We start from the raw sequence: 139,058 nt of genomic DNA on the forward strand, positions 1-139,058 counted from the left end.
AGCTGCAGAGTGATCTCCCCTGCCTGCTGATTTTCCTTAATATTCTAGGACTCTCAGGGAAACCCTGTGACTCTGTAGCCATAAGAATTCTATCTGCCAACAGATGCAGAACTGCCTGATACACAAGTATAGTTTTTTAAGTATAGTATTCACCCACGAAAGCTCATGCTCCCAAATGTCGGTTAGTCTATAAGGTGACACAAGACTCTTTGCTGCTTTTACAAGTATAGTTTTAAAATCTAAATAGCTGTAATGACTCTATGAGCCCAATTCAGCTCTAGTAAAAGCAAGTGTGGCTTCCATAGACTTCACTGGAAATTTCACCTGCTTATGACAGGGTTGAATATGATTTAATGTGTTATAGGCTTATTTGAAGATAGTGGGATATATTTAACCCTGACCTACAACATGTGCAACCCCACCGAAATTAAATGGGGTTCAGGGGATAGAATCTAGGATGATTTCCACCTATCTGGGCATTCTTCAACTTCCATTCATCAGGAAACTTTGCCTCTTCTTCCTGGAGGAGGACTTCACCACAGTGACCCAAAAATTCATCAGCTCCAGACTGAACTACCTTAACACTACGTTTAGAATCATAGAAATGTATGGCTGGAAGGGACCTTGAGAGGTCATCAAGTTCAGCCCCTTGTGCTGAGGCAGGACCAAGTAAACCTAGACCACCCCGACAGATGTTTGTCCAACCTGTTATTTAAAACCTCCAGTGATAGGCTTCCAAGGGAGGTTGTGGAATCCCCATGCCAGAGCTTAACTACCCTTATAGTTAATATTTAACATAAATCTCCCGTGTCACAGATTAAGCCCATTATTGCTTGTCCTACTTTTAGTGGACATGGCGAACAAGTGATCACCATCCTCTTTGAATAACAGCCCTTTACATATTTGAGGACTGTCATCAGGTCCCCCCTCAGTCTTCCATTCTCAAGAATAAATATGACCAGTTTTTTTAACCTTTCCTTACAGGTCAGGTTTTCTAAACCTTTATCATTGTCACTCTCCCCTGGACTCTAGGAAAGATGTGAATAAATGGGATAAAGTGTGATGCCCAGAACTGGACACAGTAGTCTAGCTGAAGCCTTACCAGTGCTGAATAGAGAAGGACAATTACCACCCATGTCTTACATATGACATTCCCGTTAAGGAATGATATTAGCCCTTTTTGCAACTGAATAATGTTTTTGAGACATTCAATTTGTTATCCACTGTAACCCCCAATACTTTCCAGCAGTGCTATCAGCTAGCCAGTTATTCCCAATTTTGTAGTTGTGCATTTGATTTTGCCTTAAGTGTAGTACTTTGCACTTGTCTTTTACCTTGTTGAGTTCAGACCAATTCCCAAGATCATTTTGAATTCTTATCCTGCCTTCTCTAAGCTTTGTGTCACCTGCAAATGTTATAAGCCTACCATTACCCAAGTCATTAATGAAAGTATTGAACACTACCAGACCCAAGACTGACTGCTGTGGGACCCAGAAAGATATGCCCTCCTAATTTCACAGGGAACCATTCATAACTACTTTTAGCACAGTGTTTCAACTTGTTGTGCACCCACCATTTAGTAACTTCATCTAGACCCCATTTTCCTAGTTCACTGATGAAATTGTTATGTGGGACTGTTTCAAAAGCCTTAATAAAAATCAAGATATAATCACATCTACTGCTTCATCCCATCTACTTAGCTAGTAACCTTGCCAAAGAAGGAAATTAGGTTGGTTTTGCATGATTTGTTCTTGATAAATACATGCTCACTATTCCTTATAACCCTATAATCCTCTAGGTATTTACAAATTAATTGTTGAATAATTTGTTCTAGTATCTTTCCAGGAATTGAAGCTAGTCTGACTGGTCTATAATTGCTCAAGTCCTTTTTGTTCCCCCCTTTTAAAGCTAGGTACTAAGTTTGCCCTTCTCCAGTCCTCTGGGACCTCACCCCTCCTATATGAGTTCTCAAAGATAATTGCTAATGGTCTTGAGTTTACTTCAGCTGATTCCTTAGGATGAATTTCATCAGGCTTTGATTACTTGAATACATCTAAGTTATTTAAACATAGTTTAACCTGTTCTTTCCCTATTTTGGCTTGTGTTGCTTCTCCCCTTGTTGTTAATGTTAATAGTGTTAAGTATCTGGTCACCATTAACCTTTTAGTGAAGACTGTGGCAAAATAGGCATTAAACACCTCATCCTTCTTGATATCATCAGTTATTAGCTTTACTTCCTCATTAAGTAGAGGACCTACTTTTTTTCCCTCTTTGTCTTTTTCCTAATGTATTTGAAGAACCTCTTCTTGTCTTTTTTTCCCCCTTGCTAGGTGTATTTTGTGCCTTAGTCTTTCTGACTTTGTCTCTACATGCGTGTGCTATTCTTTTGTACTCCTCCTTAGCAATCTGCCTATGTTTCCACTTTTTGTCATATTACTTTTGGATTTTCAGGTCATTAAGTTTACCTCTTTCTATTCTTTCTGTCTTTTCTTCACACTGGGATAGTTTGAAGTTTTGCCTTTAATATTGTCTCCTTGAGAAACTGCCAGCACTTCTAAACTCCTTTAATCCTTAGATTTTCTTCCCATAGGACATGACCCATCAGTTTTTTGAGTATGTTAAAGTCCACTTTTTTGAAGTCTAATGTCCTTATTCTGCTGCTCTCATTATTTTCTTTCTTTAGAATCATGAACATTTGAGAATGAATGTGAAAATAAGGTAGGGAGTCCTTGTATGGAATACATCTATTTGCCTCTCCATTTGTTGGTGAACAAGGAAGAACAACTGACCAAGTATGATGAGTGTTCTGAGCCTGATGAGTCATCCCTGAGCTTGAGCCCAATGACTCATCCTGAGTGTTCTAAATTTATTGAGTCATCTGAAGTAATTACCTGCAAGCCCTAAGGGTCCAGCCAATCCACAAGCAAGAGTCAAACCAGGTGATCCCAAGGCAGGTATATAGGCTTCTAATGAAAACAGCTTTTCTGGTCTGTTTAACATTGCTACTGAGAAGTGTTCTTAGTTATCTGGTAGTGCTGATTGCTGACACCTGCTCTGGCTTGTTACTTAGCTATCCTGACTCTAGATCTCATTTCCATTTATGTGACAGTTTGTAGTATTTTGGTTAAAACAGTTAAGTTTTGAGTTTGGGGGTAATAAAATGCTGCTATTCATGGAATGAAAGGATAAAAGAACTGCATGAGCTGTGCCTGATATGAGGCATTACTGTGAGTAAAGTTGCAGTCCGGCACATTTGGGTAAGGGAGTGTGGACAGGACTGAAGTGGGGGAGGGTGAGAATGTGGGGGGTGGAGGGAAGGGACGGGACACCTATGTGTAGCTGGGAGTGCCTCTTCAGTGGTAGGGCCTCTGTTAAGGATCCTATATGCTACTGATCTTTCTCTGAAGACTAGCCCAGAGGCTGCCTCAAGACAGCAGATGGCTTTGAGCTGGCAAGATGAGCTAGGTGGTAAGCTGAGTTGAGACAGTGGACAAAACTGAACTGAGGTGACAGATAGCATGAAGGCAGCACTTGGGAAGATGACAGTACTGAGGAAGCTTGAGCTGAAGCTGCAGAGAGCCATAACCAATTTGAGGCACTCTGATGTTGGCCTCCCTACCCAGCAAATAAAGCTGAAATTACTTCAGCAGGGTCAGGTGGTAAAGCCCCCAGAGCAACCCAGAGACGACTTCCCTTAGGGGCTGGAGGCTGACCTGCCAGAATTCTAGGACTCCTTCATCTCTGGACAACAGACTGTGAGTGGGGAAGCTGGAGAGTGGAGGGAAGTGGCTAGAATATATATTAGCCACTCACAGCTGCAAGAGGAGGATTGAGGCTGGGATTATTGCAAAAACACCCTGGAGAGTGGGGGTTGGGAGTGGTATCTCATAGTGTTAATGAATTTGTTGCTGGCTTTCTCTTTTTTTTTTCTTTTTTTTTTTCCTGTTACACACACACACAAGTGCATGCACACTCCCTTCCCCCCCCCCCCACCAATTCTTTGATTTAGAATCTCAGACTCAGTGCTTGAGCGTGATCCCTAATCCAGGGCTGCCCAGGGTAGTGTGTGTATATGGTTTCCCTGGTTTCTGGGTGGGGGGCTCAAGCCAACATTCATCCTGGCTTCAGAACTACCCACTAGAAAATTGACATATGCCATTTTGCTGCCAATACCTGACAGAAGTGTTGCAATATTATGAATTTATCTGCTTACTAATGTGTGATATTTCTAAGAATCTATATTTGTCTTTATTGTGACAAAATTATGCTTAATACATTCTGAAGTTCATTGGAGTTGCTTCAAAGGTAAACCATTGACTTGGGAAATCCTAGTTTTAACTCCCACTTGTTAAAATGTCATTCTTGCTCATCATCTCTCCAGCTCCATTCCTCTCTCTTCACTCTATGGCTATGCCTACACTGCACACCAATAGTGGGGGTATGTAGGGTACATGCAGCTACAAGTCACATTGAGAAGCAAGTTGCAACCCCACTCAGGTGTGTAGCTACATGTATCAGTGAAAGTCTCAGGCAGGGAGGAGGCAGTGAAAAGCTCCAGCAGAGGAGAGGCAACAGGACACTACACTGCTATTTTTAGCAATGTAGACAGGAAGGCACTTCTTGAATGAGTAAAGAATTGTATAGGGAACATAGCCAGGTACATATCCACAGGCTTCAGGCATGTCTTTACTTTACTCACCTAATCAATGCCACACTGCTATTTATACCCATGGAGTTTTTGTGGGGGAGTACCCATGTATGTCCTCTACACACACACACAAGGGTGCTGAAAATTTTTTATAGTGGTGGGGTGCTGGAAGTTATTGAACCAAACTGTAAACCCTGTGTATGATGGAAACCACTTCAAGCAGCATCCCTAGTTTCAGTCGCTAGGCTACACACTGCCAAAAAAAAGTGCAGTGTATACTTAACTTTGTTTTCAAGTGTCCTGCCTATCTGAGCCTTTTCTCAGTTACACAAGTAACAATCTCAAGTAATTGTAGTCTGTTCATCTGTGTAGCATGGTATACTAATCAAACTTTTTTTAAATCAGTCAGCATGGGGATCCCAATGATTATTTATATTTGCCCATATCTCTCTGACAATAGCAGAGAGAACAGATGAAACAATATCTTAAACCTCATCAGCGTGTATTATGCCAGTATCCTCCTCAGACTTCCATATCTTTGCTGCAATTTACAGGACTTGTTGATCTTCTGTTACTCACCCCTAGTTATTCCTTTCAAGAAACATGAAATCTCAGAATCTTGCTCCTGAATGGATTTGCGCAGGCATACAAGAGCAGCTTGCTGAAGCAACATTTCTCTTGCTGTTAGACAAAAATAAAGCACAAGCCTCATTAGTATGAGTAGAAGCTGTATTAGGAACTTGGAAGATATAGGGCCCATTCCTCAACTGATGTCCATTGGACTAAAATGGAGCAACACTAATCTGAAACAGACTTACTTTTCTTCAGTGTCTTAAGAAAATATTATATCAGTTGTTCAGCATTTAGGTTGCAGAATAAGGAAGAATCAATATTCTGTATATGGGGTTGTATATTTAAATACACAAATAGGCATTTCTCCATCTCTGTCAATAAAACAGAGGTTAATGGTCTGACAGACAAACTTTCTTAGTGTATATTTGTAATTATGTGGTTTCAGTGTCTTAGGGTTAGAATAAGATGAAGCATAAAAGTTCCACAGTGTGTGTACATTTCGAATTCATTTCTTTATTTCTAACTTTTGCGGTGCTGCTTCTGTCCTCACACCCTTAGGAACTCCCAGCTGGAAGAGGGGAGTTTCCAATTTTAAATAGTGGTGGCACAACAGATTCTACTTGAAGATCAAAGTTGCGGAGTATGCTATAGACCAAATCCTTTTTGATTTACTCATGCAAAACTTCCATTGCATTAGAGAGATGATCAGGCTTGGATTTAAGAATCTTGCAACACATTAGTTTGAGATACAACACAAGTGGAAGTGAGGTACCAGAAGGAAGCAGTGCACAGCTTTAAAAACAGTAGACGTGCTTCATTTGTGGTAAGAAAAAAAGTGACCAATAAAATTCTGTTCTCAGGTAACCACATGCCTCTATATTGTGCTCTTGTGATATGCCCAGAACTCCAGCAGATATGAATGAGAAAGGGAATAGAATACTGAAGTTGATATCTGAAATATAAATCCAGGAGCAATAAAATACATGCCTGAGATGGATAAAACTTATATGACCCCCATAACTGTAGTATCTGAGCACCTTAAATCTTTAATGTAATTATCCTCACAACACACCTGTGAGATAGGGCAGAGCTCTTATCCTTGTTCAACAGATGGAGATCTGAGGAACAGAGAGGCTAAGTGACATGCCCAATGTCACACAAGAACCCTGTGGTGGAACAGGGACTTCAATACATGTTCCATAAGTGCCTTAACCACTGGCTCATCCTTTTACTACTGATAGTTGAGTTTTGGCAAGGTGAAACAGTTCATTTTCAAATTAACTGGCTGTTAAACAATTTGAGACAGACTCTTTCCAGCTCCTGTACTTTCTTAACTGTAGGAGAGATAGGAGTGTCAGGGAGCAGGTTCCTGCTCCCTGATTCTTAGGGCCAGCCACAGATCTGACGCCACTTACCAGCTGACAGGCAGCTCTGAGATCCACTACTACCTAAAGGTGGTTCTTGAACCCTGCGCCATTGGAATTAGGTTAACTGGAGCTCTGTTGTACTTTCTTCCCTAAGCCAAAGGGGAATGCACAAAACCCAGAGCTGGCAAATTTATGCCAGTTGTGAATTTCCCTTATGCTGGGGCTTTGCATGGCCACTTTTGTTTCCCCTGTCCTTGCATTTCCTCAGTGGTATAAATAGGCCAGACCTAATTAGATAATTTGGTGCCACTCTTTAAAGGTGTAAAAGAAATGCCCAGAATAGGGCCAATGTGGTGAAATAATCAGCAGACATTTTTTGAAAGGGAAATAAAGGTCAGCACTCCCATCTAGGACACCTGCTATTAAAAATATTATTATTTTTAAAACTTAGGAGGAAAACACCTCTTTCAAAATATTAACTTTTTTGTATTGTGCCAAAGCCCATGAGAATTGCCATTTCTGTGAAAATGTACCCCGATTTCTCAAATTCTCAATTAGCACATGCTAAATTGAGACTCGCTTTGGTTTGGCAGCTAAATTCTCAGAAGAGTACATCTGCACTGAGCATGCTCCACTGCAGGGCTACAGAGGCTGTGCAAGACTTTCCCTGTGGTGCTAGACAGAGCATTTTGGAGAAGGGAGTCCCTGTCACCTGTGCTCAGTACTCCTTCTACTGGTGCCCAGGCTGCATGATGGAGAAAAATACAGACTGGAATGGATGGAGAGGGGTGGAAATGAGGGGGGAGGGTACACAAGGGTAGGCAGTTGCAGAAAGATGGAGAGGAACAGAGAGGAGGAAAACAGGAGCTAGGGGTGTGTGACATAATGCATATGCATAAAGGTGGCAAATTAGATCACACAGACAACCTTAATTCTGACACTTCCTAACTTTTGAGTCCTTGGCTTTGCAACCTTAATATTCTGTAACAAACTTTTTTTGGACGTAATGGTATATGACACTGAGAAATGGTAATCTTGACAAAACAATTTATGATGAATGGTGCAGAAAATCTTTAAAAACATGAAGGTGGATGAAATTGTGATATTGAATTTCCTCCTCTGAGCAACTAGTATGATTTTGCATGGCACAGGATAGACTTGAATAGGGTTGAAGCTCATGTGGACAGATTGGAGAAGGTGGTAAAAAAGCAATTGTAAAGCTTTATATATAAAACTATAAAACAATCCACAAAAGCTTTACAATTATATATATACGTTCAAACTGCTTGAGTGGGAGTGCCTAGTTCTTTGCTTTGTTTAATTCTCAAACAATAGGCAATTGTTGAAAGCCAAGTTAAAGTTAAGCAAGCACAGTCTAGCCTGGAAAAGAACTAGTACACCGTATCCATATCAACCTCTCTCACAGTTTGGCTCCAATTTCTTTTCTTTCGTTTTGCTACAATGCCTAATATCAGACCCTCACAAAACAACAATCCTACTTAGCACAGTCCTTATTCAGAGAAATTCAATCCCTGCTTTAGCTTTGGATGCTGTAATAGAAACATTCAGGATGAACTGTGGTCTTCTGTTCACCTTCTTTCAGTACCAAAGCATTTTAACCTTTCCTTTTCCAAAGCCTTTTTCTCAAAAGCATGGGATGATTAACGAGAGCAGCTTTCTCCTAGATTCAACAATCATGTGTTCTTCTTGCCCATCTGTCCTTGCATAATTACAGCAGCACTGCTCATGCCAATGTTTAAGGTTGTGTCAGCACTTCCATTATAAATCCCAATTTTCAGGAGTTTATAATAGGCTTGTGCATTTGTGCAGAATTGAAGAGAGCTGAAAATCACGCTAGTCAGGGTACTGAATCCGAAACATGAATAGTGATTTGTTTTGGGCTAGGTTCCATATTTGGCAAGAAAGAGTAGCCTGCAGCAAGCTCAAGTGAAGCAAGAGAGATTCAAGTGTCTGATAGTGCAGCTGAGCTTCACATAATGTTGGAGAGCAGTGCAAGAGCAGATCCAGCTAAGTCAGAAAGTCTTTCATAGGCCAGCCAAGTAATGTTCCACTCTTGGGAGTAGGCCAAGGCAGAGGAAGAGGAGAGATCCGAAGCAGGGCTGCGATTAAGCCTGTAGCGTGCACTTGTTCGCGCGCGCTCTCTCTGCGCCAGTAGTTCAATGGATGGCTTGCTTTTTCATGAGGAAAGCTCCAAAATATTGCAGCTAATAACCATGTACAGTCCTACAGATGTGGACTCATTTGTTGATTCTTTTAAAGAAGTTTTAAGTGATGATTCTGGGTGCCCAGGGCCAGTGCAACCATTTAGGCAAACTAGGCGGCCGCCTAGGGTGCCTAGTGGTTGGGGGGTGCCTAAAAGCCCACTCAGGTGAGGAGGTAGAGTGGAGGTGATCTGGGGCGGGGGCCCGAGGCGGGCCACCCTCAGTAATGGGGGGGGGGCGCACAGGGGAACCGCTCCCTGCCCCAGATCACCTCCACTCTGCCTCCTCCGCTGAGCACACAGCCCCCGCTCTAATTCTCCTCCAATCGGCGCAGCAAGCCTGGGAGGGGAGGAGAATTAGAGCAACACCAGAGTGCTCAGCGGAGGAGGCAGAGCAGAGGTGAGCTGGGGAGGGTTCCCCAGGTGGGGTTAGCTGCCGTGGAGGTGGGCTCAGATTCTGCGGGGGGGGGCTCTCCACGGGCAGGGTTAGCTGCCGGGGGGGTCTCCCCGGATGGAGTTAGCTGCAGAAGGAGGGTAGCTGCTGAGGGGGGTGGCGGGCTCCCCGGGTGGGGGGGCTGGATTAGCTGCCACGGGGAGGGGGCGCAAGGTGGAAGTTTCACCTAGGGTGCGAAACTTCCTTGCACCGGCCCTGTGGGTTCCTCCATTTTTGGGTGCCCACATGGATACTTAAAGGGGCCTGATTTCTTAGAGGATGGGTGCTCAGCACTTTCTGAAAACCAGGCCTTCTGAAAATGCTCAAGTTAGACACCTAAAAGTCGAAGCACCCAACTTCACTAATGATTTGAGCTTCAATTTTCAAAAATGACAATACATATAAAAATTATCCTTAATATTGTTTTGTGGCCTGATCCAATGGACTTTTCGCTGACTTTAATGGTCACTGGATTTGGGCCTATATTGAGCAATCAGTAATGTTCCACCTAGTGACAATTTTTGGTCGGGCCACTTGATCCTAACAAGGACTGACCAAGCCCATGCTATGTAGCTTGTGCAAAATGACAGCATAGCCTCAGTGGATTAATACTATGAATTGTTCAGTAGCATTAGTGTGGCTGATACTGCTGACTTATCTAGAATGCATTTTTGTATTTGAATAGATATGATTGTCCACACTGCTCAGTCTTTGGTAAAGTAAAATTACTAAAATAGTTTAAAATAGTCTTTCCTTGGTTTAATTTCAACAAAATAATTTATCTACAGTGGGCAGTAGTGCCCTTTTTATTGGTAATGCTTTCATCTGTGAGGCTTGATTGTGGTCTCACATTGACATTAGTGTAACTCCATACACATCAGTGGAATAATATCTGATTTACACTGTTGTACCAGAATCAGGTCCTGTATGGAGGCTGATGCATAGTGTTTTCTGAGTTTCACTTATATTCTAAATCTTCTGATTCTTTTTATTTTCTTCTGGGTGAGAAAGAAGGAAATCTTTACAAACTGCAGTAATTCGTGAAGTAAGTACCTGGTCACATTTGCTGTACTAATAGTAAGCACACAAACCCTTTCTACATAATGAAAAAGCTTGAAACAATGGCAAACAGATCTCCTCATTAAAAAAGTGAGATTATATGTATATTGAAAGCATAATATAATATTTGCAATTTATTGACCAAAAATAACTTGATTCTGCTGGGATTCAAAAAAGGACTGAAAACATTAAATTTTGTTTCAAAATGAGTTGAATTAGGTTTTTTTTATAGACTTGAGAAAATCAGAAGCAATATTTCATCTCTGCTTCTGACTGTTTATTTGGAATTCAATTAAACTATACAGAAAAAAAGATATTTGCAAAAATTGCAATGCTTTCTTGTAATGGCTTTCTTCAATATTTTTTCATACAGTATACCAGGTATTTACATATATTAATAATACTTACATGGATATATTCAGTAATCATTATCAGAGGATCATATGTTCCTTATTAAATAATTGCATTTCTTGTTTGAATATTAGTTTTGTAAAATATCATGAACATGCAAATACTTAAATAGGAATTATTTGAAGACCAGCTTAGTGAAAGGTTCAAAGGAAACATCTTTAAAGACCGTGAATATATCAGTGAAAAGTAAGCAACAGTAGATATCTTGCTAGAATTAGCCTAATTTATCAGCTGCTAGGACCAACTGTGTCTTCCAGATTTACAGAATTTCCTGATCTTTAGAGTTAAAATGCAAACCTTGTATTGCACCACCACTCAAGTGCATTGGAGAACAAGGAAGGAGAATATGGTCATGTCCTAAGTTCACAATACATTTCAGTCGATAGGAAAAGCAATTTATGGAAATAACTTAATCTGACCTCTAGTTATTATGCACATTACCTGTAATGTGCTATTTCAGCAGGTGAACACTGCAGGACAAATCCTCTTAGGAAACAGCTTTTTGTTTCTACTACTAGAACTGCACAAGTTTTATCCTGTCTAAGTAAGTTTCCATTATAACTGCTCCCTTAGGGCTTAGCACTCTGCACTGCATTAGCAGCACCCAGTTCCACTGCCTCAGGAGCAGTGCAGGGACTTAATTGTGATGTGAGTGTCACAGTTTGGCCCTGCTTCCCTGTTTCTCCATGGCAGAAGACAGCCACATTTGATGCACCTCACTTCCTCCTTCACAGCAGCTCAGCTGCACGGGCTGGTGTACTGAGGAACAGACTCAAGACTCTTTCCATGCCATACTCCTGCTCATCCACTTGCAGTAGAGGAGGATTAGCAGCTCCATGGTGGCTGACCTATTAAAAAAAATCCATTTTAAACCTTTATAGTTTGGCTCAATCTAAAGTGTTTCACCAAATCACTGAATGGCTCACATTCAATATAGAGAATTTGGCCCAGATCCTAGAAGGTGCTTATCTCTCTATCAGTACCAACTTGCTATCCCAAAGTAACTGATGAGCTACAACTATTTAAAAAGATTGACTGACTTTTTCCATTTCTTTGTGATATCCTCACTCACATGGAGTAGCACCTTACTCTAGAATAATCCCAATGACTTCAGTAGGACTACTCATGGAGTAAGACCCTTATCTACTGCTTATGGAAGTAAAAGGAAAGACTCCCACTGATTTCCATAAACACTGGATTAAGCCCTAAGGTATTACTAAGTGTAAGTAAAGGTATCAAAATCTGCCCTTTTGTACTCAAAGATCTGAACTGCTTTTAATGAAACTTTCCAAAAATATTCACCTTCAATTTTTTGGGGGGAGGGATAGCTCAGTGGTTTGAGCATTGGCCTGCTAAACCCAGGGTTATGAGTTCAATCCTGGAGGGGGCCATTTAGGGAACTGGAGTAAAAATCTGTCTGGGGATTAGTTCTGCTCTGAGCAGGGTGTTGGACTAGATGACCTCCTGAGGTCCCTTCCAACCCTGACATTCTATGAACCCAAAAGGTAAGATGAGAGAGTCATAAACAATTGAATACATTCCTTTAGAATCATGTTACAAAATATCTTTCAACAGCCTGAAGCTCATGCGCATTACCATTGCCTGTTAATTATTACTTAAAATTTATATAGTGCCATGAGTGTACACAATGCTTTCCAAACAAAAATAAGGCCTTTTCACAGTACATAAGATTATGTTCAACATGCTATTTAAAAAATTACACCAAATGCTTTTGAATAATAACACTTTATCTAGCTGAACTTTTGTTACAATAGCATGGAAAAAATTATCTAATATGGTAAATTAAAGGAACTGTAAAGCTGAGCTCCAGTCTTTGGGCTAAATCTCTAGGAATACCACGATAGTACTTGATGGATCTGGACAGATGACTTGCCCCCACTGTTCTACTCCGTTCTGAACTGTCCCCTAATCCAAGTTGAAATACCCTCCCAAAGAGCTGCACCATCAACCAGGATAACCAAAGTCTACTGTTCTCTGGGTCTGCTACTGGAATGCCTGTGGCAGTCCCCCTAGCATAGGAAAAATTACAGTTGACATAGGCCCACCCCGGAATGCTAGCCATGTGTCAGGGCTGGTGTTTTCATTTCCATTAGGGAAATCCTCAGGTGCTGCCTTCAGGCAGATTTAAATCCCCCTTGTGTGGCTCCAATAGTGCAAAGGGGACTTAGGAAAAGCTGGCTCATCTTCAGCTGATTGCGTAGTCTTCATTAATCTTTAAAAATTGTATCACTAACTAAGAAAAAAATTCTGCCAAAAATGAAACAATTTTCCAAATAAATATGGGTCCCACTTTCAAATAAATGGGGAATTCTTTTCCACTTTATACATTGAAAATCCTGCTTTCTTTCCTTCTAACCTTATGATTCTACAAGTTTCAGGGAAAGCCAGTGTGCATGTACACAACACAATCCATCACAGTGCACCAACTCCATGTCTGCTACTAACGCTGGAAGTTTCTTGTAAAGTGGGCTAGGCTTCCTGTGAATCGAATTAGTTTTTGTCCATTTGCTCCTGGGTTTTAGTGGTCAGCATTCTTGCGATATGGCTACAATAATACTCCAGAAGCCTCAGAACATGCCTTTCACAGCTGTTTAGAGCCAGGCTGAGGCTCTGGATTTCATCCCCAGCTGGGAAGAAGCATCAGTGGATTCAGGCATCAGAACACTTACTTGAGCATGGGTAGGGATTTTTGTAGGGAAACAGTGGTTCAAGGGAGAACACTGGATTTGTTTATGGGTAAACTGATGACTCAAGGGAGTTTACCAAAGTTGTTTTGTTCAGGCTAGACAATCGGAACTGATCATTCCTGGCTTTGGGTGGTCTTCCTTGGAATGAGCTCAAAATATAATATTTTGGATACCAATAAAGGATTTATTACTAGAATTGGTCTGATAACTACTGAGTTGGGTGTGTGCAGGTGTGGGATCTCTGGAGCAGAGATACTCTATCATGCATTAGAGGGGTAGTTGTGTTAGTCTGGATCTGTAAAAGCAACAAAGAGTCCTGTGGCACCTTATAGACTAACAGATGTATTGGAGCATGAGCTTTCGTGGGTGAATACCCACTTCATCGGATGCATCTATCATGCAGTGCTTCCTTGCTTTTCTGGTCCCAGAGTTCTGTGAGGTTCTTGCCTTGGAATCTCTGTTCTCCATTCTGTGTGCTAAAGGACATGCCTTCCTGTCCCATCTTTGATGCAAATGAGGCTAGGGGAGTTTTCCTTAATCTTGTCACCCTTGTCCCAGGGGTTTAGGTGTGTCTCCCACTGCCTTTTCATTGATTTTCATAAGTCTTTCTTCTGATAGGTTTTGGTTGAAGCAGAGGCTCGGAGGGGGATGGGGGATGTCTTTCGTGAGTCAGACAGACTGTGTACTGTGCCTTGGTTCCCCAAGAACACAGAGTTGATAGGTAACAAGTCCCCCCACATTGATGGGGTGCTTCTGCAGAGCAATTATCCCCATCACATCCTCACACCATGGTACCAGGTCTGATCTTCAACCCATTGCAGCTGCCGCATCAGTCACTGGATCCAGAAAACCTGTAGAACGAGACCAATTGCTAGTATAATTTAGAAAGAGAACCAGTAAAGTGCCACTGTGGCTAAACAACAAAGTAAAAGAAGCAGCGAGAGACAAAAAGGCATCCTTTTAAAAAGTAAAAGTTAAATCCTAGTGAGGAAAATAGAAAAGAGCATAAACTCTGGCAAGTGAAGTATAAAAATATAATAAGGAAGTCCAAAAAAGAATTTGAATAACTAGCCAAAGACTCAAATAATATTTTTTAAAGTACATCAGAAGCAGGAAGCCCGCTAAAAAAAAAATGGGGCCACCAGATGATCGAGATGCTAAAGGAGCACTCAAGGACGATAAGGCCGTTGCGGAGAAACTAAATTAATTATTTGCATCAGTCTTCATGGCTGAGGATGTGAGGGATATTCCCAAACCTGAGCCATTCTTTTTAGGTGATAAATCTGAGGAACTGTCCCAGATTGAGTTGTCATTAGCGGAGATTTTGGAACAAATTGATAAACTAAACAGTAATAAGTCACCAGGGCCAGATGGTATTCACCCAAGAGTTCTGAAGGAACTCAAATGTGAAATTGCAGAACTACTAACTGTAATTTGTAACCTGTCATTTAAATCAGCTTCTGTACCAAATGGCTTGAGGATAGCTAATGTGATGCCAATTTTTAAATAGGGCTCCAGAGGTGATCCCGGTAATTATAGGCTGGTAAGCCTGACTTCAGTAATGGGCAGACTGATTGAAACTATAGTAAAGAACAAAATTGTCAGACACATAGATGAACATAATTTGTTAGGGAAGAGTCAACATGTTTTTTGTAAAGGTAAATCATGCCTCACCAATCTACCAGAATTCTTTGAGGGGGGTCGACAAGCATGTGGACGAGGGGAATCCAGTGGATATAGTGTAGTTAGATTTTCAGAAAGCCTTTGACAAGGTCCATCACCAAAGGCTCTTAAGCAAAGTAAGCTGTCATGGGATAAGAGGGAAGGTCCTCTCATGGATTGGTAACTGGTTAAAAGATAGGAAACAAAGGGTAGGAATAAATGGTCAGTTTACAGAATGGGGAGAGGTAAATAGTGGTGTCACCCAGGGGTCTGCACTGGGACCAATCCTATTCAATGTATTCATAAATGATCTGGAAAAAAGGAGTAAACAGTGAGGTGGCAAAATTTGCAGATGATACTAAACTACTCAAGATGGTTAAGTCCCAGGCAGAATGTGAAGAGCTACAAAAGGATCTCTCAAAACTCGGTGGATGGGCAACAAAATAGCAGATGATATTCAATGTTGATAAATGCAAAGTAATGCACATTGGAAAACATAATCCCAACTATACATATAAAATGGGGTCTAAATTAGCTGTTACCACTCAAAGAAATCTTGGAATCATTGTGGATAGTTCTCTGAAAACATCCACTCAATGTGCAGTGTCAATCAAAAAAGTGAACAGAATGCTGGCAATCATTAAGAAAGGGATAGATAATAAGACAGAAAGTATCATATGGCCTCTATATAAATCCATGGTACACCCACATCTTGTGTGCAGATGTGGTTGCCCCATCTCAAGAAAAATATATTGAAATTGGAGAAGGTTCAGTGGAGGACAACAAAAATGATTAGGGGTATGGAACTGCTGCCATATGGGGAGAGATTAATAACACTGGGACTTTTCAGCTTGGAAAAGAGACGACTAAGGGAGGATATGATAAAGGTCTATAAAATCATGACTGGTGTGGAGAAAGTAAATAAGGAAATGTTATTTACTCCTTCTCAGAACACAAGAACTAGGGGGTCACCAAATGAAATGAATAGGCAGCAGGTTTAAAACAAACAAAAGGAAGTATTTCTTCACACAATGCTCAATCAATCTATGGAACTCTTTGTCAGAGAATGTTGTGAAGGCCAAGACTGTAACAGGGTTAAAAAAGAGCTAGATAAGTTCATGGAGGATAGGTCCATCAATGGCTATTAACCAGCATGGGCAGGGATGGTGTTTCTAGCCTCTGTTTGCCAGAAGCTGGGAATGGGTGACAGGGGATGGATCACTTGATGATTACGTATTCTATTCATTCCCTCTGAGGCACCTGGCATTGGCCACTATTGGAAGACGGGATACTGGGCTAGAGGGACCTTTGGTCTGACCCAATATGGCTGTTCTTGTATTGGTTCCATTAAAACTGTATTTTGGATTTCTTATATAATTTTCAAAAAAAAACTATTCAAAATTCATGCACTGAATCATCACTGCATTTAACACTCACAATTCCTATAATACAACTGAAACAACTCATAGGGTTTTACAAAGGTACATAGGCATCAGTCCAACTGCAGCACTTTTAAAGCTTCCTAATCACAATGACCCCATCGACAGGCTAACAGTTGGATGTACACCCATGCATTTTTTGGCACTAGGCGCAAAACAAGAATAGGCTTCCTGATGATACTGTTCTAGCTGTTTCTATTTTCAGTGGGATGCTTTGCTGGCTACTTAAACTGCTGAGCAAGTCTCTATACCTTGGCCTCCCACCCATCATTCAACCTTTCTTCCTTATTCTCACAAATATTGTGCAGAATACAACAGGCAGCTCTAAAGGTTTGAATGTTTCTTTGGCTGCTTCGACCCTATTCCACAAATAGTACCAGGTGATGGCCAAACACAAGCTTAATTACTACTCTTTGACTTTACTCAAGCAAGGAACATTTTGCCACCTGTGAATGGCTTTTTTAACAGGGTAAGCTGGGTCTCCCAGGATACCTCCCAACCTATGTGATATATTGTACACCTTTCACAGAATGATGTAGCAATGGAACATTGTATGCTGTAGATTCAGCTCAAATTACTTCTGTTTGAGAAAGCAATCTCCACACCGTTAATATCCCTGGCAATCGACAAACTGTCCTTTATCCATTAAGCTAAATAGACCTGAGGTCCAAATGAACTCCTCCAGGCCACTCCACAGTGTTTAAAAAGCCCATGCAGAACTATGGAGAACCCCTCTCTGTTTATAAATTCCATGCTGTGGTGTGCGTGGAGGGCAGAAAACAGTAGGCACATGGGTTCGATCAATTGCCCCAATTCAGTTTGGGAGCCTCTTGCCTGCAAAGCAATAAATAATTTCCTGAGCATTACCCAGCTGTAGAAGCCAGTGAGACAGTACCTTATTCATGGCATAACAGATCGGCAAGACTGTGGCCCCAATAATTTGATCTCTGCATGCTGAAGTTGTTGGCTGCAGACTGGTAGCATTTTGGGGTGGCAGCTTCCAGATCTCAATGGCAATCTGCTTCTCCAGAGGTATGGGGCACTGCATGTTCGTACTGTCGTTGCAACTCCAGGGTGAGTTCAGCATGTATCTCAAAAATGGTAGCCCTCCCTATCCTGAAATGCTCACCATGGCTGGTCACCCCAGTTCAAAGGAATATTCTCTCCCACCAATTCATGCGGACATCCTGAGCCCAGAAACACCGCTGCACAGTGTGAAGCTGCTCCAGGAACCAGTCCTCTAATACCAAGTGCTTGGTGTCCTCCATTTTCTCCTTCTCCTTCTCCTGCCACGGAGTATCCTGCCACTGATGCCGCAGAATGTTCTCCTGCTGCCCTGCCATCTGTTTGGGGCAATAGGCAAAGTTCAAGGTTGAATTTGTCCATGTAGTGAGGTGGAGTGGCCTCCCATTGACCTGGGGGGAGGGGCTACTCGCAGAGCCCTGGTGGGCGGAGCCAGGCTGTGCTCACCCCTCCCACCAGCAGTCAGTGGGTGGGAGGAGAAGTACAAAGGCGGGCTTCCAGACACCGCCAGCCTGCTCCAGAACTGGACCCCTGCGATGCTGAGGACTGGCCAGCTGCTGGAGCCTCACACTGACCAAGCCAAGGAGGCGTTGTCGGGACTGCCACTGGCCTTCTATCTGGACAATGCAGAGGACCCCTTACAGACTCAGGTACGCCCCGAGGGGAGATAGGAAGTAGCCCAGGGGAACTAGACAACAGTCTGGTGGAGAGCTGACCTGTGAACAGGTCCGCATGTTACAGGAGGATCTCCACTGATGGACCCCCTGCCACTGCTAGGGCCCTGGGCTGGGATGCGGTGGAGTTGGGCGGGGCCATGTCCCCCCTGCTACCCCACCCCCTCCTTTGTCCAGAGGGCCTGCATTCAGTTTGCCAAGTAAGGACACTAGGCTCTACCCCTGCCTGAGCCCTCCCCCTGCCTGTGTTTGGGGGCTCTACCCCTGCCTGAGCCCCCCCACCTGTGTTTGGGGGCTCTACCCCTGCCCGAGCCTGGAGGACTTGTTGCCCAGTCCTGACTAAGGGCCTGGGCTCTGAACTATTTGTTTGCTGCTTGCCCCTGACAGCAGGTACAAGCCACCGACACTAACTGCTTTTTGTTCTACTCAGACTGCTGTCAGTCCAGCTTTGAGTGTTGAAATATAGCCCAAGCCACCTCTGCATATAATCATGGTTGCCAGCATAGCAGAGCATAGTTGGGTCCATGTTGGGCAACAGCATTTCAAAAAAGGTTCTAGCCCTATTACAAATGAAGCATAGTATGGAGATAACAGAAAACATTGATTTCTTTTTAAAAGAAATCAAACTGACCTGGCTTCCCACAGTTCACAGCTAAAGGTATCCACAGATGCACGCTGCTCAGAAGCAAGGGTCAGTGGGATATCTTTCGAGAATGCCAGGCTCACAGGTCACATGACGCAAACTGAAAGGTGAAGCAGGCTAGTGGTGTGGCTTGAATAGTGCATGTTACCTGCATGCATCAAAAAGCTTCAGATTAAGCCTCCTGTGTAGACATGCCCTTAGAAGGCCTCAGCTTTGCTGCACTCTAAGAGGGCATCAGATACAGAGTCTCTTTGTAACGTACTCTCTCTATACATCAGTACAGCCTTCATCCCTGCCATCCCCATCTGGCCTGGGGAAACTCCAACCACTCATCCCAGTCCTGGAACATTTCCTTAGATAAGGAGAAAACTATGAATAAGAGAAAATACTGGAATGGAAACACCCAAGCAACCTAAGTGTCACAATAACTGCTACTTTGGGGCTCAAGGAAATAATCTATTGCTATTCTCAGTAACAACTATTCATTTTATAATACTTTTTTTGCCAATTGTGGTTCTGGACTGACTCAGACTTAATGGCAGAGTAGATGAAAACTTTTAACTCTCTGACCTCTTCACAAGAGAGTCTAGAGCTACGTCCTCATTGAGCACATCAGTGGGACTGGGTAAGTCTATTTCCCCCTCCCCCTTTAACTATCCATCAAACCTGTGTGGTTGGAAGGGAAGCTAGTTAAAGGGACTTTTAGCCCCTACTCTGGCAAATGCAACCCGATGTTCCATAGCTATTGAAGCTTAGTCAGCCAAAATGCCTCCAAGAACTGTGGCATCCCCAACCCCTGTGTGGGTTATGGCTTAATAGTAAGGCTCCAGCCATTTAAAAGGGAATGATTGCTATGAACCATTAGTGAAAGCAACGTGATTTAAAGTTACTGTTTGCCGTACATAGTTACTTTGACAACCCACTCTAGCAAACTATGAGGATACCTTCTGTGGACTATAATTCTGAAGGTCAATGGTTGCTTAATAAACTCCAAATAAAGCATATGTGAGACACTGTACATGTTTCACAGAGTGGTGTATTAATGCACCATTGCACTCTGTATATTCAGTCCAAATGACTTCTGTTTAAGAGACCGGAGGCTGTTTCACTTGCCATCACTTACATTCTTTTAAAATTTAAATATACTTTATTCAAATTGCAACTAACTAACATATAAGGTGAATGCTATATAAGATCCAATTTTCAGTGTCCTAAGATTAAAATGGAAGAAAGTAAACAATATTCTGCTTATACTGCACCATTGTATTTGAATATATTACCTGTCGCTACTACACTGAAATCTAGTGCCAGAATTGTCATTAATTGATGTTTGGAATGCTGAAACAGTGTTGTTCTTGGTTATAAGTTTTGATTACATTTGGCTCTGTTTTGTTTTGTGGCTATTTATTTGTTTGTGTCCTATAGAAAATCCTTGAAAATAAGATGTTACCACAAGTCTTAAAGGTGTAAAATATACAAACAGCCACTGAAGAAAACCAACACACTACAGAATTACCAAAGTTGATTAAGAAAGAAGACCTCTGACTTGCATGGGTGTGTAATATGGGCAGGGTGCAAAAGCCAACACAAGGACTGCTTTTAGGGGGTGGAAGCTGCTGTTTTTGATTGATGCTACTATAATCACTAGACACTGTCAAGAGGGTGAGGATGCAGGGTCATAATCCCACATCCTCTCCACACCAGCAGCTCTATTGGCTGATTTCAAAATGGAATGGTTCAGCAGCTGTGCTTCCCAGGAACTCCAGAAAGAGCATTATGAAGCTTTTACTGTGTATAACAACCGTTAAGGCTGGCCTGTACCTTTTTAAGGTACAACTGCTCCCTAAATTTGCACCCTGTAACCTAACACATATCCGTTTATCATCATTTTCATTTTGTGAAGATTTTTTTTTAAATATTTCAAAATGATCTATTATACACCACGTTGTAATGTGTCAAGGTAGAAAAATTGAACACCACTGATTCATTTTGATTTCACTGAGATTCAATGCATAAATCAAATCATGTATATGAAGTGGACGATTTTTTTTTTATTATTCTGGGGGATTTTTTTTAAGTAAAAATGCCCAAGTTCTGTGTGCATTATCCCATGTTACTAATCACTATGAATCACTTTCATATTATCGCTTCAGAAGAATCTAAAGGATTGAAGCAAAACCACATTGTTAAAAACAACCAGCAAACTTTAATTCAGCCAGAGCTCTCTGGCTGCAGTGCCTGACTCCATTAGAACTGGTGCCAGAAACCATACCGTGTCCCCCTTCAAAAGAACACTTTGTATCACAGTTCTATTCCCCCCTTCTATTTCTCTCAAAGGAAACCCAACTGCAGCCCAGCTAATGGGTGAAGAGAAGCCAATTATTACAACGTGATCACATTCCTTTAAAAAAAAACAACACCTTGCCTTTAAGTTGCTCGTTAAGGGTCTGATCTTGCTACAGAAGTCAATGTCAAAACTTCCATTGATTTCAGAAGGCTCAGGAGCAGATCTTGACAAGTGGTGCCTTTTGTGGATTTTTAGTACTGATCTTACTTTGTTCTACAGATATTGAGCCAGGCCCTTAGCGAATATAAATTGGGACATCTCCAGTGAAGTCACTGGAGCTACATCATTTTACACCAGCTGAGGATCAGGCCCACCATGTACACCCCAAAATATAAATCATGCTTTATCAAGACTGAAATTCAAAATACTAAATGTTAGTTGGAGGAATTTTATTTTTTTCCCTCATCGGTCTTAATTTTTTATTTATGTAATGTATGGATGTGTGATGGGCTGGATCATGAAGTCTTCACTCAGTTTTTACTTCAAGGGGAGTTTTCCCTGAGTAAGAAGTGAAGGAGAACTGGATCTATTTATAAAAGAGAAGAGTTGAGGTACTTTATGTCCAGTCTAAATGTTGTGATTTTTAGCTGTGCTCCTTTTTAAAACTTGTTATATAATAATATCAAACAAACCCATACATGAGATATCATTGTTAAAATATCCCTACTTGTGCAGAATTGCTGAAAATAATTCTTTACAGTATTAACTGCACACAATCATAGTGACCACTGAAAGAGAAAATACTTAGAAGCGGTGCTGGTCTCCTAGGTCTAAAACAAGTATCTAACAACTACATGTTTGAAAAAATAGACATGTGAAAGACAGCATCATTTTTATAGCTGCTTCAAAGATGAGTAGAGGTCTATTTTCCATCTCTTTCAAGAGACAGAAACAAAGTACATTTCTCAGAAGCCTGCAAAAAATGAACAAATTTAATTTTTCCATATGAAGTCTGAATTACTTACAGCTAACCCCAGAGTTCTTCAGAGTTGCACAATGGAGCATATACAGTAGATGCTCAATACTTATGTGGTGGTGCATGAAGAGAAGGCCTCTTCAGAATCTATTCACCTCTGCCTCTGTTGATATTTGCTGGCCTTGAAGTGTCTAGAGTCTATGTATATCTTTAGTTCTCTTTTTTTTCTTCCCTATGGATCATTGACTGTTTATTATAGAACTGATGCAGCCTGAAGAGATGCAGACCCCGAGATGTTTTATCTCTTGTCAGAGCTAGCTTCAATTAAATTAATGGATCCATTCAGCTCCCTCTTTCCCTTTTCAGCTGCTTCGCTGTCGAATACATTAAAAAGATCTTAAGTCTCAAGATGGTACATCATGGCATTAGCCAGGGCACTCATTTCCCTCTGTCTTCTTTTTTCTGTAAATCAAATAATTAATGAGATCTCCACCTCAATAGAGCATTTCATCAATATTTTGTAGCAACAGAAAAAAATCTGCTTTTTGCTCATGGAAGAGCTTTTATCTCCATCTGTGTAGGATTTGGTGGGCAAATGTAGTAATTCTAAAAGGACAAAATATTGACTATTTTTTGTAGTATGTTCTTAATTTCTGAGAAAAATCACTTAAAAGGCTTATGTGCTGACCAATGGATGAGCAAAGTGGCCTGCCTGCCACTGCTGTATAGATGGCACTGTTTGAAGTTTAAGCTTCAAATGACTTCAAGACTAAATCTAGTCTTGGTAAGTAATATCATGTAACATAAAGTGTTTCAGTGGATGATCTAACTGTGTATCATAATTCAGAGTACAATGTTTCACTTCACAAAAAGAATAAATAATAAAAATTAAGCATAATTTTTGTTTAAATCATTATGAAGGACTCTGGCTTTGCAATGATAATCACTTCATGCTACGATGAAGGAAATGTTACGTTGAAATGATGCTGATCATTTACTTGCAGAGACCTTTTGTCTTCTCCTGTAGGATGTAGCATGAACTGCCTGCCAAGATCATCTGGGTATATCTCATCTAATTAATTCCTCGACTTTATAGGGGCCTCAGGTATTGGTGATACCTCAATGTCTCTTCTTCTCTCTCTGGGGCACTTGCATTACTGGGCTCAATATAGGAATATCTGGGTGAAAATTAATGACCTGCTGACACACAGGGGGTCAGGGTAGATGATCCAATGCTCCCATCTGGCCTTAAATGCTATGAAACTAACAATAAAATTCCATGCCATTTACTGAGAAATCAGAGCCTGTGTTGTAACTGCTTTACTTCCTTTATATAGTAAAGAATATTATAATTTTAATCTTGATTATTTGGTTATAAACTGCATAAGGTCAAATATGCATCATTTGATCACAATGAGAAGGGACATTCAATTTCAGATTGAATGAGTTATTTAAACATAACAGAATTTTTATTGAAATGAAAATTGCATTGAATTAGAGTAATACCCTAGATCAGTGGTTCCCAAACTTGTTCTGCTGCTTGTGCAGGGAAAGCCCCTGGTGGGCCAAGCCGGTTTGTTTACCTGCCGCGTCCACAGGTTCGGTCGATCGCGGCTCCCAGTGGCCACGGTTCATTGCTCCAGGCCAATGGGAGCTGCAGGAAGGGTAGCCAGCACGTCCCTCGGCCCACACCACTTCCATCAGCTCTCATTGGCCTGGAGCAGTGAACCACGGCCACTGGGAGCCGCAATCGGCCGAACCTGCGGACGTGGCAGGTAAACAAACTGGCCCGGCCCACTAGGGGCTTTCCCTGCACAAGCAGCGGAACAAGTTTGGGAACCACTGCCCTAGATGAAAAATATTACCATGCATAAATGATACAGTTCTTAACATGATTTCCATTAAAGAATAGAGTTGCTCTGATAAAGACTGAAATCTCCAGAACTTTAGCTGTGCACACAAGACCTGTCATGTGTCTGATGAAGTGGGTATTCACCCACGAAAGCTTATGCTCCAATACATCTGTTAGTCTTTAAGGTGCCACAGGACTCTTTGTTGCTCTTTACACAAGACCTGAACACACAAGGAAGTTGGTATGGGTGCAGAGACCCACCCACATGCTCCTCCGTGAAGGATAGAGGTCAGATTGACCGTAATGAGTGAGAATTGAGACAATCCACCAAGAGTGTTATCTGGTGACATGGAGTCACCACTGCTCATGCTTTGATTATATGAGTAACTTTGTCTTAAAATCCATCTATTTTTAGCCATTCTAATATTAAAGTAAATTTGTTTTTCAAATATTTATATTACTTCCCTCTTGAATCCATGTGTCTTTTATTACATCATCAATTCCCCTGTCAATTCCCAGCATCTATCTTCAAAATGAAGCTGAATGCAGCATCTGTATTTTACTATGCTTTTATTTTGTTGTGGAATAGAAGTCGAAGCTTCTGTTTCCATCCAAAGATTATAAAAATATTGGAGTCCCTGGGTTTTACATCACATACATTACACAATAAACCTGGGGCAAGGAGGAGAGTATCATATGTAAAATTAATTGTTATATTCACATGAGAGCCAACTATTCATATTTTCTGTATGGTGCAGTATACAGTAGACAGGTATTATATTGTAATAGATTCTGAGCAATTAGGATCCAGAAATCATTTGACACAAAATCCTTTGAGGATATAAATTAGGGTGGTTGTGTTTTGGTTTGACAAAATCTAGATAATTGTGTTTTTGCCTTTTCAAGGACAAAACCTAAATCACCTATGGTTTTGGCTTTATGGCCTATGGAAACATTGATTCATGTAGTATCCAAGTTTTTCTTGCTCACTTGTGACATAATCCAGCTAAAATAATAATTTCCATTTCCTCTTTAAATAATTCTTACTCTGCCTTTAGGACTACCAGGGGAATAAACTGAAAACATACTCAGGCTATGTCTACGTTGCCCCACAGTTTGGACTATGGAGGTGTGAATAGCATTGCGCATCGAAGTGCTGCACTGTAACTCCCCCGTGTGGATGATTCAGGTGTGAACTAAAAGATTCCTAGTTTACACCAATGTAAACTTGTTTGAAGAGATTTACATTAATAAGAACTAGGAGCCCTTTAGTTTGTCCCACAGCATCCACACAACAGAGTTACACCACAGCACTTTGGTACAAACTGTGGGGTAGTGTAGACAAGCCCTAAATCTCACACATCTGCATACATGATAACAGCATGCTGCAAATCCCAGCCTACCCACCCCCCAATCACAGAAATAATCAGAGGAGCTTGCAGCTAAGAAGCAACCAGCTTATCCAAGAAACGGATACACAGAAGCATACAGTTAAAGAGCCCTCATTTATTTTTTATTATTTTTATATATATATATATATATATATAAAATCATACAGTTAAACCAGACTAGCATTATCTGTAGAGAACAAAGTAGGATCTGGCAGTGCCTGTTACTACCTCTAACAGATCTTTAAGAGATCCTATTGCAGCTTCAGCAAGAGGGCACCTTGCATAAGGACCTTGTACCTTAACACTTTGATATCTGCATTTTATCAACTCATTTTATTGTGAGTCTCACAGTATTTGGTGATTTTTTTCTTGAAGCACCTGCTCCAGGAATTATATAGTTACATTAGGGTTTCAGTTCCCATCTTTTAAAGAGAAGGCATCTAGCCATCATGGTTGTGGAGAAAAACTCAAACGTGACAAATGTGTTCCTAAAGATTAAAAAACCAGAAAACAAATAAACTGCATGCCAAATTTATTATTTTTTTTAAATATTTGTTTTTAAGCCAGTTTCATTATTTTGAGGACCTCATGATTTTTTGAGTGCTTAGGTAGGCAATGATGCTATTACTGAGCACCCTGTGTGCGATTCCCTCCCACCCCGTGGGAAAAAGATACCCAAGTGGGGAAAAGTATCTCAGAAATGGAGGAGGGACTTTTCTTCAAACTACCTTCCCTGCCCCTGCATTCAAGGAAACATGGAAAGATTTAGTCCAAGCCAATGATTTATAATTGAAGAAGTTGCAATCTTTCTTACATCTTTTGTGTACACTAGAATACAAATACAATTTGTATTTTCTCAGTAGGTCCCAGGTTCCAAAAAGGATTCTTAAACCCATCCCTATTGAGGATAACACTTAGTCACATGCTGTCATAGGTCTCACCCCCACTTGGAGCTGTTGGGTTCACAAGATGGGGACCTGCATGGATCCTTCTAAACTTAAATCCTAGTTTAGATCTGGTAAAAGCTGCCACCACCAAATAATGCACGTGTATTGGGACACAGTCCTTTCCCAAAATCCTTGGGGATCCCAAGAGCCCCAAATCCATGGAGTTCTTACACCTAGGAGAAATAAACCATTCCCCCCTTCTTCTCTCCCCCCTCCCTTTTCCTAGGAGAGATACCGGGATCCAACTACAGAGGGATGCCTCCCTCCTCCCCTTTCCCTGAGAATACCCAAGGAAAGATCAACCAAGTCCTTAATAGAAAAGATTTATTAAAGAATAAAAAGAAAGTAACTTGTCTCTGTAATACCAAGATGGAACAATACACAGGGTCTAAACTTATCAATCTCTGGAGAGAATCCCCCCTCCTTTCTTTCTCAGTAAAAGCAATAACAGTACAGAATTAAAGAAAATCTATAGCAAAACACAGAATTGCAAATACAGAAATAAAAGTATAAGAATACTAGTTCCTTGTTAATACTCACTAGCTTGAATAGAAGAATTTATTGCAGAAACCTGGGAGGACTTGATTAAGATGTCTGGACTCTCTTAACTCCCAAGAGAGACTCTCAAAAAAAAACAACAAAGAACAGAAAAAAAAACTTCCCTCCACAGGGATTTGAAAATATCTTGTCCCTGATTGGTCCTCTGGTCAGGTGTCCACAGGTACTGCTTGTTAACCCTTTACAAGTAGAAAAAAAACCTTAACCCTTAACTGTTTATGACACATGCGTAAATCCCACTACCTCACTGCCACATAAACACATGTTTCAAGGAAAATGTGTTTAAATGCTGTCCAGAATGGGGTTGTTTTCCCTGAATTAGGGCCTATGTGCTGATAGTTTGCAACTCCCAGTAACTGCAATGAGAATTATAGTAGTTCAGCATTTTTGAAAAGCTTCTGAAGTTGCAGCATCAGTGGTTACTGGGAGGTATGCTGCTATGCACACTATAACTTTGTTCTATGTTGTAAAGAGGCAAAGGGACAACCCAGCAGATATGGAGCACTTACACAATGGAGCTCTTAAATGATTAAGAAAAGAGCTTGGAAAAGAGAAGACTAAGGGGAGATATGATAGAGGTATATAAAATCATGAGTGATGTTGAGAAAGTGGATAAAGAAAAGTTATTTACTTATTCCCATAATACAAGAACTAGGGGTCACCAAATGAAATTAATAGGCAACAGGTTTAAAACAAATAAAAGGAAGTTCTTCTTCATGCAGCGCACAGTCAACTTGCGGAACTCCTTACCTGAGGAGGTTGTGAAGGCTAGGACTCTAACAATGTTTAAAAGGGGACTGGATAAATTCATGGTGGCTAAGTCCATAAATGGCTATTACCCAGGATGGGTAAGAATGGTGTCCCTAGCCTCTGTTCGTCAGAGGATGGAGATGGATGGCAGGAGAGAGATCACTTGATCATTGCCTGTTAGGTTCACTCCCTCTGGGGCACCTGGCATTGGCCACTGTCGGTAGACAGATACTGGGCTAGATGGACCTTTGGTCTGACCCAGTACAGCCGTTCTTATGTTCTTAAGAGCAATGAAGCCTACAGAGAGACACTGTGTGGTGCTGGTGGTGGTGGTGTTTTTCCCCCCTCTCTGCCAATGGAAAATATACTTTTTGCAGGAATAGCTTTTTGTTTTAGCTAAATGTTGTGAAATTAAAATAATGGACTTCATCACATTCTAAATGGAACATCATACAGGCAAACTGATCACAGCTGAACTCAATATATTAAAGGCATCTCTTTATAGGGGAAGCAATTATGCTCGTGAAGTGCTAATCTGTGGTATACTTCCCATCTGATAGTTTAGAATGCCAGAAATTTTCTGGCCTTTACAGAATTTAAAGATCTTACATTCCATCCATACCATGGTTATGAAGGTCAGTGACTTTAAATAGTGTAAGTGATATGGTCATTGTACACCCCCAACTGTATTGGTATCTTGAATTGGACAATAAATCCCAGGTTCGGAGACTTGGGGCTAAACCACACTTCAGATGCAATTTCTGAAACAGGTTGCAATGTGGTCTTTCTCAAAGTTTCTACTGCATAATGCTATATGTTTCCTGGTACTGTGTGGCTTGGAGAGGTGCATGACAGTGCTGGCAGCCTGGAACGATGCCCAGTGTTTTTATTCCTAGTCCGTGCAAATGGGTGATTCACTGTGTACTTGTTTTTCTTGGCAGCCATTTCAAGAAGTGTCACTTGTCTTCAGCCAAACACTTGCATGTGTGCTGCTGGTGACTTCTGTGTGGCTCTTGTACATTTCATAACTTTTTACTCTTGCTAAGTCTAATAAATAAAAATATAGAGGGGAAGATACTGAAATCATCATCTTGGACTCAGGAACAGCACTTGTTTTGTCTGCTCCTTTTAGCCAGTTGGCTATCCAGGCTATTAGTTTTCACATCACTACCCTTCCCCACCTATTTCCAGTGTAAGCAGCATTTCCTGCCCCCCCATCAGAAACATCTCCTTAATTCCTTTAATTAAAAGGTGTGGGGTGCACCATGGAACTAGTGCTATATTTTATAAAATTTAGTGCAAGTGTAAAGAAAGGAAAAATAGACTAATGTTGACTTCTTAATATTAAACCTCCTGCCATAATGGCTAATTTACTGGCTAAAATAGACTAAAAGTATATGCACCTGTTCCTGGTGGCTTAGAAGTATGGATTTGCACATGTGGTGTTCTTGGATGAATTCTGTCATCCTTGAACCCCTGATACAGATTCCCCAGCAGAGAGAGACCTTAAGAATTGATTGCTCCGTCAACTATCTTCTCTTTCTTCTCCCTTTCACTATTCCACTTTATTCCTCACAAAGAACTAATACTTAATTCTCCTTCTGAAATCGCTTGAGATATCTAAGTTGAGAGCAAGAAATTTACTAACCAACTAAAGATGTACTGTGTATTTAGTGTGATTTCAGGTCTGTCTTTCCTTTCTACCCATTCAGTAGTGCCTTAGAGTAAAAAAAAAAAAAAAAAAAAGGATAACAATCCAGGGAACGAGTTGAGTGAGAACGTTTGTCTGTTAGTTCATCTTTCTGGCTGTTATCTGATAGTTTGAGCTTTGGCAACTAAGGAAATGGCTGAAAGAAGTGTGAGCCTTTGTGTAAATAGGAAAGGGAAATATTAGTGGTAAAGCATAACCATTAAACCTTCAGTCCTGCAAGGTGCCAAGAACTCTCCACTCGTGCTGACTTCAGTGGGAGTCATCACCTTGTAGGACTGAGCCCCAAATTAGAAGGGAAACCCAAAGCAATTATTCTACAATGGATGAGCAACTGAACTGCAAATACCTTTCTGCCATTGCAGAATGAGATGTCGTACTGGAACTAAAGCAGGGGTAGGCAATCTATGGCACATGTGCCGAAGGCGGCACACAAGCTGATTTTCAGTGGCACTCACACTTCCCGGGTCCTGGCTACCGGTCCGGGGGGGGGGGGAGGACTCTGCATTTTAATTTAATTTTAGATGAAGCTTCTTAAACATTTTAAAAACCTTATTTACTTTACATACAACAATAGTTTAGTTATATGTTATAGACTTATAGAAAGAGACCTTCTAAAAACGTTAACATGTATTACTGGCACCTTAAATTAGAGTGAATAAATGAAGACTCGGCACACCACTTCTGAAAGGTTGCTGACTCCTGAGCTAAAGAGTTTCAAGTAACACATTTAATTTATTTTTAGAATTTTTTTCAGTATTTTTCAGAATTTTTTTTTGATGGCTTTCCTTTGGGTGCTCCTTTAAATCTATGGATATCTATTCCAACAGCCTGTGATTAGGTCCTCTAACCAGTTTCCAGTCTGAGGCAGAGTTCACATTCAAGTAGGAGTCCATAATGCTGTATATTGATCATTTTACTAAAGTGCATATATACATTACTTCTATTATTTTTCTTCAGTCTGAATGAGTAACGTGATAAAAATATCAATTGATTTTGTTTGGCATGGCTTATTGCTCGTATGATTGTTGTTTATTACCTACGGTTTTGTTATTTAGCTACTGAAAGATAGTGTGACAGTTACTCAGCAGTGTAAATGGGTGTCACTCCAAAGAAGTAAACAGAGTGATGCACATTTACACCAGTTCAGCATCTGGCCCAATTTCTCTAGAGAATGGCTTATACTTACTAGATAGTAATTGCCAGGATAATTGCTTTTGCTGCTTTGAAGACTGACACCTTATTTGCTTTTCTCCAGTTCTGCAGTTCTCCAGGTAACTATCAGCAATTAGAATATTAGCTAATTCCCTGGACCTATTGGTTTGTATATCTTTCCCCAAAAATTTTCTTATAGTTTATTTTAAAAGGCAGTTGTATTGACAGGATCTCAGTATCTCAGGTCTATACCCTTTTGTTCTTTGTTTTGCTTGTATTTCACATACAATAAAAGCATAAGCATTTTTGCATCATCCTTGATTTTTGTCTCCCTCCTCATTGACTAGGCCTCTTTCTCACTAGTGCAGAAGTTCTCAAACTGGGGGTTGGGACCCATCAGGGGGTCATGAGGTTACTACCTGGGGGGGTCATGAGCTGTCAGCCTGCACCCCAAGCCCCGCTTTGCCTCCAGCATTTATAATGGTGTTAAATATATTAAAAAAGTGTTTTTAATTTATTAGGGAGTCGCACTGAGAGGCTTGCTATATGAAAGGGGTCACCAGTACAAAAGTTTGAGAACCACTGTGCTAATAGTTCTTTTCCCAAGAAACTTTACTATGTATTGGTGATGATCTATTTGGAAGACTACTGACTTTTGTTCATGACTAAAAGACCCAGAAATTAAATATCTCTATCTGATGCAATCAACCTTTTATATCAATGAACAACTTTATCAAAAGACAAAATGAAGAGCTACAGCTAATACAACATTGTATAGCTAATACAACATTTAAAAAAAATAGCAGGTGGTACCACCTGTATCCATCTCATTCTAATTCAAACAGCCTGCCCCATAGTTGTTGGAAGGGTGGTTAACTTGATACTGGCTCATTCTGCAGGAAAGTGGAAGTAGTGGCTCTATCCCAAATGCTGAGTCTGAAATAGGATTATTATTAGTGCCAGAGGATAAGTTGTTTTCTGTGAAACAATTGTGTGAACCCCCTAATAAATCTGGCTCTGATATTGGCAAGCTATCAACTACAAGCATAAACATTAGCGTACCAGATATGTGCAGCTGCATATGTCTCACTCCAGATCCATGGCATTTTCCTTTCCTAACTCTATCTACAGTACATATACAGCCAGGTCTGGGGATCTGGTTACAACCCCATTGACCCCTTCATGGTTAAAGCACAGTTCAAGCTGCTTAATTTACTATTACTTGTATTGATGTAGCACATAGGCACCCCAGTCTGGAACCAGGACTCCATTGTGCCAACCACTATACAGACACAACAAAAAGATGATCCCTGCCCCAAAGAGCTTGTACATTTACGTCGATCCAACCACCACAGTGGCACTGAAGGCAGATCAGTTTGGAGAACACTGTGAATAATGCTCAAGCCTTTTGTGTCTCCAGTATCTCAACTCAGTTCACTTGTAACTGTCCAAGTCTTTTGCGCTGGATTGGAAAATAACAAAGGTCCTGTCTACACTGCAAGGTAGAACTGTGCTTTGACCATGTCAGGGGACAACTATATTGTAACTCTGACCCCAAAAGAGTTGAGTTTGTACTAACCAGGGATTCATAGTGTGCATTGAGAAGAGAAGCAGGAGAGAAAGATGTGTGGTGATTGTTGCAGTGGTTCGTGGTGATGACAAAAAGCATAAATGAAGCAAAATATTATTGGACCATGATGCCATTAAGTACAATTAATAAAGCATGATTGCAACATATACCACTGCTTGTACTTCCTGCATGCTAGCCTTTGCGCTATAAGCATATAAAGGAGGTATCATATGTCTTACTAATGCAAATATAGAGTGTGGTCCAACTATGAAACACAGTTCTTTGACCTCATTTTCATCCACACTCAACATAGCTACAAATCCAAGTCCTTTAAAGGAATAATGGTGGGGAATTAGGGTCATTCTTGTGAATAAGTATTTCAGGATCAAATCCCACATGGTTGTCATTACTATTCTATTTATGTGTTTTGCACTCTACAAGTCACACACATAGAGAGAATCCCTGCCCCAAAGAGTGCTCTGAAATAGTCCTATAACCAAATTAGTAGGATATTCCATAGCAAGATTCTGGTAGCATGATTGTGTGTGTGTGGGGGGTGGTGGTGTTAAGATCTCTCTCAACACTTGGATGCTGATACTGTGGAAAATAAACCATGCTGGCTACCTAAACATGCTATAGCAAACATGGTTCTATTCCCAGTATGGAATGGGCTCAGGGGCCCCAGTCTGAAAGCTTTATTCATGTTTAAGAGTACCTTATGTCATGAATAGTCCCACTGAAGTCAACGTACAATAAAAAGATACTTCTCAATGTAAGCAAGACTACCACAATCTATCCCTAAATAAATATAAGAGTAGCGAGCCTGCTTTAATTAAAATAAAATAAAATAAGACCAGATCTTTTTCCTTCTTTTTCCTCCCAGGACCAATTAATAAACATTTTTTTTAATCCAAGTGATCTTTTCTCTCCTACTCTTGATGTTATAATGGTGGTGCTGAAAGCTAATGAGAACGTTTTGCACAAGGCTATCATTTTGGAGGTAATTTCTTCAGGTACTCACTGAGCACTTGACCTACACTTTAACCTGCCAGGTTGTTTAACCTAATACCTACAGCTCTTTAAGTCACATTCATGATTATTCTGGGATGTGGGATATTACAGCTGTGGTACAACTGTAATTATGGAGTAATTATATATAATCTACAAAGAGCAGAGAGGGAGAAGACACAAGACTTGACTCTTCTACAGAAAGCACCCAGCATTATATGGAAATTATTGGGACCTAACACTACTTGCCTAGGTTTGAAATGGTTAAAATTGTCGTTCATAAAGTAATGTACTCTTCAGCTATTAAGAGTCATTTTGTTATTATATGTATTCCAGTCTCAGAGAAAGAAAAGGCTGATAGTCATGGTTGTGTGAGGCCTGCTATAAGATCCTGTTTCTAAATTCCTTTTAGAGGCCTAGAAAACCTTCAAGAAAATGAACAGTGTATTCTGCTGTATCTTAATGGATCAAAGGGGCATGCAATTTGTGTAAAACATCTATGTATGTGGCAAAGTACCAGTGAGTACCATGTAAAAATCCTTCTAATAGGGAAATGTGAGGGCCTAAATCCTATGGCAACTGACAGCAGAAACTTTATAGTCTGTTTCTAGAACATGTATTCAGATTGTCTAGTGTGAAACAGCATTCATCTCTGGCCTTGTTTCACATGCCAAGTAACTAATCTCAGTTCAGTGGTGACAGGTGTAAACCTTCTGGCTTCGCACTGCAAGTTCGTTATAAAATGGCACTACAGCCAAATTTGCACTGATGAGAGAATCTTTTTTGCATTTATCATTAAGCAATTGATATTGTAAATCTCAGCTGCATGAGAATTCCATATGGGTTATCACCTAACGTATTTATTGACTGAAGTTTTTCAAAACCAACATCCAGATACATTCAGTGTTTAATTGGTGCTTAGTGAGAAACTTTTATAAATATTTGTAAAGTTTGGTGTCCAGAATCTTGCAGGGAAAAACTCACTAAAGTTAGGGCTGAAAACAAGGAAGGAGTATTTTCCTTTTCACCTGCACTGCGTGTAAATCGTTTCCTATTGGCCTAATGTAGATAGGCAGGTTATGTTACATTTTCATTTCAATATGTTAGCCTTCTCTTGTGGCTAATAAGAGTCGCATAATTTAGTTGCAAAGCATTGCTCAGTAAATATATAACAACTCATGATGACAAATTAAAGACATATATATCTATAGGCATTATTTTGGGATTTTAGTTACTAGAAGTTGATTGATGGATATTAAACAACATCATAGCTGTAGGAAGAGGTAAGACCCAATTCTCATCACATAACAGTTAGTACTGATTTAGGCCCCAGGCTTGCTAACACTTACTCACATGCTTAACTTTACTCGTGTGAGTAGTCGTATGGGCTCAAATGAAATTATTCATGTGAATAAAGGTAAGGACACGTAAAAGTTTGCAGAATTGGAGCCTAACACTGGAGCAACTGAGAGCAAAATGAGACCCTTAGCACATATCCAGAAGACCTAGTTAAATGATCATAATAGGCCCAAATCTAGTCCAAACATAAAGCCCAAGTAACTGAAGTGTGTGTTGGGAATATCCTAGGGGGCTAAGGAAGTGCAAATTGCAGCTCCCTTGCTCTAGTTGAAGTGAATCCAGCCCGATTGCTTACAGTACTATTGTACATAATGGATCAGGAATTATATTGGAAATGAGGAAAACCCATAATCCACAGGAAAAATACAGTTTGCACATTTACAATTTAAGGCCATACATTATGATCCCAGAGGACCTTTAGATTAAGCTAGGAGGACATTATTATTAGAACTGGTCAAAATTATTTTGAAAAAACAAACAAAAACAAAACAGTACAATCAAGAAATGTTGTTTCAAAGAAAGCAAAGGTTTTCAAAAAAAGTTTTGATTTCTTTGAAATTCCCCATTTTTCAACAAAATTTCAGATGAAAAATTGGTATAATTTTTAAAAATCTTTTCCCCAACAATTTTGATTTTTAATTTTCCAAAAAATTCATTTTGCCATTCAAATTTGTGATTGTGACTGAGTTTTGCCATATTTTTGTGTAGAATTCTGATTGGATGAGCATATCTATAAACAAGGCGAAACCATGTGAGTGGCTTCATTGTCAGAGTTAACTACTGCTCTGTTTTGTTATGGGGTTTGGGGCTAGTCTGGGATAATTTATGTGAACGACCACCTGCTAATGAGGTTCTTTGTGGAGCTCCTGGGTGTTCCTCCCACATCCCAATCTTTGGGGAGAGAGAGCAGATTTTGAGCTGGCATTTATCTCACTGATCTTTGAAATTTGCAGCTTCTTGACCTTTCTTTTAGGGTTATGTCTTTCTGCCTGTGGCCTAGTGACAACGCATCCTTCCCTTCTCCTGCCCACTGAAACACTGAAAAATTAACTAAACTAACCCTAAACTTCTGCTTCTGGGTCAAAAATTGGAATAATTTCAAATAAAAATGTTGAGATTTTTTCACTTGGAATAGAAAGTATAGATTTTTGTTCCTTTTGACAGTTTTTGATTGAAAACTGACATGGTTTTTTGTGTTTGACAGGGCATTTCCAAATTTTGATATTTTGTTCTGTTTTGGACTGAAAGTGATTTAGGAAATTTCTCATGAAATTGATGATTTGGTTGTTTGAGCAGCTCTACTTTTTATATACAATTCCTTTTTTAAAAAAACAAAAACAAACTAAAAATGCTCCATTATATCTAAGGCACCTTTGGAAATTTGAAATCAATTTATTTTCTCCACCACTTTCATATTACACTGTGTCTATTTTTGTTCAGGGAGAGTGGCTATTGAGAATTCACCCCCTTTATGACCCAGCACATGAACCAGGTGGATAGCATGTGCATCCAGAATCCCAAAAGGAGTAAATGATGGGTAAGGGTGGACAGAATTCTTTCAAAGACTCTGCTGGCACCCCCCGGAAGAACTTCCATTTGGCTCAGCCTGAATTTCACTATATCCTGCACTATGCAGATGATGGTTTAAAAACCACAGTTTGTTCCTTTGTCTTTTTGTGTTTGGCAACAACTCCTTATTTCTTTATCATTTGGATTCAGTGTTCATCTAAGTAATAAGCTAATACTCCTGGCATGAGTCAAATGTAGTAGAAGCAGGATATATGCAAGCTTCCTAACACACCTCTGCAACACACAGCATCTCAGTCCCTTCTTCGGGTGTTTCTTGCTAGTCTAGTACAAAATAGCAGAGAGACTCATAAATCCGATCAGGGGTTCCTGAAGAGAGAATTCACTGCTCATCCCTTTGCTTACCTACCTAGGTACTTCTTTGACCCTCCTTTCCATTAGTATCTGAGCATGTGTGCCCTTGTTGCCAAGAAGGCTAATGGCATTTTGGGTTGTATAAGTAGGGGCATTTCCAGCAGATCGAGGGACGTGATCATTCCCCTCTACTCAGCACTGGTGAGGCTTCATTTGGAGTACTGTGTCCAGTTTTGGGCCCCACACTACAAGAAGGATGTGGATAAATTGGAGAGAGTCCAGCGGAGGGCAACAAAAAATGATTAGGGGGCTGGAGCACATGACTTATGAGGAGAGGCTGAGGGATCTGAGATTGTTTAGCCTGCAGAAGAGAAGAATGAGGGGGGATTTGATAGCTGCTTTCAACTACCTGAAAGGAGGTTCCAAAGAGGATGGATCTAGACTTTTCTCAGTGGTAGAAGATGACAGAACAAGGAGTAATGGTCTCAAGTTGCAGAGGGGGAGGTTTAGGTTGTACATTAGGAAAAACTTTTTCACTAGGAGGGTGGTGAAGAACTGGAATGGGTTACCTAGAGAGGTGGTGGAATCTCCTTCCTTAGAGGTTTTTAAGGTCAGGCTTGACAAAGCCCTGGCTGGGATGATTTAGTTGGGTTTGATCCTGCTTTGAGCAGGGGGTTGGACTAGATGACCTCCTGAGGTCCCTTCCAACCCTGAGATTCTATGTCACATACAATAACTTTGTCATCACAACGTGCTATGAAGTAGGGAAATACTATTCCCATATTGGAGATGAGGAATTGAGGGTCAGAGAGATTAAGTGACAAGGAGCCTGTCTCAAAACCAAGATCTGAATTAGAATATCTTGAGTCTGTGTTCTGTGCCTTGACAAAATCTCTTTGGGTCTCATGAAACTCTTCATAAATATTTAGTTTTATCATTATTTAACCTTTAGATTGTGGTAGGACCTAAAGGCTATGTCTAAGTTGAATCTCATTGTGCTAGGTTTTCTATGAGGCTAGAACATATAACAATGACAGTCTTTTATATTTCATTTGGGGCACAATCCAATACCCATTGAAGTCAATGGAAGCAAATGGAATGTCTCCCACTGACTTGAATAAACATTGGATAGTAAAGAGCTGAGCTGAAAGTATGTAAGTGGTGAAACGTGGGGCTTTTCAGTGAGTTTTTCATCCCCCTTCACTAAAACTAGCATATTAATACCAGGTAAATTGTTTCAAGGAAGCTAACTGTATTATATCACATGTGATACACAAGAGAATCTAGATAAAAAAAATCCCCTAGTCTTAGAAATAAAGTGATATTTTGTCATGAATGGAGAAGTTTCTATTCTCTTAAGTCTTGCAAACAAGTAAAGAATAAGTTGAAGATTATTCATTCTCTAATATGACTTTGTCCTTGATAAATACACTGATTGAACATTGTATTTATCATATTTCAAAGACAAGCCTGAAGCATTCATTTCTGCTGTCTTCTCAGCATAGAGGAAGAGCTGAAACTGCTAAAATGAGTGAGCTTGAAAACTTCATTTCCTATGGTGCCCTTTCTTAGATAAGATGCACTAAAAATGAAGGTGTCAATTTGACTAGGAGCTCAACCATGGTTTTGCCATGAGACTTCAGCAAGGGATAGTGTGTTACTGCACTGCCCCAGAACATACTGAAAGCAGACTGTGATTCTCCCAGGCACAATCTGTTTCCATCTGCCACGTGTTCTGAGGAGGAAGTATCCTGTGTCAGGTCTATACGTGATGCAGCATTATGTCACCCTGTGCACTGGTGCAGCTATACTAGCCAGCAAGTTGGGATGCTGGAGCCAAAGCTCTATACAGTGCCTGTATAACCCACACACCTTCCAGGTGTGGTGTTCTGTCCCATCTAGTGGCACTGAGTCCACTTAGAGAGACTTAAAATGAGTCTGTTCTACATCCTTACCTAAAAGCCAATTGGCTTTTAGCTCATGCTGTCGAGACTTATGCACTAAACTCCAGAGGTCCCAGGTTCGATCCTGTCTGCTGACAAGCAGGGTCTGTTGGTGTTACACCTTCCCCCTTGTGCCACAATTCAAGACAGGCCATTAGCTGAGTAATTGCTGGAAGCTGAGCAAGAGTGGATCTCAGACTCTCTTGTTGTGTATGTACATACTAGAGAAGAAATCCTCTCCCCAGAGTTCATCTTGAATAAATTTGCTGGGCAAAGCCATATTGCCTAATAGCTTTAAGTAGATCAGTGCTATGAGCAAAGGCATGTCTGCAGGAAATAGAGTGCCGGAAATGGGGGGAGGTTTAGGTTATGCATCTGCAGAAGCTGAAGGAAAGCACAGTACTTATTACAAAATGTCAATATTTTTACATTAATAGGAAGAAAGCTGAGTTAGACCAACAGTTTTGTAGTTCTTTTTTGGGGAGGCGGGTTGAAATGGAGATGAAGTGGTGTGTGAGTGAAAAGAAGCTGCACAGATAATTACAGTGACTCTTCCAGTGCCTGTGGCAGTGAAGAGCCATTGTAACGGTCACTTGACTGCCTTATATCTCGAGTTGGAGGTTGCTCTGATGTCAAATATCGGCCTCTACTGGGTGTAGACTCTAGAGCGAGAGAAAAACAGAACCACACAAAATTACTTTTTGACCATTTCGGAAAGTGCCCTTTAGACATCAGCAATTCTGCATTTTCTTTTTCTTCTGCTATTAACATCCACCTCCACCCACTGTGTATTGACTAGATCCACTATTGCAAAAGCAACCTTGACATATAAGCAGAATAAAACAAAGTAAAATTCTGTTTTCTGTTCCTTTTTGTGAAATTTTGACAAACCTGTTACATTTTGAAAAAACAGCAAAAATTAATCATTAGCCAATTTCATACGCACTACAAAATTTACTATAGAATAGCTGTAGCTTTAATATTTTGTATCCCAAAAACTGTAGCAAGTGCAACCTTAGATACCTTATTGTATCACTATTGATTATTATGATTGTGAGCATTCTTTCAAATGGACATGAAACTAAAAACGATCATTGCAGAGATCTACTCATTTCTATTTTCCAAGAAAAAAATGAAGCATTTTTACCATGAATTACCAGCTGAGCAGTGTTCTAATTGATCTAAAATGTTCTATTATTGCATTTTGTTAGCATAAGAAGTACTTTGACCTTAAAGGGCAAGGTGTTTCCATTTCATTCTCAATTAATTTAAAGCAGATTCCTGATTCTTAAACTGTTTTTGACCTAATAATTAGAACTGAGTGGGAATTAGAGCTGAGCAGGAAATGGTTTTCTTCTCATATAAGAATTTTTGAGATTTTTTTTTTTAAATCCCATCCCAAATAGGGAGGAAAAGTCAATCCCAAACTTTTTTGAACTAATAATCTGAACAAAAATTGGATGAGGCTAATAGAAACATTTCATTTTGGTTTGGGTTCTTAATATAAGTTAACTAAAATACAAAACTTTTTGTTTAGAAAAATGTCAAAATAGGCGCTGACAACTTCAATCCTGATTCCAAAAATTTTGGGGAAAAGCGATTAATTGAAACTGATCTTATCCCACAAATAGTTTTGGTTTCAACAAATTACTATTTTCCAATGAAATGAAAAACTGTTTTGTTCGAAAATTCCCGATGATATGATTGACACCTACTCTTGGTCAATGAAAGACATTCAGAAAACTCCTTTCTGAGTTGCAGCAGAGAACAAATAGTTTATAACAAACTCTAATGATTGATTCCAGTGGTTGAGTGTAAAAAGATTTTATATGCTAAGAATGTCAAACTATGTGATCTGAGAGTTCATTTTCCATTGGGAAGCTTAAAAGGCCTATGAAATATTTTGAGAACAGACTGAATTTCCTTTGAGAGTTTACATTAATAAGTGCCTTCAAATATGCATTACATTACAAGGACTTTTAAACCCCATGGTGAATTTAATAATAATAATGCAGAATTGGAGTAAAATGTGCAAAATCAGAACTAAAAAAAATTTAAAAAAATCAAATGTGGAATAGAAAGAAACAATAACAGAAGAAAATGGATGTAGATTACAACTATTTAATTCCAAAAGAAAGTCTGCCTTAAGAAGACTAATCTTCTTACATACATGTCTAAATAATTAAACAGAAGGTGCTTTCCAGGGCTTTAATGATGCATTTCACTTTTGTTCATAAGGCAATTGAAACTGCCATAGTGTACAATAGAAAAAGGAATTGTGATCCATAAAAAAAATCCTTGAAACACTGCTTCATGTTCATGTCATCAGTTAAATTAAATGTGACAGGATCAGTAAGTCTGGAGACTTTCAGGACTAGTGAGATTGCCTTGAAGTATTTTGTCTCCTAAGAATCTGTTTGGCTCCATTTTCCAAGGAAGGTGACTCCATGTTAATCCTGCTGGCTCTTTAACAACAAGTTCCAAACGAGGTATTGTCCAGCCCGGGAACGGAATGCTTCTCTTCAGGCTGCTGGCTTGCTTTGTCAAATGGTCTAATTACATTGAGGGGAGCACCACAATCTTGAAGAGGCAGGGAGAGTTGAAAGAGTAAATGACCTGTTTGAGGATCTTATGCAAGGTTAAAAAGTATGCCCTTTGAAAGTGCTTCAAGTTGAGAGTTGCCTTACACACACAGAGACAATTGTGGTGGAGGGGGAGAGAAGGGGAACATATTTTGGTCACAATGGAGATTTTCATTTGAGATAACAAATGGGTTCTCACTGGTTTGTTATATGACTTAGCATTAAAATTAGTTATTTGGTTTATAACACCAAATAGTAGTAGACACTTTTTTCTGTTTTGATTTATATAAACTATTATAAGTGCCTATCACAAGCTCAGGGCTCATTTACATTTATTATTATTATTTGAATGACAGCAGCGCCTATAGGGATCAACCGATATCATGGCCCAATTGTGGTAGGCATAGCACAAATGCACAGTAAGAGCTAGACTTGGCCTTTAAAACTTATAGTATGTCTAGGTCCCTGATTCCACAATTTACTGAGCATGAGCACATCACTATGCAAATGTGGAGCCCCACCACCTTCAACAGGGATCTACATGAGTGCAGGAAATTGCAAGATTGGGGCCTAAGTAGACAAGAGACATTCACTAACTACCCAAGCAGAAAATTACAAATTGAGGCACAGAGAAATTAAGTCACACAGGCTCTGTGGCAGAGCTGGGAACTAACCCTAGATCTCTGGAGCTGCAATCCAGTGCCTGGATCACAAGATCATCCTGCCTCCCCATAACTTAACTCACAACAGTACATATGATGTACATGGGCATCGTATAATAGTAATTTAATTAATAATTAATATAATATACTGTACATCCTCATTTTAAAATTAGAATTAATCACCCCCCTACCATCATAATAAAATCCATCCACGTGTCGACCTGTCCAGATGTCTGAGAAAAGTGAACGTTTGTCAGGTTCATCCCTACTGCAAATGCACTGAATCAATGGAATTACACAACTGATGAATTTACTCTACTGCATGATTTTCACATTACAGATAAAAAACAAAAATCAAATATCCACATAAAAAAGATTAAATTCCCCCTGCCATTCATTCTGTTCATCCTGTAAAATAAAAATATAAAAACTTTTGTTTCATGGATTTTTCCATTAAAGTCAAATGAATACTCCGTCTTTTGAATGGCACAGTATTAAAGATGATACTTCAGAGAAATGCCCTATGATTCTGCAATCATTTATTCATTTAACCATTTATTTTGTTTTGTTGAGGCTTACATTAAGAGTTGTTGAGTATTTACAATAAAACTTCAGTACTGAAGTCTCCTCTTAAATATGTACTAGCACTTAATTTTATATCTTGTAAAATTTCATAATTTGATTGCAACCAGTTTTGAAAGAGAGGATGCAATATATAGAAACATATCTCATGACAGGATTAAATAGAGTATGGAAGAACTTCTTTATGTAGTAGTTACACACTAACAGCTATGCATTAGCTACTACACATATAGAGCAACTTGGTTTCCTCAGTCATATTGTTTGGATATAGCCTTAGCTAGGGATCATGCCTTGCTATATATGTTCCCAGCCAGGCATTTGACTGGTTCAACGGAGAGCTGCTCAGGGTTAAGAGTTTGAGTTGGTAAACTTGGGTGACTGGACTGCCCTTCTCCTGGTGCTGATATTGGCTGGGTGTCAGCTTGGAACAGACACATTACTACTCTCAGTTTCATTAAGAACTGCTACCCTTGCTACCTATAGAGGTTGCATTGGATCACCTGGATTCTGGGGTGCCAATCTTGTTTTTGGCTTGTTGGTTGTTGGTATTTGTGCTCTGGTTCCAGCTGAGGCCTCCTGGAATGCTTTGGGCTAAAGATGATCATCATATTTGGGGCCAGTGGAGCTGCGCTGATTTATACTAGCTGAGGATCTGCCCCAGTGTATCTGAAAGGAATTTTTCCCTGACTGCAAATTGGCAGAGCCACATGGGGATGTTTCACCTTTGCCTGGAGCATCCTTTAGGCTCTGCTTCTTTTTAGTTCATGCTGTGTTAATAGACAAACAGTATTATCCCAGGAGATGTGGCTGATTTGTCTTGATACTCAGTAGGGCTCGGGAATGTTAACTGTTTCCTAATAACTTAAGAGTAGTAGGAGGCTTTTGAAGTTGTGGTATATTTTGACCTTCATACGACCTGATTTTTCAGAGGTGATAAAAGGCATATCCCAAACCAGAGCAATAGGTCAGAAGTTTGGATGGGGGCTTGAAATGGGGAAGAGGTATAGAAGGTCTTATTAGATCAATAAGCATAGAATGGGTGCCCCACAATGTCTTAGGAAGAAAGAGCTTGTTGTGGGATTTCAGGTTCATTGAAACCTGTTTGCTTTGGGACTCATAGTAATCTTGACCATATGAGACCCAAAGAGACAATAAGTAGTTAAAAAGAGGGGGCCAGATTCAAAAAGATACATAGGGACCTAAAACTCCAGGGTTTGGTACCTAAGTCCGGGTTTAGGTGTATATGTCCCAGTTTTAGGTTCCATTGAGATCCACAAAACTGATGAACATTGTAGGTGCCTAAACTCATTTGGCTCCTAAGTTTTCAGGCTAAAATTTCCCTAGGTGCCTGTGTTTCTGCTTCTGGGCAGGTGCACTTCCACCTCATTCTTAGGTGTCCAAGTGCCTATCTCCTGCTTCAGCCTTAGACTTATTCACAAACTGGGTGAAGATCAGTGTTCTGCCTAACTCATGTGCAGGGCCTGATCCAGTTAGTGTGTTCAGAGGTCACCTGGTGGATCGGGTCCCATTCAAAATCTGTCCAGAGAAGGATGTGCTGCTGCCCATCTTAACTTTTAGCCTGTTGGTAAGAGCACTCATCTGGGATGTGGGAGGCCCAGGTTCAATTCCTACCTCTGCTCAGTCAGGGAGCAGGCTTCGACCACCAATCTCCCACTTCTCAGGAGAGTGCTCTAACCACTGAGCTATGGGATATTCTGATGTGGGGCTCACTCGGTCTCTCTTGTTGAAGCTCTTCTCCTGTGGAGAAATACCTAAGCTACATCTACAGTTGGAGCTTGGGGTGTGAGTCCCAGCTTGCACAAGTGTACCCATGCTAGATCTGTTTGAGCTAGCATGCTAAAAATAGTAGTGTATGTGTGGTAGCATGGGCAGCAGTAAGTGGCACCACAGGCTCCCCATCCAGAGTACAAATCTCAGTCATTTTGCCGGAATGAGAGAGAGTAACTCTGTACCCTGGTGATTAGAGCATCTGCCTGGGAGGTGGGAGACCCCAGAGTCCAGTCCTCCTGCTCTAGTCAAACTGGAATGGCTTCAACAGGAGAAACTGAGGGAGCCTCAGGCAAGAATATCACAAAGGTCAGTGGTTAGAGCACTTTCCTGAGAGGTAAGATTTGAACAGGGGTCTCCATCCTTCCCATGAAGCAGAGAGCAGCATTCAGCCCACGTGTTCCATATCCCAAGTGAATACCCAGCCAGGGGCAAAAAGTTATAACGTGGGTATCACTTTGTGAATTGTAGTGTGTTCCTTTGATTTTCTAGGCATCTAAAACTTAGGTGTTGCAACACTCAACATCACAACACCTAACTTGTGAATCCAGGCCGAGGTGACCTCAATGGACTGTTTTTCTGCCATGTAACAAGAGGAAGGAACTTTCTCCTTAGTCCAGTTACTTGTTGACTAAAGTTGCAGTCATTATTTAAATTAGGTAGAAAAGTGGTGGTGATGGGGTTCCTTGGTCAAGATGTTTTAATCTTTCATACGAAACTAGTCCCATCTCATCAGTTATGTGTTCCCTCTGCTAAGAAGCACTCGTAGAAGATATCAATATAAGCATTTCTTGACAATGTGTTAAAAAGAAGATGTTTGCAAGTTAGACTAAACTGTTTGTGGAATAAGGTATAAGCTTATATCACCGACACCTAAACAAGAGAGCAATATGAGACACCTTTGGTGAATTCCAGAACTCCCATTGGTGTTAATTAGAACAACTGAAAGAAACTGTTAATTTCAATCTGCTGGTGAAAAGAACTGCTGTTGCAGTCAGTCATGATGCCCTTGGAGTTCAGCTTTCAAGTTTATAAGCAATAGATTATTTTACATGGAAGTATCTTTTTTCTCTAAATTATTAGTATTAACATAGTATTTATCAATTATCTATTATTTAGGGTATCTAGAGTTTCTCCTCAAATCACATTTATATAGTATGGATAGCCCAGGGCATGTATTAAAGTTTTTAAGTGTTTATTTCCAGATAGAAATGTATTAATATTATGTAACAGCATAAACAAATACACAATTGAATTTAATAATAAAAATATTTACAGGAAATATATGTACACAATCTTTTAGGAAATCAGGCGACTGACAATTAACTGGTATTAGACATCAAATTCTTTAAGTACCTAGGGGTGCAGAAGAAATAACTGGAGACACTTTAATGCCTAAAATTAAAGTAACCACAATCTTTTAGGAAACATTCTAGCTTTTCTTCATATGCTCTCTTGATATTCCAGGAAATCCTGGTGTTCTAAATATGTGCCAGTTTTTTCATTTTATCAATCAAAACATTTGGCTTTGCTTATAACTATTAATTTTTTGTTCAAGACGTATTGCTGTACGGAGTAGAATTTGCTAGGTGTTTACCAAGAACAAGCATGTGTGTTTAGTGTAATGGACAATCTTCAGAATAAAGAGAGAGATTGAATCAGCATATAATCCTTCTATACTATTCTTTTGCTGAGTGTTAATGATTCTTGTTCAAATGTTTCATCTTATCATAGAATATCAGGGTTGGAAGGGACCTCAGGAGGTCATCTAGTCCAACCCCGTGCTTAAAGCATGACTAATCCCCAGACAGATTTTTGCCTCAGATCCCTAAATGGTCGCCTCAAGAATTGAGCTCACAACCCTGGGTTTAGCAGGCCAATGCGCAAACCACTGAGCTATCCCTATATTAAATTCATTCACAACACTAATCTGTTAGTAAAAATTCTCCACTCCAAGAAATATGAGTGTTGCAGTTGAAGGGAAAGCTAGGTGGGGTGACACTAGCACATACTTTTTAAAAAATGTACTTTTTTTCTTTTGTATGATTATTTTGAGACCCCATAAAAATATTGTCATATGTGGCAGGGCAGGAGTAAAACCCCTTGACTGCCCTGCTAAAATGCTGGCTAAGCCCTGCTTTCAGGCAGAGAGGCCAGGGGCAGAGGTGTCAAGCAGCCAGCAGGGAGCCCAGCTGCTGGCCCTAACGAGGGCTGGCTCACTGCAATAGACTGAGCTAAGCAGTGACAGCCGGGCTGAAGGCTGGGAGGGCTATAAAAGCTCTGAACCAAACTTTAGTCAGGAGGCTACAGCTCTGTCTCCTCACCACAGGAAGGGAGCCTCAAGGGCCTCCCCCCCTCAGAAATGAGCTGCAATGCTGCTGGACCCAGCAAAGCCAAGCTCACACATAGAAGACACTGCCAGGGGGAAGAGAAGGAACTAAAGGGTTCCTGACAGCTGCAGTTCCCAGCACACCCTGAGGGAAGGAGAGGGTGGTACGAAGGAAACTCCATGCAAGCCTGGGACTGAGCATCAGACTGTTTCTCACTCTCAATCCCTGGGCTTGGTTAGTTGTTCTTTCACACTAGTCCCAGGCCCTTCACCCTTGAATACCTCATAAAGAAGGTTTCCCCAGGATATGTAGAATGGTCAATGTAGCCCTAAGCGCTTCTGAAGTGTGACTGGTAGAATTCACAGCCCTGCCCTGGCTACATCATTCCATATGCACTTATATCTAAGCCTTCTCTACATGGGTTTATCATCTTGTATCTCAACAGCATGTAAAAGAGTGACCAGAACAGCAGTTGGAGCATGATTTTTACCTAGTCCACTAGAAGGAATAAAATGGAAAAGAAGCAAGAAGGGAAATAAAGAAATGAAGCTGCCTGAAATGTCTCATTTGGATGTATAAGTGCTTGAAATGTTTTTACAAGGACATCCTTGTTCCCAAAGCAAAAAAAAAAAATCTTAAATGCTGCTAAGTAGGAATCACTCCCCCTTCATCCCACATCTTTCCCCTCAGTAAATGAAGACAGGATGAACATCTAAAATTACTAATTGGTTTACTGATCAGTTGTACTTTGTTCGATTGATTTGCAATTAATTCTGGTTTGTGGTGCATAGAAGAGGAAGGTTGGCGCCAACCTTCGAGGCAGCTGATACTCAATACCCACCAAGAGAGCTGCGGCCCGGAATATCAATAATCTGTTTTGAGGCAGCTCCTGAAGGTACTGAGACAGTCTTCTGCATTGGTCAGAGCCCCAAGGAATAGAAAGAAACCCATTGCTTTTATTAAAACATATATTTCACTGAGGTCAGACATTTTTCAAATAAGATTTGGAAATTGTAACTCTACACTAAATGCATATCTAATACAATCCTGATTACAATGAATGTGCAAGCATCAGTAATCATTATTAATAGTGCTATTTGTTCATACAGTGCCATTAAGTTCTCAGGAACCCTTACAAACAAACATTATTTTTTAAAAGTGACTAGTTCCTTAACTGGGAAACAGACAAGCTAAGGCCCTGATCCTGCAAAGACTTGTGTTTAACTTTAGCAGAATAATCCCACTGAGTTCAGGAGAGGGAAATGACAATGAGAACAGTAAAATATTATGTGATATTCTCAATAGTTGAATTGGGTTGGCTCATGGGGGCTTGGCAATCCACAGTGTTTCATGGTCACTGCATCAGGTGCGCCAATATTTAAGCTCCCTTTTAAATAAACATGCCTCTAGCCCTGGTGATTGTAAAGTAAACCTTCCAAAGATGAACTAAGTCTACCTAAGTCTGCAGACGGCCTGAAATAGTAATTGTAAGGTAGTTGAGAATCCCCCCTATACATTTCAAGGGGGTGCTAACTCTGAAGCTGAACCATGACAATTTAAACATCCGCATCAGGGATTATTTGTTGCACTGTTAATCAAAGCGTACAAGACAATAGAGGACTGATCATATTCTGACTATCTGTTGTAAGTGGCATCTCATTTTGGCATCAGAAGTGGCAGAGTACAAGTGATGCCTTTTCTTAATATTCAGAATGGTTTGTAATTTTGGGACACTTAGGGCCAAATTCAGACTTGGTAGAAGCAAGTGCAACCCAATTTATTTCAAATGAGTTGTGCCATATAGTATACACCAAGTCAAAAATTGGTAGGTGAAGTCTACTGCTCTGTTGTATCTGTTTTGAATCTACATGTAAAATCAGGCAGGATCTACATGAACAGCAAAGATTATAATATTACATTAACTTTATAAGATTATAATTAAAGATTATAATATTACATGAACAGCAAAAATTATAATATGATGATAAGATATCAGCGTGATATAGCAATAAAAATGACTTTGTCTAGTGTGTCTTGGGATAGTTTATTTAGAACTTCAGAATTGGGTGGAAGTTTTAAATACACCTCTACCTCGATATAACGCTGTCCTCGGGAGCCAAAAAATCTTATCGCGTTATAGATGAAACGGCGTTATATCGAACTTGCTTTGATCCGCTGGAGTGCACAGCCTTTCCCCCCCTGGAGCACTGCTTTACCGCGTTACATCAGAATTCGTGTTATATTGGGTCACATTATATTGGGGTAGAGGTGTATATATGGAATTAAAATGATTAGTTTTGTCTCTTTGTGAGTTCCACCAGCAAAAACTCTGTCATGCATTGTTATGAGCTGGATCCATTTCCTGTTTAAGGCAATGGAAAGTCCTGAATGATAGTTGGATCAGGCCCTATATGAGAAGGTATAGATGCAAAGGCAGAGAGAACATATCTAAGTGCAGAACTGGGAGCCCAGAATGCTTGTAGAAATAAGGAAAACAAATAGTAGAAGAAGCAGTGCACACTAAACATTATTTCTTTTTCCTATTCATTACATCACTTTAGGAATTAAAATAAGGCATTAAGAGTCTATTTTAATATTATTACACTATTATTTCATTTTACTGTTATCTGATAGGTGAAAGAGCTATTTAAAAACATTCCATAGGTGGCTGTAACACTTCCTGGTAACATTTCTTAGATCTCTGAAAAATCACCCCAAACAAATAATTGCACTCCTCTGCTGTGACTTTGTAGCTTGTTTATTTGCTTCCTATTATTAACATGTAGTGGGTATTCTGTGTCTTGCTGAATAATCTTTCTTCCTTGTAAAGAATTTTTCTTAAAACAGATTTTCTCCTCCTTGTGTATTTAGTTTAAACCTTTTGTCTTTAAAACATGTCCTCATTATTTGCCTGATGATTTTCCATGCATCTTGGTTACTTGCTTATAAACCAGACAATTTAGTGTTAATTTTCTGAAATCAAATTTTCATCCTGCCTTGCAGCATTCAGATATAAGACTCAAGTGACATCTCTAATAACGACATCTCAAATTGAGTGCATTATAAATTAGGAAAGCATGTTTGACCCATTCTAATTGCAGTGCAGATACATTTTAATGTATGCAAAGCTTAATCTTAAATCTCAGGATTTCGTTTCAATACATTTGGTAGCCAGACATATTAACACCAGACTATCATCTATTTCTACTCAGAAAAGTGCATCTAATTTTTTATCCAGTCTTTGAAGACACATTGCAGACATGTTTGTGTAATCTAAAAAGTAGTGAAATAGAGGAAATAAAGAATGGCCTTCACTGAGAAGGTTTGAGCCTCTAATAAATAAAACACCTGATTAAGGCTATAGAAGAGTTGTGATAAGGAAAACTGACCTCAGGCTCCATGCTATTTAAGACTTGGGCTTTTCACTGTAAATGTGATCTTGTTTCAGACTGTCAATGAATCTCAAACTGCATGCTAGTAGCTGCATTAGAGATACTGTAATAGTTGCAGCTCATTCCCGTGAGAAAGGCGAGCAAGGTTTAGTGACTCCACTGTAAGAGAGCTATCTGTCACAGATGTCAGTTTATCTGATTGAGACCCTTTAGCTGCTGCTATACCTGCACTATTCTCTATACTAAGACCTTTTGCATCTACAAGCTGCCAGAGAGGGTGCTGGGGGGGAGGGAGGGACCCTTCCTCTGCTGAAATGGCATAAAAATGGCTCTTTGTCTCAATGGCTAAACAGGAAGTTTAATTGGCTGACATCTGAACTTTAAAAGAATCTGAATTCTTATGGGATATGTTTTTTTTTATTTTGTTTCATAATCCATCCAGCACTTCACATGTTTCATGTGTCATTAGCCCTGTATTCTGTCAGCCTGTCTAAGCAATCTATAGATCTGCTGTCTGATACAGAGAAAAGAGCTGTACATTTTTATTGTTCACAGTCAGAGTTTTGGTGATCATTTTGATTAGGAAAACAATAGTGAGCTACAAGGGAATAGGTATCAGATATTTCCAAAGGATCATACTTTGAAATTAACAAAACATCAAGTTTTATGGATTTTAGTCCACTTTTTTTGTCCCAGAGGTGTTGTTTTTTTTAATCGTATCAAGGATTTAATTATAAAATGGAAGCGTGTGCTTTCCTTGAAAGAAACCCAAGATCAAGAACATACAATGCTTGGTTTGCTGAATGAAGTGACCTTCAATAAAAGAAAATATAGTGAGGATTTCGGGCCAGATTCTCACTTGGGATAAATGGGTGGTTCCTTGACTCAGTGAAACCATGTTGATTTATAAGAGCTTCGGAATCTTGCCATACACCAGCATCTCTTGCCAATCTTTGAGTTCAGAAAGTAACACAACTCTCTTTTGCTGGAATATTATGAACCTGCCTGGTTGTATGGGTGGCAAATGGGGGCAATAAAACAGAACAAAAGCGTACAAAAGAATGAAACTAATGTGGGCTGTTCAAGACATGATCTACATTGTTTGTGATTGTGCGTGTAAAATTTATGGGTTTACCACCTCTTTGTAATGTATTTACTCAGGGAAGTTCTGTACATATACTAAATCTGTTTTTCAATAAGAACCTGCATTTTTCACCCTATTCTCCCGCTGAGTTCACTGAGGTAAAGAGGGGTCAAATGACTCGCCCAGTGTTATATGATGAGTCATTGATTGAACCAAGAGAACCTAGGATCCTCCTTGCCCCTAGCCTTTTATATCACTAGGCCACAAGGGGTTTCATATGTTTCCTTTTCAACTGCCTTTAAATCTAAACCACTAGATTGAATCTTCTTTCATTAAATCCTAATGACATCATTCAAACCATGCAAACAAACATCACATTGGAGTTGTTTTGTTCATATATGAAACCTGTTTCTTTGTTTTCCTTTATATAACTCTTTTTATATTAGGGTTTTGTTTAATGGTATCCATAAATCAGCATTCTGATCAGATGCTGTAATGAAGCCCTACTAACGGCAGTCAATATTGCCACTGGCAGGAAGTAGTTTTCTTTCTTCTGGGACCTGATTCATGTTGCTCCAGTTTTATGCTGGTGTATCTTCAATGGGCTCAAATCAATAGCAGTAAATCAGTTCATAGGATCAGCGCCTCCACTGCTGTAAATCAGCATTGCTCCAATGATTTCAAATAGAGCTATGCCGATTTACCCCAGCTGAGCATCTGTCCTATAATGTTTAGACAAGCCTACTGTACATGCTGCTAGTCCTAGCTCAGTCTAGATGATTAGGTAGTCAGAGGCTCTGGTGTGAGGGTTACACTTTCCCAAAGCAAAAAGCATGAAAATCACAAAAATAGATATTTCTGACAGATTTTGTGCCATTTCTTTTCCCCACACACAAGCAGCTCTTTCTTTTATAGCTGCTCTTGTGAGGTACATCTGCAGCAGATACAACACCCAGTTGCAGTGTGGAAGACTGGCAGATTCAAAATGAATCCCTTAAAACACATGTATGCATTTTGTATTAAAAATGCAGAAGCAAGACACTAAATATAAGAAAAAATAATAGTGCCATGAGTCAAACTGTATTCCTTCTGCATGTTACAAATTCGGCCACAATCTGGCAGAGATTTAAACATAGGCTTAATTTTATGTGCCCTGTGTAATTCCATTGAAATCAAAGATACTGAATGCAGTGTATAAAATATTAGCATATACTTAGTCTTTTCCAAGTTGGAAACATAGAGATTCTTATCTGTTCTGTGAAGTGTTTCATATAGTTTTGGGTGCTGAAAATAAATGTTGGGATTTATAAAAGAGCATAATAGAATTAGGGGCCCAACTCCCTTGGGTTCTTCTGAAATTCTCAACCTCAGTACATAATAACAAAAATAATAATGTTTCATGTTACAGATTCAGTCCACTGTATTGGCCTCACACAATACAGGTGGAAGTTTGACAAGTCAGTGAACACAGAATTTCCCCAAAGTATTCCCCAAAGCAGTTTTAGAAACATCTATACCAAATAATTTTGGGGGAGGTTTTCAAAGGCATAAAATGGAATTACGTACTCAAATGCCTTTGACTTTAGGGGACTAGAGTGTCTTTTGTGCTGTTGAAAGCTCTGTCCTTTTTCTAAATCCATTGAGAATTGGGTTGCAATGTAAAGTATGAGAGGACATATACATTAAAACCCCCTTTATGGGTTTGTTGTGCACTTTGTTTAAGTGCACAACAAACCCACAAACAAACAAACAAACAAACCCATAACCCACAACAAACCCATAACAAACCTATATTTCCCCTGTCACTGTATTTCCTCTTTTCTACCTAGTATATATAAAACTGGGTTTAAAGATACTAATAGAATTAATATTAGTTCCCAATAGCTATTAAGAGTTGCAACATCTTTAGTGACTGCTTACTGTGTAAGCAGATTGCAAATTTTGAGAAAGTTTTCAGTTTACCTAGCTCAGCAAAAACCCTAGAGCCAGTGCTGACCCCAGACAAAGTTAATTTTTAGGCAAATTTTGACTCAATATTTATCTGATAGCAGGGCAAGCAGGACATTTTTGGTGTACACTGACAAATGTACAAGAGTCAGAGATGATTTGACTGATGGAATTGTTTTTATTTGATATCTATAGCCTTGCTTACCCAGGATCCAAATACTAATGTAGGCTACAGAGGCTTTAGCCTCTTAGTACCTCACCAGAAACACAGAGTGTGAACACATTTTACTTAAAACTGGACCAAATTCTCCTAGCCGAGTAATTAAAATGAATAACAGATGAAGGAAAAGAAAAATTGGCATTAAAAAAAATGTGCTAGCTAACTCCCTTCTTCAACAAAATCTTCAAACATGTGCTTAACTTTAAGGCTGCACTTAAATCATATTGACTTTCAGATAAAGTATAAGATGCTTAAGTGCTGTGCTGAATTAGGTCACAAGGCCCAATCCTTTAGTCTGATACAGGAAGACAAAGACTCCTCGGTAAAAATCTCTGTATGGGTGCAGGAGTCAACATTCATAGATACTTGGTCAAAAACATTCCCCCCCTTGTTTGTTTTTGGAAAATACCTTTTCAACCAAATTTTCATTTGAAAATATGTCTCATAAAATGAAAATATCTTTTTTTTAAAATTGTTTTGGTGGAAAAACCTCACTTTCTTCCACTTTATTGGAGTCTTCTTTCCCCACCCCTTTCCCTATGGGGGAAAAAAGTAAAAAAGTGAACAAAAGGTAGATGTGTGTGTGTGTTAAGGGTGGAGGGGTTCCCTCACTGAAATGAAGCAATACATTTTCATTTTTATTTCCTTTGAAATTTTTCATGAAATGCACTTTCTTCTTTTTTTTTTTTTACCAATTGTATTCACACACCTAATTGGAAAACTGGGGACAAAATGGACACAACATTAAATAAAAGGAAAGATAGGAAAATAGACAAAGAAAAGATAGGACAATCACTGTATATCTAAATTCCATTGTGCTTTACTCAAAAAGGTCCATATATGTATCAAAAGTTGTTTCAGGATTCATTAAACATTTTAGCAATACATGTTTTAAAGTTTGAATTCTCCTAGAAGTCCATTATAAATACCAAAAACACAAAACAAAACAAACCCTAGGAAATCTCTTAGCAACTATAGAAAGATAAATCAGCCCCTCCTAGGTATTCTTTTCATTTCTGACAAACATTGAATACTTAATTCATAAAAAAAAGTTATCATTATTCAGTATTAAAATAAGATGTACCCTTATTATGATTTACATTTCAAACTGTACAATAGGTGACTCATCCCATGAACCATATTTCTTGGAAATATGGAAATAGAATTTTAAGATTGTATGAAATTTTCATTTAACCATTTTTCATATCTGTACATTTTATAAATTGAAATGTATAATGACTGGAAAACAAATTGCCTGATTGAAGTCATTAGTTGGGGCTGTCTTGTACAGATTTACTGTTCAGGGCTCTAGTTACCTGTGTAATGACCCTAAACCTTAGTGTTAGAAGTTCTTTCTAATCCTTAACTATCCATGTCTAATAAATCCACAAGCCAGTAAAAGGACTTTATTTTCTCTATTGATACAAGTATGGATTTATTTATTCTGAATTACTCACCAGAGAAAGCAAAAATCTGTAGCATTATTTATAGAAGAACAGGATTGCAGCATGAGCTTAGGTGTGAATAATCTTCACTTCTTCAGAAAGTGAAAGAGATTCACTTCACCCACTCTCAGCTCTGAACGTCTGTGTTAGTATATTAAGGTGCCAGGCTTTCTGATTTGTTTGAGAGAGACAGACTAACCTCCTCTACCTCTGATACTTGTCACCAGAGAAAGACACTTCATTAAAAAATACCCCTGGAAAATGATTCATTAAAACCAAGGTGTCATCTTTAAACAAATGTCTGGAAATCCTGTCATCATAAGTAATTGACTATATATCTTTTTTATTTTATTTGGGCTCTTTTTTCTTTTACATTATAGCAAACATTTCTGTTTACCATCTTTTACCTTATAAGTAAATATTATACCTGCTTTTGCATCCAGCTAATGGGATAGTATCTTTGGGAGATATTCCAGACTTTGTAAATTGTTTATATTTCCAGACATTAGGTGGAGGTTAAGAATGAAAATACGTATCAGTAACTTAAGGTTAAAAAATATTAAGTGTATTCTAATTATTCCAAGACTAAATATTATTAATGTAGGTGATTCAGAGTTAGTTATACTTAAATAAATCCACATGGAAATGCAAAGTTAAGGCGCACAATCAGATTTAACTCTTCCCTCTATTAACACCATGAAATAACCATACTATGATTATGGCATTTTAGTGTTGGTGGTCCCAGATTTGAGGAACCTGATTTTTAAAGACATATTAGATTGTTTTTATGTATTTTCCTTTTACAGTAGCATTATAGGATGGAGTTAAAGTTGTTTGGATGACAATGTATGATTGTCTTTGAACTACAATTAAAATACATTTGTTTTATTATTCCTAAAAATATTTTTTTCAACCTAAGTTTCCTTATTGCTGGTCAGTTTAAGAAATAAATATCCCACTTTCTTGATATCTGAGATATCAAAAGCCCACTTTTGCACAAAAAGTGGAAATCACACTTGTGCGCTTTCACCCTGGAAGTCACAAATAGAGGGTGAATGTGTCCTTTTTAGGTCACTGGCTCTATTGAACCAATCAGTGTTTGGCGTCAGAAACTCCTCAGTTCAATTCCTATTTTGCCACTAAATAGCTCTAATTAAATCCTTACCTCTCTCAAATTCACGCCTATGTAAAGGCCCAGCACAAGGCCTAGCCACCTCTAGAAACACACTGAGGGTACGTCTACACTACGGGACTATTCCGAATTTGCATAAACCGGTTTTGTAAAACAGATTTTATAAAATCGAGTGTGTGCGCCACAACAACACACAATAAATCAAATGTGCATCCACACGTCCGAGGCTAGCTCGATTTCTGGAGCATTGACAGTGGGTAGCTAGCTATCATAGTTCCCCCCCCCCCCGCTCCTCCCCTCCCCTCCCCCTCCCCCTTTCCGGGTTGAGAATTTTTTTTTGTCGCGAGGTTCTGTGTGGGTATCAAATCACAGTCACTCCTTCCGCTGGGAAAGCAACAAGACAAGCATTTCTTCTTTTTTTTTTTTGCCTGCCCTGGAATGCCATGCCATGGGCAATGGATGGAGCCTGTTTAGCCTTTGTTTTGTGTTGTGTACTGTATGTGTAGATGTACTAGATGCCGCAGCAGCCAGCGCAGCATGCTTGCTTTTTGCTTTTGCATGATATGAGGGCAGGGCAGGATATACCATCTACCACCCCATCCATACCATAAATTGGTAATAAGATGATTGTGGCTACCAGTCCTTTGCACTGTTTCCATTTTGCTGTGTCATAGTGCCCCCTGCTGCTCTTAGCCAGGGCAAAAAAAAAAAATGGAATGACTCCCTGAGTCAATCCCTCCTTTTTTTTCTAAAAAAATAATCAGTCTGTCTAGAAGATGATGGGCCCCCTAGTCCCTGCCTAGAATAATATGGCAAAGTGTGAGAAGAACCACTGTATAGAAACCAAAGAGCAGAGCTGCTCTGTGTCAGATCCTGCAGAATTAAATTATGTATTCTATCTATTTCACAGGGGTGCTCCAAACCCCCCCCCTGTTTCTGTTTTCTCTCCCTCAGCCTTCCTGGGCAGCAGTAGCCCCCCCCCACTTGTGTGTGAGAAGTAATAAAATGATAAGACATAAGACACAGTGATTTGTTAGTGTGAGAGGAGAGTGGCAGCCTCAGCAGTGCTGCTGATGAGACAGTCCAGACAGGGGAGAGTGAGGAGGAGTGGGAGAATCCTCTGCAGCAGGGGGGCATCTTTTCTTTTCTTTACACATGAAGGGGGGGGGATGGGCTGCTCAGCCCTGCCTATGACTATGATGATGATCATGAGCCATATATTGCCATCTCATCCAAAAAAAAAACCCCCCACCCCCCATGAGACCTATAAACAGATGGGGTCATCATGGGTTACCAGTCCTTTGCCTGCCCTTTTGCCAATAGGCTGATGGCGGAGGCGGTACCAGTCATTTTTGTACCATCAGCCAGCCAGCGTGGGGGATGTTGGTGTTGTTTGGTGTGCTGCAGCATCGCCTATCTGCCTGCAGCAGCAAGCATTCAGTAAAGATGACATGTAGAGTCAAGAAGAGAGTTTTTTTTTTTTTTTGGGGGTGGGGGGGGGTGGGGGTGCGAGCTGCCCGCTGACCCACCTGACCCACCCACTTTGACCCTTTTGAGATTTGGCAGCCAGCAGCTCAGCTTTGCTTTGACTGAGACTGCAGAGACTGGAGGAACTGTGTCCTCCAGTCCATCCTGTCCATTTGATTCTTTGGCTTTTTGTCTTTTGGCTTTCCGCAGTGCGCTGCTGAGCCCTGCTATGGCATCTGTCTATGGATATCTTAAAAAATTTTTTAAAATGATTTTTTCTGTACTCTTCTGTGGAATGCGCTGATTGCCAGATGCCTGGCGATCCGTGATCATCATGTCCATCATCCATGCGGATTTTTTTTTTTTTTTTTGCATTTTGACCTTTATGCTGATCTCTGCTCCATGAAATGCAGAGCCACAAATGGCTTTTCCTCAAGGGGTTCTGTCTCGGGGGAGCTGCCTGTCTGTTCCAGAGTGCTGTCCAGAAGAGTGTGGTCAGACTGTGGAGTGATACAGTGGTGGACAACCGCCGAGCCCTATTTACCACCCGACCACACTATACACATTTCTCCCATACTATTATATTAACTCTACTCCTACGCAAGCGCAGGGTAACAAACTGATTTAAAGATCCATTAAAAAGTGCCTGTGGATGTGGGTTAGTGTGGACCCTAAATACGTTTTAAAAAGGTTTTAAAAAACTAGTGTAGACCAGGCTTTAAACTCTCAGAACATGGCTTTAGTGGGACATAGCCCTTGTGAATTTCATTCTGCTTACATTATCAGTGTGCCTCACAACACTGCTGTGAGGCAAGCAATTGCTCCCCTGAGGAAACCAATGTTCAGACAGAGTGGCTTGCCCAAGAGTCAAATTGTGTAGCCTTTGTGTCTCATTTTAGCCATGTGTAAAACAGGGAAATGATCTAACCCAAAGAGGTGTTATACAAACATTAATTATGAATCATACTATATAAATATAAAGTATTAAGTCAGCTAGTGGTAGAGGGCAGAGTACAACACAGGGCTGACTCCTGCGAGGGACAAAATAGGCCCTAAGAGTTCCTAGTTTCTAGCTCCATGCTCTGTCCATTATGGAATGCTGTCACCATAGCTAAGAGCATGTAAAGTCAGTAATAGGCTATTGTAATGGATAACTGAAAGACAGGAGTAATACTGTTACACAGTATTATGCACAGTTTTGAAAACTTAAGCAGTATGAATTCAGGAAACTTTTTTTTTAAGGACATAGAGTATATATCCAAAGTATGAGTCTTGGTAACTTTTGATGTATATTTTATAGACACAAAGTATCATGTTAGAGAAGATGTGCATAATATAAAAGATTGGATTGCACATATGCCCAACCCCAGAAAACAATCAGAACTTCCCTTTCTAATCCAGAAGTGAAAAGAAAAAAATATTACTGAACATTTTAAAAAGGGGGTAAAAACTATTTAATTTACCATTGATTTCCATCCTTTTAAAAGAGATATTTGGCATTTCCGGTAACAGGGAGTGTATTTGAGAGATAGTAGCTTGGTCCAGTGGATAGGGCACAGGACTCATATTTAGGAGACCTTGGGTGACATCCTGCCCTATTAAAATCAGTGTGAGTTTGACTTCATTGACTTCAATAGCACCAGAATTTCACCCCGGGGTTTTACTCACATCTCTTCCTCTTAGGTAAGCCTCTCTTCCCTTCCCATATTTTCCCTATCTTGTATACTTAGATTGTAAACTCTTCATACAGTCATACATTCCAAGGCCAAAAGGGACCACTATGATCATAGAGCCTGACCTCCTGTACTGCACAGGTCTTAGAATTTCCCCAAAATAATTCCAAAAGATCCAACTTGGTCAGTGATGGAGAATCCACAACAAACCTTGATAATTTTTTCCAATGGTTAATTAGCGTCACTCTTAAAAAATAATATCTTATTTCCACTCTAAATTTGATTAGCTTAAATGTCCAGACACTGGATTATTTATTATATCTTCCTCTGATAGACTGTAGAGAAAGATAGACTGAAGAGCCCATTATTAAATATTTGTTCCCCATGTAGATACATATAGACTGAAATCAAGTCACTCTTTAATCTTCTCTTTGTTAAGCTAAATAGATTGAGCTCTTTGAGCTGATCACAATAAATCAAATTTTCTAATCCTTTCATCATTCTCATGGATCTTCTCTGAACCCTCTGCAATTTATCAGCATCCTTCCTGAATTATGGGTACTAGAACTGGACACAGTATTACAGCAGCAGTCACACCAGTACTTAATATAGAGATCAAATAACCTCTCTGCTCCTACTCAAGATTTCCCCATTTATGCATCCCAGATTAGCCCTTCTGGCTGCCACTCCCCCAATTTTTGTGTCATCTGCAAACTTGGTCAGTGATTATTTTGTTTTCTTCTAAAGTAAAATAGAGTAGGGCCAAGATCCGATCCTAGAGGGACCTCGCTGGAAACACACCGCTCAGTGATGATTCCCCATTTACAATTACATTTTGAGACCTATCAGTTAGCCAGTTTTTAATCCATTCAATGTTAATTTTATATCAGTGTAATTTTTTAATCCAAATGTTGCACAGAACTGAGTCTTCAGGGCAAGAACTATCTTTTACTATGTCTTTGAACACTGCAGTATAATATGGGGCTGAAATTTCAGTTGGGTCTTTAGGTGCCATAATAATATGAGTAATAATAGTCAGACCTGCCCTTTATGGCCAAGTAGTAGTAATTAAGGGAATGTTAAAAATGAAAAAAACCAACAACAAGGAGTCCTTGTGGCACCTTAGAGACTAACACATTTATTCGGGCATAAGCTTTCATGGGCTAGAACCCTCTTCATCAGTTGCATGGAATGGAAGTTACAGGAGCAGGTATAAATACATGAAAAGATGTGATTTGCCTTACCAAGTGTGAGGTCAGTCTAATGAAACAATTCAACTGACAACAGGATACCAAGGGAGGAAAAATAACTTTTGAAGTGGTAATGAGAGTGGCCCATTTCAGACAGTTGACAAGAAGGTGTGAATAACAGTGGGGGAAATTAGTATTGGGGAAATTAGGTTTAGGTTTTGTAATGACTCAACCACTCCCAGTCTTTATTTGGGCCTAATCTGTTGGTTTCCAGTTTGCAAATTAATTCCAGTTCTGCAGTTTCACATTAGAGTCTGAAGTTTTTTTGTTGAAGTATTGCCACCTTTCAGGTCTGTTATTGAGTGACCAGGGAGATTGACATGTTCTCCGACTGGTTTTTGAATGTTATGATTCCTGATGTCAGATTTGTGTCCATTTATTCTTTTGCGTAGAGACTGTCCAGTTTGGCCAATGTACATGGCAGAGGGGCATTGCTGGCACATGATGGTAGATGTGCAGGTGAATGAGCCCCTGATGGTATGGCTGATGTGGTTAGGTCTGATGATGGTGTCCCTTGAATATATGTGTGGACAGAGTTGGCATCGGGGTTTATTGCAGGGTTTGGTTCCTGGGTTGGTGTTTTTGTTGTGTGGTGTGTGGTTGCTGGTGAGTATTTGCTCCCCCAACCTGAAGGGAATCATAACATTCAAAAACCAGTAGGAGAACATGTCAGTCTCCCTGGTCACTCAATAACATACCTGAAAGTGGCAATTCTTCACATCTTTTCATGTATTTATAGCTGCTCCTGTATCTTCCACTCCATGCATCTGATGAAGTGGGTTCTAGCCCACGAAAGCTTATACCCAACTAAATTTGTTAGTCTCTAAGGTGCCACAAGGACTCCTTGTTGTTTTTGCTGATACAGACTAACACGGCTACCACTCTGAAACCTTAAAAGTGAAAGCATTTTCTTTTTTACTTCACTGTCCCTATGTTTCCATTTGTACTAGACCTAGTATTTTAATTCCGAATCATTGAAGTCTAAATATAAATTTATACTCCTCTTTAATTAAGAAAATGGGGTTTAAAGTTGTAGTTAGGCAGGAATCATTTAATGTACTTAGTGACTTTTGAATCTCATTCCCTGTGAATGACACAAGCCAGAGGTGTGAGGTCTCTCTCTGGAGTGGCTCCTCTCACTCCCAAAGTTACAGAAGAACAGGAGGCAGAAGAAATTTAGCATTATTTGTCTGATTAACAACATAATAAGGCACTTTTGAGAAGATACTTGGAGTGGTGTTGCAGCCTTGTCACCCAATTAGTGGGTCCCACCTACCATGGCTAGACTAATCCATCAGGAAGATATCATACAAAAGTATAAAAAAGGTTCTATATTATAACCTTTCAAAAAGATATATGAAAAAATATGAAAGGTCCATAAAATGTATGTGTATACACACACAGATGTATACTTTCAACATTGGCATATATATGTATACACACTCACACACAGGTTTATATATATGTGTATATCACATATGCATATGTTGAAAGTATATGTTTTATAATCTATTTGTGAAATGGTTAGTGCAGAAATAAATCAACATTCCTTTCTATCTATGGTGAAAAATTATCTCCAAGTCACATTTTAATTTCATACTTGATGCTTCAGCTCATGCCATGTTTTTAGTTAGCGATGGCCTATTAAGCTGCTAATTTATATACTGTTGTGAAGACCTCTGTAAATGCTGCTCTATAAATAATAGAGCAGTGATCCATAACCACCTAGAATGTAACAGCATAGAGTCCACTGCAGCTAATATGAAAGAACTGCTGGTTGCTAGGTGCCAAAATGCTGCTTGCCTATTTAGAAACTGCTATAGTTTTGTCTCCCTGCTAAGATGACAAAAGTGTAATTAGAGATTAATCAAGAGCTACATTAGTGCCACAGTTTCCTGCAGCCTGACTTTTGTTGCTCACCAGCAGTTAAGTGCATCTGCCTGTATTTACCAGTTCTCTGGAGGTTTAGAAAGTTATTGTCATTTACAGGGACAGCTATGGTAAGAGTTGTCAAATCATGGGGAAAACTTGACAAAATGCACATAATTAGCAATTTCAGATTTGAGACTATTTATTTATTTATGTGTTTATTTGTAACATTCCTCATATGAAAGGTTTTTAATGTCCTGCCTGCATTTATTTACTAGACTGGGGGTAGAAGTGGGGGCATTAGGCATGGACTGTTCATGTCTTCTATTGAATTTTCGCTAACATTAGTCTTTTAAATAAAAACTTTGTAAGCAATGCAATCTAGATATTTTATAAGCTTCACTTTATTTTAGAGAGACCCTTTGTCTTGTCTAATTAGACGGCAAACTACCTCTGTGACACTTTGATTTGTTCCAATATTCACATATTAGTTTACATCAGTTTGGATTTCTTGACACATTACACTGGATTTGGTCCCAATCATACGCCCATGAGTTGCATCTTTTACTAGTCATAGAACTAGATGCCCTTCCTTACATATGACTAAGGCATATAAAGCAGGAACCTATGGGCTGAATCGCTCCATCATGTAGTGAAAATCACAGGAGAGTGCCATGGGGAAATAAATACACTTCCCCTCCAGGATCCTTTCTCAGATTTGTTCCCCATTGTGTCAGGACATCCATCAAGTTTGAGTATCATACTACCTAGGTGTGTATTGTCTCTCTCTCTAGTGGGTGGTCCATAATGAGTAAGAACTTACTTTTACTATCAACTAAGGCAGGGGTAGGCAACCTATGGCACGCGTGCCAAAGGCGGCACATTAGCTGATTTTCAGTGGTACTCACACTGCCCTGGTCCTGGCCACCGGTCCGGGGGGCTCTGCATTTTAATTTAATTTTAAATGAAACTTCTTAAATATTTTAGAAACCTTATTCACTTTACATACAACAATAGTTTAGTTATGTATTATAGACTTATCGAAAGAAACCTTCTAAAAACGTTAAAATGTATTACTGGCATGCGAAACCTTAAATTGGAGTGAATAAATGAAGGCTTGGCACACCACTTCTGAAAGGTTGCTGACCCCTGATCTAAGGGTATGTGTACATATAATCACAGAGAGTGATTGCAGTTTATGTGATTACCCAAGTTAATGTTAATCTAGCTAGCTCAGGTACCAAAGCAATAAAGCTGCAGCAACATAGGCTTCACTGTGGGCCACCTGAGTAATTACCCAGAGTTCCAGGTGGTCTTATATAGCCCATGCAAAAGCCCATGCTGCTGCAGCTTCACTGCTCCATATACAAGTGTGCTGATCTATATTATAAACCAGTGGATTACAGTAGTGGGTTACAAAGACAAGTGTTTTGATGGGGTTACTAAAAGAAAAAGTATGGTGAAATCACTGACTTCTATCTATTTATTCTTTTATATTTAAAATGGTGAGCAGGTGTTCTTTGAATTTAGAATAGGAGTTTTTTAATTCTATGATGCAGGGTAAATTTACATACTCAACAAGATAATTTTTCAACAGGGGTAAAGGGTTTTAGCGTACAATTTGTTTACAAGTACAGCTGGTTGAAAAACAAAATTTCCATACTGCAGGACATTCAGATACTCCAATAACTGTTTAGGCAGAAACAGATTAAAGAAGATCTATATGAAACTAAAGTTTCAACTTGGTTCACAGACTGAAATGTTTTAATTTGGGTTGAGTTGATCTGACACAAACATTTCATTTTGATTTTTCTGACAGAAAAATATATATTTTTTGGAAAAATCTGTGGAAAAATCCAATTTTGCAGAACCTAGACCATGCATCAACAAGCATTTAAAATGAAAAATCTCCACTGGTAAAGAACTCCTAGCCCAGGTGTGTTTCAGACTGGAATACATTTTTATTGCTCATTTACAATGTTTTTAATGGCAACACTATGAGTGTTAACTATAACTTAAGTTCGGAGAAGCAGAACAGTCTACAGAGTGAGGCACTGGGTTGTGAAATAGGAGGTCTGGGTTCCCTTCCCAGTTCTGCCACTGACTGGTTGTGTGATCTAGGGAAAGTCACTTCACCTCTGTATGTCCTTGTTACACCTTGTTTATCTTGTAAGCTGTTTGGGAAGGGGATTCTCTCTTATGTTATAATACAGTGCCTAGTACCATGAGGACCATGATCTGATTTGGGTCTTCTAGGCACTGCTGAAATATAAATACTAATGAGTACAAGGCTGCCTGAATGATGTCTCCACTATAAAGGAGCACCTTTCTCCTTGAAATAACATGACTACAGTATATTTGTGTGATCCCTACCGAAAATAATCTGTCCCCCATTCTCTGAATAAAGATTGAATGAAATCCTAGACAACGCCCCAATTTTAGTTCTCAATGCCACTATATTCTAGTAATGAAAAAGCAACCTACGTGTGTGTTATAATTACTGATGCAGAAATTCATTAACAGGCATTGACTCCAACTATACTGAAATGGAGGTGGAGAGGGTGAGTTGCATTGCCCACGATTAAACACTTCTTCAGTTCACCAGTGCAGAACTAATTCTCCTTCCACTTTGCAACTGATCTATATTTTTTTCCAGGTGGACAAGAGGAGGGGGAGAGCAGGGAACTGATGACTCAACAGAGAAAAATATAGGGTGACTGATTTACAATGAATCAACTACAAGATATACTGTTAAACAGTGGGGTCTAGCTGGGTCGGCCTCTGTATTCTTACTGCATAAGGAAGCTTTTCATACTTGTAATAGGGTTAGGGTTAGGGTTAGGGTTATGAAGGTTTCATGAAGGAAGTTGTGTGGAAAAAAAATTATATTATGCTGAGAAAGAACACTCCTTAGGCTCCTTAGTTATCTGTCATAGCAGGTATACTGATCTGTAAAAAAATTATCCCAGTCTAATAGACAAGGAAAACCACTTTCTTATCCAAATGTTTAAGGTCTTAAATATAATCCAATATGCCCTGATCCAAAATCCATCAAAGTAAACATGGATCTTTCCATTTGCTTCAATGTGCTTTGGATCATGCTTTTACAGAAGCTGCAGTTTCTGGCTGAAATAAATTCACATTATCTTTGGATATGTAGTTACTTGAGTGTTGGTGATGGTGGGGGTCCAATGAGCAAAGCTTAAATCCATCTCAGTTTGGGAAAGCACTTAAACATGTATTTAATTTAAAGCATATGCATACATTCCACTGAAGTTAGTTAATTTGGGGTAGATCTGAATTATTTGCAATTGGCATCATTAGTGAGGAAAAAAGAATTGATCTTCTCTCTGGTTCTATACCAGACCCATAGAGTACCCTTTGCTAAAGGGTTTGTATAACTTTCTGGAGGGTGTGATTTCTTTTTATTAATCCATCGAAGTATGGCAAAGGTGACACTGCCACAGTTGTCTTATTCGGTAAAGACACCAGGTGTTTGGCTGGGTTAAAGCACCCCCAATCTACAATTGCTTTTTGCTTGCCACAGAATATTCTGAACATCTAGTCTACCGTGTTTAATTATGTACAAATTATATGCACTCACTCTTGGTCTTTTCTTATTTCATATGAATTCTAACATTTTTTGTATTCCTGCTAGGGTTTTATCTGAAATGATCTCAGAAAGACTTTTAAACAAGAAAGATATCCTTTCAAAATATTCATTGTGACTACGGCTATTCTTCTCAGCCAAGAAATTGCATACTTCCCCCAGCACTCCAGATCTTTTTTTCATTTGCTGAAGTAGAGGTTTGACATTTAAATCATAGAGCTCTTATCGGTTGTTTGAGTTTTGAATCCCCATGTATCTTATAGAGTATGTTTCCCATTTGTACCCAAATGTTTTCTGGAGGAATTTATATTTTCTGGAAAATTTATACAACCATTTCAGATTTGGCATAATTTTCTTTAAATACAGATGCTTTCCCAAATTCCTAGATTTCTTTACAAACTAATTTCAGGGAAATATTCATTTCTATAAGGCTCTGCTCCATCTCTCACTCCCAGGCTTCTGTGTGTCTCATACATGGGAGCAGCAAGACAGCAGAGAAAATACAGCGGCAAAATTCAATGGTGTGAAAATTAAGATCCCAATTCTCATCTCACTCTCATTGGCAGTACACCATTTAACTCCACTGAATTAAAAGGAGTTGCTACTGATTTACACTGGTGTAAGTGGGAGCAGAATCAAGCTCTAAACATTTCTCAGTTTCAGCATTCAATATGTATAGCCAAACTTCCTTATGAATCAGTTGGAAAATTCCAATTGCAATCTAGATCAAAAAATATTTTGGATTAACCAGTTCATAAAACAGTAAAAAACTATTTAACTGATTGTCTGACAGTGATTTCTCACTATGGATGATCTATTCAGACACAGCTATATTTGAACCTTTGGGAATATTATGAAGCTGGTGCATAAAATAAGGGTTCCTTATCAAGCCAGTCAGATAGCGGGGCTCTGGACAACTGGAGAGCTGACCAGGGAGCCAGGCATCCCATTAGCCCATGTAGCCAGGGATTGCAGGGAGCCAGGCATCTCAATAAGCCATTTAGCCTGGGATCAAGGGAAGCTGGGCAGTCTGGAGGTCCGTCTTTCAGATGGGCTGCCAGGTAGCCAAAATTTTCCATTTTGGTTCTTTAAAAATGGATTTTTCAGAATTTCTTTCCACAGAAAATGTAGTTTCTTACTTTTTGTCCCAATTCAGGACATTTTTTCCCCTGAAACTCTAATTTTTTTTGCAGAACAGAAATTCCATTTTCTGATCCACCCTAGTTATTATATAAAATTTACAGATGGGCAAACTAAGACAGGACAATGATGTGAGTTACCCACTGTTTGTTAGAAGGTAAGTCAGCGGCAGAGCTGAGAAAAGAACTCCGGGATACTCCCTCCTAGCCACCTGCCTCTGCTGACTCCATCTCTCCTGTTGACATTTTCCATGTAATGACTTGTGACTGTTGCAGTGAGTTTTGAGTCACTTTCTCAATAGGAAAAGAAGTGACAATAGAAGGATAGTTTCAAAAGTAGATGCATCTTCTGAGCAACAGCATGCAGGCTTTAATCAGGAGACACTAATCTAATGGGACCTTGTGTGGGCTCTCTAACGGTATGTATACACTACCCGCCGGATCAGCGGGTAGTGATCGGTTTATCAGGGATCGATATATCGCATCTCATCTAGACACGATATATCGATACCTGAACGCACTCCTGTCGACTCCGGAACTCCATCAGGGCAAGTGGCAGTAGCGGATTCGACAGGGGGAGCCACGGCCGTCGATCCCGCACCGTGAGGACGGGAGGTAAGTCAAAATAAGATACTTCGACTTCAGCTACACTATTCACGTAGCTGAAGTTGCGTATCTTACATCAACCCCGCCTCCTAGTGTAGACCAGGCCTAAGAGGCTAGTCTGATATAGCATAAAGTATGTGCAGTGCTTCCCCCGTGAGTGAAGAAAACTTTACAGGGAAACCCAGAGGAATCCACTTACACTAATGGGAGCAATACTTAAAGTCTAATGAGCCAATAAAACACATTGTGGACAATAAAAACCCTGACAGTGGACAACCCACCCTGAATGGCTTTATTTACACAAACAAGGAGTTAGAAATTGATTGTAGGAAATGATACATAATGCTGGATAAGCAACTCGGTTGCAAATGGAGTAATAGAAAAACCCTACAATCCTACCTTCCTTCCAAACTGATCCCCTTTATGCAAAGACAAACTCACAGCCCACATTAGGATTACTAGGTACTCAGCTATAAGGGCCTGTTTTTACAGACAGAAATATTGTTTGCAGTGTAGTTATGGTAACTGTGTTGGTCCCAGGATATTAGAAAGACAAAGTGGGTGAGGTCGTACCTTTCATTGGACCAACTTCTATTGGTGGAAGAGACAAAATTTCAAGCTACACTGAGCTCTTCTTCCAGTCTGGGAAAGATATTACCTGACCCACCTTATACAGAAAAATTGGCAGGCATGTAGATAGGGACTCTAATGGTGGGGTAGGAAAGGAGAAATGTTGGGATAGAGATCTCTCAGGAATCACTGATTTCCGGTATAAAGGTCAACAAGTTGCAAATTGTGGCATATGGCTTTCTGGAGTCAATCATAGTTTATTTCCTCTTAGTTGGGAGCAGGAACCCTGGTCTTTCTGAGGCAAAGGCAAAATCAGGCAGCTAAGGGTTTCTCCACTCTTGGTCTTTTACTTGACATTTTCCCTTAAGTCCTCACAGTGGGTACACAGTTTCTTAGGTGTCTTGTAAGTCATCATCAGGGATGGGAGCTTGCAGAGAATATGCTGAGACCTCTCTTACTCATACAGCTCCCTGTTTAACTCTCCATATCTTCAGTGCTGCCTCTCCTCAGCCTCCTAGTCACCTTCCCATTTTTCTAGTGAGAAAGCTTTGGAGCCAAGATTTGTCCCAGAGTCACTGTTACAAATAGTAGTGTATTCACAATGGCTCTGCACTGAATGACTTGTAGGCCTCAAAAAAAAATGGTAAGTTCCAAAAAGTTATATTATCCATCCATCCTGTTATATATCTCTTTCGCCTATTCAAGCTCAGTCTTACAATGGATTCTCAAGGCCAGAATATTCCTCCAGTATTTTTTTTTAAAATGGAAGTGATGAAAATCTACAGATATAGTGCAATTTTTATGGCAGCCCAGCTTTTATGTTTTCTATTCCTCTATGGAACAGGCTCCTATTTAGCCAGAAAAATCATAACTTTTTAGAGTAAATTACCTTGTAAAAAAGGAGAGTGGGATTACATTACAGAAAAAAATGGTCTGTTTACTGAAAGTAGTTTTGTAAACCCCCAAACACTGTCTGTGTGGTGTGCCAAACCTCAAAGTCCATAGGGCTCATCTGATGATTCTCTAATTTTTAGTACCATGTTTTTAAAACATCATCATAACACAGAAGCTGACAACTCAAATTTTCCACTGTAATAGAAAGGTTTGTATGTAAAAGACAAGAAAAATAATAAAAAGAAAATATAAAGTGAGTTATACACAAGCCCAAATATGTTGTACTGTCAGACTTAAAAGAGTAGAAGATTTTTTTTTTTACTTTGATTATGTACTGAAATAGAATAGAAGTTATTCAGGATAAAAAAGAACTGATGTATACCTCTGGCAGTCACTTGGGATCAAATGCTAGATCCAAAAGGCAGCTGCACCCGCAGATGAGCAATTTTTTTCAATACAATTACCTTGATTGCAGCTAATCTGATTTGGACTGCTGTATACATGTATGTGTATCTAATCTTACATAAGGGTTGATGCCTTTGGTGGCTGAATTAGGTCGAAATACAAAAGACAAAATAGCTAATAAGTAAGAAACATTATCAAAATTTTAAATCCACAATTGTACTCTATTTGCACAAACCCATTGCTTTGATGAAAATTGTTTATTGCATGGCTAAATTCTTATCTAGAAGGCATCTTCTGGGCTTTGAAGATTTTACCATGTAGTCTTAGAAATAAAAAATTGAGCAAATTGCTGTGCTTTTCTGTAATTTTGTAAAACAGGGTGTTTCAAGATAAATTATACTAGCGGACGGTATCTGTCTTGTACCACAAAACACATGTAAAATACCTGTAATTTAGTCATTTTAAGGAATGCATGAAAAAGGTAATAAACACAAACACAGCCATCCTAGTTTGCAGACATGCAGACTTCACAAGTTAGAAAGGTCTCAGGCTTACTAATATCAAAGATGGGATCTGTTCTGCACTCCAAACTACCTAAAATTGCCTTCAGATTTAAGGTACAATTTATTTCAAATGGCATAAAGTTGTAGCTGGCAGCACTAGCGCACACAGACACAAATGCTGAATGCATGTATGTGTCTGTGCCTCAGTGGCTGAGCTAGAAATATAACCTATCTCTAAGTTATAGATATAGATGTGCTTGGGTCTACTGAAGAAACATATTTAGATATAACACAAAAAATAAAATAGTCACATAGTCTTGATTTCAATGCCAGCTTTGTTTCTTAATAAATATTTTTAATGTCCTTTTCCATAAAATACTTTGTTTTCAGAGCACTTTCTTCTCCAAATCTCTCCTATTCTATTTTGGAATGTTATGTGTTTGATGTAGTTTTCTATAATATTTTGCTCCTTTTTCCTATTCAGGCAGCACTTGCTGTGTGTTTTCATTGCTAATATTTATAAAAGCAGAAAATTAAGATGATGGTATTATCTTTTGCTGTATACCAAAACCAGTAACAAGAGGGAAAAGGTGATTTGGGCAGAAAGAAGAATGGTGAACTTTAAATCACCTGTTAATGCACTGAATTTTATGAGACAGTATTTATTCCCTTGAACTCATACCACCCTGAAACATGAACATGTTTCCAGGAAGGACCTTTTCAGAATGGATGGAGATACTTAACATTTTATTGCCATTTTTCCATTTTACTAATATATTCCAGCACTCTGATGTTAAATTCCACATGATGGTTGAAAACTATTTTTTTGTACAGTGGTTATAATACAATGGCATGATTTCACACTCTTTTAACATCTGCTTGCAACTCCCCAAAGATTCTATGATACCTATATCTATGTTTGTCTTCAAAAACACTCCCACAATGGGAATTAGGCACATAGGGGTTTAGTAGGATTTTAAAAAATGCCTATCTGCATCTTTAATCATTTTAATTTTAAATTCTGGCCTTTCGTCTTTCACAATATCAACCCTACAACTCTATATTTACAGCTGTATAACTGAGAACAGAATTTGACCTACTGACTTTAAAGAGACTTTCAATATCTTAATAAGTGACTGAAAAATGTGTTTGGATTCCTTAAAAACTGACCCAAACATTTGCTAAGAACTCAGACTGAGCATGAGTCTGTTCTGATATTTCAAAAAGTTTTGATAGTTTTGAATTTTGTGGGATTAAACAATTGTGGTAAATGAAACAGTCAACCATATGATTATACTTTCAAGATGAAAGTACAAGTGTATAACAAACAGCACAGAAGTAGCAGAAAGTAGGACATTTAATAAAACTCCATTTTGCAAAACAGTACATTGACAGGACCTGTACTCTGCATAGTGTATGTACTATGTCCTTCTCATCATCATCTGAATTAAACAGTTGCTGGTCTGAAGATAAGGAGAAGCAGCAGTTGTGACACCAATATTCTCGTATGGTCTTCATCAGCCAGGTACCAATTAGATATAGGAATGAATAGACATGAGGGTAGTGATCCCCACAGAAATTCCTGCAAAGATGGAATAGTTTCTCTTGGGTGGAGACCCCACTCATGGAACATATACAGATTTCAGGCAGGCACAAAATTATAGTATGCCCAATTAACCTGTCACTATGGAGGTTGGTAATTGTCTTTTTGAACAGAGAAATCCTGACACCTGTGAATTTTCCTGTATCTCTGTTAACCTATGGGCTTGGTAGCTTCTTTTCTATCTACCTCTTTGTACCAGTGCTGCAATGCAACTCTGCTGATTGCTATTTCTGGGACCGCAGTACTGCTTCAGGTGCAGGAGTCTAGAAATGATATTTCAGTACTGAGTGTGCTGAATCACTGGCAGTAATATGTCATTTCCAGAAGCACTACCTCTAACAGACATTTTGTCATGGCAGATCAGTGGGTTGGAGGCTAAAAGCAGATTACTCATGGGTAGAAGCAGATAATGAGCATTTTTATTGCGAACACATCTCTCTTCTTTAAAGCTGTTATTCTCAAGGATTATTTCAATGACCCCAGTTGTGATTTTGATTTTATGAAATGAAATTGTAATACTGTACACGCCCACAATTGATTGTCCATGCGGTCAGTATTAACAGATTTAACACATGCAGTTTATTATTCTCTCAGCTGCTAGGCTTCTCTGAATAAGATAGTGATTTCAATTTAAATTGCCCATCCTAATGTCTGAAATTCACAATCTAATTGGCATTAAATGTGGTTCATAATCCTGACACATTCAGACAACTAGTCAAAAGAGAATTAAAATATAAAACAATAAGCATGCTGTCATTTAAACATCTATTGGTCTCATGGTAAAGGGCTGTTGATTTGACATAAGATGACTTAGGCTGTTGACATGTCTTTTTTTTTTAAATATAATTTTTCTTCACAGAACAAATAGAAGGTTCCCTGATTTAAAATAAAAATAATGTACCAGATAATTTGGGATTGTCTTAATTCCAGACAAATTTCTCTTTTGTTGTACTGTCCATTGGTTGAACCAATGCTCTAGCATGATGTTAGGATCATAGAATCATACAATCATAGAATATCAGGATTGGAAGGGACCTCGGGAGATAATGCTGCCCACTTCCGGTTTACAATGTCACCTGAAAGTGAGAACAGGCATTTGCATGGCACTGTTGTAGTCGGCATTGCAAGAAATTTGCGTGCCAAATGTGCTAAAGATTCATATGTCCCTTCATGCTTCAACCATCATTCCAGGGGACATGCGTCCATGCTGATAACGGGTTCTGCTCGATAACAATCGAAAGCAGTGTTTATTTTCATTATCTGAGTCAGATGCCACCAGCAGAAGGTTGATTTTCTTTTTTAGTGGTTCAGGTTCTGTAGTTTCCACATCAGAGAGTTGCTCTTTTAAGACATCTGAAAGCATGCTCCATACCTCGTTACTCTCAGATTCTGGACGGCACTTCAGATTCTTAAACCTTGGGTCGAGTGCTGTAATATCACATTGGTACCTTCTTTGAATTTTGTGAAATCTGCAGTAAAAGTGTTCTTAAAATGAACAATATGTGTTGGGTCATCATCCAAGACTGCTATAACATGAACTATATGGCAGAATGCAGGTAAACCAGAGCAGAGGACATACAATTCTCCCCCAACAAGTTTAGTCACAAATTTAATTAATGCATTATTTTTTTTAATGAGCATCATCAGCATGGAAGCATGTCCTCTGGAATGGTGGCTGAAGCATGCAGCGGCATACAAATGTTTAGCATATCTGGCAGGGTGAATACCTTGCAATGCCGGCTACAAAAGTGCCATGCAAATGCCTGTTCTCACTTTCTGGTGACATTGTAAATAAGAAGAGGGCAGCATTATCTCCTATGAATGTAAACAAACTTGTTTGTCTTACCGATTGGCTGAACAAGAAGTAGGACTTGTAGGCACTGAAGTTTTATATTGTTTTGGTTTTGAGTGCAGTTATGTAAAAAAAATCTACATTTGTAAGTTATGCTTTCACAACAGAGATTGCACTGCAGTACTTCTATGAGGTGAATTGAAAAAATACTATTTCTTTTGTTTATCATTATTACAGTGCAAATATTTGTAATAAAAAATAATATACACTTTGATTTCAAATACAACACAGAATTCAATATACATGAAAATATAGAAAAACATCCAAAATATTTCATAGAATCATAGAATATCAGGGTTGGAAGGGACCTCAGGAGGTCATCTAGTCCAACCCCCTGCTCAAAGCAGGACCAATCCCCAACTAAATCATCCCAGCCAGGGCTTTGTCAAGCCGGGCCTTAAAAACCTCTAAGAAAGGAGATTCCACCACCTCCCTAGGTAACCCATTCCAGTGCTTTACCACCCTCCTAGTGAAAAAGTTTTTCCTTATATCCAACCTAAACCTCCCCCACTGCAACTTGAGACCATTACTTCTTGTTCTGTCATCTGGTACCACTGAGAACAGTCTAGATCCATCCTCTTTGGAACCCCCTTTCAGATAGTTGAAAGCAGCTATCAAATACCCCCTCATTCTTCTCTTCTGCAGACTAAACAATCCTAGTTCCCTCAGCCTCTCCTCATAAGTCATGTGCTCCAGCCCCTAATCGTTTTTGTTGCCCTCCACTGAACTCTTTCCAATTTTTCCACATCCTTCTTGTAGTGTGAGGCCTCACTAATGTTGAATAGAAGAGAATGATCACTTCCCTCGATCTGCTGGCAATGCCCTTACTTATACAGCCCAAAATGCCATTAGCCTTCTTGGCAACAAGGGCACACTGTTGACTCATATCCAGCTTCTCATCTACTGCAACTCCTAGGTCCTTTTCTACAGAACTGCTGCCCTGCCATTCTGTCCCTAGTCTGTTGCAGTGCATGGGATTCTTCCGTCCTAAGTGCAGGACTCCGCACTTGTCGTTGTTGAACCTCATCAGATTTCTTTTGGCCCAATCCTCTAATTTGTCTAGGTCTCTCTGTATCCTATCCCTACCCTCCAGGGTATCTACCGCTCCTCCCAGTTTAGTGTCATCTGCAATCTTGCTGAGGGTGCAGTCCACACCATCCTCCAGATCATTAATGAAGATATTGAACAAAACTGGCCCCAGGACCGACCCTTGGGGCACTCCGCTTGATACCAACTACCAACTAGATATGGAAACATTGATCACTGCCCATTGAGCCCGATGATCTAGCCAGCTTTCTATCCACCTTATAGTCCATTCATCCAGCCCATACTTCTTTAACTTGCCAGCAAGAATACTGTGGGAGACTGTATCAAAAACTTTGCTAAAGTCAAGGAATAACACATCCACTGCTTTCCCCTCATCCACAGAGCCAGTTATCTCACCGTAGAAGGCTATTAGGTTAGTCAGGCATGACTTGCCCTTGGTGAATCCATGCTGACTGTTACTGATCACTTTCCTCTCCTCTAAGTGCATCAGAATTGATTCCTTGAGGACCTGCTCCATGATTTTTCCAGGAACTGAGGTGAGGCTGACTGGCCTGTAGTTTCCCGGATCTTCCTTCTTCCCTTTTTTAAAGATGGGCACTACATTAGCCTTTTTCCAGTCATCCAGAACCTCCCCCGATCCTCATGAGTTTTCAAAGATAATGGCTAATGGCTCTGCAATCACATCTGCCAACTCCTTTAGCACCCTCAGATGCAGCTCATCCGGCCCCATGGACTTGTGCTCATCCAGCTTTTCTAAATAGTCCTGAACCACTTCTTTCTCCACAGAGTGCTGGTCACCTCCTCCCCTTGCTGTGCTGCCCAGTGCAGTAATCTGGGAGCTGACCTTGTTTGTGAAGACAGAGGCAAAAAAAAGCATTGAGTACATGAGCTTTTTCCACATCCTCTGTCACTAGGTTGCCTCCCTCATTCAGTAAGGGGCCCACACTTTCCCAGATTGTTGGCCAAATTCTAATGTGAGTGGTTACTTTCTATTTACCTACATTTCCCCTGTGGTTTCTTTTGCTATTCGCTTCACTTTTTTAAAAAGCTAGGCCTAATCCCCACTTCTCACTGCTGCAGTTTGAGAAAATGAGAAAGAGTTTACAAAGAGCTAAAGCATCCCATCACTTTTGGAAAGTCATCCCATTATTACTGCCACCCCCATGAGGACTAAGTGTCTTTATTTGCTGCTAAACAGCTGTCTTGTTCCACTCCAAATAGTTGGACTTTTGTGGCTGGTGAAGTGGTTTCTGTACATAGTAGGCACTCTCAGGGACTGGACATTTACCATCCACAGTAGTTATATTGACAACAATATCTATGTATTTCCCTTCAAAATATTGGGAATAGCACAAATATAGCCAAACAATTTTATTTTAAAATATGAATGTAAATTTTTCACCCAGCTCTAATTATAAATACCAGTGTAAAAGGTAAATAAATGTCTTGGGGAAGAGGGAATAAATATTCACTTACACCAAAACTTAAGCCTAATGGACTCCTGTGTCAACCACTAATGAAAGCAAGGAACACCTTTCATGTTGCTCAAGCACCTGCACAGACTCTGTCTCAATACTGCTCAATTCCAGTCTCTTTGTAACCACTCATGTTCAAGTAACATCTTTTACTTACAAAAGCTTTGACTACTTATATGCTTCTTCAACAATCACATGGCCTGTTTTGTTCTATGCTGGCCTCAGTATCACACATTTGGTGGGCTGGCAGGAGTTTCCCCTAGTTGCTTGTGCCTCCTTGTCTATACTATCTTTGCAACAGTTTAATCCAGCCATTGTCTGTGACCACCCCTCTGCCCAAGAACACAATGTTGACTTGAATATCTTAATTGCTCACTAGTTGAGAGAACTTCTTCTCATTTGTATTGGTATTCTCAGACTGGCAGATTGTCCTGACTGCAACCTGCTAATGACCGTTTCCCAGATCAGAACAAATATTGCTTTGCTACCACTGCTACAGTGTCCCTAAGAGACCTACCCACTGTAGAGCCTAAGAGCTATGCTACAATTCCCCTGGGATCTACTGTTCTTAGGTTCCAATCTGATACTGAATCTCAGGTTGGAGGACTATACCAGCAACATCACCTACAAGGTCACTTATAACTATATGCAAGGACATATTAGGTACAAGCTGATTCATGGGAAATCAATTCTATCATATTTCCAGCCAAATTCATCTAGTCCAGCTGAACTGGATGTGTGGGTGGGAGGGGGGCTTCAGGTCCCGTACTCGCTAAGCAATTCAACAGCCTTAAAAAAAAAGTCAAATGCTAACACTACCCCTTACTGTTATGGTTGCTAATACCATATGTCCATAAGTACACTAAAATTTATGCATCATGCACTTCATTACCTAGTTTAACCAATCATAACAGCAATTATCTCCCTCGTAATTAAATGTCTTCTTAAACAGTGCTTAGTTATAATTAGTTCAGCTGACAGCCTACTGCACAGGTGAATATACAGTAGGGGACTATTTGGTTTTGTTTATTAATCACAGATTTTGACATACTAGCCTCACATTGAAACTGTTTCGTTTTGTTTGCAACAATAAGTATTTGATCTTCCAAGTCATAACGGTACTGGTCTCATTCTGAATAAAAAATACCATTAAGGGCCAGACTGTGACTCCCTTACTCATACTGGTGAACAATCATGGAGACTACTCATGTGAGTAACTGTTCACTGAGCTAAGAGGTACACATCCTGGCCCTATGGTAGTGAGCTATGACAGATATTTGCTTTCCCAATCTAGCCAAATACAGGAACAAATTTCATTGTACATTAAAGATGGCCATGTAATAAATCTTTTCCCCTTCATTTTTGACCCATGTTCTTTTTCTATAGTGATTTATTTATTTAAAAACAAAATAATATGTATTTTCTAGCTAAAGGGAAGCTGCTATTTTACTGGGGAGGAAAAAGTAAATGACTTCAAAGTCTGATTGTCAGAAAGGGGGAGAGGGCGCCCATTATACGATAGGCAACATTTTCAAATGTGGGTGCCAAAGGTTAGGTTCCTAAATCCATATATAGGCACCCAAATGAAAGCTCTTATTTGATGCCTAAATAAGGATTTAGGAAGGGGATCAATTTTTTTTTTGCCCTGTAAGCTCATGGTTAGGAACTTAAATAGGGCTCTGATCCAGGAAAGCACTTAAGTATGTGCATAATTTAAGCTCATGAGTAGTCCCACTGGCTTCTAGAAGACATAGGAGTCTGAGATGTGACTTGCAGCTGGGAAAGGCAAAGGAGAAGAACAGTCAGGATGCATTTGTCTCTGCCAAAAGGATGGAGGCCTTCAGGCATTAAACAAGGACAACCTGGTGGATAGAAAGAGGCATAGTTTTCTTGGGAAAGAGATGCCAAGTATGAGTAAAGGTGGTACATAAAGCCAGTGAGAATGGTTCTAAAGACACTTACTGATTCCTCAGAGTGGAAATAGTATAGTTTCACAGATTTCCACAGGATCCTGGAGGCCCTGCAAATCCACTGACATTAATGGCGAGTTTGGGTCCTTAGTGGATAAAGGGGCAGGTGATAATTCAGATTAATCTTGTTAGGATTTGGATATGACTTGTGGACCAAATCCTGCAAGACTTACTCAGTCTTTAGATGCTAAGGATTTTAGCCCAAACTCTGTCTTATTGAAAATTGCTGAGGCCCTAAAATGTGTGTAGTGGTGAGAAAACTGTTGTTGAGGCTTTTAGTGTGCAGTTCCAGTCACACCTCTTCTCAGCTGTTATGCATACTCTTTACATGGAAGTCATGAGCATTTAACTAAATTATTCTCCCCCCCCCTTCCTGTCTGCAGGATGTGCTCAGTGCACTGGGGTGTTTTACATAAGTTATAACTAGGGATGGGCCCAAACTGGATCATCAAATCTATATTCCCTTTTCCAACCAAGCTAGGTGGGGTTATGGATGTGGATCTTGACCCAAAACCTAGGAAACGTGTTGTGAGGAGGCCAGAGGGACATTTCTGGATCCAGTTTGGGTTCAGATGGAGGGAATATGTGAGAGTACTGCTCTGATGTATTATCTCCCCTCAGTTTTATATTGAGCAAGCAGGCCCTGAAAAAGGAATTGTGTTAAGAGTGCTGGGAGAGTCCCCTATGTTTATATGTCTGGATCAGACCCTGAATAAGTAATAGCTAATTTCCAATGCCCATTAATTTAATTGGGAATTGGATAAGGTTCTTGATACATGGGTATTTCTAGACTATGGAAAGTTCCAAGTTTAAACACTGGTCAATAAATATGTAGCAACATCACTTTCAAATTTATCAGTTCTTTTACCATAGTATCTTTTAGGGTCAGTGACAATGTGCCTTCTGGAGCTTAGAAGGGTATGTCATTTAATCCAAGTCCCAAGAGCCATTTTAGCGGCTAATATGAGCAATAACAGCCACTCCTGAGGTCCTCTATAAAATTATTGGAAATGTCTTTCTCTCACTCTGTTTTTCACTATGATTAGGGATCGGTAAAGCAGTGTGGACCAAATCAGAACCAACCCAAAGCTCAGTACATCTTTCACGCTGTACCTAAACATTTTAGAGGTTGAGAAAGGTCTAGCTTGTTTTCACTGTCTTCCCTTTCTTGACCCCCTCCTCTATCTTATGTTTGGTGTGTGGTCTGACGGCCTCTCTGCTAGGTTCTCCTGCATTTGAGATCAACACACCCTGACAGGCACAAGGACATGCAAACTGAATCCATCTTCACCAGAAAGAGCAGCTATTCTCAGGCTCGATTTCACGCTTGGTTTGCATTGTTTGCACCGCTGCCATCCAAAGCATTAAAGTGCAGATGGGGGTTGGGGGTCCATAATAGCCTGTTTAGCTGAGGCTGCTGTGGGATATGCTGAATCGCTATATGCCTGGTCACCTTACCTGGCCCCCTCCCTGGCCAGTTTTCATCTGCAAGTCCTGCAGTAGAGCAAATGCCTTGTATCTCTGAACTCCCTTTTCTGTGTGAATTTTTCATTATTGAGGATCTCTGTCCTTGGTTAAGCCAGATCCACTGGTATATTCCAGGACTGAATCAACCCTGTCATCTTAAAATTTGCACAGTCTCTGGGTAGCATGCTGTGTACATTCATGCACCGTTACTGTAGAAGCACTGGACGTAAGAAACTATCATAATAATGAAGGAGCAAGAGGACCCTGTTGCTGCCATATCTGATCCACAGGAAGGGTGTATTCGAGTTTTTCTTCAAGTATATTTTCAGGTGAAATAGGGACACCACATAGCCCAAAGAAGTATTCTGGATGGTGCGAGGAGGGCTGTGAAGTCTCCCATAAGGATGACAATGGCTGCTCCAAAGACTTCTCTTGATGGCTGGTGCAGAAGGGTTTAGATTCATCCTCCACTGAAGAATTATCCCAACTGGCTGGAGATTAGAGTGTAGAACCTTTTCTGAAGATATAGATGTCCTAAAAGCCAGAGGGAATGTTTTGATGATTTAGTCTAACTTCCTGCATAACACAGAGTAGAATTTCATCAAGTGGTTCTTGCATCTAGAAAGTGATTTGTGGATGAGCTTATAGCATATGTTTTAAGACACCAAATCTTGATTTAAAGACTGCAAGTGGTGGAGAATTTACTGCAACCCTTTACTATCTGTTCCAATGGTTAACTCTCATTGTTAAAAACTTACACATTATTTCCAATTTGAACGTTGCTGACTTCAACTTCCAGCCACTAGGTCTTGTTGTGCCTTTGTCTGCTAAATTAAAGTATTCACTAGTGTCAGATATCTTTTGCTGGCGAGAGTGGTTAACATCACCATCTGCTACAGTTGCAGGAGAAGCAGTGACTAGATAAAGGGTTAAGAGGATCAGGGAGCCTTATAAGGTTTAGAGGTTTGGATAAATAGTATCCAAACTTTAATATGCTTATGCAAACTACTGAGCTTTTTGCAGTTTTCCCAACACTAATCATAGGTTGCAGTTGTCAAATATTTTTTATCCAGAATAGAAGTTGCATCTACAAATATTGTTTGAACATTTAATTTTCGCAGTTAATTCCAGGATATCAGCTGAAAAATACTGCTCAAGTGTATGTTTTTAGTCATGTAACATTTTGAATAGCTAGTCCCGCGCATTTCAGTTCAGAGAGAATTTTACACCCAATTTATAGACTTCTGAAAATAAATGCTTACAATGGAAATGCTAGCAGACGGTTAATTTTAGTGCCATGAGCGGCACTGCAATTAATTCAGGCAAATTTGCACAAGTAAACAACACCAGATGAGCAGATGTTTAGTGAAGACTTGCCATGTTGGTCCTGTATAATAGACTCATTTTCAGTTCTCCAGCTTGGTTCTCTGGGTCTCTGAAGATAAAAGCTGCAGAAGGTATGTTAAGTTACATCTCTATTACCATCATGTATTACAACTGCCCCAGTAACTTAAAAAAGACATTGTAACATACATTAGATGTTTAAATAGCTCCTGAGATGAAAAAAATAATCAATATGGTGCTTTATTATTTTAATCACCTCTTATTTTTACCTTTAGAAATGTAACCAATCTGGAAGGGAAATGATGAAAAGCAGCAATCAAGTCTGGTCTTCTTTCAGAAGGGGTTGCTTCTGTAGTAAGAGTAGGACAGCTTCATTTGGACATTATTACGAAAAGAACTTAAGATTTAATTCTATATTTTGAAAAATCAAAACATGCCTAAGTAGAGGTGGTAACTTGAGGTTTCTCTAATTTTGGAAATCAGTTTTTTGGACATGCAAAGTTTGCAAGACTAGTTCAAGTTCACAAACTATTTTCCTGTAAATTTAACCCATGAGTTTTTTATTTTTCTAGCCATAGAGAATTTCCTACAATATATTAGTAATAAAAGACAACTAACAGAGAAGGCTGACTTATATCTGGCTTGAAAAGACTGGCTTTATTTTTTCATTCAAATTTTTCTTTCCACAATCTGATCCTTTTTTCTCATTGCTTTTCCGCAGCCCCACCCCCACCCTACCCTCATCTGCCCACTCCAGTCTCATCCTATTATTTTCACTGGATTTCTCTGTCTCCACTGCATCTTTGATTTTTTTCCCCCTTCTCCACTTCATTCTTTCCTTTGCAGCTTGTGAATCCGGAAATCAAGATTGATATGAAGTTTTTCCAAGCCATGATGTTTTCATAGATTTGGAATTAGGCAAAATTAATTTTCTGCTCTCTACATTTAATTGTTTTTCATGGCCTTCATATTTTGCAATGACTTACAATACTGTGTAAATCCCACTACAACTTAAACTTTTGCTATTAAATTATTCATTTATATGAAATTTTTAAGCAAGATCATAACTACTGCTGGAGTAATAATGCTCAGTTTCCCCCACAAATAATACTTAGAATTTATTAATTAATTGACTCTGGCCATTTTTGTCCCTTGTGCTTGCTTTCCACAAATATTTGAGTTAGTCATCTTTAATGGGTACAGAAGTTTACAGAAAGAGAATTTTAAAGTCCCCTGCTCTGAGATTTGCAGAAAGCCCTTTGTAAATTTACTTATGCTAGTTAGTGTTCACACTAGAAGTGCATACATGATCAGCAAAAACTATCATCTGACCAATCAGAACTACCCAAATACAGCTCACATATCAATTATTGAAAATTGCTTACTTAGGAAACTGCTTGCAAAGAATAAACAGAATGAATAAAAATTGCAAACTAAATTATCAAATCATTTTTAATGACAAACCTGAGGAAATCGCTATCTGCTTGTGGTTATTTGATAAGCAAATAAGAGAATGAGGGTCAGTTCAGTGTAAATGATGTTGTTCCAATAACTTCAGTTGGAGCTATGCTGACTTACATCAGCTGAGGATCTGGCCTTAAATTTCTTGAATAGCGATTTGTTTTTGAGTTATTTGTTCCACTCTAATCAATGACATTTTTTTCAAACTTAACTTAAACTGAACATAATATAGCACAGGAGCAAAGAAAGCACATTTAAATGGGGTTGCCAGGTTGAGAGCAGAATTAGTGAGTGAGGATGATGCAACATTAAAAAAAATCCCCCCAAAATTATACTGCACAGAATAAACATTGTTAATGGAAAGTCACATTTCCCTGTAGTATTTCTGTTGTTTTGTTTTGAAGCATAAATGCATCAAAACCATCGCCTTTACTCCCCCAAACAAACTGTTTGTAATCACCTACTTAGGACTAACTCCTGCTCCTTTTAGTCATGAGATGAGACACGTGTCCTTATTGGCAGGGACCCCATTCCAGCAAAGCACTTAAGCATGTGTATAAGTCCTATTGGCTTCAGCTAGACTTACAGACATGCTTAAAACCAAGTGCATGCTTAAGTGAATTGCTGAACTGGGGCCAGAAATACAAGCAGCCAAAATTTGCCCTTTAGGGTTAGTCAGCTTCAACTAATGCTGCAGTTTGGCGAACTCAGCCACCTTATGCCATGTTAATGTGAAACTAAATAAAACATTTAGCAAAACAAAGGGTTTCTTAATGGGCAAAGACAGGTCAGGCAAGTGTGGGAGCTGGGTACTTTTAGACTAAGCTTTTGGGGGGGCAGGGACTGTACTATACATTTTATTGTACTGTTTTTAGCAGTTTTTGGATGATTCTGCATTCAGACTACTACTTCTTATTATTATTCGTATTGTGGTAGCACCAGAGGTCCAATCACAGACCAGGGCCTCACTGTACTAGATTCAGTGCAAACGTTTAAGAAAACGATGGTCCTTGCCCCTCAGAACGTACACTGTTTCTACTACTAATATGCATTTTGTCAAGTGTTTTGTTACATGTGCATATTTACCTGTGCTATCTCATAGAACCCACCGTATAAGAGATCATTTTTGTAGTATTTACTATATCTGGCTCTTTATCTTGCCAGAATATTTTACAAATATTAACCAATTATACATGCCCTCTAACATGATTAGTCAAAGTAAAGAGTCAAAGCTCTCTGTTTTGATAATTTAGTCTAACTTCCTGCATAACACAGAGTAGAATTTCCAAGACTAAAAATGCTTATTGTAATTTAAAGGAATAATTGTAAATGTGAATCTAACACTACCATTTATCTAAAAGTTTAATCAGACTTTCCATCCAGGATTATCAGGGGTTTCAGGATCACTTGGATAGATGTTAGGACCACGTAGTTTTTCCTTGGGCTCCATTATGGTCTAAAACTACCAAGAATAAAGTTGAAGAACACAAGTTAAAAAGCTTTAAATACATATGAATCAATGGAACAGCAACATGGAGACATAATGATGCAGGCAATGCCTTTTTAGGAGCTATAACTAAGAAAAGGTTGTGTTTTATTCGACTGAACAACTTACCTATATATAAACATTTTTACCACCTATTTGCAGACATTTATGTGTGCTAGATATTATTTTATTCTTTGACCCAGGTTGGAAACTCATTTTTCTTTCTTAGATTGACAATTTTAGTTAGGCTTTACAAGTTACAAGTGTACTAATAGAGGCTTCATTCATACCATCTTTATATCTGATCTCAGAAGATACACCATGATCTTTTAGCTTCCTATGATACAATGTACTCACTCTTGTGTGCTTCTTGTAACTTGCCTGGACAGGAACTCAGAGAGGATGTTGCACCCATATCCCTCCAAGGAGTGGGAACAGGCAGGTTGGAGAGTCAGTCACCACCTGCCAGGAGCAGGAATAGGAACTATCATAGAATCATAAAACTGGAAGGGACCTCAAGAGATCATATAGTCCAGTCCCCTGCACTCAAGGCAGGACTAAGTATTATCAAGACCAGTGGTTCTCAAAGCTGGTCCGCCGCTTGTTCAGGGAAAGCCCCTGGTGGGCCGAGCTGTTTACCTGCCGTGCCTGCAGGTTCGGCCGATCAAGGCTCCCACTGGCCATGGTTCACTGCTCCAGGCCAATGGGGGCTGCGTGAAGGGCGGCCAGCACATCCCTCGGCCCACACCGCTTCCCGCAGCCCCCATTGGCCTGGAGCGGCGAACCGCGGCCAGTGGGAGCCATGATCGGCCGAACCCGAGGATGCGGCAGGTAAACAAACCAGCCCGGCCCACCAGGGGCTTTCCCTGAAAAAGCAGAGGACCGGTTTGAAAACCACAGATCTAGACCATCCCTGACAGGTGTTTGTCCAACCTGCTCTTAAAATCCCCAATGATGGAGATTCCACAACCTCCCTAGGCACTTTATTCCAGAGCTTAACCACCCTGACAGTTAGGAAGTTTTTCCTAATGTTCAACCTAAACCACCCTTGCTGCAATTAAACCCCTTACTTATTGTCCTATCCTCAGAGGTTAAGAACAATAATTTTTCTCCCTCCTCCTTGTAACTAGGACACTCTTGGGACACACACCAGTATCAGGACAGCAATCCTGTGGCTGGGAGGGAAACACAGCAGCACAAGCCTGAGCAAGGTCCTGAGTTGAGGCTACTGGACGATGTGGCCCAGCTCAGCCAGGATCTTGGTACAGCCTTCCAGAGGTGCCAGCTCTTGGTATCCATGCTCAACACCTTTCTGGAGCACCGGTGCTTGTTGGACATTGACTCAGAGGTCACCACCATCTTCAGCACCAGCATCATCTGCACCAGAGGCCCCACCTGCTAGTCTTTTGAGAGGCTGAGGGAGATGGTTAAGTCTGAGATGAACAGTGCGACGTATCACACAAGTGGTTACTGACCACCATACCTCTGTCTTCATCATTTAGTCTAGATGTGGATATTTATTTCCATGGTAAAATGTACATGTTTACCTTGACATGTTAGTCAGTTACAGAATGGCTTTTTATAGCATATTTTTATTCCAAGGCACAAGTTGCCACCTCATCAAAGAACTAGAAGAAGGTTTGTCTCCTTTGCAGATCTTGACAGATCCCCTTGAGGCTAAGGTACCCACACACAGGCTTCCATAGTGCTTCTGGATTGCCATAGCACAGCATGTTTCTTAATTTCCCTGTCACTGCCACACCAAAATCTTAGTCCAGTGGGTTTGTGTTGGGAGAACAGGTGTCTATTAATGTTGACAGTGATAGCATTAACTTATGCCTGGAATCGCCAGTGTTGTCTGTAAGTGAAGGTGGGAAGATGGTTATGATGTTACAGAGAGCAGCCATCTCAGGACCTACACCTTTCCACTTGTGGAATGCTACTCTACAGAGCACCCACTGATGGAATTTTGTGGAATTGGGAGGACAAGGGGTAAGTGATACACAACTGGTGTACTCGTCCCTTCCTTCTCTCTCACCAAGCACCGATACCCCAAGTCTGTACTTGGGAACGCTAACGAGGGGACGATTGAACCCAGGTCATCGACCTCTATTGCTGTGTAATATGTACAGTAAAGTTTAATGAGCATCTCAGCATTAAAAATATAGTGTTCTATAGAAATGCATCAGAACTGCATTCTAAAATATTTCTGCACACTTTGTATTCTGAATTGTTTATTTTGAACTAAAGAGTTCAAATAAAATTTAATTAAAAGGAATAAATAATAATTAGTAATTATTTGGGAGACCAACACAAATGGTGCTTTCTGAATTTATGCCAGTTATCTACTGAGAATAAAACACATTTTAGAATTTTTTTTAATGTGAATAATGTGACTTTAACTGTTCATGAATAAATTTAGGCTGGAAAATAGAAGGAGGTTTCTAACCATCAGAAGACTGAGGTTTTGGACCAGTCTTCCAAAAGGAGCAGTGTGAGACAAACATCCCAACTAGTTTTAAGATGGAGCTTGACAAGTTTATGAACTGGACTATATGACCTAGTTGTATATGAGAGCAGGGGACTGGACTTGATGATACATGAGGTCACTTCCCAGTCCTATGTCCTAATTTATTTTCCTAGATGTTTATTTTATTCTTCTATTAGAATAACAAAGGGTTTTTTTCCCCTTCCTTAAACATTAAGGATTCTTGCACAAGCTAGTGTAACATCACCCCCTACTGTTCAATACTGATACCAGAATTAAACAGCAGATGTATATTCAGCATATCAACACACCATTACCTGAGTACTGTCTGCTCGACAGATTAGGAAGAATGGATTTCACTGTTGTAGTTCTAATCACATATTCATTAAACTATTTTCAATTAAATCAGTTTAGTCTTTATCTAATTTAGTTGATTGCTAGGATTTCTGGATAACTTAAATTAGCAAATAGCTAAGACAGTCTGTGTTCTTTCATTTTAACTTTCCATAATGAATAAATACAATATTTAATTTGTAAATAAATATATTTGTATTTTAGGTCAGACTTATTCACATTATTTATTTTTATTTTAATCTGCATTCTCTCTGCTTGTCTATCAGTAGCATGACTTTGAACAACATCCATTTTATAATAAAGTACTGGCAGGGGAAATATTATTCTAAACTGATTTGAGTTTATAAGAAGGAAAAGATTTTGTTCATTTATTGATGTGCCCCATAAACCTAGCCCAAAGTATATTTTCAGACTTCTACACTGACATTTTCTAACAAAAGTGCCAAAAGTTCGGTACCAATGGGTCAGATGCTCACTTGGTTAGTACCTTGCTACCTGAGTTGCCCCAATGAATTGTACTGTGATGAAGAATTGTATCTTAGGCCCAGGTTTTAAAGGTACATGGCCATTGCTGCACTCAGGAGCTCAATGCCTAACTGATTTAGGAGCCGAAATCTCATTTTCAAAAGTAATCGGCTTGTAGAAGCCTAATCCATCACTTTTGAAAATGAGATTTAGGTTCCTAAATCAGCCAGGCATTGCAGTGCTGAACACAGCCATGTCTAAATACCTTTAAAAATCTGTATCTTTGCATGAGTATAATTTTAAAGTTTTGAAAATATCAAGTTTTTACTGATAATTATAATTATTTTAATTAGTTAAGCTAAAAAAACAATATTTTGCACATCTTTGGCAAATTGCAAAAAATTCAGAATTCTCAGATGTCAAGGTTTTAAGTTCTTATTGTGTTTTGCACAGCCTGGTTAATGTGAGTGTTATCATTTCTCCATTGTTTTATGCGGCCCAAATTGAAATCTCAAAGACTGGGAGAACTCATTTAATTGTGTTTGGGAAACTTTGTTTTTCTAATCAAGTAGCCTCTTTTTTCTTCCCCTGAAGCCAGTAGACTCTTAACTCTGACAAATGGTCCTGTTTACTAGTCAAATGTAATTTGACTTTATTTTGACTTTAATTTGAATTTAAAAAACAAACAACAAAAAGCTTCTTCTGTGTGGGGGTATTAATAATGGAATCATGCCTTTCAAATGCTCCTCAGTTGGAGGGAATTTTTTTATTTTAGTGCCAAAGTTACCTGTATGCTACATGTATGTAGTTTCCTCTCATTTTTATAGCTGGAGGTTATTTACATCAGAAATAAAAAATCATGAAATTGAGTTCATGGAAAGAATGATTCACATGAGAGAAGTGAATCCCACAGCATTAGAAATTTCCTACATCAATAGCTCAGGCTACACTTTCAACAACGGCAGGATTGGGGGCCCTGTGTTAATGATGAAGGAGGTCATAGGGACTGAGCAGCAGCAGCAGCAGCAGCAGCAGAGCTATGAAAAAAGTCCCTTGAAACTCAGCAGTTGGACAGATAGAACGTGAGAGGATGAAAGAAAAGAACACTCTGGAGAAAGAAGGAAGTTAACAACATCAGCTGAAGAGTTGGGTTGGGTGCATATAAGTTTTATGACCCCAACCTTATTTTCCAGCATACAGTGTGAATAGCAGCCCTCATGTGTTCTTTCCCTAGACTGGTATCACACAGCAGCCCCCAGTATGCTTAGCTCTATGACAGATAGGGAGTCATAGCTGTTCTTCATCGCCTGCCCCGGACTAAATTTTTTCTGCTGCCAAGACGCCCTCTGCACCCATGGAAGACAGCAAGATTTGTCCCTATGACCAAAAATATAAACACACCTTAGGCTTCAGACAGTGTGTTTAAGCTTCTCTGTTAAGATTGTGAAACATACCACCACAGGAAAAGTGCAATTAAATGGGAAACATTAACCTATAATGCTTTAGGGGGCTGATCCAAAGTTCCCTGAAGTCAGTTGAAAGGCTCCCATTGACATCAATGGTCTTTGTATCAGGACCTAAGAACACAATTAGTGTGGTGCTCCACTGTACCTCATTGGTGGAGGACACTGTCTGGTCTTTCAGTATTTCATTTAAGACCAGATTTTCAAGTGCTCAGCACCCCATTATTAGGGCTAGCTCTTCAACAGAGTTGAGCTCCCATTTTAGGATCCAGAATAAGAGTGTAGCAGCTCCATTGATGACATGAATGGTCAAATTTTCTGAAGAGCTCAGAATCCAGTGTGTCAAGATCTTTAAAAATAATTGGAGTGCTGATGTTAGTGGCTAAACAGGAGCAGAACTCTCTTTGAAAACTTGGTCCTAAGGTGACCACTGAGCTCTTGAAAATTTTGTCTTTAAACACGACCATCCATAGGTCATATTTCGTTTTTACTCCATGTCCTTGCTTGTTTGGATGTAAAAGTTATTATAGTGGTGTGGCAGCACCAGTATAGTTTCAAGTTGCATCCTGACATCTGTTTAGAGCTTGACCTTTCATGTCCTTTAAAATCAACATGCTTAGTCAAATTCCTTTGAAATTTGGTGTGTGTTAGGAAGGTGCTGGTTAGAGTTAATGATCCAGATTTGGAGTCATTTTAGCCAGGGAGCTCTGAGAAAAATAGTCATTTAAACAAATATCTAGGTTGCTTAGAGCTAGAGATAAAACTAACAGTGTAATGTGGGTCACAAGAACCTCAATCTGTCAAGTTTTATCCAGGTAGTGCATGGCACCCACCATATCTTTGGGGAACTCAAACTGAGAATGATATTTAAGAAAATGTACATTTTATGCAGTGTACATGCACCAATACAGAAAACCAGCTAGAAGGTTTCTGTTCCTGCCATTTTATAGGCTTGACTCATGTAAGTGCTCTAAAATCCAAATGGTTACTCAGATTGCTTTGAAATTTGGTGTGTCCCATTGGGTAGTGTTAATGGGGTCCATTGACCAAGAATCAGAGGCTCCTCCAAAAAACTGGTTTTCTTCCGCAGTCTTGTACTGTTAAACTGTACTAATGACTTTAATGAATCACAGACCTCGGTGAGACTCATGGCTGTGAAGTCGCCCTTCAATTAACATGATTAAGGATAAATTAATGACAAGCTAGTTTTTGAGTGAGTGGCTATAGGGTGCTACTATCGGAGTCATGGATGGCAACTTTTTTTTAAGGGGGGGAATGTAATCAAAGTATTTGGAGGAAAATGAGACACATGAATGCTGGGAGGAGAGGGCTATTAGAGGGTGGAAGAGTGGGGGATTAGGGAGAAAGGGTTTTGGAGCTGCAATGAGAAGAAGGTTACAGGGTTACAGGGAGGGGGCTAAATGATGAGAGGGATGGGGAGGGGACAGAGGTTGGGAGCTCAGATGAGGGAGGCATGTCTCCCCCAGGTCTACCAGTGCACCCCAACTTTCCTGTTTTCCCCAGCTCTGCCAGCGCACCCCAACTCATGCACAAAGCCCATACCCATCCACCAATGCACTTAGATTGTGAGGTCTTTGGGGCTGAGATGGTCTCTATTATAGTGTGCAGCAGTGTCCCTATAATAAGGTTGCATCATGACTCTGTTTAAAGATTGATTTTTTCTAAGGGTATGTCTACACTACAAGACTATTTCGAATCAACTTAAGTCGAATTTGTGTATCCACACTAAATACACTAATTCGACTGTGTGAGTCCACAGTAACGGGGCCAGCGTCGACTTTGGAAGCGGTGCACTGTGGGAAGCTATCCCACAGTTCCCGCACTCCCCGCTGCCCATTGGAATTCTGGGATTTCCCCCCAATGCATGCTGGGGGAAAAAATGTGTCGAGGGTGGTTTTGGGTAACTGTCATCATTGAACCGTCAATCACGCCCTCCCTCCCTCCCTGAAAGCACCTGCAGGCAATCTGTTTGTGCACTTTTCTGCTCAGTGACAGCGCGGGCGCCACAGCACTGCAAGCACGGAGCCCGCTGCAGTTATGGCCGTTGTCAACTCCTCGCACCTTATCGTCCACCTCTTCCACAGTCAGCTGCTGAGAAATAGGGCTACTTTTCAATGGTGCTGCGAGCACTGGTGGATCATGGGGGACGTTTTACCAGCATCAACGTCGGGTGGCCAGGCAAAGTTCATGACGCGCGTGTTTTCAGGAACTCTGCTCTGTTTAGACACCTGCAGGAAGGTAGTTTCTTCCCGGACCACAAAATAACTCTTGGGGATGTGCAGATGCCTACAGTGATCCTCGGGGACCCAGCCTACCCGCTAATGCCCTGGCTCGTGAAGCCCTATGCAGGCGCCTTGCACAGCGACAAGGAACTCTTCAAGTACCAGCGAGCAGCGTGACCTGTGACTGTTCAGTTTCTTTACAGAGAAGCTGAACCTGCCCCTGTTTCTTTACCAAGTTACTGTTGACTAGCATCTGCAGTTACATACCCCATCCACCCCGCTTCCCCCACTTCCAACACACGTTTAAAAATAAAATACATGTTCCACTGTAACTTTACAAAGGTTTCTTTATTGATGACTTTGCATTAAAGGGTTAAAACTGGGATGCAGACTGTGCTGGGTAGGGTGTGCGGTGATGTAAAGACCACCTCTAAACTCGAGGAATGACAGGCTCCTGCTCCCAGAGCAGTCTGCAGTGCCGGACTGGTTGTTTCAATGGAGCCTGCCATCCCTCCTTTTTGGGACTCTGTGTGCGGGGGCTATGTGGCCTTGTGGCGGGGGAGGACGGATACAGATTCCTCTGCTGCGTGGCTCTGTGGTCCAGGACAGGGACCGTTGCATGAGATCTGTAACCACCCTCCCCCGCTACAAAGTCACTTACCCCCCCCCACAGAACCTGCAAACCACCTCCCATACCGACCAGGGTGCCTACTGACTGCACTGTGTGTGTGACCTGCTGCTGATCCTGCCCCCGTCTCTGTACCCTGCTAAAGGTGACTGTCCTATGCAATACCCTACCCCCTTCCCCACCCACCCACCCCTTCAGACACAGCGTTGTGTAAAAAAGCATGACGGAAACAGTAATTAACAGCAAAGTATTTTTAATAATTAACCAGACAGGGGATGAAACTGGGATTGGGGCTAGGGTGAGTCAGGAAGGGAAGGAATTCTCAAAAATTAGGGTATGAGAGCTTTTGGGTACTTGAGCACTCTGCTGGGGTGCAGTGACAGTTTTCACGGCCCCTGGCGCCACTCCTTCTGGTTACTTTGGGTGACGGGAGGTATGGGACTTTGTGGCGGGGGAGGGCGGTTGCAGATACACTGCTGGGGGGCTCTGTCCTCCTGGCTGCGGTCCTGCAGAACATCCACGAGGCTCCGGAGCGTGTCCGTTTGCTCCCTCATTAGTCCAAGCAGCGTTTGAGTCGCCTGCTTGTCTTCCTCATGCCACCTCTCCTCCCGTTCGCTGTGTGAGCGCTGGTACAGAGAGAGGGTCTCCCTCCACTGGCTCTGCTGGTCCGCCTCGGCTCAGGAGCACCCCATAACTTCAGCGATCATCTCGTCCCATGCCTTTCTCTTTCGCCGCCTAATCTTTGCCAGCCTCTGTGAGGGGGATGCTGTGGCAGGTCTGGAGACAGTCGAAGCTGTGTGATGGGAAAAAGGTAGTGAATTCCTTGCAAAGATACATTTTTCCGAACAATGAACACAGTATAGTCTGTGTCTCTGAACAACACCATGCACAGCACCTATCTCGTCCGCACTCCTGCAGCAGGCAATCCTGAAAGCATAAATTCTGCCCCTGTTCCACCCCATCGCAGTGTCCCCCGACCCTTGCACTTCTGGGTTGAGATCCCAGTGCCTGATGGTGCAAATTTCATTGTTGCGGGTGGTTCTGGGTAAATGTAGTCAGTCATTCCTTCCTCCGGGAAAGCAACGCCAGACAATCATTTTGAGCCCGTTTTCCCTGGATTGCCCTGGCATACGCCATAGCGTGGCAACCATGGAGCCTGTTTTGCTTTTTGTCACTGTCACCATATGTGTACTAGATGCCGCGGACAGAGGCGATTCAGCAGCGCTACACAGCAGCATTCATTTGCTTTTGCATGACAGCAGAGATGGTTATCAGCCATATTGCACCATCAGCCATGCCAATGTAAATTGGCAAGGTGATGACGGGTAACTGTCCTATTGCACTACATCTTCTGCTGCTGTCATAGGTACCCCTGGCCGAGATCAGCCGGGGGCGCAAAAGACAAAACTGGGAATGACTCCCCGAGTCAATCCCTCCTTTATGGTATCTAAAAATAGAAACAGTCCCGCCTAGAATATGGGGCAACTGTCTTAGGGTTGCAGTGTATCAGAGAACTACAGAGCACAGCCGCTCTGTGTCAGATCCCGCAGGAATGACAAGCTGCGTGCCATTCACAGGGGGTGCCCCTGCAACAACCCTACCTGTTGCTTCCCTCCTCCTCCAGCCTTCCTGGGCTACCGTTGTAGTGTTCCCCCATTTGTATGCTGAAGTAATAAGGAATGCAGAAATAAGAAACAGTGACTTGTTAGGGAAATGAAATGAGGGTAAGGCAGCCTCCAGATGCTATGATAGTCCAGGCAGTACAGAATCTTTTCTTTACACATGAAGGGCGGGGGCTGATGGAGCTCAGCCTCCTGTTGCTATGATGAAGACGGTTAGCAGGCCGTCTACTTATGGGCTGATGACGAGGAGAGGTAGCAGTCCGATTGCACTACACCATCTATTGCAAGGCTGATGATGAGGACGGGTACCAGTCATTTTGCACCGTCAGTCACCCATGAGGCGGGGGAGGGGGGGCGAGGATGCTACCGTAGCATGCCGCAGCATCGCGTCTACCAGCAGCATTCAGTACACATAGGGTGACATTTACAAGAGTCAAGAGACGATTTCTTTCCCTTTTCCTTCTGGGGGTGGAGGGTGGCTGTACATTGACGAGCTATGCCCTGAACCACCGCGGACACTAGAAGCATTTGGAGCTCAGCCAAGAATGCAAATGATTTTCGGACACAGCGGGAACTGTGGGATAGCTTGCGTCCTCATTCCCCCCCCCCCCATGAGCGTCCATTTGATTCTTTGGCTTTCCGTTACGCTTGTCACGCAGCAGCATGCTGACTCTCTGCTACGCCGTCTGTCCGGAGATTTTTTAAAAATTTTCCTAATTAGATGCAGGAGTCGCCGAGTGAGATCGCCCTGAGGAGGGTCACTGAAGGAGATAGAGAGCTCATGCTGCGTGAAAGCCAGCACAAACCAGGGGCCTATGCAGCCGTGCTCGGGGAGGCAATGCTCCCTGAGTACCTCATGAAAGCCTGGCGTGGAAAGGTGTGCTACCACGGAGCACCCAATAAGGCAGCTCTCCCCAGGAACCTCCTGCGGAGGCTTTTCGATTACCTCCAGGAGAGCTTCGTGGAGATCTCCCAGGAGGATTTCTGTTCTATCCCCATATATATAGAGACCTCCTTTACACATAGTTCAGATTCCTGTTCCATTAATAATAAAAGTTTACATGTTTAAAGCACTTACCGACTGCTCCTTCCCCTGATTCAGCCGGGGAGGGTTGTTGGGGGATCTCCGTGAGGGTGCTGAAGAGATCCTGGCTGTCGGGGAAACCAGCGTTGTAAGCGCTGTCGCCTGCCTTGTCCTCCACAAACCCTTCCTCATCTTCCCCGTCCGTGAACATCGCCGAGGAACTGGCCGTCGACACTGTCCCATCGTCAGAGTCCACGGTCACTGGTGGGGCAGTGGTGGCAGGCTCCGTAGCGTCCGTTTGCCGCTTTGATTTTTTGGTAGCCTTGTCTGGGGTCCTTGATTTTCACGCGGTGCTGCGTTGCATCCTGCCTGTATCCTCTGTCTCTCATGGCTTTGGAGACATTCCCGTAGGTCTTTGCATTCCGTTTGTTGGAGCGCAGCTCCGAAAGCACAGACTCCTCGCCCCACACACCGATCAGATCCAAGACTTCCCGGTCAGTCTATGCTGGGTCCCTCTTTCTATTCAGAGATTACATGAACTCCTCTGCTGGAGAGCTCTGCATTGCTGCTGGTGCTGCTGAGCTCGCCCCGATGTCCAACCACGAAATGAGATTCTAACTGTCCAGACAGGAAAAGGAATTCAAATTTTCCCGGGACTTTTCCTGTGTGGCTGGTCAGAGCATCCAAGCTCGGACTGCTGTCCAGAGCATCAACAGAGTGGTGCAGTGTGGGATAGCTCCCGGAGCTCCTAAGTTCGATTTGCATCCACACCTAGCCTAATTCGACATGGCCATGTCGAATTTAGTGCTACTCCCCTCGTCGGGGAGGAGTACAGAATTCAAACTAAAGAGCCCTCTATGTCGAATTAAATGGCTTCCTGGTGTGGACGGGTGCGCGGTTAATTCGAATTAACGCTGCTAAATTCAAATTAAAGTCCTAGTGTAGACCAGGCCTATGTCCCTTACAATTGATATGCTTAGTTGGATTCCTTTGAAATTTGTTATGGTTTAAGGGGATGCAGAGTAGGGTCAATGATCCAAATTTAGGGTCAGTGAGCTACAGGTTGCAGTCATAGAAGCCCAGGAAGAGGGGAGATTTTAAATAGCCATTTTTCAAAAAAATTCTAGGTGTTTTTTTGTGCAAAGCTAGAGATCAAATTATTGCAGTGATAAGGGTTAAAGTGGTCTCAATTGGTTATTTTTTATCCAAGGTAGTTCAGGTCAACCACTGAGTTCTGGGGGAGACAATTCTGAATGTTATTTAAGAACATATTCACTTCTTATCTGCCATAGATATGAAGTCCAGAGAAAGATTAGTGTGCATGTGCTGGTAAACAAAAATGTGAAACATTTTATATGCAACTACTTTATGCTTGCCTGGGTAGTTCAAGAGAATGTGCTACCGCCATTGCCCCTGATAAATACCCTGCCACTGATGTTTCTTGTCTGAACACTTGTCCACCTGTGCAATAAATATTTACTAACACATGTTACTTGCGACAAGTTCTGTTATATATAAAACCTGTTTTTATTGTATGGAGCAGTTTACTGTGAACACACCAAAATAGTCAGCAGCCACTCTAACCAATGTTTTTGTCATAACGGGTGGGTAGGAGCCAGAGGCAAAGGTCTCTGGTTTGGGGGGTGGGGAAGTGGGTAGAAGACAGGGACAAAGAGGCGTTGTGGCTCCGGGAGGCAGGGGGGGAAATTAGGATGGGTGGCAGGTAAGCCTTGAATTGGTTGTTTGAGAAAATCTCTATTTTACAAGCTTCTGGGAGAGACACAGAGGGAATGGCTACTTCCTGATCCTGGAGACATTATGTGATGTTTCTGAAGATACACAGTGCTGAGATTTAGAACTGACAATGCAGGTAACTTGATTTCGGAGGGAAGAGATGTGTACTGCCAGGCTTGCCAGTTGAGGGATTCCTGGATCGTGACGTTGCAGAACAGCATGACATGGTGATTGCTGACTTGGGCATAGAGAAGTGGCCTGTATTTGGCATCATATTTTGCACACTCTACAGGGTCTAACTAGTGACTTATGAGGTTGTGATCTACTGGATATTGTGGTGATACCTCACATAGCATGCTTTATACGCAATATCACAGTTATAAACAGATGAGGAATATGGGGATTATAAAATGCTCCTCCAAGGTATAGAACTGAAGTCAGTGTGACTACTCATATTGGTAAGTGTCTGCCAACATAAGTAAGGATTCTGCAAACTGGCCTAATATAAGAACCCACTCTGCCACTAAATATGCACTGGAATCCATTGAAATTGTCACTTAGGGCTGAAAAAGACACTATAATCTAATAAAATCAGCTATGTTAGCAGAAAGAAACCCAGATGCTTTTATTTTCTCCCATTGAGTTATTATACTGGGATGCCATCCGCGTAGAAAGATATCAGGCTTTTGAAGCTGAAGAACACCCCTTTAACTTCTAGCTTCTCTTATTGGGAGTCTGAGTTAGGATGATCCATATGATTCACAGGCAAAGGACAAGAATAGCTATAGTCAAGTCTCACAATTTCACAATATTTTTGCACAAAAGGTTAACTGTCTTTCAACACAGACTTCCTTCTGTTTCACTGATGCAGTTTATTCCCACACTAGGTCAGGTCAGTGAAATTAGTGTACACAAAAGAGAATACTGAAGCTTTAGTCTGTCACTTTATTACTTAAAATAAACAAAGCTCTAATAAATTATTGTCAAGTTCAAAAAGAATTGCATTTATTCCTTTGTGACCTTTTGTCAAACTGTGTATCATTCTGTTTCCTGTACATGAACCACCTGTACAGATAAGCCTTTTTACATGTCCTTATTCATTTGCACCAATATAATTCAATAGCGATTTCAAAGCACAGTTATAAATTTCCCACTCTGTGGTGGCGACCTTGATAAAAAAAGAAAAGAAAAATTCTGATGAGCTGGCACAGTGATTCCAATTTTTACAATAGGAGTATTTACTCTTTAAGAAAAGATATATATTTGTACACTGCATTATGGATATGATCATCAAAACTGATTAATGTTATAAAAAGAAAAGAGGATTGAAAAAATGATAAGAAGGTCATTTTAAAAAACATTGGAACCAGTACAATAGTAGCTGTCATCTAGGAGTAAGTACTCAGCTGGTGTAAATGGTCAGTGGGGTTATGACCATTCACACCAATGGAGGATCTGCCCCCTAGTCACTTCTACATGACCATTAAAATTAAAGGTAACTTGCAAAGCTAGAACCAAATTCTGTAATTTTACCAATATAGGCAGAATCCCCTCAAAATCTAAAAGGGTTACTGAATACCTTAAAGTCTTATTTTACTTCTTGTGTCCATCACCATCAAGCTTGGCTGGAAAACCCTATAAACTAAAATTTAATAGGGAATGGTCTTCTTTAAGTTTTGAGCCATCCTATGGAACTCTACAGAATTCAAATATAACTTTCTATTTGTGATATAGGAGTGTTCAAAAATGGATAGTAATGATATTTTATTATATTCTGTAGGATTTTTCCCTTAGGGCAGCTCCTAGAACCCTTTTGTAGCACAAACTGACTCCTAACAGGTCAAGCATCCCCAAAGGTATTTATCAAAGTGAAACATAAGCTAGATATCACAAAACTATGTAAGAATGTGTGTGGCTAACATTGTGTTGGAGTAAAAGTTGAGAAACCGAGTCACAAATGTATCCAATTTAGGCTTAAATCAATTTTTGTATTTATACCATTTCAGGACAGAATTATTGTCACTTATAGTGTCTGGACATACATTTATGCCAGACAAACAGACAAGATCGACTTGGTAAATGGACCCAGGTTACCACATCCCAGGACATCAGGAAGTCCTTCTATCTTCCATGACGGTCATTGCCTCCTCTGATCTCCTGGTCTCATCCTTCATTCCCATCCTTCAGTTTCTAGTCTGGTATTTCTCCAGTTTGGGCTCATTTTCACCGAGGTCTTTTATACATTCCTATATTACAGAATAAGTAATCTTTATCCAATTGGCTTTTGGTTTTATGTAACCCGTACCCTATGCATGCACAAGCTCCAGTTACCCAACTTTTGCATTTTTCCTGCTGGCTTTGCAGTTTCTGGATCCTGTCACTTTATGTCACCCTGCCCCTGGGTCATCCCACAAAAAGTGTTTCTTATTGTTACACCTCAAGACTTCACCAAAACATGTTACCTTTGTTCTGTCAGCAATAAGGTCATTTTAAGCAGCTCAGCAATGTATATAAAAGAAGAATTGGTAAAGCCACACTTATACCAGCAAAGCTTTAGCCTAACAATGACCTCATCTGCACTCATTCACTATCCATATGTAACCCCTTTGGGGTTTAAAGAGCATGGCCCCTTTAAATCTTTTTCCTAAGGGGCAGGGGAGTAGTGAGAGAAAGGAGGGAAACTCCAAGGTGGAGCTCCAGAGAGAGAAGGGCTGCGGCCCGCAGGCCCTCACAAAGTGAAGCAGCAGAGAACCTGCCTGGAGCCTGGGAAAGACAGGGCAGCCAATTGGGGACACCCCGGGACAGGAGCCAGGAGCAGCACTGTGCCAGGGAGGAATCGCCCGAGAAGGACAGGCTGGAGCTGGACCCAGTATCACTGCTGCCCAGAACTGCGTGGGGCTGTGAATACTGGGACTTGTGACAGCATTGGGAATAAGGAGGGAGGTTGCAAGCTAGTTAAGTGGGGAGGTGGTCTCTCTGTGTGGCTTTGCAGAGAGTGGCAGAAGAGGACACCGGAGGGGTTTGTTGGGGAAAGTTTGTTTAATAGCGCTGAAGATGACCAGGAGCACCCAAGACTCACCTTTGCTCAGGACTCCTGAACTCTGTGTGCAAACACATTGCTCAGTGTTTGCCCTTCCAGACTGTGCTACCACTGGGCCTGTGGGGCCTTGGTTTGGATGCAGCCCTGTTTTACCGCTCCCCCTATATTTCCCCTTGTTGTTTTTCTCCTCTCATCCCTCTGCAAATAAATATTTCCCTTTCTTATATCCATTGTACTTTTCCTGTGGGCGAGTGTGTTCCCTCTGTGGGGGTTGGAACAGGTGCCCCTGGGGTGGAAAGGATTTTTCCTGCTGCATTTCTGCACGCGCTTTCTCTTGGCCAGAGCTGCCTGCAGAGCAGACTCCATCTTGGTTACAAGGGTGCTAAAATTATACTTGGTGGACCGTATGGGGACTTTGCAGTACACACACGCACATACCTACGTTGCACACCCTGGGCTCTCCTTCACAGAGCAAAGAAACTCCTGAGTGACTTTCATCTGAGTTTAAAAACAAAAAATGGAGAGTACTACAAGACCTGTGCCGAGGGGCATGAATCCCAGTAACCAAAGCTGTGCTGGTGATGGGGTTCCAAGAAGAGATGGAACCAACTGAAATTGAGGAGGGCCTAGATGCAGCTGAAATTCTGGGGAGAGTGAAGGTCCACACCCGTATTTACAATTGCAAAGTGAAGGGCATGGTAGCACTATGTACTCACTCCAAGGAAGCAGATCTTGATAAAGTGCCTAAAGAGGTACAAATAGGAGGTATCCCCTGGACAATTCTGAGGGCAGAGCAGACCCCTCCTAGTGTGCCTGTGTCACTTGAGGTGGATTCTTTAGTGCAGAAATTGCAAGCTCTGATGGTGGATGAGATGTGGACAAGAGAAGAATTAATTTTGGCATTAGGAGGGGCTCCAACACCTGCAGCACCCAGCCTGGTGGGATCGGCCAAAGAGCTGGGAAATGCTCTCAAAGATGCATTTAAGCCAGCATATGAAAGTGCTCCATACAAGCGGTTACGTTCTTTCTCGGGGGTGTCACCTATACCTCAGGGGAGGATGATTACAAGACTTGGAGGGATTTTACAGTGCCACTTGTCCAAGAGCGGGAATGCTCTGATGCTGAGAAGTGGAAACATGTGCTTGAGAGTCTGAGGGGACCTGCTATGCGAATTGTCTGAGCCCTGAAAGACTCACAACCAGCTGCCAAAGTGCAAGACTATTTAACCGCTCTTGAGAGAGTCTACAGTGCTACTGATAGCAGTGAAGACCTGTATTATTGTTTCCACCATACCTATCAGGAGCCCCATGAATGATTGTCGGATTTCATCAGGAGACTAGAGGATTTGCTACAGCAGGTAGTGCAGAAGGAGGGCATCCCCACCAAGCAGGATTGATTCTGCTAGGTTGGACCAAATCCTTTGGGGCACCCGACAAGATGGGTTAATGTTGTGGCGACTGCAGCTGAGGGAGCAGGCCCAAAACCCACCCCCTTTCCACAAGCTCATTCGAGAGATACGTGAAGAGGAGGAGAGATTGTTGCAAGTAGACGCAGTGGTGCAGCCGAAGAAGGTAGAGAGTCACACTGCCACAGTGCTTGGAGAGATGGAAGAGGCCCTGTCAGTGGCAGTGGCACTGAGGGATTTGACCTGAGAAGTGGCCATGATGAAGGCTCAGGGACATACTGTGCCATTCTCCAGAGGGGAGAGTAGCAGGAGGGGTGATACCCAGTGAGAAAGTTTCTGTTACAACTGTGGGAGAGATCATCACTATGTCTTGGACTGCCAAAACAAGACAGATCATGTAAGGGTATTTCAGAGATTGCAGCAAACCATTAGGGAGCTTCAGGGAAACACCAACAGGACTTGGGGAAGGAGCAACCCAAGACCCTGAAATTTCAAGGCTCCCCAAAAAAACCCACAAACAGGGGTTACACATAATTACAAATGGTTACAAATATAGCTATCAAAACTCTTAATCTTACCATTAACAGTCCTCCATTTTGTATGTCAGTGTTATAAGTCGGTATGTGTTGAGGGAAGTTTGGAGAGCATGCTATGATTCTTTAATGTCAACACTTTTTATCTTCTTTAAATATGTTTTTTTTCATTCCAAGTCCAATTTTGTTTGTGAATAGGGCTGTCGATTAATCGCAGTTAACTCACGTGATTAACTCAAAAAATTAATTGTGATTAAAAAAAATTATAGCAATGAATCACAGTTTTAATCGCACTGTTAAACAGTACAATACCAATTGAAATTTATTAAATATTTTGGATGTTTTTCTACATTTTCATATATATTGAATTCTGTGTTGTATTTGAAATCAAAGTGTATATTATTTTTGATTAAAATATTTGCACTGTAATAATGATAAACAAAAGAAATAGTATTTTTTTTTCAAATCACCTCGTACAAGTACTGTAGTGCAATCTCTTTGTCATGAAAGCACAACTTACAAATGTAGTTTTTTTTACATATCTGCACTCAAAAACAAAACAATATAAAACTTAATTGCCTACAAGTCCACTCAGTCCTTCTTCTTGTTCAGCCAATCAGTAAGACAAACAAGTTTGTTTACATTTACAGGAGATAATGCTGCCCTCTTATTTACAATGTCACCAGAAACTGAGGGGTAGCCGTGTTAGTCTGGTTCTGTAGAAGCAGCAAAGAATCCTGTGGCACCTTATAGACTAACAGATGTTTTGCAGCATGAGCTTTCGTGGGTGAATACCCAAAGCTCATGCTGCAAAACATCTGTTAGTCTATAAGGTGCCACAGGATTCTTTACCAGAAACTGAGAACAGGCATTTTCATGGCACTTTTGTAGCCGGCATTGCAAGGTATTCACCTGCCAGATATGCTAAACATTTGTATGCCGCTGCATGCTTCGGCCACCATTCCAGAGGACATGCTTCCATGCTCATGATGCTCATAAAAAAATAATGCATTAATTAAATGTTTGTGACTGAACTCCTTGGAGGAGAATTGTATGTCCCCTGCTCTGGTTTACCCACATTCTGTCATATCGTTCATGTTACAGCAGTCTTGGATGATGACCCAGCACATATTGTTCATTTTAAGAACACTTTTACTGCAGATTTCACAAAACGCAAAGAAGGTACCAATGTGATATTTCTAAAGATAGCTATAGCACTCGACCCAAGGTTTAAGAATCTGAAGTGCCGTCCAAAATCTGAGAGGAACGAGGTGTGGAGCATGTATTCAGAAGTCTTAAAAGAGCAACTCTCTGATGTGGAAACTACAGAACCTGAACCACCAAAAAAAAATCAACCTTCTGCTGGTGGCATCTGACTCAGATAATGAAAATGAACATGTGTCGGTCCACACTGCTTTCAATTGTTATTGAGCAGAACCCGTTATCAGCATGGATGCAGGTCCCCTGGAATGATGGTTGAAGCATGAAGGGATATATGAATCATTAGCACATCTGGCACATAAATATCTTGCAATGCCCAGCTACAACAGTGCCATGCAAATGCCGGTTCTCACTTTCAGGTGACAATGTAAACAAAAAGTGGACAGCATTATCTCCTGCAAATGTAAACAAATCTATTTGTCTTAGCGATTCGCTGAACAAGAAGTAGGACTGAGTGGACTTGCAGGCTCTAAAATTTTACATAGTTTTATTTAAGTCCAACTGTCATGATAAAGAGATTGCACTAAAGTACTTGTATTAGGTGAATTGAAAAATACTATTTTTTTGGGTTTTTTACAGTGCAAATACTTGTAATCAACAATAAATATAAAGTGAGCACTGTACACTTTGTATTCTGTGTTCTAATTGAGATCAGTATATTTGAAAATGTAGAAAACAACCAAAATATTTAAATAAGTTGTATTCTATTATTTTTTAAACGCTTGACAGCCCTATTTATGAATCATTACAAAGAAACTTCATTAGAAATTTTCCTGTGAATGCATTTTTGAGGGGTGTCTCCATTTTAGGGCTTTGATATTTCATTGTTTTAATTAAACCCCAACACATTCCTAAAACCCTTTACCCTGAATAATTCATTTTATTTTTTGGATTATGTTCCATTAGGATTTTGGGACTGAAATTAGGAATTCAAAAGGCATCTGGATCCCAGGCAGAATCTAGCTGTGGGCAAAGACTCATTCCAATAAGTTTTATACATGTTTTAGGTATCTTGGATCTGCAAGGACTACATAGTCTACCAGGTTTGGGCTTCATGTCATTTTTTTTACAGAATAAATTGTTCTAGTTTTCATGTTTCAATTTGATTTGTAGGTATCTCTGGATATGGGTGCAACTCTCTTCTTGAGGATTTGGGAAAGAACCAAATTTAAAAGTGTGTTTGAATCTGGTGCTAAATAAGTAACAGATCCAACATTACACATACTCCTGCATTTGGTAATAGCAGCTGCAGTAACATCATGCACTGAGTAGTTCTATTGACTGCAAATCTTTGCAAGATCAGGGTTTACTTCTTCAGCTGCTAGATAATTTTAACATGTTTCAAGGAGCACCTAGAATAAAGGGTAAGAGCTCCCATTTATAAGTATATATAAATCAAAATGAATGAACAGAATATCTTCTGTACCAAAGGTGAGCAATAAAAAAGATTGGCAATGAACTTTCTTTCCTCCTAACAAATGAGAAAAGCTTATTTTGGCATGATGAATTGATTTTCAAAAATACACACCTTGGCTGTGTGCAAAAAACATTCAGTTACAATAGCCCTTTTATTCACGCCCTTACATATTTTGCAAGCATCATTATTTGTTTGCATTCACTGGCACACATTATGTCAGAATGTAGGTGCCTATGTTTGAAAAGTTGGCCATATATGTTTTCATATTTGAGTACTGATCTTCTGACCATTCTTCTGAATGATACTCAGGAAGAAAAGGTAATGGATTTTAAGATCCCAAGACTTCTCTCCCTCAGTCATGATTGCAAGTGTGAAAACAGTATTCTCAAAATTAAGTTCAAGTCCAAATAAATATAGCAAATGATGCTACCGAATTAGGGAAAATAAGACAGGTGACGCCTGTGGAATTGCAGACACATTAGGTAACATATTCACAGGTAGGTGACAGTGTCATGATCTGCCTTTGAGTGCACATACTGTGTCTTTGTCTCTGTGTCTGAGTAGCCAGAGGCTGGATTAATGTATGTAGTTTGTGGGATAGGAGGGAGGAAGAGAGGAGAGAGGAAAGACCGAGAAGCTGGAAAATAATTATTATGAACCACCAAAAGTGTCCATGGGACACTAAAATAGACTAAGAGGTGTAATAATGAGCAAGCTTCAATATCTGCATATTTGGTTCACATAATCATCCAAAAGTCCGGATGCATATCAAAACTTCTAAGCCAGGGATCGGCAACCTTTCAGAAGTGGTGTGCCGAATCTTCATTTATTCACTCTAATTTAAGGATTTGCGTGCCAGTAATACATTTTAACATTTTTAGAAGGTCTCTTTCTATAAGTCTATAATATATAACTAAACTATTGTTGTATGTAAAGTAAAAAAGGCTTTTAAAATGTTTGAGAAGCTTCATTTAAAATTAAATTAAAATGCAGAGCTCCCCCCCGCCCCCCGGACTGGTGGCCAGGACCTGGGCAGTGTGAGTGCCACTGAAAGTCAGCTCGCATGCCGCCTTTGGCACCCGTGCCATAGGTTGCCTACCCCTGTTTAAGCTGTGGAGAATGGCGTTAGTTGTCCTGTACCCTCTACTTTCAGCCTGAATGCAGGTACTACATAAAAAATGTGTTCAGAGGAAAGTATAAATTAAATATTTGCCTTGAACCTCCAAAAATGTTCCTGGCTAGCTTACTAAAAAGCAGATACATGTAGACAGGATCTTCATTAATTTTTCTTTTTTCAGACTTGTAAGCACATCTTGAATAAGGTATACATTCCCTGTCCATTCAAATGGGAATGTTTCCAGAGTGACTGTTTTGATACTCTTAATGATTCTATTTCATGGTATTTGTCTTAGGTCTTTTGGGTCTCAACAAAAGTCACTAATCCTTATCCAAACCAAATTATTACATTGAACAAATAACAAGGAACACTTTGGTTAAACACATAGAGAGATTGCTTTATACTGGTGATGGAAAAATAAAACAAATAATCAGAGTCAGAAAGCATGATGAAATATCCTATGAGTCTAACAGTTAAACCAACTCAGCAAAACAGCTTTAAATCCATTTGATTTAACATCTCATAAAAATCTTCTCTTGTATTTTCAGTTTTCTAGCATTTCACCCAATCTGGGAAATGTTAAGTATTAATAGCCTTGGGATGAAGCGTTGATGAAGATCTGGAATTGATTTGAAAAATATTTAGATTAAGTATATATGTGTGTATGTATATAAATAAACAAGCCTAAATAAAAGCCACAAGTAGCTAGTTATACCCATCTTATTTGTTATAAGCAAAATGAAGTTGAGCCACAGAGGCCAGGTTTCAGTTTTGCAAAAAATCAGTGCTCAAGGCTCTGGCTTGCAACACCAGAACAAGAGGAGCTTCTGATCTGAGTCCCATTATCTGAACTTACAAAGCTCAGAGTGTGGAGTGTTCAAATAAAAGATTTTGGTTTTGGCCTAAGTAAAAACCTCTATAAAGGCATAGTCAAAGTAGGTTTGGTTTTGTAAAACCTTAGGATTTCGAATACTTGTACTTAAACCTGCCTGTTTTATTAATGATTTTTTATTATTATTATCAGTGATATTCTGCTTGCATGAACACAGTATGCATTGCCAGATACATAAAGGAAAATAGACTGTCCTAACAAGTTTACAATCTAAGGACCATATCCTTGACCTCAAGACTGGGGCCTAAGAAGGAAAGTGATGTTAATGGGTGCAATAAATGAGGGATACAATCAAAATATGTACAATTGTGTAGATATATATAACAGAGAGAGAGAGAGAGGAACACTGGCCTTTGTTCATAATGATAATTAAATAGTAGAGCTGTATGAAACTTTTCAGGCAAAATTTGAATTAAAAATGGCCTTTTTTGGGACATGAAAATATACACAGATTTCTCATCTTTTCAAACTTTCTGTATATTTGAAAACACTAGAACCTAACTTTTATTGTTTCATTTTGAATTTCTTACTATGAATATAAAGTATCTGCAGATGTAAAATACGATTACAGACTGACAAATGATAATGAAATCTTCTTGAAACACCTATGTTCCCCCCAGATATTTCACTGCAGTTGAAATAGGCTGTCAAAAGAAAATTTGGATGAAAACTTCTTATCTTTATGTGTTAAGCAGTTCATTTTTTAGCTCCCAAATACAGCTTCAAAAAGGTCTTCTCTGTCATAGATAAACTCACAGGATGATAAAGCCCTGTATTTATGCTTTATTTGTTGTAATATCATTTAATAGCCCACTATTCATCATGTCCTGCCTCATAACTTTCTGCAGCTTCTTCCAACTATCTGATTCCATGCAGGATTTGAAAGGCAAGATGAGATAAAACACATGCATAGACTGTCAGCTAGGTGGGACCACCATCCACGCAGTCAAATAGCACCCAAACTGTTTATAGTGATCATCATTAGTCAGGAGGTAATCTTTCATGATAGAGTATTGTTCATGGTACTTGCCAAAACATATACCAGTGCTGTGTTGGCCTAACAAGGCACCTGCTCTTGTTACAGTATAGAAAATAACACTTTTGAAAATGGAAATGAATGGGGGAGGAGGGGAGGAGAACTTTGACAAAAAGCAGATCTACAATAACTGGCCTTCAAAGTGCTCTTTTGTACTTTTAAAAAAATGACACGAAGTAACAGCAAACCCAAATCTTTTTGGTAATCTTTAGTTTTGGAACTATAACCTTTAAGGTCTTTTAGAATACATTTAGATAGCTTGTGTGGTATTGATTCTCCTCCATAAATAGGATTTTACATTAATTTGGGACAGTCTCCCTGCTGGATAAAGATAAGAGACCACACAGTAGAAGATAGGTCATCTTACTTGTGCATCTGTTGGGATCAAACTTGATTGGACAGTGAAAGACATGTTGGGGGGAGGGGTCCAGAGCCTGTCTCCTTAACTTTATAAATAAGCCCTTGCCTATACTAGCAAAATTGCACCCACATAGCTAAACTGATTTAAAACTGATCTAGTTAAACCATTGGAAACCCTTAATATAGACACATTTACATTGGCTTAACACTGCTTTTCCTAAGGGAGTCTTTAGATATTTGAGGTATGGTAAACTGAAATAAAAGGTGAAACTTTTCCATAAATATTCATTTTTATTTAACATTTCTGGATACATTCTAGGAATACCATGTAATCAGGACAAATTACTATTTTTGTTATGGTTGCAGATTATAGCTGTGTTGTGTCTTGAGACCATAAGTCTTACACACATGGAAGAAACTATGTGAAAAAAGTGGAATTTTGCTCTTTGACTAACTAGTTAATTTACAGCAAGTGTAGTAGTAAAGTTCAGATTTAGGAAGCAGGAAATATACCTACTTTGTTTTTCACTGGTGAAAAGTGTGTGTACTATTCATAGATTTTTAAGGCCATATGGGACCATTATGATCATCTAGTCTGACTTCCTGCAAACCACATGCCAGAGGTTCAGCTGTGGTTTCTTCCCCTATACCAATAACTTCTGGTTGAACTGGAAAGACATGCAATCTTATTTAAGACTACAAATTATGGAGGCTTTACCCTACCCCTTGGTAATGAGTTCCAATTTGTTTATTTTCACTCTTAAAATTTGCACTTATCAAGTTTGTTGATTTTAACTTCTAGCCATTGTGTCTTGTTATGTCTGTCTCATAGATTAAAAAGTCCTCTGTCATAAAATATTTTCTCCCTGTGTAAGTAATTATACACACACAACCCCTCTCCCCCATTATAAAAATGTTAGGGTTGCAAAGTCAAGATCTCAAATGTTAGGAAGTGCCAGAATTAATATTGTCTAAGCAACTTAATTTTGGCCTCCTTTGCATATGCATTAAGATCAAGTCATTACCTACATCACATACTATTCACACAGGCCCCTCGTTCAGGATGGATAGTGCTCAATGAATGAGCAGCTATCTAATATTTTATTTTATTCTCATTTTTCAGTGTGTGGCCCCATGTCTGATTTATTGCTTACTATTCAAACCCTGCTCTGAATACAGGATTAATTTCCTCATGAGCTTTTTGATGCTGCTTATCATACAGTATCTCAGTACTCCACACACTAATTGATTTATATTCACAACACACCTGTGAGGTGAGGGGATGGTATTTATCCTTATTTTACCTCTGGGGAACTGAGGCAGAGAAATTAAGGTCAAAGTGTCCACTATTTTGGATACCCAATTTGAGACATCCAGGACCTGATTTTTCAGAGTACTTAGCATTTCATAGTACTTTATATGGTAATGGTCAACTCACACTGACTTCAGATACAGCTTTGAGTGCTCAGCTCCATGTGTCTCAAACTGGGCACTTATAAGATGAGAAGCACACAGCTAGCCACCAATATGAAAAGCTTGGTTTGAGTGATCTGTCTAGCATCACATAGGCTCTGTATGGCACAGACAGGGCTAGAATCCAATTCTTCAGGGTGGCATTCAGCCGCCTTAAGCACAAGGCCATCCTTTCTCTTCCTGCAATCCCCATCCTCATTCTGCAGCAAGTGAGGAGATGGTTGTCTTTAGAATTCCTGCCTTCACTACACAACCCTGATTCCTCCTTAGAACACAGTCCATCTTCTGTATTGAATGAGCAGGGGTCCTGTGGGAAAAAATAGTGTCTGTTTATGTAATTAAACCTATATCATAATGCATACACAAGGAATTGCTGAATGTTGGCTATTCGGCATAGAAGCCATTTAACACTGCACTGGACCCAATTTGTGCCTAGTATTTGGGAAAGCTAAGAGTTTATAAAGTTGCAGTCCACTTTAAAATCCATCTCTATGTATGTTTTTCATTTTCCTATGTGTCCTGACCAATATGGATCTGATTTTAAGCAACTATCTTGTCAAAATCGTAGTCTTTAAAAAAATATATATGGGCCATCCTAACCAGACCCCATGATTTTAATAATGATGGGACATAAGTACTATTCAGCAGGATTCGAATAAAATGTGGCTCTCTCCGTGCAGAGATTTTTCCAATCCTAATTTTTATCTTAATGTCAGAGAGAAACACTGATTGCCTGTGGCACTTTCCTAATGTATAAATGACACAGCTTATACAAGATAAACTTAGGGAACATGGCTATGCAGTCTAGGTGAAAAAGCAACAAAAGAACATTCTAAATCTAATAAGAAAATGAACATTTTAGCAAGGAATGGTAGGAAGCATGAAAATGTCACTTTTCTACTACTCTGTGTGAGATCAATATTAAGTATTGTAATTTATTGTAGAAACTGGTAACCATAAAATGGATTTCATTACTATACAATGCAGCAGAAGTCTGATATTTTTCCAACATCCACAAAGATCCATGCCCACAGCAAATCTGGAGAGTTAGGTCAATTATTGAGGACTTTATTATTGAACACAAATGACAGATGAAGGGTGGGTTGAAGAGAGAAAACTAAATACTTGTTGTTCTTTCCATGTACCTTTTTTTCTCTCTTTTATTCCCCCTTATTGTCAAGTCCTAAACTTAACTGATTGATTGCAGGAGTTGCAGCCGAGATTGCTCTTGAGACTGTATTTGAATAAGGAAACAGCAGTAGCCTTACAGACCATACATTTATGTTTTCTGTGACTACTGGGTCACCAGAACTCTTCAGTCTGGGTTTACTATCTATAAGCTCTTCTAGTAGCTGGCCCTTTAAATTAGGGAGGGAAAGCAGCTGCAGCCTTGTGTCAATTTTGCATCTGACTGCTGCTTGCTGCACCTCATTCCCTTCCAGCTGGAATTTCTGGTTCCTATTATGTTTCCCTTTTATTTTATATCTGAGGAAGTTTCACTTGCTCACAAATAAATACTTTTCTCACTCGAGGTCTAATTGTATCTTGGCACCACTGGGATCCTAGCTGCCAGCACTAGGATCGTGTACGTACGTGCACACAGCCTCCTTACTGGGCCCTGAGAACAGTGCTGAGAGCTGGTAGCACGGTACTCAAAGGACCACCCACAAACACATCCCCAGACCATTCCGCTTTTGCCCTCCTGTAGGTACTAATAGTGCTGATATATGGTGAAGAACTGATTATAGCCTGTGATGAGTGGTTTGCTTTCATTGGGGGAGCCTCACCTCTATCCACCAAACTTACAATGAAGTTGGGAATAACTTACTGTGTGGGGAAATAATTCAGAAATAAAATTAAACATTTCTCAGATGGTCCTGCGGCACCAACCATTTGTAGCATGGGAGGTGCTGGTACATACTTTCCTACCTACTAACATTGCTAGTACCCAAAGGAAGGCAGACTGGAGAATTTTAGTGGTATAGAGCATGAGCACCCAGCTTTCAATACTATATTGATGTCATGATTACAATTATTTTCTTTTGGACTTCTCTCTTGTAAATATTTTTGGCCAGATTCTAATCACTGTATCATGCAAACAGTACAAATTGAAGTCTCAGAGACCTTTTCCATAAGAGATCTCTTTCTCTGCTTTGCAAAATCTCTCTTTGAGTCTATACTAGTTAAAACTTGTGCTGGTTGCTATCTCCTAGCAACTGGCCATGATAAAAGCCCGCAGTTTCAAAAGCAGACACACATTTTGATGTCAATGAGAAATGGGAATGTGGATGCTTAATAGACCTGTTCCACAAAGTGTGTCTGACGTCTTCATTGGCTTCCAGCTTGCTTCTGGGTGCAATTCTTATGATTTAGTATTAACATTCAGGATATTGATTCAGGTCTATAAAGCCCCATGTGATCAAGTACTTAAGGAACCACCACCCTTCCTGTCCACGATTAGAAATGCTGAGAATAGTTGGGATGCTTTTACCATCAAAGATTTAACCATTTGGGCACAGAAGTCAGAATGGCATCAGTGGAGGTCTCTTGCCTCTGGAATTCATTTTCTCTGATGGTTTGACAGAGCCTGAATCTGTATACCTTCAGGGCACAGTGTAAAGCTTATCAATTTACTCCAGCTTTTGCCAGAAAGCAGGGGTGCTGGAGGAAATGTGTTTAATTTATCCTTTAGGGATCTCTTTAAGGCTATTGGTCAATGTGTGGGTTTTTTGTGTGTTTAAATTATGTAACCACTTCCAGAGAATGCTTGATGGCTACATTCTATAAATGTAAATACAATACAAGAATACATAGGATATTTATATAATCTGATCTCAGTTACACCAATAGAAACTGGCAGCAATTCCACAGATGTCAATGCACATACTTTGGCTAGACATTGATATTGAGACCAGAACCTTTCCTCTATACAGAAAACAATTGAACGTCAGTGTACTATTGAAATATGCAGCTGCCTGTAGGCTGTGACATATCAGCAATGAAACTTGAGGGAGAATTTGGGGTAGGCAGCGAATACTGAAGTTCTGCTTAGGCCCACCAAATTAGCATTTCAGATATAACCATATCACATCTTAAGGTTTATGGTCCTGAACTACTTCAGCAAGCCACAATAATTTGTTGAAAACTAGGGGGCATGAGGGAATAAGCCCTTAAAGTCTAAAATATTGGTTTGCTGCTCTACAGACAAAAAGCAAACAACAAAAGCTACTCACTTGATAGGTTTCTCTCCTTCTCTGCATAGATAAATAGATCTAGATTAAAAACAACTCAGACCTCAATGGCAGAGGGCTACAGGTTTTGTAGCATCTTTTCACTTAAAAACCGAAATGCAAAACAGTAGATCTTAAACACTGGTAAAATAGAAATTCCTCTTGCAGTGCCTGTAAGCTACAAATGAAAGTAACTTGTAACTTATCCTCCCATGCTTTTAAGGGGAGAAAGAAAAAGCTCAATTTTATGGCCAAAACTTCAAAGAACAAAAATGCTTTGTGAAAGGTCTAATACCCTTTCTAAACTACTGGGGAGAACTTAAAAGTTTAAGTTTTATGGTACTTGGATGAGTAAAAGAAAACCAGCAAGTATTGTATAAAGCATGATTTTTAAAAAACCAAAACTAGCTCAGAAACTACTGTGCAATATGGATTAGAATAGGTGAGCCTCATGGACTTTGATCTAACTGTCAAATTATTTTAGGTTCACAAATTAATTTATTTGTTACTTTCCCTGTAATTTAACCTCATTCTTTTTTCAAGGATGAGGCATTTCTTAAGCAGAGCAAGGCTGGCACAAATGAATGCCTTATATAGTACAGAATAGATTTCCCCCTGCCCCCCATCAGAATTACTCTTTCTCTCTTTATCGTCACAACCTTTTTGTAACTGTTTTTAACTCCACACATATCAGAGCTCTATTTATCATCCTATCTCTTCAATGCATTTTAACCTGTCTGTCTCTCTTCTCTTGTTTTTTCTCCCAAACTCTCATAAGTAAGGTGTGAACCCAATAATGATGGTGTCAAACCTTCTACTCCCCCATGATAAAGTGGGTATGAAATTTTATTGCAAAACAGGAATGCCTTGAGAATTTACACTTAACATGTTGGTCCTATCACTATCTCAGGCTATGATCCTGAGACTTATTCTGCACGCATGGCCTGCTGTGCTATGCAGATCCCTAATGAACAGGACTCCTGCATAGATGAACGGGTCTAGCTCTTTACTAAAGAGCTGTAACTTGCAGGATTAGGGTGCCAGGTTAGATGTGATACTATATGTAAATAAACTTCCATTTCTCAAACCACATTTAGGTAAAGTGAAGACAAAGTAATATGTGAACACTATAGTAGTTATACTGCAATTTTAATTTAAAATACTATTTAAAAAGAGTTCAGTCCATTTCCCCTCCCCCCCAAAACACACTTTTATAATTGCTGTTCATATATGCACCCGTTTTGAGCTTGGGGTTATTTTGTTATAATAATGTAAAAGATGTTTGATTTCTGTTGCAATTTTATATTATAAGGCTGCAATCTGTAAACAGGGGTAATATAATTGTCCCAGCATCTGGTTGTGTATAAAAAGGATCTGCTCTTTATAATCCTCGTGAATCAAAGTTATTTGGTATGCAGGTTTTATAAACTCTGCAATACCAGTTTAAAGGGGTTGGAAAAACTCCACAGAGAACTTAGAGTTCTCAGCACCTCAAATATTTATAGTGAACAAGTCCAAAATCAGCTTCCCAAACTTCTAAAAATAAATAGCTCTCTGTACTGAGGCCCTGACCTAAAGCTCACTGAGGTCAATGCGAGTCTTTTCTCTGACTTCAGTAGGCTTTGGATAAGTCTCTAGGAGCTCAGTCCTGCTCACTATTTAGCACTTTGCACTTCAGATCAATGGGAGGTGGAGACACTGAGGACCTCCACAATTCACTGAGCACCTTTCAGAATCAAAGTTTCAGTCACGCAGTGACAAATGACTAGACCGAATCTGGAGTTTCTCCACATCCTGTGGTTTACAGAAAAGAGATTCCAGAAAGTTAGAAAGCATTTCAAAATGTGAAAGCCCATCTTAAAAGGTGCCTTTTCTGACTACTTCAAACTCTTCAAAAATTCTCCTCTGCCAAGAGAATATGCAATATTACAGACAGACATTATTGTGGAAGTCAGATATGTGGTCAGAACTGGACAAGCTAGAAAACTGTCTTCAACCCACAAACACTGTTGGCAGATCTTTAGCTTGTGTAAGTGTGATGCTACTCTGGCTCTATAAGGATAAATAGAAACACTGTTTTCACATTACATGAGGTAATGCTGGAGTTATTTTATTTAAACCGTTGTGTAAACAAACAGATATCACTTCATGTTCATTATAACTGAATGTATAAAACAAGCATCTTTCACTGTTCATGTAGTTCCCAAACAAAGCAAAATAGTTTAAAAAAAAAACACACATTTTTCCCCCTCTCAGGTGCCTGACCTAGGAGAGACTTTTTCATGCTCTTTCCCAGATTTAGAGTATAATTGGTTTGAATGAGTTAACTGGTTTGGTTAAAATAAGAAACAGCCCAAATATTTCTTGACATTCAAAATTGTTTAACTTATGATTTTCTTTTTAGCTGCATCTATAATCATGATTGGCTCAGTATTATGAGCTTTCAGCAATAATGATAATACCATCCAGCTCTTATTTAGCACTTTTCATCAGCAGATCTCAAAGCAATTTACAAATTAGGTCAGTATCATCACCCCCATTTTAGAGATGGGGAAACTGAAGAACGAGGAGGTGAAGTGACTTGCCCAAGGTCACCCAACAAGCCAGAGATCTCCTGAGTCCCACTCCAGGGCTCTATCCACTAGACCTATACGCTAATCTCTGATAATCCTTTTCTGGGATGCCAGCCCTAAACACAGGTTAATGGGTGCTTAAACAAAAGCCGAACACCAATACAGTAGGCAGGAGGGTAAAAGAATTAAGAAGAGTGTCTGGTGGCACTAATGGCTCTCTCATATCTACTTCAAGAACTGGCAGCTCTTACATGGCAGTGCCTTCCCCTAAACAGCCCTATTCTAAATTGTCAGCGTGGATACTTCCCAGTGCACCAAACACTCTTCCACGAAACCAGCAGATTTCTTGGCATCACTCCAAAAATCCTCTTGGTGGATATCCTGCATCCCCCCCATGAACTAAGTGGGAGAAGGTAGGCAATTTTAAATAAAAAAATCTTATATAAATTCCAGTTCTGCCACAGCAAGCACTAAAACTCTACACCTGGTGATACATATGCTTCTAGCTAGAAGCATCACTGGAGCCTCTCAGTAACTCTTCCTTTACAGGCTATTGTACGTGCTTCTAATGTGCTTCTGCACTGTGAAACCAGCACCACAGCTGATATCACAGAATAGTAATGAATTTGCACAATAGCCCCCTAGTATTAGTTCTGACAGCTGGAGTTACCCGGGTTTCTTTCAACCCAAAGTTCTTGGTAACTTTTACTCTATGTGAGGTGGTGTCAGGAAATAAATCAGGGGAGACACGGCCATCCGACTGATAGATGGTCGGCACAAACAGGACAACATGAGAGTGCTTTCACTTAAAGCTAAACTTTACTTAGTCTCAAGCACTTACACACATCTGCAACCCCCAACCCTCGATAATTACCAAGGCTGAGTGTGGCTCTCAAGTGGCACAGCAGCAGCCCATGTGCTGGTGGGGAACACAAAATGTATCCAGAGGGAGAGTCCAGTCCTGAAGAGTTCCACTACCTCAAACTTTTCCCCCTTATTTATACATTAGTAATAGAATGCCATGTTCCTTAAAGAAAACATGTTAAACAAGTAGTTTCAATGGTCAAGAAAGAGGCTTCCTTCTGATTATTGATTAACCAGATGTGGGGTTTTCCCAGAGTTTGCAGCCTTGAGGCCCCACTAGACATTCCTGCTCTTCTAAAATGCATGTATCAGTAACTTCAACACAATTCTAATCAGGATGGATGCAGGGTCAAGCTGCCCTTTCTGTGGCACCCAACACTCCCTCCCCTTCTGCCTTGGTCAAGCTAAGTTTGCTACATGGCCACTTTATGGCTGCTGACTTGGCTGCTTTTAGCAATAATCCATAGTGGTTTCAGGCACTTTACTGGTTTGCCAAAATCTCCCCTTACACTGGTAGTGACGTTATGCCATGGTTATATTTCCTTTTCAGCATATTTCAGCAGTTATAACTATCAGCTAGTTATTAAGAGCTGTGATACACACAGACACACCTGCAGTAAGATGACAGAGGCCATATAATTACTTAGATGGATAGGTTTGTAAGTGTCATGGGCTTAGTCCCTTGGTATGGGAGGGGTCCTGTACACACTCAGCCTCACATTATCTGGGTCCACACAGTCCATCACACAGGTGCAGGGATAGAAACTCAGCCCTTTGGCTGGGTTCCCCTGGGGTTTACCCCTTCTAGGATTCAGGAGAAAAGCAACAAAGGAAAGGAAAAACAAATAGGCCCAAATATGCCCAGGCCTCTGTCACAGGGCAGAACGTCTCCCCAGCTTCCAGGCATACACTGCCACCCTCACTCTCCTTTAAGAAAGTTTACAGTCCAAACATAAGCAAATAAAACAAACAGTCCCTTAACCCACCCTTTGTCCTAGGGTTTCACATAGGGGACCAGACATCCCGGTATCAGGGGCTTTGTCTTATATAGGCAACAATACCCTGCCCCCAAAGAAATGTCCTGATTTTTCATACTTGCTACCTGGTCACCCTAGTTTCACAGCATCCCCTCTCAGGTGTCTCTGCTGGTTTTGGTGATCCTGCTTCTTGCAGCTTCCCAGTTCCTATCAGCTCTGCTCCCTTTCTGGAACATCAGCCCCAGGGCTACCTTCTCAGGCACCTGGCCCTTCACTCCAGGGATCCACCACAGGAGTTAGCACCATTCCTCTGTAGCTCCATTCCCCAGGTACAATGGACTCTGATCACTCCTCCCCTTCCTGCCCCCTGACAGACCTTTATAACTCCATCGGGCCTACTTGGTCTGACAAGGGAGCTGGACCTGGTATACTCACAGGATCAGCTCCCCTGTGACAGTCTCCCTTCTTCAGAGAATCTCCGAAGAGTTGCAGTCTGGCCTAATGTCTTCAGGCAAGGTACCAGAAAATGTCTTGAGTCAATCAGTTGGGGAGGCTCAGACCATCTGTAGTCATATGAACAGGTTCTCTCTTCAACCAGGCTCCTCCTCAGGTACTGATGATGAGACGTCTGTCCTTCTCATACAGCTGCCACCCCTCGGACACTCACCCAGCTTCCAGTCATCCACACCCAGGCAGTCATCAGTACATGGGAGACTCTTTCCTCCAGCTGCAGGAATCTACCTTTCTAGGACTGTCATAGTTACCAAAAGTAGCCAAGGAAATACAACATGCTAACTAATACAAGGCAGCAATCAGTCTTTTTTCTGGCACGGGGCCTCCAGCAATTTGTAATATAGTTTGCCATCCACAGACAAGTCACTCACAGGAGTTCTAAAACAGACATTAAAGGTCTGGCCCAACTTCACCTCTGGAGACTCAAACTGGCTGTGGTCACATAGATAGGCTTTGTCTTCAGCTATGCTCCACTCCAGAAGCTGAGGATGGGAAGTCTGTTCTGCTCACTACTGACTTGAGCCTTCACCCTTTTAAGGCCATTCCTCCAGGCCCACACCAGGTGCGGTGAAGAAGGGCTGCGTGAGCAGCATGTCTGGTCCAATGTTTGTATACCTGACTACAGTAAGGAAAAAAAATATATATCAAAATAAAATGCTGGTTTTCACGGTTATTTGCTAATTTCCATATCAGATGTCAAACTGATTTTTTATTAGTAGTAATAATAACTAGATAGAGACAACTTGTTTCTCTGAATACCAATATTCATTAGCATGAAGAGCAAATATTGATCTAGGTAAAGACAAGGCCAATATTATCTTCAAGGAACAATGGCCTTTTCTAATCTCCCATCAGTTTTATATTAGTGTACTTCTGTTGACTTCTGTAGAGTTACTCCTGATCTACAGTGGTGGGAGTGAGATCAGAATCAGGCCCAGTAAATCTTGATATTCACTGAAACAAGAAGTTAATATATTTATTGGTACATGAATGTGAAATGTTTGGTCAAAATACCTTGAAATTTCTCCATTGTGACCAGAACTCCTTCAACTCCAGATGAACTATACTGTCTTGCTAACTGCTGAGGATCTGACCTCTTTTCTTTGTTTCTGATGATCCAGTCAAGAAGCAAAAATATGGTTATGCTAGTTCCAGACCTCCTGGCTCATGCAAATAATAATAATAAGATTATTAATTTGGTAATTTCCCTGTTATATTATTTGCCCTTTATATTATAGATGAATTTATAATTGTGATAGAAGAAAAACTAAGGGAGAGGCAGGTCATTTCACATTGTTGTTGTTTAAGAGAAAGGTGGGTAACAAAATAGCATATTAAAATTAAATCTCTCTGTGTATGGTACCTACTTTATTTTACACAAACATACAGAAAATAGAAATGAAAAATAAATCCAGTGTTGGTTTTATTGCAATATTATATTTTTATGTGTTAGATGGAAATATGAGTGAGTAAGGGGCCTGGGTTTTTTGGTGCAATTTCAGTGTTTTAACAGGACATAATTTGCCAATGACAAGGTGTCTGAGAATTCCAAATAATAAGTAAGCTTCCTCAGCTTTGGCTGCTTGCTTGGAGTTTTGCCTAAAATTTTGATCTAAAATGTGTGAAATTGTATGTGGTATTTCAAACATTTCAGGGGAAGACCTCACACCCAGAATCCCCCCATTTCATTTTTTTCTTGACTTCTCACCTTTGTTAACCCAGTTATGAGCTTGCGTAGTCTTAGTCCTAATGTCAACATGTACATTTTTAGTTGTTGGAATTTGTGTATCTTTCTTTGTCCTCTGCAGAATCATCAATTATGCTGTGATATGGACCTTGTCTTTTCCTCGCAACCTGTAGTGTTAAATATAGGTGAGTATTATTCAGGATTAGGAATACCCTGATTTAATCAGTTTATGAAGTGTCCTGACAAAGCCACATTCTCTTCTGTACGTGGCAGATGTTTTGTGTCTACTTGATTAGGCAATAGATTCAGCCCTTTATGCCTTAAAAAGAGTATTAATATCTAAGGTGTTTTCCAGTCTACTGAGGCAAAGGAATGGGATGGGGCATCTTTTGTATGCTAGTCTTTAGAAATAAACATTCAAAGGTGATGACTGCCCATTGACTTTACCAGTTGGACAGGGATAAAGAACAAGTCATCTGAAGACATTTTATTCTTTTCATTCCATAACCCTCTAAATCCTAGTCGAGTGCACTGTGATTCACTGCACAGCAGGACTTTCTCTGCTGTAATTCATGTTATATATAGCAGCTGTATATAGTGAAGATTACTGGGCAAGCTTGTTTTTGCGAGAAGCCACTTGCACAGGTGAATGAGCAAGACATCTAGGATCCAGAGCCCATTTTTTCCCTAAACATACTGTTAATTGAACTTATTTAAGGGATCTTTCAAAAGGTGGGAGGTGGAGCAACAGATACACGTGGGAGTGCTGTGATTTTATGCTAGACCTGTCACTGTTTGTTGCTTTCTGTGTGAACTAATAACTTGAAAGAGAATGACCACAAAGATGAAACCCCTAACAGGGCTCCTCCTATCACAGCTACTGAATAAAAGTTTGAGCAATGTATATATTTATCTGTGATTTGCTGGAATAATTATAATACACATATTTCCACTTAAAATATAAATCTAATACTCCCTGTGATGCTGGCAGGACAGTTGCCAGCTCTTGCCAAGACTGCAGGCATTAGCTAAGAACTGACAAACTCATAGCTGCAGGCCAGACCAGTTCTCTTATATATTAGTGTTGCTCAAAATAGATATTAATATTATAAGAATTTATGTAGTCTTTAGACTCTCTAGAATTTTTGTAGGTTACTGCATGCATTAATCTTATTTATAATGTCTGTATTCATGCTACAAAATATATGTAAGTTTTGCTTTATAACTTTGAAAATGTTTGCTCTAAACTTGAGAACTCAGGTGGGAAGAGTGTTTCCCCCCTACGCATCCAGAAGAACTGTCAGAATCAGATGGGCCAGTAAGCAACATCCAGAGGCTACCTCTCGGTCCACCCTGCAAGACATTTTGAATGGACAAGTCACTACAACTCTGTCACTCTTAGGATTTAGATTGCAACTCATTTGTGTATATATGTTTGTTTGTTGTAACCTGTAAATAGCTCTCCTTTCTTTTACCTACTTAATAAACATGTAGATAGTTTATTACAGGATTGGCTATAGGCGTTGTCTTTGGTGTAAGATCTAGGATACCAATTGATCTGGGGTCTCTTGAGATTGGAAGTGATTTTTGGTTTAAGTGACCACTTATCACTAAGTCCAGCTTGCTTGGATGGCAAGATAGTCTGGAGAACCTAAAAGGATTGTCTGTGACTCCATGGTAAACCTGTTACAGTGATCCAGGAATTCACATTTGTCACTGGTTTGATGAAATCTAACTATAAGAATTATAAGAACATGGCACCAGTTTGGGGTGTCTGACTGGTTTTTCACAATCTGCCCTGAGTCATGAGCCATTCCAGACAGCGTGACACTCCCCACAAAAATGTTCAGTTTAATATATTTATAATGTTTCATGTTTTTACTTTAAAAAAGGACTATTCCTGGCCAGCCAGTCTTGAAAAGCAGCACACTGATCTCAGACATTTAGATATCCTGTTGGCATGAATGCGAGGGGGCTGCTGTCAGGGCATTCTTTCTGAAGGCCCCACAGGGGCTCTTCTTAATCCAAAGTAGCCTGAATCTGGTGACCCACAGGGCATGTTGCAAAGATCATCTCCCCCTCCCATTTTAAAAAGGAGGTAGGGAGAGGTGTTGTAAGACTACAGTATGTTCAAGGAAGCTTTAAATTGCTTGGCTTCATGGCAATGGGTTTCTTAAATTGTACTACAACACTAAAGATCACCTTGACCGATTGGTCCATCAGCCCTCACGAGAGAGCACCGATCACAACATGTCCTTTGCATTGTTCTAGCCCAGGGGTCAGCAACCTTTCAGAAGTGGTGTGCCGAGTCTTCGTTTATTAACTCTAATTTAAGGTTTCGCATGCCAGCAATACATGTAGAAGGTCTCTTTCTATAAGTCTATAATATATAACTAAACTATTGTTGTATGTAAAGTAAATAAGGTTTTAAAAATGTTTAAGAAGCTTCATTTAAAATTAAATTAAAATGCAGAGCCCCCCAGACCGGTGGCCAGGACCCGGGCAGTGTGAGTGCCACTGAAAATCAGCTTGTGTGCTGCCTTCAGCACTCGTGCCATAGGTTGCGTACCCCTGTTCTAGCCAGTCCTTCAGCCACCTGCTGGCTAGGCTGTCAGTGGCACCGGACACCTGATTGGTATAGCACACCACAGCTCAGAACCCCTGAACAATCCACCAGCCCCAGCCGCTCAAGTAGCTGGGATTAGAGGCACATGCCACTGCAACACTTCAGATATATTTTTTTAATTATGTTAGCATGTGGAGAGCATTCCTTTTTAGCATTTCTATACATGTAATCAATTATATTTTAGATTTTGTTTCCATTAGTTCACTGGGTTTCAAAAAAATGTCAGTACCTATGTGCACTCTAACTCAGAGAACTGAGTGAAGCATTTTGTTAGATACTGTACCTACCACAGGAATCTATCTTTCAGTCAGCAAAATTTACTGATTTCTTGCTTTAGTTACTTTCTACAGTTTTAAAAATATATCAAGTTGAACTAGTTCCTGTTGTGTTAAATTTCACCTTGCAAGTTTAACTTTTTTTTTCAGGTATTACAAGAACATATGGTTGGCACTTCTTCTAACACCAGGGTGACATTCTGACACCCATGCTGCCCTTCTGCTGAACAGCAACAGATGTCCAGGGCCTTGCAGGTTGACTTCCTAGGGGAGAAGAAAAGTCAGCGATGCAGAGCACTCAGGAATTAACTTTGTTCAGACACCATGCCAGAGAGCAAACCCTCCTGCTGCTTGTAATGTACTATTAATAATAATATTAATTACTATTTGTATTATCATAGCGCCTAGGAGCCCTATTCATGCACCAGAGCCCCGCTGTGCTAGGCACTGTATGAACACTGAACAAAAAAGACAGTCTCTGGCCTGAAGAGCTTACAATCTAAATAAACAAGACAGGCCTTTCCCCCATCCCCCGTGGCTAACACACAAGCAGAGTGAACAATGTGATGGCAGCAAACATCATCTTAGTTCTATGATTTTACATTTATTTAGTTAGTTTGGTGGGTTCATTTAGGAGACAATATGCTAAAGGAAAGAGAGAGGGAACATTGAAGGGAAGAGTGGGAGGGGGAGAACAGGGTAAGAGCCAGAGGAGGTGCAGAGACTATGGGGTGGGGAGTGGGGAAGTTTGAACAGCCAATCAGCCCAGAGAAAGTCCAGTTAGGACTGTATAAAATTCTTTGAATGTCCAAAAGTCCCTGATTTGGCTGCTTCTGTCCTTACCAGCTGGATTCTCTGGCTGGGTTCTCTTGACAGCTTTCTCCCAAGCCTACTTTGCAGGGGTAAGAGGAGACACTACCTAGGTCCTAGTGCCCCACAGGGATACCGGAAGGAGAAACTGCCTCCACACAGCATCTTGCATAGCCAAAATACTAGTAACAGAGCATGTCTTCCCAAGACTGAACATTTGCTTGCATGCTTAAAAAAAAGAACTTGAAACAGCGCCATCTGGTGACACCTGCCATAACGCTATTTTGGGTTTGTTTTTTATTTCAGGCACATCTACAAATATACCAAGTTCCTTAAGATCCCAATCCTTCAAAGACTTATCCATGTTCTTAACTTTATGTACTATGTGAAGTCAAAATGAAATCCATGGGACTATTCACAGTTAAGTGTATAAATAAGTCTTTGTACGGCTGGGCGCTAAGGAAGTACCCAGAGCAACTTCAGTACCATGGAACCAGATTTTATCTGTCACATAGTGTAAGGCAATGGGAATTACTCTGGATTTATACTTGTGTAAATGAAATCAGAATCTGGCCAACTTCTCAACAGATTTCCATAATCAGGTAAAAATATATCTCAATATTGGGTAACATTGCATTATCACAAAATCTACAATGTAACATTGCAGACCCAAATGCTGATGAAACTTTCAGCTCTCTCGAGAGCAGAGGTGGCAGAAATGTCTTGAATTTTGACATTTTGATTTTTGAAAAAAATCAGAGAAAACCTTTTTTAAAAAATGGTAAATTTCCCCCTTGTTTTTTCTGACCAGTTCTACTGAAGATTGAGTTGATAAATGGATAGAGTTGTATATTGCACATTATCTATCTTTTCTTCAGCCATATTTTTTCACATATAATTATAGGACAACATAGACCATAAATACTGAAAATTAAAAGGAAATAAAACAGTAAATTATTCATGGCTATTTTGGGGAAAGCCAAAGTGGTTGTTTCAGTTTGTAACAGAGATGATAATAAAATTAGCAGAAGAATCTTACTTGAAAAGCAGAACATGACATCAGCATATACTATTTCCAAAATTAAAAAATATTTTTGAGTTAATTTGGAAACTAGTCATATGTTTTTCCATGTGGATTATTCTCTTGTTAAGCTCAAATTTATGATGTTAGCTGACAGTTGAGCTACCCCCCAAATGTCAAAGAGTTTGGTAAGTAATGTTTAGGGTCAACAATGGCTAAACTCATTGCCATGGAAACAAAGTAATTATTTTAATCCTTTTCATAATACATTCTCAATGGAAAAATGTAATCATAGCATAATGAAAGTTAATACATGCCACACAACAAAACTACATCTGACAGGCTGAATAACATGCTTATTTGCAATAAGCATCTTTAAAATATCCTTCACAGTTCTTTAGCTTCATGGGATTAAGAATGAACCCTACATAGATTTAGCCACGAATCCCTCTCTTCAGGATATTGTAACAGGTATGAAACCCCTTTCAGGCCATATGGTGACAGAGGGCAGCATTCTTTCCCAGGGGCCTTGTCAGACTTAGCCACAATCTATTGTCGGGCGCTGTTGGTGAAAGCTGATACTCACTTAGTTTAGCTGAACAGAAGTCCCCTTGAAGATACTATCAAGAGTACAAAGATCACACCAACTGCCTTGCATTTAAGTCAGTCTGCCACATGTTTCTCTTCAGATATGTGCTTATCATACCATAAATCTGATGCTATATTCCTTTCCTTTTAAATCATATAGTGTATTAGCAGAGTTAGTAGAGGGGCATGAGTTCTCCAAGTGAATATGAATTTGAAACTGGGAATGTGCTAAGTATATTGATAAGCAGTTATGTTCTTTTCGCACGTATGCAAACAATTTAGCACCTATCCATATCACTTTTTTTTGTAAGGCTTTACATTGGGAGTGAATAGCTACTGTTTTTAGAAGTGATTTTAGACTGTACATACCCAATGCAATATTCTTGGCAGTAGATTCTAATCTATCACTGAAGCATGTGTTCACCATATACACTGTTAATAAGTACTAGTCATTCAAGATGATCAGAATTTTCACCCCTCCATCATTTACATTGCTTTCTTCAATGGAGTTCTCATTTGTCTCCAGGAGAGATGTTGCTGGCCATTCTAAAGCATTTAGTCTCGGATTCATGAAAGTGAGTAAGCACCTTCTTATCTTTATGTATGTGATATAAAATGGGAATGAGTTCCAAAAACTCATTGATTTCAGTGGGTCAGGATCAAATGCTTAGTGCCTTTCACAAGCCTCAGAACTACAAAATATGTCCAGACACCGAGCCAAATTTTGGTATCAAATGAATTCATGTCACCAATCGATGGGATATTACCCTACTATGACACCAGCAACGCTACATAGAAAGTTAAGACGAATGCTTTATCTAGCTAAAATAACTCGGGATTTCAGTTAATCAGAAAGTCATTATCAAAACTGTAATTTGACTAGGATACTGTAGCAGATGCCCCTGCTCTTGCAAAAAGTACTATGTGATCATTAATGTGTGTAAATGGCCTCATTTTTGGAACTCATTCCCATCCCTCAGTGGTCAATAGTTTATTGACCTGCAAGACCCATGTATTTTCCTCAGTTGTGAGGTACTGGGAAAGCTCTGATTGGAGACACTAAATATGTGTTTGTTATGTTACTATTGCTTCTTGTTCAATGAGTTACTGGAGCAGCCTACTGCATGGAGGTTTATTTAAGAATTGTCAAAAAGCAAGGGATATTGGCTCCTTTTTAATGAAAGTAAATATAGGTCTATATAAGTGAGCAAGACCACAGATTTAGATGTTATCCAGAAGCCAGCACATTCAGTCCCATAGTGTGCCCCACCAGTACCATACATGGAAAGTGGTTCAGCTCTGATTCAAAAGTGTGTGTCACCCACCGAGTCACTAACACCATTCTTTTTATTATCTTCCTTTTTCTGGGAAGAACTCCAACTGAAGGACAAACCAGACCTGGCCTTTATTTTGCTTTCTCAAACAAGAGCTCATCTTTCAATGGTCCAGAATTAGGCTTTCATATAATTGTTTTATATTGAAACCATGTGTATTTGAATATGAGTTCTCTTCTTCTCTGATCTACCTGATCTTCCCAAGAAGATATAATCACGTGTTCACTAAGTCAAGCTCTGTTGCCATGGAAATGATTGAGATTTTACACCTTAGCATTATGACTTCTCTTCAAGATCACATAGGAGAAGGAGGAGGAGATGAAATAGGAGGAGACATTGGGCTAAGAGTGTGACATTCTGTTGTTTTAAACCTGTGTCTTTTATAATTTAGCCATAATGTCAAGGATATGCATGAAAACACAGGAAAGGTAAGTGGATTTATATGTAAATATGAAACTTTAAAGAGAATTCCCTTTGTGTCTGATGCTCTTCAAAGTGATAATAAATTACGAACCACAAATACTTTTTTACATCCATTAAAAACCTGAAGCTGAATAATATTATGTTAATCACATTTTATAATGCTATCATTTAATGCCATCTAACATCATAGTTTAGCTGTTTAACCCAATGAGCTAAATTAATCCCACCAGGATGGTTTTAACCCAAAATGACCAGTAAAATGTAAAAGTGAAGCACTGTGTTTCGCAGACTGAGATCTTAATTAACAGGATAAATATTAGGAAATTGGACACATGGCAGGTTTACAATTTAGGAGTTAAATTCAGCCCTTTTACAAGTGCAAAGCAGATTATCAAAATAATCCACGGCTCCACCAATAAAACCTCCTTAAAACACCTATGCAATTTGTCACTCACAGAAAATTGTGTTCAGAGTTTGTTACTTCAGTCTCTGTAGCCTTGCAGTTAATTGGTGTTTATGAAAAAAACTCCCACCTAATTTCTGTTACTCATTTATTTAAAATAGGTAAAGGACAATGAAGAGACAAGGCATATCTTTTTTTAGAACAACATGTATACGCTGTCAACAACTGAGTTCAAATGAAACCATAAACATGGCCAGGTTGCTAAAACTCCAGTGACTAGGTATTTTCATCTGTGTCAAGCTATAATGCTATGCAAGGGTTCCTAATAGTATGGATAGTTGAGTGAAATGGACATTGAGCAGCCCCCAGAGAATTAATCCATTGTAGTTTATTTCTCTCAGTTACTGCTTTCAACGGGGTATACTCTTTAGTGGCTCTGTATTTCAGTACTGCTGTCCTAGTTTCCTTTACAATTGTCTCAATTTACAATGTACGGAAATATTTCTGTTAGGTTTTTGACCCAAGCCTATTACAAAAGAGAAAAAAAAAAAGGTAGACATGTATGGTAGAAATGCAATGCACAGTAAATAGAAGGATTACAGATGACATAGAGTACTTGAGTTCCACTGTAGATAATTACTTCAGTTCTCCTAGCGGCATATGGCATAATGTGAATGATAGACCGGTTACATGTATTGAAAGCTGACAGTGTACTGCTACTTGTATTCTGTGGAATTTTTAACTAGTTTTGGTAATATGCTCTGGTTGAAAATTAAGATCAATTTTTGCTTGGACTTGGGTATTGTTGATCATATTTATAGATTACTGTGGGATATAGGGATAGTGCATTATTGACAACGATGTTATGTGGTAAGAAACAGACATTAAAGACAAAATGTGCTCACATTTATAGACCTGTGTGTAAGTCTGGAGTAACTCTACTGGAGTTCAGTAGAGTTACGTTAATTTTACGTAGGTATATGATAATGGAGATAAAAATGTGGCACTAAATAGAAAGAGAAGTTCAACAGCTACAGTAGTAGTCTATCCAAGGTGAGCATTAACAGAGATGTCAGATTCTGGGTGTCCTATGCATAACAGAGGTCCTTTACTTTAATAAGAATCTAAATAAAGATTCAGATTATGGTTCACTGAAGAAATAGACTAGGCCTTTCTCCCAGTGCACTCATACAGAGGGCCACTTTAGGCCCTGATCCTGTAATTTTATATTAGCGTATGAAACCATGTGAACATGTGGAGTCCCATTAAATGAGACTCCACATTGGTGTGTATCTGTCTGATTAGATCACATTGCAACACTCAGGACTTCTCAAAAACTATAGAGCACAATGCAGTGTTGCCAACTCTTGCAATTATTTACTTGATAATATTGCACCAAATGTTTCCATATGGGGGCACCACTTCCACATTTTGTCGTTGTTTTACTTTAGTTTGGTTTGAGATGTTTGTAAAATAGTTTTGCTTTGCCAGGGTGGCAGGCAGGGGTGGCATGCTGAAAACATTTCCATTTTGTGCAGCAAAACACCTTAGGCCTGTCCTGATCCTTTCCCACACTCTTATAGGCATTGTGCCTTATATTATGTCACTCCCTTGCAACATCATCATAAGGCTAGTGACAATCTAGCCCTCAGTGTTTATCCAGGCCTAAATAGATATCCAGAATTTGTGAAAGCCACCTATGACTACTGGTAGTTATCACTAATTGGTAATGTATTTCATCCTTTCATGGGAATACTCTTTTATCAGGAATTCTTCTGAAAGAAGAGTTCTATTCTGTGTTCAAATAACATCTAAGGCCAGTCCAAAAAAAATCTTAATATTCTACTACTAAAAGTATTTCAAAATAGTGCATAATACAAAAATAAGTATTCTTTTGATTTTGAATACATGTAGCCACTCTATCATTTTCATTATACCATATGCTCCTATCTGAACTGAAGTAATTAAGTTATCATACTTTAAAAGCAGCAAAGAATCCTGTGGCACCTTATAGACTAACAGACGTTTTGCAGCATGAGCTTTCGTGGGTGAATACCCACTTCTTCGGATGCAAGTCACTTGCATCCGAAGAAGTGGGTATTCACCCACGAAAGCTCATGCTGCAAAACGTCTGTTAGTCTATAAGGTGCCACAGGATTCTTTGCTGCTTTTACAGAACCAGACTAACACGGCTACCCCTCTGATACTATCATACTTTAGTAACCTCAAATCTGCTAATTCATCAGTCATTTGTATCATTTTACATTTTTAATTCATTTGACATATTGTCTCTCAGATTAATGGCCTACATTGTATCTTCTGGAACGTTCATCACAGGGGCAGGTCCAGGCACCAACACACCAAGCGCGTGCTTGGGGCGGCAAGCCGCGGGGGGCGCTCTGCCGGTCGCTGCGAGGGCGGCAGGCAGGCTGCCTTCGGCAGCATGCCTGCGGAGGGTCCACTGGTCCCGTGGCTTTGGTGGACCTCCCGCAGGCTGCCGCCAAATTCAAGGGACCGGGGACCTCCTGCAGGCAAGCCGCCGAAGGCAGCCTGCCTGCTGTGCTTGGGGCGGCAAAATGCCTAGAGCCGCCCCTGGTTCATCAGAACTAAACAGTTAGGATTTAGTTAATTGGTCTCTAGATAACATTATTGTTTCTTACACACACACATGCAGTTTTAAGAGGTTTCTCAAGCAGTAAAAGATTGGAATCTTAAGAAGGCACCTGACACTGGAAACCCAAGAATATATATAGCACACATTCTTTAATCATGCACTAAGCTGAAAGGGAGCTGGTGAACAATTCTCCATTCAAATGGAAATTAAAAGTCCATTTAGCTGTCTTCCACACCCATCTAATCAGAATATTAATATCTATTTTAATTATCTAATAATAAAATCATGATATAACTTTAGCACTGCGACATTTGATATAGTCTTATTGCAAACATTAGGCCAGATCTTCTCTCTGCTGTATTGAATTTACAATTAGTGCAGCAGAGGATAGGAGCACATCAGGGAAACAGTGATGGTTCCCTGATTCTCTACCCAGCCTTCCCCCCAGCATAGGTTAGAACATCCTCCAGGCTGCTCTAAAATTTGTCAGCTGGCAACTTCCCCTAAATGACTTTCCAACAGAAGAAGATAGTGTGCACTATGCTTCAGCCATGCCTCTACCCTATGGTCACTGGAGTCAAGATGGCACAACAGTGAGTCATGCTGTGTCTCTGTCCCCTTGATGGGTAGTCCCAGCAAGCTAGACAGTGTCCATCATCCTTTCTTCCACCTTATCATGCTCTTCACCCCTTTCTCTAACAAATGCAGGCCCCCCCAATAATTTCTTCAGACACTGTTTCTGTTTACCAAAGTTAAGCCATTTATTCAGGGAACAGAGCCATGTGATTTATATGACCAATCACACAGCATGACTACTGACTTCCAAATATCAAATACTGTATGGTGTATTCATTATGGACAACCTGTGAAAAACACATAACCCTAAATATAACCCTGAACCTCCCTAATGAAGTCTGCGAGCTTTGTCATTGACTTCAGTGTGAGAAGAATTAGGCCCTATCTTTCTATATACTAAAAGTCAAAAAATTACAAATAACTAACAAATTCAGGAAAATCATGATCAGTTCATGGACTGCTTGTTAACTGAAAAGGGCCCAAATCCAATTAATAAAGTGTTCACATTAAATAATTCAACCACCTCTACTCATTATATCTGGCAAAATTAATTATGTAGTTTGCACATCCCTAGTGGACACTCCCCCATCTAAATCTTCAATCTTTGGGGCTTTTGAAATATCATTTAGATCAATTAAGTGAAGTGGTCTCAGAAGAAGTGTCATATAGCTAAGACAGGAGACATATTAAAAAATATACTGATCACACAGTGATGAGAAGATAAATAGGATATTTCATTCCAGACATTACAAACGCGCAGCTCCCCTGGATCCTCAATTTTGGTCCTCAAAACTCAGAAACTGATTAGAAGGATATGATAATTCAGGAAATTAAGGAACACATGCAGGCTACTGTCACAGCGGGCATTTCTTCCAAAAGAGCAACTGGCACAGCTGGTCTTCCAAGTCCAAGTACTGGCACAGCACTAGGTCCCACTTCAAAATCATGCCTCAGTACATCAAGCAGTTCACACACTCCAGTCCTGGAAAAACATAAATATATTAAGAATTTTTGAATAAAATGTATTGTTTCTATATCTATTCAAGAGTGTGCCAGTTGCTGCAACAGATCACTATCAACAACAATGCTTTTTAGACATACCACAAGCTGTGCTTTTGATTATTGAAGACATCTAGGGACAATTTAGTCAAATCAAGCTGACACGATCCCTGTAGTTTGGGCCATGAATACTTAAAGGTTGTTCAGACATAAGGGTTATAACTTGTAAGGAGAGATAAAAAGTTATTACGTTCAGAATGATTATGTGGATGTCTGTTAAGTCTCTGAGCATGCCAAGTGTGAACTAAATGTCTGGCTCAACCAGCTCTTGGTATAGTTAATGCAAGTGTTGTGCCTTCTGGCCAAGCAACAGTCTTCTTGAGTGCTATTAAACATTACATAACGTACACAAGTTCCTGGCTAATACCAGAGAAAGTAGAATATGCTGAATGTTACCCCACCATAGGTGTTTATATTAACTTTAAAATGATGAGCAGATTAAGGCCTTGGCATACTTTAGTACTTAAAAAAAAAGACTTCTTGAAAACTCTGACAGAACTAAATACGTTAATTGATTTTATCACCACACTGATGACATTCGGGAAGTTAATAACCTAACATGATGCTGAAGTTGGATGGAAAGTATAACATCTTCTGACAGAGAAAAATTAGACTTTGCATATTGTTGGCTGGGTTGATATTAAATCCTTTTATTTACTGTTTCATTATCAGGTTTACCATATGCTTTTAAACAGTGTTACATGAATAACTCATACTTTGTTTGGGTTTACACTTCAAAGAAAAGTAAAACTATTCTAAAAAATTATTTCTGGAACTTTTCCTAGTAACATTATTGTTGTTGTTGTAGGCTAGGTTGTGTCTTGGATTGTGTGGCGATTCGGGAAATCTATCTATATACAACTTATTATTTCTGTTTAATATTGGGGACTACCCCTGTCTGTGTCAGAATACAAACTCCATTATGAATGTGGGCATTGGTCTTCTCCACTATATTTTGCCTCCATATGTATAAAACTCACAGGAGGTGATAGGAAAAAAATCCTGCATCTGACACAGATATCAATGGAGGGTCATTAAACTTCGATAATAGTCCATTCAAATCCTTGGACAAAGAAATGGCTGCCACCCAAGGCAAGCCAGTTTTTCAAATCTGAACTCCAGATGGGAGGTAACTAAGCAATGGATCACCAGGTAGGGGACTTTGACCACCTGATGAGGCTGATCAGGAAGTCACCTGGCAAAGGGGAACTCAGAAGGACTTGGAGAGGAGAGAAGAATAGAGGGTCCCTTTTTAACTATGGGAACCAGCCAAGGAAGAAGGAAACTGACCCGACAAGGAAAGAAAGACTCCATGATTCAGAGGAGATGCCATGTACAGGAGGGGTAATCCTGGACTCCTTATTGGACTCTGGCCTAAGCCCCAAAATGCTTGAGCAGTGAGGACACTAAGGAAGGGAAATGTGTACAAGTGTTTTATTGTTTTGTCTAGATTTCTGTATTTCTTGTGCTAGGCAAAGAGAAGAGTTAACGTCTGTGTGTCAGTTTGCAACCACTGTCACATCACCGAAGAGGTGAACTGTAAAACCCAGAGTGTTCACAGAGTTAAAGGTCTGAGAAAGGATGTGCTACAGCAATGTCTGAGGGGTCAGCACTAGTTCACAGAGGTCTGGGGAAGCTGGATTGAGAAGCCCTATTTCCATGTCTAACTGTGAGAGAGACTTTACAGAGCTTTGGCACTGCTGCATGCCCATGCAAGACATTAAGAGTAGACCAGAGTGCTTTTTCAGTCTGGTGGCCAAACCAGAAAAATCAAGAAAAAAACCTGTTTCATGTTGACTCAAAACAGACAATTTTCTGTTTCTCACCAAAATGTAACCTCTCCCCCACAAATATTTTGTGTCAAACTAAATCTTTTGTTTCACTTGAAACAAATTTTATTTTATTTTGTTTTATTTTGTTTTGTTTGTTTGTTTTTGCCTCCCTTATTTTATGTTTGTTTGTTTTTTTAAAGAAATCTAACTACATTTCTAACCCAGAAGTCACTTTGAAATGAAAAGTCAAACCAATTCAGATTGAAATTGTCTAAAGGAAGCATTTCAACTCTTTAGAATTTTTTTTTCAGCCAAAACTATTCTTCAAATTCAACCCAAATTCACAAATAGTTTTGTTCAACCACAAACTGCATTTTATGATGAATAAACTATTTATCTGAAGAAAGTTCCCCCAGCTCTAATTAAAGGAGAATTAGAAACTCCCTTTTACCTCAGCACTGGCTACCTAGACATTTGATTCATAGATTTTAAGACCAGATGGAACTATTATGATCATCTAATCTGACCTCTTGCATGACACGAGACACAGAATATCCCCCAGTAATTTCTGCATCAAGCACATAGTTTCCGTTATATTACATCTTTTAGAAAGATAGCCGGTCTTTCCTTTGAATGCAAAAGATGGAGACTCCACTACAGTCCTTTCATCAATGTGCTATACATCAATATGCTTTCATCTCCCTCAGAACAGGTGGTGGGGTGTGGGAAGGGAATAAGTGGAGTACAAGTACAGCTAGCACAAGGTGGGTGGTGTCATAATTTTCCACTGACATACACCAACAGCAAATTATTTGTGTCTTCCCCCTTCCCTTAGCATGGAGAAAGAAGAGTCTACATTGGCTTTCCCTAGAATTTCAAATTAAGTTCAAGATCTCAGTACATATTTTCAAGGCTCTCCATGGCCTGGGTCCAGGATACCTAAAATATCACCTGAAGCTCCAGGATAAAGTCCATTTCATCTCTGAAAGGGTTAATGCTGAAGATATATTTCCAGCCTTAAATCACGATTCCTCATGAATGTTCTCCATAAGGTACATGACAAAAGTTTTGACTTAATATGCTCAGAATCATTTATTGAAATTAAACACGTTGACACATTAATCTATACTCTCCATTTGCACTCACTTTCTGAAACAATCAGTGTATTCAGGCTGAGACTTTCCTGTGAACTAAGATTTAATGAGATCAGTGCAATAAAATAAATTGAGTTTTGTGACTGTAAAAATACCTTTTATCTGTGTATATATATAAAATGTCCTCTCAAGTAGAGGTGAGCAAATAATGAATTATTTAGTTTGGGGGTCAAACTCAGCAAAAAAAAATTAAAAATCTGGTTCAAATTGAACCAAACCCAATTTTATCACAAATTTTCATTCAGTCAAAAAAACTTGAAAAAATTCATTTCAAGTCCACCCAAAACACTTCTTTTCAGTTTTTTATTTGTTCCCAACATTTTGGTTGACTCAAACTGATTTTGTTGTTTTTGTTTTAATTTTCATTTTGATTTAACAGTTTTGGGTGTTTTTATGTGTTTATACATATGTGTTTTGTTTTGTTTTTAAATGGCTACATTTGAAAACAAAATGCTGTTTGAAACAAAAAGTTAAAACATTTTGATGTTTTCAAACCTTAACATTTCCAAATGGTCAAAATGAAGGTTTTTATCTTTTTAAAACTTGTTCTTCTTTGGGGTTTTTTGTTTTGTTTGTTTGTTTGTTTGTTTGTTTGTTTGTTTATTGGGAGGGGTTACAGTGATTTTGGTGACCCAAAATTACCAATTTTTTCAGGAACTGAAAAAATGGATTTTTGGCTGAATTTCTATTTGTCAAAATAAAAAAATCACTCAGCTCTACTCACAGCTAAATGGTTAACATGTTTAGAATAAATCCCCTCATCACCTTTTTCGCATAGTTAATAATTCTAGTGAAATTAAATCATGTCTTTTAAAACCTTGCCCATCATGATAATCATATACCCAAAGAGTTTACAGTCATAGGCCTTGTCTACACTAAGGGGGGTAAGTCGACCTAAGTTAGGCAACTCCAGCTATGTGAATAATGTAGCTGGAAAAGCAACAAAGAATCCTGTGGCACCTTATAGACTAACAGACGTTTTGCAGCATGAGCTTTCGTGGGTGAATACCCACTTCTTCGGATGTAGCTGGAATCGACGTAGCTTAGGTCGACTTACTGCAGTAAGTATGTAACCCACACACCTCATGGGTGTGGTGTTCTGTCCCATCTAGTAGCACTGAGACCACTTAGAGAGCAATTAATGAGTCTGCTCTAAAGCCTAAGCTAACAACCAATTGGCTTTTAGCTCATGCACTAAACTCCAGAGGTCCCCAGTTTGAGCCTGCCCACCAGCAACCAGGGTCTGTCGGTGTTACATCTACATTGCTCTGGGTCAATGGGAGACACTCTCGCATTGACTTACCTTACACTTCTCATTCCAGTGGAGTATTGGAGGCAATGGGAAAGCAATCTATTTTTTCTTAATTTGTAATTTGTTTGAAAAAAAACCTTGGTGTTCAGTAAAAACCATATTTTTTGGTAAGCCAAGTTTCAACAATGACTTTGAAAACAAAAAAATTAGTAACATTTTTATTAGAATTCAAGCCAGAGAAAAAGTCAAGCTCTTAGAAATGTTACAGAACAAGAAGTAGGAACATTTGGACATGGCCTGGACATGCAAAGCAAGAGACAGGAAAGAATGAAAGATGACTTCCATGCTGTGTACTTGAGTGACAGCAGGGATAAGTGCGCTTGGGAGGGAGGGAGGACCAAAACAAATTCTCAATCCATCTCAGCTCTGATCACAGCTGAGAAGGGGACCCATAGGGAAATGATTGCAGCTCACTGATCTTGAGTCACCCAGTTAGAGTTGCAGGGGACTTACTCCTGCAGAGGTTGGCCACATAGCAATGCATTGCTTTGCCACCTTCCCTACTCATCCTTGCCTGCAGCTTGCCCCAACACACTCCTCCACTCCAGTATGCCAGAGGTGGAGAAGTATCTTTATAGGAGCCTCCTCCTTCATCTTTCCACTAGCAGAGAGTTCCCCTTCCCAGAGATAATTCTCCCCTGCCATCTCTGGGTGCTCTAAATCCACTTTTTACCTCTTACTTGGTATACAGTGGATGTCAGAGAATTCAGCCTTAGGAGTTCAAGTTTTGCCATGTTACGTTTCACTTGACAATGAAATATCCGGGGGAGATGCAAGACAGAGAGGCTGAGATATGGGACTGGATACAGGGAGACAGGTGAGGAGTGAAAACAATTAGGAGTTGTAAAGAGAGACGATATTGAGAAAAATACAAAGCAAACTTTTTGAACTATGCTAAAAGGTTCACTTTAGAAGGGAAAGGATGGTTATTATTATATAATGGATTAGATTATTTTTCCTTTAAATAGACCTTCCAGTGTGGGCTTTTAAAGACTCCTGGGCTTCAGGCATCATATGTATGATGTGTCACACTTTAATATGTCGGTGCATTTGAAAAGGCACAATGGGTCTCGCACTGAAGGGTGCTGTGCCCCTACAGTTAGACCTACAATAGTGCAGTAATTAGTGTGATTTTCTTACCTTGTTATTGTTTAGGCACTTGGTGCTGAGTGGAATTTTATAGAGAAGAAATGTTTTATCTGGCTCTGCTGTTAATATAAAACATGAAGTTAGGGAATAGCTTTGCCTTTCTTTTGAAAATCATGTGAGCTTGAAGGAAAATGTTTATTATTTTTAAATTTCTAGTCAAGCAAATAACAGGGCAAGTGGGGTATGATTTTTACTAAAAATGGTTTGGCGGCGAATCCATCACCCCTACATTCAGATGCTGTGTATTTAGATAATGTGACATATCACCAATTGTGACTAAGCCTTGCTCAGTGGAACTTTATAGGATATAACTGTGTCACAAAGGTATGTTCTAATTATGCTAATCATTGTGCCCTGACATTCAGAGAAGTCACTCTATATTCATCAGCAGCAAGAGAAGTGTCAGAACAGCATGCCCCTACTTGGCTACTTCCTTAATAGCATACTGGCTTCTGTCACAAACTGAGTGTCCTGTTCCCATGCAGTTTGACTAATTTTACTGGTCCTACAATTATTTTGTCATTGTGATGGCTGAAGGGTGCTCTACAAAGAGCCTAGGGTTTTTTTTTCTTCATACTGTTGGTGGTGCCTAGAAGCACTTAGAGGCAGATATTCTAATTTTTTATACATTTTGCCAAATAAGAACATAAAATACATAGGAAAAGGACCAGCAAAATAGAAATCACTAGAAGCTTCCGTATAGTAGGCCGTCTTTATAACTACTTTCTGCACAATGGAGAAAGGAGGGAAAAATAGAGGCAAAATGTAGATTATTAGCAGGAATTTATTTAGTAGGCTATCTTTATAGTTATCTTTATATATGATCTTATATAATATTAGTATGAACCTGTTAATTTCCCTTTTGGAAGGTTCCATAGGACTTAAAATTATAACCTTTCTTAAGCTTTCTGTGCCGCTCCCTATGAAATTTAGTAGAAAATTACATCTCTGCTGCAAAAGACTACAGGATGGTTCAAGCAACCAATAGAAAGACATCATTATATATTACACTCTATAGCCAGGATTTGCAAAAATGATTTTTGAGAGCCTCAGTTTTTGCGTGCCCAGCTTGCAATATACTTTAAAGAGGACTGATTTTCATACTTTCAAAGCATTTGGAGTTGGGTGCCCCATATCACTAGTAGCTTTTCTTTTAATGTAATTTCTATAGGATACTGGTAAGTAAAAAATAAAGTCCCATTGATTTAATTCCTATTAAATTCATAGTCCTCCCCCATTGTGTGGGTCAGTATGAAATTTATTGGATTTTTATGATATAATGAGCTTAGACCAATTTCTAATGCGTATTTTGGGCTAAATGTAAAGTGCATCACAAATTTGTTGCTTAAATAGGGTCTGGTGCATAATTTGAAGTGTGTATGTGTGTGAGAGAGCGAGGACAAAATATGAACTACAGAGCAAATCTTGTGCGCCTCCCCCAAACATCTCTGTACAACAAGGTGGGATTTAGGGTGACCAGATGTCCCGAATTTATATGGACAGTCCCGATTTTTGGGGCTTTTTCTTCTATAGGCTCCTAGTACCCCTCATCCCCCATCCCAATTTTTCACATTTGCTGTCTGGTCACCCTAGTGGGATTAGATCCTGAAGACACATCTCAGAAAAGTATAGAGGCTGTGGATGCTCTGGAAAAGCTCTCCTAATCCTGTTCTCCCTCCCCACTGCAGAATAGTACGGTCCTGCTTTTGCTGGATTTAGGCCCCAAACCAATTCCCTTACTGCCTCCTATGGCATGGCAGTGAGGGGAGGTCAAAAGCCCCAAGTGACACAAAAAAGTATCAAAGCTATGTTAGTTTCCTCAGTATCCTTTGCGGTGCTATGAAAGCATTCAGATCAATATGATTGTATCCATTCATTGTTTACCCAGAAAATAATTCATTTGTGGACCAATTTAGGATTCTATTCTGTTTTCAATGCAGAAAATCAGCCATCAAGATAAATAATAAAAACACACCAAAATATGTTAATCCTCTACTTACTCATCTGTACTAGAGATTTAAGTGGAAATTTAATATGGATATTGCTGGAGGCTGAACAGGAGCCAAACTAATTCTGTAAAAGTGCTCTATCTACATATTAACTACAGTAACTGCCTAGAGATGAAATCCTATTTACTTTACCCCACAGACATCTGAGGGGATTCTGTTTCCCAAGCTTTTCTTAGCTTTTCAAATGTATTATCATGTTTGGTTTTGTTCTTGCCTAACCTGATGTTTTGAATGATGTTCCACTCAGTCAAATTTCAGGAGTGCTTTTCTGAAAATATTTTAAAGAAATTGGATTTTAACTTTACATTACTCAATGGTTTGCCTATTTAATTATGAATTTCAGCAGCGGAAATAAGTAACTTCTAATTAAACCAGCTGTCTTCAATACCATAATGGTTTCTCATGATTTTAAATCAAACAGGGTTCTGAAATGCTGGATCCTGATATTTTTCCTCATGATGTAGTTCAGGGACACAAAACAGCATCAGAGGCTAAAATTCATATAGATGATATTTAGGGCTGTCAATTAAATCGCAGTTAACTCACGTGATTAACTCAAAAAAATTAATTGTGATTAAAAAAATTAATCACAATTAATCGCACTTAAGAGAATACTAATTGAAATTTATTAAATATTTTTGGATGTTTTTCTACATTTTCAATATTGATTTCAATTAAAACACAGAATATGAAGTGCACAGCGCTCACTTTATATTATTCTTTTTTATTACAAATATTTGCATTGTAAAAATGATAAAAGCAATAATATTTTTCAGTTCACCTCAAACAAGTACTGAAGTGCAATCTCTTTATCATGAAAGTGTAACTTGCAAATACAGATTTTTTTGGTTACATAACTGCACTCAAAAACAAAACAGTGTAAAACTTTAGTGCCTACAAGTCCACTCAGTCCTACTTCTTATTCTGCCAAGCGCTAAGACAAACAAGTTTGTTTACATTGACGGGAGATACTACTGCCTTCTTCTTATTTACAATGTCACCTGAAAGTGAGAACAAGCGTTCACATGGAACTTTTGTAGCTGGCGTTGCAAGGTATTTACATGCCAGATATGCTAAATATTCGTATTCCCCTTCATGCTTCAGCCATCGTTCCAGAGGACATGCTTCCATGCTGATGATGCTCATTAAAAAAAATAATGTGTAAACTAAATTTGTGACTGTACTCCTTGGGGGGAGACTTGTATGTGTCCTATTCTGTTTTACCTGCATTCTGCATATATTTCATGCTATAGCAATCTTGGATGATGACCCAGCACGTTTATTTTAAGAACACTTTCACAGCAGATTTGACAAAACACAAAGAAAGTACCAATGTGAAATTTCTAAAAATAGCTACAGCACTTGACCCAAGGTTTAAGAATCCAAAGTGCCATCCAAAATCTCAGAGAGATGAGGTGCGGAGCATGCTTTTAAAAGTCGTAAAAGATCAATACTCTGATGCAAAAACTACAGAACCCAAACCACCAAAAGTGAAAATCAGCCTTCTGCTGGTGGCATCTGACTCAGATGATGAAAATGAACATGTGTCAGACCGCACTGCTTTGGATCATTATGAAGCAAAACCCATCATGAACATGAAAGCATATCCTCTGGAATGGCGGTTGAAGCATAAATATCTTGCAACGCCAGCTACAACAGTGCCATGCAAACACCTGATCTGACTTTCAGGTGACATTGTAAGCAAGAAGCAGGCAGAATTATCTCCTGCAAATTGTAACCAACTTTGTTTGTCTTAGTGATTGGCTGACCAAGAAGTAGGACTGAGTGGACTTGTAGGCTCTAAAGTTTTACATTGTTTTATTTTTGAATCCAGGGTTTTTTTGTACATAATTCTACATTTGTAAGTTCAACTTTCATGATAAAGAGATTGCACTGCAGTACTCGTATGAGGTTAATTGAATTTTTTTTGTTTTTTACTGTATAATTATTTGTAATAAAAATAAATATAAAGTGAGTACTGTACACTTTGTATTTTGTGTTGTAATTGAAATCCATATATTTGAAAATGTAGTAAACATCAAAAAATATTTAAAATAAATGGTATTCTATTGTTGTTGTATTCTATTGTGATTAATTTTTTTAATCACGCGATTAATTTTTTTTAATCGCTTGACAGCCCTAATGATATTACAACTGGTTTTCTTAGGCTGAACCTAGTTGTCAAGTTTAGTAACAATTTTCTTTATTAGACTGATAAAAAATGCGAGGTTGCCAAACTGAATTCTATCAGACATTGAAATTGTACAGTGCACCTCTCATTGTACCTACTACATCCACTGTATTACATCAAACTATACAGTGCTAAACATGCCTAGTAAAAGCATTACATTACCTAGCTCCATAATGAATTTTGTTAATGCTGAATCTGAACTTTTCAGTTGGTATTGAAATCCATAATGGGGTTACTGAAAATCACAGCTGCAAAGACCTCCAAAGTTTATGGAGTTTCTCA

At 39.8% G+C, this 139,058-nt stretch overlaps 1 long non-coding RNA gene across 1 annotated transcript; it reads left to right on the top strand.

Annotated features, from left to right (window-relative positions):
• The first annotated feature begins 3,388 nt into the window (after nucleotides 1-3,388).
• Nucleotides 3,389-118,880, top strand: LOC120408709. Its single transcript, XR_005600907.1, has 3 exons — nucleotides 3,389-3,755; nucleotides 117,582-117,645; nucleotides 118,714-118,880. It is a non-coding gene; the product is annotated as an uncharacterized LOC120408709 (long non-coding RNA).
• The last annotated feature ends 20,178 nt before the right edge of the window (nucleotides 118,881-139,058 follow it).

This window comes from Mauremys reevesii, linkage group 6 (assembly GCF_016161935.1).
Source record: "Mauremys reevesii isolate NIE-2019 linkage group 6, ASM1616193v1, whole genome shotgun sequence".
Classification (NCBI taxonomy): Eukaryota; Metazoa; Chordata; order Testudines; family Geoemydidae; genus Mauremys; species Mauremys reevesii.